We start from the raw sequence: 143,431 nt of genomic DNA on the forward strand, positions 1-143,431 counted from the left end.
CTTCTGGAGGGAAAAAATTCAAAGAAACCCCACACTTGCCAAAACATCTTAAAACCAGGAAGCAAAGGCTCAGCACCATTGACAAGGCTCAGATGAGAGACCCTGTGAATGATCCCCACCCTAGCTGGAATGCTCCAGATGTTCTGGATGTCTTAGACCCTGCGAAAGCAGGGTTCAAATCCCAAACTCAGCCATGAAGTCCACTGGGTGACCTTGGGCCAGTTCCTCTCTTTCTCTCAGCCCAACACAGAGTAACACATGAAACCGGTCCATTCAGTTCAGTATTGTCTACACCACTGGTATTCAGCTGGTGGGTTGGCACCCACTAACACGCTGCAGCCCGATCCAATGTGGGTTGCAACAAGACCCAGGACCTACTTTGAATCATACATGCATTTGGGGACCCATTTCTTAATCTTTTCCCAGATATTTGCAGGGTGGTAGTCTTTGGCTAAACAGGTTTTACAAATTATTAAACCACGACAACCTGCAAAACCTATTTTCTAGAGACGTTCTTGGGTTGAGTGCACACGCCACAGGCAACAAAGTTCAACATTTTAACACTTCCAAAAACAGTAATCTGCTTCCAGGCTACTATATAAAATGCTATTTGGAGAACTTCCAGCAGTGACCCATCAAAAAGGATCACCTTGCCCCACATGCAGTGCTCCCCCCCCCCTGGTACTTAAGGGTACGCGGTACCGGCACTTACTTCAACAACTTCATGGTGAGTACCAGCACACACACACCCCGCATATATAAAAGAGAGCACTGCCCGATGTGCTCATTTGCCCACATCAGTTTGCAGAACCGCCACTTTTACAAGTGTCACATTATGCTTGTTCTGCATTTCCAAGTCACTGATCCTTGAGTTTGGTAGCACCTACTCTTCGGAACTCCCTGCCCATTGATGTTAGACAGGTGCCTTCGCTGTGTTGATTTCAACACCTGCTACAAACTTTAGGTGAGTCTACCTACCCAGACGTGTAATTTGAATATCATTTTTTTATGTGTATCTGCTTTAAAAACTGTTGGTTTTATTTATATTCTCATCAATGTTATGTCGGATGGTTTTTAACGTTTGTTTTTATTGGTGATTTTAATGAATAGTTGCTATTGTCCAATGTAAACCACTAAGGAGGTTTACGTCAATTAAGCAGTATATAAATTCTGGCAATAAAATAATATCGATTATACCACAGTTTTCATCTTTTCCAATTAACGAAGTCTTGGAGTCCTGAGGCTCTCTCAAATAACATTAGGTTTTGTACCTTGTGTTATGACATTAGTGTATCCACACCTTGTAAATTCATCTTTGCGGTTGTCTACAGATGCATGTTGAGCTTCTCTGCCACCTTTTAAAATGTGCTCTCCTGTGTATAACCTTCTTTGTCCTTCACCTTCAGCAAAACGACCTGCTGAAACGACTTTGCTCATTTATTGCTTTGGAAATGTCTCAGCTGGCAGCTTCTTTTCTCAGCTTCTCTAAAACTTCATCGGGAGTCACTGGTGCCAAAATCTTCACTACTTTTTCTCGAGATTTGCCTCCCTGTTTCAATAAAAAAGCAAATAACTTTAAGATGATTTCACACGTTAACACCTGCATAGTTTCTACATGGGACTCCTGGTCATCTCCCGTCTAAATTTCTGACCAAGTTTCTGTGCCTGCTTAGCTACAGCAGCGCTACAGCATCAGCTGCTATCAGGCACTCACTGGACTCCTTAATGAGTTTGAAAAAGTTATGGACAATATTTAAAGGATCAATTAATGTGAATGACAATAATGAACAGAGAATTGGACTACAAACCCGGCCACTCTTGACCATTAGCCATGCTTGCTGGAGCTGATGGCAGAGAGAATTGTAGAGTTGGAAAGGGTCATGAGGGTCATCTAGTCAAACCCTCTGCTTTACAGGAATATCAGATGGTCCGTGACAGATGGTCGCCCAACCTGTTTAAAGGCCTCCAATGAAGGACAGTCCACCACCTTCTGAGGGAGTCCATTCCACTGTCGAACAGCTCTTACTGTCAGAAAGTTCTTCCCGATGTTCAGTTGGAATTTCCCTTCTTCAGTGTTCGAAACTCCCATTGTTCTAGGCATGTTTTGTGACGGAATTTCATTAGCATGAGTGGTTTCCGAGCTCTGGGCACAGTACTGTGCCTAAGATTTCAGATTAAAACCAGAGTGGAAGGAAAGGAGGACCTTTTTCTGCCTCCCCACTTCCAGCTACTGTCTGAAGACCCTCTTATGAATATTAGGGGGGTGGGCAAGGGAAGGACTAGACAGGGGTCAGCAAACTTACCGCGCCTCGGGCCGGTGTTTCCAGTGCCGATCGTGCGGCGGGCCGGAGGGTGGGGGAGCGTATGCACATACGCATATGCACACGCTATTTCTGGCGCAATTCTGGGTCGGAGGAGAACTGGAAATAGCTTGTGCGCATGTGCATGGGCCTCCTCCGACCAGAGTGTGCACCGGAAATAACGCCTGCACATGTGCAAATAACGCTTGCGCATGTGCACAAGCTATTGCCGGTGCTCCTCCCACTCGGAAGTGGGCAGCCGCGCAGCGCAGCACCGGTAAGAGCGGGCAGCAGCAGCAGGTGGCGGGGGTCACCGTGGGCCGGATAAATGAGTCCCTTGGGCCTTATCCGGCCCGCGGGCCTTAGTTTGGGGACCCCTGGACTAGACCATGTGAAAAAAGAACATATTTCAGCTGCAGTTCATTCATTTTCAGCTTTGAATTCTTGTTATAAAAAAACATGCCTAGACATTCTGTTGTTGCACCCATAACTTAGGTTTAAGATGCCATTTAGCTCCTAGCTTTCATATCTGTTTCTAACGCTGCCTTTCTTGTAACTTGAAGCCACTGGTTCGTGTTCTACCCTCCGGAGCAGGAGAAAACAAGCTTGCTCCATCTTCCATGCGACAGCCCTTTAGATATTTGAAGATAGCTATCATATCTCCTCCTACATCCATCAACATCTCTTCCAAGGCCTGTGGTTAGACAGCCATTTCTAGTTCTTCAAGACAACCTTTTGCAGGAATTGGTCCCCTCCTACTTCAGTTGGATTAAGAGTGTTCCCCATGCTGGTAAAATGAAAGTTGGCAAAAGTGACCTGCCACGATTAATCAGCATGTAAGTTTCAAGAGCCCCACATATAACATATTAAAAAGAGAGAGAATGGAATACCTTCTCCAACACAACCTCGCTCTTCTTAACCTCGAGGACCTTAGAGAGGTAGCGACATAGCTCTGCATTGGCCTCCCCTTCGGATGGAGGAGCAGCAATGGCCACACCGACTGCATCTGTCGTCACATCTGCAAGGAGTATTTTAAGGCTTTTATTACTCAGATACTCATTAAGCTTTTTGCGACGTTCAAACCATAAAACGCTTCTTTGGAAACATTCATATACCATCAACATGAAACTCGCGGGTGAGGTCATTTGGTGATCTGGGGTGAGCACACATTGCAAACAACAAGTTGAAGTGCTAAATTGGTGTTTAACTGAGATATTAAGATGAGGCCTGCTCAATCAGGCCAAAGGCCCATCTGCTACAGTATCCTGTTCTCACTGTGTTCAAAAAGCCAGGAAGCTGACATAAGGGTTCTCACTACCTGTGTTCCCCAGCCACTGGCGTTGACTACGGTTTATGGACTACGGTTCACTGCACTGGAACTCGGTCAATTTCCAGACCCAATTCAAAGTACTAGTTTTGACCTTTGAAGTCCTTTACAGCTTGAATCTGGGGTATCTACCCATAAACTGAAGGCATCACCAGAGGTTTTTCTCCCAGGCACAAACATTTTCATTTCCCCAAGCTTTTAAACCATGCTGATTCATTTTGTTTTATCCTAGTTTATGTACAAACCTTTAGTGCTGTTTTATGGATGTGTTGTTTTCATTAGTTTCACATACGTTATCATACAAAAATAACTGAGAATTTTTATCATGCTTTTCTACCCCCTTTAACACATGTAACAGCTCTAAGGCAGTTCACCCTCCCATTTCTTCTTTTCCAATAAATGGACCCTCAGATGAGTTGCTGAGTACTGGCAGCTGAGAGGGCCTTTTGCATCCAGTCCACATCTAAGTTCTAGGAGTTTTCTGCCGCTTCCAGGAACCAACCCAGGATTTGCACAAAGAAAATTTCCCATAACAAGGAATTAAAAACATTATCCCCTCCCAACTTCCAACATACCTGTTACAGCATTTTGTTTGGAGCCAGGTTTGGCATGGACAGAGATGGTAACGGAGCCGCTTTTATCTGTTGCCACAGGGCCTGAAGGAACCAAAGACTTTACTATATCCTTACTCTGTGCTTTTCCCTTGAAACAGAACAGAGAAACGTAATGAGCCAGAGAGTGCAGGCAGGGGAAGCAAAGTTGAAAAAGCCTCATGTTTTACTTTGCTTTTAATTTAAATATTTTATTGTATAGGTTTTGTTCATTTTCACTGCATTTTATTGCACAGTAAACATTTAAACAGGCTGTATCATTGTGATTTGAATTGTATAATGTCGTTTTAAAAATAAAACATTGCTATAACATATGCTGCCTTGTAAAGACTGCCTTGAAAGGCAGCTTAAGCATATCTGAAACAACTACGATATTAAGACTGCTGAATCAAATGGCTTGCAAAAAGTTTCAAAGGCATTCACTCATCTCTGCCAAATGTATCTCTACCCAGAAATTCACAAACTCCAGGTAATAGGCAGCATCCCCACCCCCTAAAAATTCAAACTATCTCCTAATTTCAGTTGCTGACTGGCTGTGAGAACTGGCTTCTGCTATCGTAAGTCTGTTTTGTCTGGTATGTTTCACAAGAACCTTTGTAACCATTTCCAGAGGCGTAGCTGCATCAATCAGTCACAGCAAAGTTAACAAGAGTCCTGTGGAATAACAAATTTTGTTAACTTTGGTGAACTAGGCTGCACTCCATTAAGACGCATGAAGCATAACCCTCACTTGCAGGCATATAAAGATGTGGTGGTGAGGGGAGGAAGCTTTAAGAACTGCACCCTATGGGAAGTGAAAAGCAAAAAGTAGAGTGACAAATCATTAAGTTTATTGGAATGTTACAATTCTGTTAAGTTTTCTGGATCTAACGGAACTGTCCACCACTAGCCCTTTTGGCATTTCATTTCCCTCTGACCCAGGCTTCCTCAGCCTCGGCCCTCCAGATGTTCTGAGACTACAATTCCCTTCATCCCTGACCACTGGTCCTGCTAGCTAGGGATCATGGGAGTTGTAGGCCAAAAACATCTGGAGGGCCGAGGTTGAGGAAGTCTGCTCTGACCTGCTTACAACATCTAGGCTGTTGCAAGGGATGGGGGAGGGGGGTTCTTGCTGTTATTGATTTTATATATATATATATAAAGAACTCATTATAATTTATGTGGAAATCATTTGATTTGGTTGTGTGCTTTACGCATTTTATTTACTTATTTTGTTACGTTTGCAGTTATGCGATTCCCCCCCCCCCCAAATGTTGTAAGCCGCCTTGAGCAGGGCCTTAACTATGGAAAAGAGGCAGACAAATAAAATTAGGCATGCATGCCTGTATGCGTCTGATGAGCTCATGCCACAATATTATTTATTCGTCTCTAAGGTGCCACAGTATTATTCTGTCTAATAATTCTGTGATTCTAAGATAGGGTTGCCATATCTCCAAAAGTGAAAATCAGATCAGAATTGTTGAGCTCCCCACCCCCCAAGTTGTTGAGTTGTGTTTGTGTGTGTATTTTAGAGGAACCAAAGTTGTCGAACTTTTTCCCCCCATAAAAGGTACAAGAATCTTTGAGGTGTCAAAAATTTTTATTTATGTATGCCACTACTGTGGCCCGGTTTTGTTAGCCCAAAAATGGAAAACGAGCGAGGTCCCAACTAAAGAAGAATGGCAACTTAAACTGCTGGAATATGTGCCACTTGCGGACCTAACATACAGAATAAGAGAACAAGAAGAACATACATTTGAAGAAGATTGAAAAATGTTTATTGAATATATGGGGGGGGGGGAATTGTGTTCACTTGAAAACGTTGGCATTAAGATAAATTCAACAGTGTAAACAAGTTTTGATGGATGTAATAATGGAATACTGAATGGTTGAGTTTATGTAAAATATGCAGGGATTTATGGTATGCAATAATGAACCATGGAAAGAGAAGAAGGGAAGTCATTGACATTTGTTTAAATGAATATTCTAAATTGCAAAGCAGAAAATTTAATAAAAATTATATGCACACATGCACACACAAAAAGTATTTTTGAGTTTTGGAGCTTTTTTATGTGCTTTCGGCACAATTTAACCCGCTGCAGGTTTTCCAGGACATTTGTTGTTCTGTGAACCACCCTGAGATCTCCAGGTCTAGGGTGGTGTATGTACATATATTATTATTATTAATATATATATTATTTATAGGGACACAGGTGGCGCTGTGCTTAGGACTTGCCGATCAGAAGGTTGGCGGTTCGAATCCCCGCGACGGGGTGAGCTCCTGTTGCTCGCTCCCTGCTCCTGCCCACCTAGCAGTTCAAAAGCATGAAGTGCAAGTAGATTAATAGGTACCACTCCAGCGGGAAGGTAAACGGCGTTTCCGTGTGCTGCTCTGGTTCGCCAGAAGCGGCTTCGTCATGCTGGCCACATGACCCGGAAGCTGTATGCCGGCTCACTCTGCCAATAAAGCGAGATGAGCGCCACAACCCCAGAGTCGGCCATGACTGGACCTAATGGTCAGGAGTCCCTTTACCTATATTATTTTTATATATGTTGATTTGCCCGGTTTCCGAAAAAGAATTCAGGACTCACTTTTCGGAGGCGAACTGCAGGACATGTCCTGGGAAACCAGGACGTATGGCAGCCCTATCTAAGGCGAGGGTTGCACTAAGCCCTGGGAAGCCACGAAGCTCACTGCACCGTCCCTGCCTCGCTCTCTGCCTAGCCTACCTCACAGGGTTGTTGTGAGGCTTGGACTGAGGAAGGGGGAGACCCACGTGCGCCCCCTGGAGGGACACGACGTCTTTTACATTTCAACCTTCGGACCCTCAGGGCGGCTAGTATGGAAGCTCGGAGCCTCCGCGCTCTCCGACCGACCTTCTTAGGCATGGCGCCGCCGCCGCCGCCTCCGTATCCCCTCAGCCCACCGGCCGCAGCAGCCCAGGGAAAGTTCCGCGAACCCCGACGGGAAGCGAGAAGGGCCAACCCAGCCATTCCCCGCACGTCACTTCCGGCAACAGCAGCCCGTTCTCCTCATAGAGCTATGAAGAAGAAAAAAGTCAGAGTGATATGCAGGCCCTTACACGGCGGGTTTCTTCGCGCTCTCCATGTGCTGCCGCTGCCCAGATAGAGACAACGACGGAGACTGTTCAGACTTTGGTAGGCGCTGGTTGGCCGAGTGAAAAGGAGGGCATTTCGTGCTGATGCAGAAAGGGGCATTTCCACCCGCCTTCCTCTTATGGAATCGTACAGTTGGAAGGTTCCCAGGGTCATCTAGTCCAACCCTTTTGGGTAAAAGTGCATTACACGTGGTATATTCCCAGGAGTGGAAAGAGGACACCGTACCAATACATAAGTATTATGAATAATAACAACAATTTATCAATTTATATAAAAATGTATGGGAGCATATTATATTGCAGTGTGTGTGTGTGTGTGTGTGTGTGCGCGCGCGCGTGTGTATATATATATATATATATATATATATATATATCTGATATATATATATATATATCACACGCACACACATCTTTGTTGTTCTTTTTTCTCCCCCTCACTTTTCCTTTCCCCCCCCCGTATCGCTTCATTTCTTTTAATTTAAAATACCTCAATAAAATATAGATAAATAAATACCAACAAAGGAATAATGGCAGATGAAACTAATAGAATGTGTAGAAATGGCAAGCTATGAGAGATTGGAAATGTTTTGTAGATCATTTGGGGGGGGGGGAGAATTGCAAGCGTATTAAAAAGTTAACAGTAACAAAGTAAATTCAGCAGTAGCAATTATTGAGATACAAAAATGAGGAAATGAAAAGATAGGGATTCATTAGAATATGTAGTGGAAAAGAAAACATTGACATGAACCATGGAAAGTGGGGGGGGGGAGTCAAAACTAAATGTGCATTTGGCACTTGGATTGTTATCTATTGTTTTAATTGTAAAAATGAAAATAATTTTTTAAAAGTCCTTTATACAAATATCAGTGTGTTTCATGCCATCTTCCAGAATGTGATCTAAACACTATCTTCCAATAATGTCTCTGGCACTGGAGATTTATTGTCTCTCCCCCCCCCTCAAACCCCAGTCCTTTGCTGCTTAAATACCAGTTCCTTCAAGAAGAGGCCCTAGTTTGCTCATCCTGAGCTTGGCATCAGTGCAGTAGCTAACGGAGCTCAAAGCCGTTTACACCTACCACCCGACACCCATGCTGCACTGTTAAACCTGGTCCCTCTTTCTCCCGACTAAGTAACTGTGGTTGCAAATTAAGTCTGGGAGACAGCTTTAGCATAAGCCCCAGTTTGGGCAATACTTAAGCCAGGGCAGTCCAACTTTTCAAAGCAAGTGGGCTGCAAGAGTACAGTGGTACCTCGGGTTACATACGCTTCAGGTTACAGACTCTGCTAACCCAGAAATAGTACCTCGGGTTAAGAACTTTGCTTCAGGATGAGAACAGAAATCGTGCTCCGGCGGCACGGTGACAGCGGGAGGCCCCATTAGCTAATGTGGTGCTTCCGGTTAAGAACAGTTTCAGGTTAAGAACGGACCTTTGGAACGTATTAAGTACTTAACCCGAGGTACCACTGTACCTCGATACAGTGGGGCCACACACTGCCTTGTCATGGGGAAGGATGAACGAGGCCAGGCTCCAGCAGGGTCCTAAGAGCCCTTCCATCTTCTTCCCAAAGCTGGGAGAATGCTAACTAGGCTATGGGAAGGAGGTGGGAGGAGTCTAGGACCATATCAGAGCCCCATGCCTCCTTCTCAAAGTCCAGCACCTCAATTACCTGACTTTGGGGAGGCAATATAAGGGCTGGGGGGAGTCAAAGGTGGTTGATGGCCACAAAAAAAGCCTTGAAGGCTGCATGTGGCCCTTGGCCTTCGCATTGCACCACCATGCTCCAAGCCAAACCTTATCTTAGTACAGAGTAGCATGGGGTCAAGAATAACCAGGGAGGTGGAGCAAAGCAGTTGCAAGCTTCTCTCCTGCAAGATTTGAGTTAGCATGATGTGCAAGCCAAGCCATGGTGTTAAAAACATCTTAAGGTGTAAACCAGAAAGACAGGGAACCCATGGTCCACCTAATGTTATTGGTCTGCAACTCCCAGCTTCCTTCACAATGCTTGATGGGGCTGATGGAGGAAGTCTGTTTTTTATCCTTTCTACTTTAATTTTTTAAAAAAAAATTATGGCAAAACGTTCTAAGGGTCTAGGCACAAGGTGATGAGAAGCATTCAGTCTCCCAACCCATCCAAGTCCTAAAGGTAAAGGTAAAGGGACCCTGACCATTAGGTCCAGTCACAGACTCTGGGCTTGCGGCGCTCATCTTGCTTTATTGGCCCAGGGATCAGCCGTACAGCTTCTGGGTCATGTGGCCAGCATGACTAAGCCGCTTCTGGCGAACCAGAGCAGCACATGGAAATGCCGTTGACCTTCCCACTGGAGCGGTATCTATTTATCTACTTGCACTTTGACGTGCTTTCGAACTGCTAGGTTGGCAGGAGCAGGGACTGAGCAACGGGAGCTCACCCCATAGCGGGGATTCGAACTGCCAACCTTCTGATTGGCAAGTCCTAGGCTCTGTGGTTTAACCCACAGCGCCACCCACGTCCCAACCCGGCCTAATCTTGCTTAGCTTCCACAACTGGGTAACATTTATGGTAGTATGGTCACATGTGATTTAGTCATAAATCCAGGTACAGAGATTTTTCTAGGGCTGACACTTTTCACATATGGTACTAACCACCTCAACAGAAAAGGCAGCATTTCAGACACTTGTGATATGTAATACAGCAGCTGCTTGCTTTGCTGAAGTTTCACACAGTGAGGTATGCATCACAGACATTTGTGGCACATTTTCAATGAGATCTTCTCAAAGATGAAGTCACCTCTATCTTTTTCACTAGCCTGATCCATAGCTCACTGAATGAGCAGAGGCATGCATTAATGATCAAAGCAGCTTTGAAAAATGCTGCTGTGAAAGCAGCTTCCAATCAAATCACCATGGAACTAGTTTTTGAGGCCAAGGGAACTTTGCAATCCTGTTCCTTTTTACCTCTGAGAAAGGCCCATTACTCAGCACAATGGTATTTTTAAAGTAGATTTTGCAATGCAGAGTAAGAATTAAAGTGACAAGCTTTTCGTTGTTGTTGTTGTTTAGTCGTTTAGTCGTGTCCGACTCTTCGTGACCCCATGGACCAGAGCACGCCAGGCACCTCTGTCCTCCACTACCTCCCGCAGTTTGGTCAGACTCATGTTTGTGGCTTCGAGAACACTATCCAACCATCTCATCCTCTGTCGCCCCCTTCTCCTTGTGCCCTCCATGTTTCCCAGCATCAGTGTCTTCTCCAGGGAGTCTTCTCTTCTCATGAGGTGGCCAAAGTACTGGAGCCTCAGCTTCACGATCTGTCCTTCCAGTGAGCACTCAGGGCTGATTTCATTAAGAATGGATGCGTTTGATCTTCTTGCAGTCCATGGGACTCTCAAGAGTCTTCTCCAGCACCATAATTCAAAAGCATCATTTCTTCGGCGATCAGCCTTCTTTATGGTCCAGCTCTCACTTCCATACATCACTACTGGGAAAACCATGGCTTTAACTATACGGACCTTTGTTGTCAAGGTGACGTCTCTACTTCTCCAGATGCTGTCTAGGCCTGTCATTGCCCTTCTCCCAAGAAGCAGGCGTCTTTTAATTTCGTGGCTGCTGTCACCATCTGCAGTGATCATGGAGCCCAAGAAAGTAAAATCTCTCACTGCCTCCATTTCTTCCCCTTCTATTTGCCAGGAGGTGATGGGACCAGTGGCCATGATCTTCGTTTTTTTGATGTTGAGCCTCAGACCATATTTTGCGCTCTCCTCTTTCACCCTCATTAAAAGGTTCTTTAATTCCTCCTCACTTTCTGCCATCAAGGTTGTGTCATCTGCATATCTGAGGTTGTTGATATTTCTTCCGGCAATCTTAATTCCAGCTTGGGATTCATCCAGCCCAGCCTTTCGCATGATGTATTCTGCGTATAAATTAAATAAGCAGGGAGACAAAATACAGCCTTGTCGTACGCCTTTCCCAATTTTGAACCAATCAGTTGTTCCATATCCAGTTCTAACTGTAGCTTCTTGTCCCACATAGAGATTTCTCAGGAGACAGATGAGGTGATCAGGCACTCCCATTTCTTTAAGAACTTGCCATAGTTTGCTGTGGTCGACACAGTCAAAGGCTTTTGCATAGTCAATGAAGCAGAAGTAGATGTCTTTCTGGAACTCTCTAGCTTTCTCCATAATCCAGCGCATGTTTGCAATTTGGTCTCTGGTTCCTCTGCCTCTTCTAAATCCAGCTTGCACTTCTGGGAGTTCTCGATCCACATACTGTTTGAGCCTTCCTTGTAGAATTTTAAGCATAACCTTGCTAGCGTGTGAAATGAGTGCAATTGTGCGGTAGTTGGAGCATTCTTTGGCACTGCCCTTCTTTGGGATTGGGATTGGATCTTCTCCAATCTTCTGGCCACTGCTGAGTTTTCCAAATTTGCTGGCATATTGAGTGTAGCACCTTAACAGCATCATCTTTTAAAATTTTAAATAGTTCAGCTGGAATACCATCACTTCCACTGGCCTTGTTATTTGCAGTGCTTTCTAAGGCCCATTTGACTTCACTTTCCAGGATGTCTGGCTCAAGGTCAGCAACCACACTACCTGGGTATACCTGGTATAATTCCTCTGTGTATTCTTGCCACCTCTTCTTGATGTCTTCTGCTTCTGTTAGGTCCTTACCACTTTTGTCCTTTATTATGGTAATCTTTGTACGAAATGTTCCTTTCATATCTCCAATTTTCTTGAACAGATCTCTGGTTCTTCTTATTCTGTTGTTTTCCTCTATTTGTTTGCATTGCTCGTTTAAGAAGGCCTTCTTGTCTCTCCTTGCTATTCTTTGGAAATCTGCATTCAATTTCCTGTATCTTTCACTATCTCCCTCGCATTTTGCTTGCCTTCTCTCCTCCGCTATTTGTAAGGCCTCGTTGGACAGCCACTTTGCTTTCTTGCATTTCCTTTTCATTGGGATGGTTTTCGTTGCTGCCTCCTGTACAATGTTACGAGCCTCCATCCATAGTTCTTCAGGCACTCTGTCCACCAAATCTAAATCCTTAAACCTGTTCGTCACTTCCACTGTGTATTCATAAGGGATTTGACTTAGATTGTATCTTACCGGCCCAGTGGTTTTTCCTACTTTCTTCAGTTTAAGCTTGAATTTTGCTATAAGAAGCTGATGATCTGAGCCACAGTCAGCTCCAGGTCTTGTTTTTGCTGACTGTATAGAGCTTCTCCATCTTTGGCTGCAGAGAATATAATCAATCTGATTTCGATACTGCCCATCTGGTGATGTCCATGTGTAGAGTCGTCTCTTGTGTTGTTGAAAAAGCGTGTTTGTGATGACCAGCTTGTTCTCTTGACAGAACTCTATTAGCCTTTGCCCTGCTTCGTTTTGATCTCCAAGGCCAAACTTGCCAGTTGTTCCTTTTATCTCTTGATTCCCTACTTTAGCATTCCAATCCCCTATAATGAGAAGAACATCCTTCTTTGGTGTCACTTCTATAAGGTCTTGTAAGTCTTCATAGAATTGGTCTATTTCAGTTTCTTCAGCACCAGTGGTTGGTGCATAAACTTGGATTACTGTGATGTTAAAAGGTCTGCCTTGGATTCGTATCGAGATCATTCTATCATTTTTGAGATTGCATCCCAGTACAGCTTTCGCCACTCTTTTGTTGACTATGAGGGCCACTCCATTTCTTTTACGGGTTTCTTGCCCACAGTAGTAGATGTGATGGTCATCCGAACTGAATTCGCCCATTCCCGTCCATTTTAGTTCACTGATGCCCAGGATGTCAATATTTATTCTTGCCATCTCATTTTTGACCACCTCCAACTTACCCAGGTTCATGGTTCTTACATTCCAGGTTCCTATGCAATATTTTTCTTTACAGCATTGGACTTTCCTTTCGCTTCCAGGCATATCCGCAACTGAGCGTCCTTTCGGCTTTGGCCCAGCCGCTTCATCAGCTCTGGATCTACTTGTACTTGCCCTCCGCTCTTCCCCAGTAGCATGTTGGACGCCTTCCGACCTGAGGGGCTCATCTTCCAGCGTCATAACTTTTATATGCCTGTTGTCTTTGTCCATGGAGTTTTCTTGGCAAGGATACTGGAGTGGCTTGCCGGTTCCTCCTCCAGGTGGATCACGTTTGGTCAAAACTCTCCACTATGACCTGTTCATCTTGTGTGCCCTGCTCGGCGTAGTTCATAGCTTCTCTGAGTTCTTCAAGCCCCTTCGCCACGGCAAGGCAGTGATCCATGAAGGGGGACAAGCTTTTCAGATCCTAGCAAACAGCTATACCTTACTGAGGTGATAAGACTTGTGTTTGAGTTGTAGCATTTCAGACTCTTAAAATGGGCTTGCATGATTTTATATGGGGTATTCTACCTGTACACCAGCCTTTGTCAACCTAGTGCCCTCCAGATGTTTTGAACAACTTCCATTGTGAGACTAAGTATTCTGATCCTTTGGAATCTAGCCAGTATCTTTAATACTTAAAATATATGCCTAGGCTACTTTAAACAATATTCTTAATTACTCCATTTTATATATATACTGAACTACTCAGTAATATGTATGAACAAGTAAGTTTAAAGTGCAGGATTTATTTTTAAGTAACGTATTCCGGGACTATACAAAATTGCTTCCACTCTTCACTTTATTCCAAGGATAGCTTCATACAACTGACTTCTGAATAATATTTCCCCAGCAAAACAGATTTAATTTTATGTACACTGTACTGAGTACAATTACAGAGGCAATTTGTATCAACCTTAATTCGGCTTCTCTTCATAAGTGTTCAGTTTTAAGAATGCAAGTGGTGTATTGTGCAGGAACGCAATCATACCATCCACAAATGATATATCATTTGCAACATGTATATTTCAGGAAAAAATACAAATATTCTGCTCCAGCTTTCAGGTAACGATGGCAGTATATTTAAAGTGATCAAGTTAAATACTTATGTACAGGTAAGAATATTTTAGTTCAAGAACAATTTGGCTGCATACTGCCACTGGAAGTAGTGAATACTAGGTTTTAGTACCTTCCATGTACAATACTTCAGTATCATCATAACACATCCGAGATTATGTATTTACAATGCTTCACAGTATTCTGTATCTTCCATCTGTCCTTTTAATCAAGAGTCAATGCAAAGTTTTACTTCTCAGTTATTTGAAGTTACGTATAAAATATTATTTCTGGTATTTGCCCATCTTCTATTGATGTACCATTGTTGTTACCCGGTGAACTAAAAAAGAAAAAGCAGGTTTTGCTTGAAGTGGGGGACTCGTGGATTACTTTCTTCAATCCCTTTGTGCCATAATGAGAATCAGGGCCCTAAAGAATAATAACAAGATAAGTTTATTTCCTTCTTCTTTACAATACTTTCTAAAGTAAGCAGTAAAGTAAATTAGTGGCAAAGAATTACAATACCAGGAAATATATGCTACAGCGGAGATACTCATTTTAGTAATGAAGAGGCTTATATTATATAAGCCACACATAATCAATACATACAGTCCAGTTTTCTCATCGCTCATGTTTAAAATATTTACAAAATAATTGAGAATATCTTACTTTTAGGGTTGCACAAGCAGTGTAACACACAGTTGGCAGAATCTCTATAGGTTCTTTGAACATCACTCTGAAGGTATTGGCAGTTCCGTCACAGCTAAATCCAGTGTCATTCTGCCCTAGCGTCTGATTTTTCTCATATTCAATTATCTGCAGTAAGACAGCATGGCAAGAAATAAAACAGAAAACACCCTGTGATTTTTTGTTTTAGAAACCACTTCCTACACATTTTATTAAGATGACCAGAACCTGATTTTTGCCACTGGAACCTGTTTCACTCTTCCAGCTACTGGTTGAAACTGAAACCACAGCCTGGGGCTTCAACAAGCAAAGCTTTCACAACCCATAATGCTTAAATTGGGGCTCTAATTGGCACCTGTAATTAATACACAATCTAATACAAGATCTATACTAATAGTTTGTTTCAGGGCATAGTTCAAAGCAATACTGGACCTTTAAAGCCCTAAACGGCCTCGGTCCAGTATACCTGAAGGAGCGTCTCCACCCCCATCATTCTGCCCGGACGCTGAGGTCCAGCGCCGAGGGCCTTCTGGCGGTTCCCTCATTGCGAGAAGCAAAGCTACAGGGAACCAGGCAGAGGGCCTTCTCGGTAGTGGCGCCCGCCCTGTGGAACGCCCTTCCAGCAGATGTCAAAGAGATAAACAACTACCTGACATTCAGAAGACATCTTAAGGCAGCCCTGTTCAGGGAAGTTTTTAACGTGTGATATTTTACTGTATTTTTGGTTTTTATGGAAGCCGCCCAGAGTGGCTGGGGAGACCCAGCCAGATGGGCGGGGTATAAATAATAAATTATTATTATTATTATTATCAAAGCCAACTTCAGAAGCTCTTCCTCAGATGCTCCTTCTGTCATAGGTAAGACAAAAGGGGTTTTGCTCTGTCTTTGGAATGCCTTCCCCAATCAGATTTGTCTAAATTTCTGTGGTGGCTCCCCATTTGTGGAATGTTCTTTCCAGGGAGGTTCAGCTGGCGCCCTCATTATACACCTTTAGGCGCCAAGTGAAAATATTCCTTTTCACGATATTGAAAAGAAAGATGTGAAGTTATTTAGATATGCAGTTACAGCAGCCAGAATCTTGATGGCCCAAAAATGGAAACAGGAAGAAATGCCAACGAGGGAAGAATGGAGAATGAAATTGATCGAATATGCAGAAATGGACAAATTAACGTGTAAAATTCGAAACCAACGCGATCAGAGATTCACCGAGGACTGGAATAAATTTACAGAGTATATCAAAACTGTGTGTGATCAGGAAATAACGCTTGTTGGATTTCAGGAAGCTCTGTGAAAAGAATAGATAGGAATGCTGCTTAAAGGAAAAGATAAAATAAGGATTGTTAAAGTGCAACATAAATTTAAGGAATGTGAAAAGTTGTGATAAATATGGAAATTGTCAGATAGGCTGATGGAAGTCTACAAGATGTATAAGTTAAATTGGATGTTAAATTGTAAATGGAATGGTTATTGGAAATTTGAATAAAAATTAATTATAAAAAAAGAAGAAAATATTCCTTTTCAACCAGGCCTTCAGCTGATTGACATCCAATACCCTTGTCAATGTGTTGTGGGAGGGAGATTATTGGTTTGTTGCTGTTCTTATTTTTACTATCTGCTTTGTGGTTTTCATATTGTAATTTTATGTTGTGAACCACCCTGCCATCTATGGAGGAAGGGTGGTATACAAATTTAATAAATATTTATGATAAGATAATGATAATAATAATTGATTTTGAAAGTCATCCATTAAAATATTCTGGATTTCTTGATAACTATTTATTCAAGTACTGGCATACATAATTTTTTTGCCAAGCACAATTTTTTTCTCCATAAGCCCTGTAGTACCTTAACAGAAGATCTGAAAACGTAATTCACACACAGTTCAGTAATTTAGGTAGTACTCCCCTTGAAACACTCCAGATATATCAAGATAGCAATACTCAAAGTGGGTGGGTAGGTGTATTCCACAAGCAAGTTCCAACATGGCAAGTTTGAGTGGAAAGCCAGTTCCACAGGACCATAAGTAAGAAACCCTGCCTCAGTAATCTACTGATCCAATATCCCAAAATGATGAAACTTTGAACAGACCATCCCTGGCCAATTTAGTTAAATTAATGAACTATTTACACGTTTTGGTGCCTAAGGAAAATGTGTCACTCATTAAGCACGTAGAAAGCATGATGGTACCTGTATATTAACTTGGTAATCCGTGGGTCCATGAATAGAACCATACAATCCAAATCCCACTATCGAAATCCTTCTATTAACGGTGAACCTTAAAAAGAGAAAATAAAGAATTTGTTGTTGTTGTTTAGTCGTGTTTGACTCTTTGTGACCCCATAGACAATAGAGGGAAGTAAATGTATTTGAAATATGAAGAGAAAAATGTAATTGACTAGTGTTAAAATTTCCAAATAAGGGTTGAATTCCTAAACTACAGTTGTTTCTACCTTTATTTTGCACTGGAATAAGCTAGAAGTGTACAAATTCCAGTTCTGCCACATGCTTAAAAAGATACCTGTGCCAAACTACTGTCAAATGAGACCATATTTACCTAACAGATTTTCTTCTCCCTCACCAGCTTCATCATATGCCAAGATCTCCAGAAAAGATCAGCTCAGGCTTCTGTTTGTCTGACAAATAGGGGCAAAGGGCATAATCCCCTCAGCAGGACTCCCTCCCCTTCTGAATCCCCTCCCCAGAAAGACTTGCAAAGTCAGTTCTGTTCTCATCTTCTGAAAATGAAGTTAAAATGCTTATTTCATCAGGGATTCAGAGGGCAATATAGACTACTTTAAAAAGAAAAATAGGAACTATTTGATTTGCTGCTAGTAGTTTTATCAGTTGTGGGGGGGGGGGCTTAGTGATTCAATTCAGGAGTTGTTTTATTCCAATGTCTGCTATCATTATTATTATTTACATTTCTTAGACTCCTTTCTCAAAACAATACCCAAGGTACTTACACAAACATTTAAACAATATTTCTAATAGTAATTAGGCTGTATAAAACCAACTCCTCCCAATACAAATTAACAAAATCAACACTGGAACAACAATAATAAAAGGGACAAAACATCCCATCTCATGGTACTTAACCTGGTATTGTAAGCAACCTCTTGAACTTGCCTAAATGTTAGAAGCTTTGGCCCTTCTTTTAATGCCCTTTTATACAAATATTTAACTGATCCCCATTATCTTTAGTGAAATACTACAAGTCAACACACAAGAGCATATGGTGCAACAGCATAGTGTGCTAAACATAAGCTTCAAGCAGTCTCTTCTGAAGAAGACCTCACTGTGCTTTTGTAAGCACCTGGGCCAGGATTCAGAGAGCTGTATAACCAGTTCTATGCACCCAAAAGAGGCACTAGGCTTTCTTTTTCCTTTTTAAACAGCAGCCACCCATGCCACATGGCAAGCTGTTTTTGAAACTTAGGGTACTTTCAACCGTACCACAACAGTTGTGGCATGGTATTTTGCAGGGTAGGCTCAACAGCTTACAAAGCAAAAACATGTTTCCCCTAGTAGCTCTTTAGGTCCCAGCCACCATTAAGTAAATATATATTGAACAAACCGAGTGTCAAATAATAATCTATTGAATCGGACTAAGGGCCAATGAAACTACATGCACACAGCCTTAATGAATTTGACCCCAAACCTATCAGCCAGTGTTTACACCCAATAAGAAGAACATTTATTATAGGCAGAACAGTGCATCTTTTACCTAGTCTCCATGCAATCCCAAAGCCACAAGAGAAACCTTCCATGTCATAGCCCAAAGTGTGTTTATTTGAGCATCAATGTGCTGCCATACGATTCCCTACATGAGTTATCCAATCCTGTGTGAAAAGCCAAACAGCAGAAAAAGCATCCTTAGCCATGCTTTCTTCTTTAATGTGTCTATGATGGCAGGGAAAATACATGCCTTCATGGCCAGCTACTAAGTTGCTAACTGAGCAATAATATTTTGGAAGGTTTCTCCTAATTGGGATAGGCTAATCACACGAGTTCCCCTGAAAATGGACCAATACCTGATCCTGTCACTTGTTCCACTGTAACCCCAGCGGCTCTCCACTTGCTGGAATCTATTTATGCTGCATTCCTTTCCTCTAAGACAGCATCTTGGTCGGTCAATATAGTCAACTCTAGGCTTAGGGTTGACTGTAAAATGCAGAAAGAGATTTACTACTTCCCGATCTGACAAAATTCCAGACTGAGCAGGACCTGGAAAAAAAGGCAGTGCAACTGAGCTGAATATATTCTATATACTAGGAGGCTGACTGAGAAATGTTCTTGAGGCAACTATTACTTTATAAGCCTATTTTTTTCACAGCAATCCCACTGCTAGATTGTAGCTGTTTAACTTGGATTAACTAATCTGGGCTATAAACGGAGAATGACCAACATGCTTCAAGAGAAGGCTGACAAGATCCAAAAACTCCAACCAAAAAATAGCTTGTGAATCAAGCTTGTTATCTGCTAGCATACGCTCTAATGTTTTTTAAGATAAAATTAATATAAGCATTGGGATAAAAGGTTTGAATGTCCACCTCAGCTAGTCTGAAATATGTTGTGTTAGCCACAGTAGCTTTACTGAATAAGACTTCTTCCACAACACACAGGTTAGACTTGAGAACTATTTGTACTAGTAGTACTTTGGCAATTAAGATTTGTATTATGAGTGATTATTTTCCATGATATATGGTCTATAGATCTGTGTTCACGCTGCCAAATTTGCCATTGGCAATAGACTTAAACAGGATGAAACACTTAATTATTCTGGTTTAACTGGTTTGTATATTGCAGACACACACACAAAAGAACCATTTTAGCAGTGTGACTTGTGAAATAGGTAAAACCAGGTGTTTAGTTTTATATGATTCTCAACCAGTTAAATCAGAAATATAAAACACAAAGTTATTACAATATATAAAATTAAATACATGTAAATTTAAATGCAAGGTGTTTTTTAAAAACAACAACAACCCTGAAACATCGTAATTTTTTAAAAAACTGAAACATCATAATTATGGTCCTTTGTTGTGCCTAAGGCAAATATCCCAAGTGAAAACAACACATGAAGCCAACAGATTTGTTTTTAAGTGCTTCATCCAATGTTCAACCTCTGACATGACTAAATTGTCTTGTAAAAGAAGTAAGTTCCAGAGGGTTCAATGAGACTTGCTCCCAGGTAAATAAGCCATTATCTGTGGATGGTTTGTATCTTTTAGTGCAAGCTACTTTCCATTTTTTTACAGGATCTAACTACTGCAGGATGTATCGCACACATTTGCTTTCCATCCTACAAGAGACCCTTCCCATTTTTGAAAGCAGACAGCCTGTCAATGAGGCACAAATTTTGTCTTCCACTATAAAAATGATTAAATTAATTGACGATAACTGTTCCCATAGGCAATTCTCATTATTGGCAGCTAACATCTTAACTGCAGGGATTAAACAAAAAATGAATGAGCAACATTACAAATATGATTTAACAAAATCTGGAGAATAAAGCTGCAGTCTTATGCAGATTTTCTGAGAAGCAGGTCTTATTGAGATCAACAAGGCTTATTTCAACATAAACATCACTGGATCAAGCTGCAAGAGCATCACAAAAATACAAAAAAGTCAGATTTCTGAGCAAACAAAATATACTGTATTGTTTTCTTGCAACTTTTCTCGCACCAATGACCATGTTGTTAAACATAGATGATTTAATCTCTAGTAAAAGGGCCAATAGAACTGGAACCTTAGCATATATTTTAGACATTATATCTAAAAACATAGAGAACCTTTCACTTTTTGCAACAATGAAGCCAGCCATACAGTTACCTGCTGCAAACTCTTCAATAGTCATCAGTGGAAAGCGGATTAAGGAGAGGGCTTTGCCAAGCACTTTCTGCTTATTGGCAGATGTGACGGGCAATTGCTGTCTTTGACATTCTGCTTCAGCCCAGCGAACAACAGCTCCAAAAAGTCTACTTTCACGAATACTTAGTGTGTCTCTTTCCAATACTGCACACAAAGTGTCTGAAGAAGATGAATCAAGTTACTTGCGAACTGAGGACTCCATCCCCTCCCCACTTCTGCCCAGAAAATTCACTGCTATTGAATGCCTTTTAAAGTTACTACATAAACTAGCTTTCTCAGCCTATACTCCTTAAATTAATTTGACAATATAGTTGATACAAACTTTTTTAAAAAACTGTGCTGTCCTTCATCTGAAGATTACAGGGCAGTTTACAATATAAAACAAAAAAATGCACATCATAATAACAAACAAAAATAATAATCCCCCCCACACAGATTACATAGGACCTAATTAAAAAGAAACTCAGTGGGAATGTGCATTCAGTTGGAGTGCAAAATCTAGTACTAATCTCCCCTAAAATGGTCAAGACAATCAGGCTAGCTTGGAAAGTTAAATGCCCAACTAAAATCACCCATTAACAAAGAATGTGGATCTTTTTGGATCAACATGTGAGAAGGGATAGCAAAAATACTATCAGTTAAGTTCTCAGCCTAGTCCTTCAAAAAGAACATAAATGGTTAGAGGGCTACTTACCTATATCAATATCTGTGAACCCTTCTGCACTTATTGCATCCATAGTACTTTTGTCTATTGTGTCAAGACAGAGACTAGCTAGTTGTGGTTCATCAAATAAACGAGCCTATGCAAGAGAGATTTACTTAGAATTATTTTGCAAATTCTGTATTGCAGACAGCTAATAGAAACAGTTTCCAACATAAAATAACAAAAAACAATTTCTACAAAACCAACTTTAATTTCACACTGCTGCTCCCAACATTAACATGTTTTGTAAACAAAACTCCATTTGCTACCTTCAATCCTTGCTTGCCTTACTTCTATCAACAGTGACACAAAGCATGACTAATCAGGGTTCCCATTTAATACCAGTTTAAAATCTTGGTTATGAGCTGGCTTCAACCCCTTAGCAACTGGTTACCCTAAGCAGCCTTAACTGTGGGTGGTGGAGAAAAATAGTCACAATTAAGGTAGAAAAGATTTCCCTACCGGCTCCCAGGTCTTCACTGCAGTTAGAAGTGTTTCTGAACTAGCTCTGGGGCATACACAGAATCCTATGCATGCTTAATTTTCAGTGAGTCTAATGGAACAGTGCCTGATAGGCACCAATCTTTAAGAACTGTTAAACATTGTAACTCGTATAGGTTACAGGAGGATGAATTTGATTCTGATACACCAGAGGCTGATAACACTGAATATCAGAAACCACCAAGCTTCACGCCATTTTCTTCCAATAACAAAAGATGAAAAACTTAACAACTGATCACTAGCTCATGCTGTATTTATAAAACAGTCCTGAATGCTAAGCAATTTGTCTTTCCACAGTGTTGTTCACAACACACACACACACACACACACAGGCTGAATCAGGATCATGAGCAGGAAGCCTTACTCAAATGTGTGAGTTATCATAATTTCCATATTCCAGCATCATTCACAACTGCTTTACTGCGTACATGTTTCTAAGTAAGACGTGCTCAGATCTACGCAATTAGGGAAGTAACAGACACTTATTTCCAGTTAGCTCATTAAGTATGCAAGTCAGCAGGTTACCTGAGTAAGCAGCATAAAGGCATTGTCTGCCCGAAGGTGCTTAGTGAGAAATTCAACACAATGAGCTTCTAAGGCTGGGACAGCGTACTTCTTGGCTGTGTAGAGAGTGGTCATAACGGTTTCAGGACCAATCTGAACTTCATCTGAATACAAAAACCTAGGAATCAAAGAAGAGCAAGTTATGAGAACAGTGCTTGATGACAATTAAGGCAGCCACACTTTATAACATGAAAGGCCCATTGAACTTACTTTGAAGTACATACGCATAGCACTGAGCTGAAAGTCACTCAAGATCCTAATAACCTTTGTTCTGCAGAGCTGGTTCTACAGCATATGACAGGCAATCCTACCCCAAATATTAACGGACAATCTTGACTATCTGCAGAAAGTCAGCAGCTTTACAAACCTGAAAGGTCAGAGATTGCCTTACGATGCAAAAACAGACCAGAAATACTACATTCCTAGAAGAATGGTTTAGAGCTTCTTTGTTACTGACCAGATATAAACTCAGATCCAAGTATTTTGACTTCCAACTATTTTCATCTTGGGCTCTTAGGCTGCATCTTCCAGATCATACACACCACAGCAGCATCTCCACACCCAAAATGTATATTCGATTCAAAATCCACACCAAAACTCTGATCCGCAATAACTGGTTTGAATGAGGAGTTAACATAAAAGGTCAGGCACTAGACAATTCTCTCTGCCGTGCAAAAGAAAAAACTCAAGATTGCAATACCATCTTGTGCAGAGAACAAGCACTGCCAGTTGCTTGACACCACAAGACCTCTATCCATGTCCTCCAAACAGGGAGTGAGACTTCACCAATAGATCTATAAATGCACTCACAGAGGGAGTGTACACTAAATCTTGTGCAGCATGACTTTTTACACAATACCTGGAAGAAGCAATTCCAGGATTGCCATAACTGGCATAATTAAGTGAAGCAAAACCCAACACATTAAGCCCCTGGTTCAAATCTTCCCTCATTAAGCCACTGACCAGTGGGTCTTTCAGGAAATCAAAATCTGTGCCACAGCCTCCAAGGTCACATTCCACAGACCAGGTTACATTTGTTTATTCATAACATTGATTTATATGTCAGTCTTGAATTTAAGCGGTCCCTTGATGGTCACAGGTGACAAGGAGTTCCAAGTGCAGTGACAGAGGTGGGATGGAAGACTCTATCCCTCTTTGGCACCCAATAATACGAATCAAGCAAGCTGTCAGAGGAAGAAAAACCCGTCCATCACATCCAGCTTAGAAAAATATATGCAGAAAGTTAAACTATGGAATTAGCTACCTTAGAATATGGTTAGGGCCACCAACTTAGATGGCTTTAAATGGGGAAGTAGACAAATTCATTAAGGGTAATAGCTTACAAGTTATGATAGCTGTATATTCCTTCAAGTATCAGAGGAGGTATGCATCTGAATGTTAGTTGTTGTCCCATAAGCAGTTGGTTGGCCAATGCGGAAAACAGGATGCTGGACAAGTTGGTCCTCCAGTCTGATCCAATAGGATGGTTCTTGTTTTCTTAAAATGCTGCTGTAGAAAGGACAGTTTCCACTCCCTCCTATACTTATGGTATAGGAGGTATATGGTATGGTATAGCTTATGGCAGTCCAGCTACTTTTGTTGATTATACTCTAAGAACTGCATAGCCACAAGCAAGTTGGGATGTAAATGTCTATATAAAATAACTATGAACAAATATAAATTATTCAGTAAAACATGCTATTTATTTTTACAGGTGTAAAATACTATAAAATATAAATTTAGCACCATAACAACATGAAAAGGGTCCTACTGGATTAACAGCCTTCTCCCATTGTTGTTCCTCGCAAACTGGTAGTCAGAAGCATACTGTGTCCAATACTGGGAAACATAGCCATCATGCTAGCCACAAACAACTGGCTGCCCAACCCCATTTTTATAGCCACCTAAGGCAACACCCACACCATAAATTTAAAGCACTACGCCACTTTAAATGATCATGGCTCCCCTAATGAAGAATCCTGGGAACTGTGTTAAGGGCACTGAGCGTTGCTAGCAGACCTACCTTTTCCTTCCCCAGAACTACAATCCCCCAACAACTCTGGGAACTGCACCTCTGGGAGGGCAATAGAATCATAGAATCATAGAGTTGGAAGGGACCATGTTTGATCGTGTTTTTAATATGCTGTTGGGAGCCGCTCAGTGGCTGGGGAAACCCAGCCAGAAGAGCAGGGTATAAATAATAAATTTATTATCATCATCATCTAGTCCAACCCCCAGCAATGCAGGAATATGCAGCCATCCCACACAGGGAGCGAACCTGCGACCTTGTCAGCACCATGCTCTGACCCACTAGGGATGTGGGTGGCGCTGTGGTCTAAACCACTGAGCCTCTTGGGTTTGCTGATCAGAAAGTCGGCGGTTCGAATCCCAACAACAGGGTGAGCTCCGGTTACTCTGTTGTCCCAGCTCCTGCCAACCTAGCAGTTTGAAAGCACGTCAGTGCAAGCAGATAAATAGGTACCACTGTGGCGGGAACATGAACGGCGTTTCCATGCGCTCTGGTTTCCGTCACGGTGTTCCATTGTGCCAGAAACGGTTCAGTCCTGCTGGCCACATGTCCCAGAAAGCTGTCTGTGGACAAACGCCAGCTCCCTCGCCCTGAAAGCGAGATGAGCGCCACAACCCCATAGTCGCCTTTGACTGGACTTAAGCGTCCAGGGGTCCTTTACCTTTTACCTCTAACCCACTGAGCTATCCAGCTGATGGAAAGGGGGGGGGTCTCCTAAGAGCTCTCAGCACCCTTAACAAATTACAGCCCCACAATTCCTTGGGGAGAAGCCCAAGGACTGTTTTTAAAGCGGTATCATAGCGCTTCGAAGGATGGTGTGGACGCGGCCACATCTTGACAATGCCTCGTGCACGGAGCGTATATCCAGCAGCCACCGCCGTCGCGACCCACCCTTCCTTCCTCCTCCTCCTCCTCCCTCCTCGACGGACCTGAGCAGGGCGAGGAAAGCAGCGGGCTCCACGTCGGGCAGCTCGATCTCGGCCGAGGTGGTGGCCATGCCGCCGTTGAACATGGCGTCGAAGACGGCGCTGCCGGCGGCCAGGACGAAGCGGTGCGCGGGGATGCGTTGCTGGCCCGGCCCGGGCGCGCCTCCTCCGGCCCTCGGCCCGCCTTTGCCCACCACGAAGCGCACGTCGCTCAGCAGCTCGTTGGCGAAGAGGAAGGCGAAGCGCTCCCGGAGAGACCGCTTCGTGGCCTGCCAGTTGTACACCGGCTCGCGCTGCACCACCACGGGGGCCACGGCAGGCGACGACGACGACGAGGCCGCCACGGCGACGCCGGCCGCCGACGCCGCCTCCGAGGGCCCCGACGACGCGGTCGCCTCAGGGCCGCCCGCGGCCGCCATCGCGAACCCTCTTCAGGCCGGCGCACGCGCACTCGAGGCCTCTTGGCTCACAATGGGTGGCCCCCTTCCTCCAAGCTGCGCAGGCGCGGCGCTACGTAGGCAGCGCGGCGACGCACAGCCGGGCTTGGCGCGCCCGAGGCGAAAGCTTGAAAGCGCCTGCGCACAACTCACAGAGCTAAAATGGGAGAGAAGCATTCCATTGTGCGAGTGGGTCGGTTCGTGGTTCACTTTGGGGAAAGGTGGGAGGGGCGTTTGTATTCCGCAGAAATCAGTAGAGTTGCCCAGTGGAGAGTTCCTGCACATTCAGGTTTTGTTTTATTGTTGATTTTAATTTTTGGTTCCTCAGTGTTAATAAAAAGAAGTCATGTCCATCCCTAGTCATTATTCCCATATTGCCAGTGGGGGTCCTGCGAACTAATCCACTGGTAGCCTGACACTTTTCCAAGCTGGGAGCATCTCCAGCATTGCACAGGGCTCTTCGCATAGCTGTCAACTTTTCCCTTTTCTTGCGAGGAATCCTATTCAGAATAAGGGAATCTCCCTTAAAAAAAGGGAAACGTTGACAGCTATGGTTCTTGGGAGGGTAAAGTGAAATTGTCTCCTCGGAAGGAGGATAATATTCATAGTTAAACGTGATTCTATAGGCACTAAAACAGATCTCAAATTATTTCTTTATTTAAAACATTCCCTACATGGTCTTGATTGCAAATGCAATTCTAAAGCAGGTTACAAGTGGCACCTCATTTGCCTCACACAGAGTAGCAACAAGAAATTAAATGCGGGTGGCGCTGTGGGTTAAACCATTGAGCCTAGGACTTGCCAATCAGAAGGTCGGTGGTTCGAATCCCCGCGACAGGGTGAACTCCCGTTGCTCTGTCCCAGCCCCTGCCAACCTAGCAGTTTGAAAGCACGTCGAAGTGCAAGTAGATAAATAGGTACCGCTCTGCCGGGAAGGTAAACCGCGTTTCCATGTGCTGCTCTGGTTTGCCAGAAGCAGCTTAGTCATGCTGGCCACATGACCTGGAAGCTGTCTGTGGACAAAGACCGGCTCCCTCAATTGCAGGATATTTGATATACATGGACACTGTTATAACACATCATTTTCAGATCTATCAGGATCTATCAAAGTCTGTGTTAAATAAAGGGGAAATTGTGTGGTGCTACCCAATTGCTGATGCGGCTGGCGCTGTGGGTTAAACCACAAAGCCTAGGGCTTGCCAATCGGAAGGTCGGTGGATCGAATCCCCGCGACAGGGTGAGCTCCCATTGTTTAGTCCCAGCTCCTGCCAACCTAGCAGTTCAAAAGCATGTCAAGTGCAAGTAGATAAATAGGTAGGTACCACTCCAGCAGGAAGATAAACGGCGTTTCCGTGCACTGCTCTGATTTGCCAGAAGCGGCTTAGTCATGCTGGCCGCATGACCCGGAAACTGTATGCCGGCTCCCTTGGCCAGTAAAGTGAGATGAGCACCGCAACCCCAGAGTTGTCCGCGACTGGACCTAACGGTCAGGGGTCCCTTTACTGTAGCACCCTGCTTGTGGTTAACGCTTAGCTGGAATGAAATATTCAACACAGCAATAGAGAAATTAAAATAATAATTTATTTGTCAGACAAATAAATGAGAGACACAGTGGTATATGGTTACCAAAGCTCTGCCCACTCCAGCCCTGATGGCCAACACTTATATTCCCTCAGCCCAGCCCCCTTGCTCCTCCTTTGGCTGCCTCTGTCCAATCAGCCTAGTTGAAATTCCTATTGGTTGTTTGCTAGAACCAATCATAAAAGATACACCCATTTCCTATTACCTTTTATGGGAGACAAAGAGCTATATTTCCTTCTATCCATAAATGGCAGACAAGTAGCCATATATCTTACATTTGCCTCAACCAGGCACCTTAATTACCAGATAACCTTTGGCCCCTGTTGTCTTATTCACTGCAAAACAGATGGCTAAAGCAGATGGTGCATGGTTTTTTAATTTTTATCTTAAAGAGATCTTGGGTTCACCTTCTCACACACCATCTATGAAATAAGAATCTAACGTAAGAATCTAACATTTCTTACTTTCTAAATCCTTTGCATAATTACATTTAAGCCAATATATTTCATACATTAACATATATAGCTTTTTAGAAGGAAAGGAACTTAGTAAAAACAATTTAAAGCAACCCCTTAAATTTACACCTCCCCTTTCAAACCAGCTGCTGTTTCTAAAAGCAACTTCTTCAATTTACCCTTTAACCTTATGAAAATGTGGCCAGTTTGGCACAGTGGGGAGATCACTGAAAATTGCATCCCACCCTGTTATGGGCGTAGCCAGGATTTTTTGGGGGGGAACCAAAGTGATCGATCAGTTGTTAAGTATTTCTATTGTTTTACTTGATGGGGGACAGCTGTTCCCCGCTCCCCCTTGGCTACGCCCATGTGCCCTGTTCCGCTGACAGATTCCATTCCATCAGCAGACGGTCACCACTGGATATCACGGTATGCATGTCCAATGCTCTATTCAGAATTCTCCTTAGCAGCTTTTAAAAGATGGATACAGCATAAGAGGGATGAGAATTATCAGCTATTTGCTGTTCCAAATGTTTTGTAACTGGAAACATAAATGTGTTTTGCCAGCATAACATGCTGTTGGGGCACAAGGCTGACATTTCCACTAGCGTGAACTCTGTGTTATCAGAAAATGATAAAATCATATATTTAAGGACAATTTTACTTGTCTCACTTAGTGCTTGTTACGGCTTTGTATTAAGCTGGCCTTCAAGGAAGGTGAGGTTGTGGAGTGGGATATGTAAGAACATAAAAAATGAGGCCTCCAGGAAGTCAGCAAGCAGAAAACAAAATCAATAGTTCTCAATAGTTTCAAGTGTGACCTTGCAACTAGATGTGGGAGTTTAGAAGGTTGACACTAGGATTGAAACTAGGGTTTGGCTTGCTATTTTTAGTTTCTCTCTGAAGCCAGTGTTCTTCCTAGCAGGTCTGGCCCCTTTAACCTTGCACAATGATTTTCGGTCAGCCTGGAAAAAATATTTATTTGCAAAGCTGCAATGTTATGGGCTTTTCATAGGTTACCGTTGTTGGGATACTGCCAGGGAGGCAAAGTCCATCATAGCCCCCAATCCGGCTGCCGGACGATCCATCATAGAATCATAGAATCATAGAATCATAGAGTTGGAAGAGACCACAAGGGCCATCGAGTCCAACCCCCTGCCAAGCAGGAAACACCATCAGAGCACTCCTGACATATGGTTGTCAAGCCTCTGCTTAAAGACCTCCAAAGAAGGAGACTCCACCACACTCCTTGGCAGCAAATTCCACTGTCGAACAGCTCTTACTGTCAGGAAGGACTGCCATCGACCTCCCGTAGACAGGCAGTATCAGCAATAAGCGACACGAAGCCTCAGAAATAGCTTGCCACATTCTTGGGCTGGTGCACACTCTATCAGCAGAATTCACACAGCAAAAGATGCACAGCAGGAGAGCATATTTACAAGTTTATTCAGCGTTGGTCAGAACAAAGAAAAACATGACTGCCTGCTTCGGTATGCTCAGGCAACAAGAGAAACGAAAGCAAAGACACAACAGAAACATCCTGTGAAACAGGAAATACGCAGACTCTGTGACTCACAGCCTGCTCCCTTTTAAGGTGGAACGGAAATATCCTAACAACCTTATCCCTATGGGATACGAACTGGACAAAGCAATACTTGGGCAACATGCTGCAGAAATTGAACACCAATATGATTGAGGCTTAGCCTCAAATAACATGCAAATTGATGGAGGACTACAGTCCTATAAACCTAGCAAACTACCTTTGCATGTTCCCTGTTCGAAAACACCACAGAACTTTTACTCTGGTAAATGTTCTTCCATCAACAGTTCTGGAGGGGAGGTTCCAAAAAAATCGCCTACAGTCCCTGTGAATCTGGAGATGTAGAATTGATAACTCATGTTCTTATGTGTTGCACTTTTTATTGCGATATATGTAAGATTTTTATTCAACTCTTTTTTTTAACTAGGACAATTGAATGCATTTCAGCCCTTTTCGGTTTTTTGAGATCAGAACACATCCGTCTGTTCCAAGGGGGCAAACTGTTATGTTGCTGCATGTACAACTCACGAGGGGCTGAATTTACCTGGTTTATGACACTGTTTTCTATGCTTGGCATTTTATAGTACTTTTACATGCCACACCAATGTCCAAGCAGTGCAAGACTCCAGGGGTTCTGGCCACTTACCCTGGGTTCATGTTTCCTTTGGAAATGAGGCACAGCAGAGACTGTGGTGTCTTTATGATGTATGGTTTATTTACACATATATACAACCTGGGCCTATGATTGAGGGGTTCAAAGCATTACACTTCAAGAGTCTCTCCCATTGCTGCAGCCTTCCATTCAAACAAGCAGCCCACATTGTGCTTTGGCCTCCTTCTACAGCTAGTTGCATTTAACAGACTGACACCTTTCCCCCTTGATCACGCCACAGCCCACTGAAATCCTAAAACTTCCTCCTAACAAATACTCTGGCATTGTCTTCAGACTCACTGTCTCAGAGCTCAGGGTGGGGCTCCTGTTGAGAATCCAGTTCCACCTTAAGGAGCAGACGTGTGGAATTGTTGCGTGTCACATGTCTGTTTACATTCCATCACATTATGCTGGGAACTTCCGTTGTGTGGAATAGCTTTTGCTTTTAGCTGTTCTCTCTGAGAAGACATGAGAAAGAGATGACATGTTTCTTTGTCCTGATTTATGATTAATAAATCTGTAGTTGTAGTATGCTTCCACAAGCCTCACGCCTATTCTGTGTGCGCAGTTCAATCTGCTGATAGTGTGCCCTGGCTGAGTAAGCCCAGGTCACTGATTTATGTCGGAGGAGAAGTGATGGTCTTCGAAGCGCGATGGCTGGAAGGGAACGGCCCAGCCGGGGCTAGCCAGCTGGCCTACCGGCCCTCTGCATGCCGACAACAGCTCCACCCAACTGCCAGCGGGCAGAGAGTCTTTGCTTTGCCAATTGCTTCCTTAATAGCTCTGCCCCTTCCCTTTGTCCTCTTTTAATGGTCCATCTCCCCAAGCAATTATCTGGCACAGGAAGCTGGTCTGACCTGTACTTACTAAACCCAGCTTCCGTCAGCCTATTTTAATACTCCAAGCATTGATTAATTTCTAACACTTACCAAATCCAGGAATTATGGGTTCCCTGCACCCACAAACTCTGGCACCCAAACTAATAACAGTACTATACAGTTGTTAGTAATTCTATTTTTTATGGTTTTGTGTTTTGTTTGGTACTACTTTATGTATTTGTACAAGTGTTGTTGTTGTTTAATACTGGCCATTGACCGTCATAAAGAAATTGATTGATTGAAACCACTAGTCTTCCTGTGCTGCTGCTTCTCAGCATCTAGTATGCAGAGGTATAGTGTTTCTGAAAATAAAGGTACCCCATTTAGCTATTGTGCCACAAGCGTTTGCTCTAGAAGGCTGTGGTAGATGTACTCTCATATTCAGGGGATTTACAAATGATGATGTTTTTCTCCCTTGGCTCAAAATTAGTGCCATAAAGCACACAGCTAGCACCTATTTCTATTTTCCCCTCACTAAATATTCTACCCCAGTAGATGGTATTAGTGCGTGTGTTCTATCCTGGGTTTTTTCCCTGCATGAAGAGCAGTATGCATCTTGAAATATGCAGCAGCACTAAATTCTTGGCTGAGAAGCAGAGAGTGATTGAAAATCATCTCTGTTTTCCCAAACATATACAGTACTAGATCCTCTGGGCAATACCACTTTTCCCCGATCAATTGCTTTCTGAGTAAGTAGCAATTGTACTGTAGGCTTGAAGCCCCATCTGCAGCAATTATAAAACACAACGAAGGCTCGGAAGCAGCTGGCACAAAGACTCATATGCCAAGAAACAACATCAAACATGAAAACTCCTGATATAAAGCTGGCAGGGCAGACCTCAGGAGTGAAGCCGTCTGGGTATCGCTGGGCCCTTCGCTTTTTCTCAGCCTAACCTACCTTAAAGGGTTGTTGTTATGACAAACTGGGGGAGGAGAAGTCATACCCTCCAACATTTCTCCGATGAAAATAGGGACGTCCCATTCCATAATGATAATGTTACTATTTATACCCCACACATCTTATTGGGTTGCCACAGCCACTCTGGGCAGCTTCCAACCTATATAAAAACATAATAAAACATTAAACATATTTTAAAAAACTTCCCTATACAGGATTGCCTTCAGACACCTTGGGGATTGGATAACCCCATACCCTCCAACTATCCAATAAATATAGGGACATCCTAAGGAAAAGCGGGACATTCCAGGATCAAATCAGAAACCGGGATGGCTTCTCTAAATCAAAGACATCCCTGAAAAATAGGGACACTTGGAGGGTCTGAGAAGTATGCCACCTTTGGCTCCGGGGGAAAGCAGGATGAGAATGTAATAGTAACCATAACAAAACTTGAGAGCAGTAAAGGTAAAGGGACCCCTGACCATTAGGTCCAGTCGTGGCCAACTCTGGGGTTGCGGCGCTCATCTCGCTTTATTGGCTGAGGGAGCCGGTGTCATGTGGCCAGCATGACTAAGCTGCTTCTGGCAAACCAGAGCAGCGCACGGAAACGCCGTTTACCTTCCCGCCGGAGTGGTACCTATTTATCTACTTGCACTTTGACATGCTTTTGAATTGCTAGGTGGGCAGGAGCAGGGACCGAGCAACGGGAGCTCACCCCGTTGCGGGGATTCGAACCGCCAACCTTCTGATTGGCAAGTCCTAGGCTCTGTGGTTTAACCCACAGCACAAGTTCCCAGTAAATTCAGCAGGAATTACTTCTGAGTAACGGTGCTTAGGGCTGAGCTGCATAAAGCCCCTGGGTGACACTTGTAGCAGCAAATAATCTTCAAAGAGCAGCATAATTTTACTGCTGCTTCTTTGCAGGGTTACCAGCGAAGTGTGTTTTTATGGCAGGGCTTTCCAAACTGTGTGTCGCGACACGTTAGTGTGTCGGCTGCAGTGTGTAGTTATGTCGTGTGAACGCTCCCCACGCTCCTCCCGCGGCTGGAAAAAGTTTAGTTTAACCTCCGGTTTGCTAGTAAAACTGAATTACTGTGTCGCGAAATGATGCGTGTCTAAAAAGTGTGTCACCAACGTGAAAAGTCTGGAAAGCTCTGGTGTATGGAATACATCCCTTGCTTTTAAAAGCAGCATATAATGCAATCCATTGTCGGAGAAAGTTGTTTCTGCCAATATGTACCACTTTACCCGGGCCTTTGGTACCCGGGATATGTGTATTCAGGACCCACCGTATTATTGCGACTGTAATATGTCTTAACTGTTTTTAATTTTGGATTTTAAATTGTTGCAGCATGCCCTGGGACCTGCTGATGAAATGTGGATGATAAATGTGATGGTGATTTTGCTGATGATGTTCTGACCAAACCAAAGTAGCACCACATGCATCGCCTAGGCTAGAACACAGTCTTCTGAGGAGAGACCCATTTTCCTCAATGTCCATTTGTGCTGCAGAGTGGCAGGAGACAGAAAAGAGGGTTATTCAGTAAGAAAGATTTTTACTGGCCAAATGTATGCCCCCCCTTTCTTATAGCTATGCCTATAGAGGGGAAGCTCTCATATAGACACACTCTTCACTTTCTCGCCTGTTTCTATGGCTTTCTAGACTTCTCCTGGAACGAAAGAATGCTGGGGACTAGAATGCTGCGGTGGGTAAATTGGTTGCTCAGCAGTGGCCATCATGGCTGCCCAAGTTCCCATGAGAACTCATGAGAGCACCCCAGAACCTCGTAAACAAGATGGGAGAGCTTAAAAGCTCTTTCTGTGCCAGGAAAACACTGTATCATAGAATCATAGAATTGTTGGGTGGGAAGAGACCCTGAGGACTGTCTAGTCCAACCCGCTGCAATGCAGGAATCTTTGGCCCAATGTGGCGCTCAAACCCATGACCTTGAGATTAAGAGTCTTTACCAATAGAGCAATCCCAGCCTGAGCTTTTAAAGCTCTACACCTTCCATGCATTTAATTTCTGCTGTTCCAACTGAACGGCTTGCATAAAGCTGAAATTGCACATGTTACAGGTGGGTAGGTTGCGATCATACTGTACATACAAGCCTCCCATCCATTTTTTGGATCAAGTTTCAACTCAGGCTTACCTAAGCAAAACTGTATTCCACAAGGGTAGCAGGGTTAGTCTAACCAAAACCAGCAGAGGGCGGTGTGGTAGCAAAAAAAACAAACAAACCAAAAATCCTCCTATAACAATGTGTTTGTATGTTTATTCAAGAACAATGGTCCAGTGCTTTTTTCCCCCTTTAAAAATGTTTAGGGGTACTCTCATTTTGACTCCAGAAAATCACCATTCTATAGTTCAAATCAGGAAAAATAAATAGAGTAAATGGACAAAAGTACAAAGATTCAAAAAATGTTTAGGGGTACGCATCCCCTGCGTCCCCCCAGAAAAAAGCACTGCAATGGTCCAATCCTATATGCATACCCAGAAGAAAGCCACACAGAGTTCATTGTACAGGCTTGCAGCCTTACTCTGTTCGATGGAGCTTGCAATCCTGTGCACTTTCTGCAGAAGTAGTTCCATGAATGCAGAGTCAATAACGCACAGCATTGTCCTGCAATTGGTCCACTGTGGCATAAGCAGCCATGGGTACAAGTTAAGTCCACATCCTATGTGGACTCATGTCACACAAGCAAATTAATCTCAACAAGTGTAGATGACAGCAGGTGAAGCACAAAGGGGGAAGTCAGCCTGGGAACCACACATACACCAGTACATAAATAATGGGGGTGAAAAGAAAGAAAGAAAGAAAGAAAGAAAGAAAGAAAGAGGGTGGGAGGACTAGACAGACCATTGTAAAATGAGCCCCATCCCCTGACTTAGCCAAATCAAGTCACCAGGAGATTGTGGTAACAGTAAGGAAAAATAGATATATAAAAAATGAATGTAAGAGGTGCCCTGGCAGGATCAGGCCACTTGCCCACCTGGTCAAGCATCCCGCTCACACAGTGGCCAGCCTGCAAGCAGGACCTGGGTGCAACAGGGTTCTCCCCTCTTGTGATTCCCAGAAACTGGTATACAGTGGTACCTCGGGTTACAGACGCTTCATGTTACAGACGCTTCAGGTTACAGACTCCACTAACCCAGAAATAGTACCTCGGGTTAAGAACTTTGCTTCAGGATGAGAACAGAAATCACTTGGTGGCGGCGCGACAGCAACAGAAGGCCCCATTAGCTAAAGTAGTACCTCAGGTTAAGAACAGTTTCAGGTTAAGAACGGACCTCCAGAATGAATTAAGTTCTTAACCCGAGGTACCACTGTACTGCCTCTGACCGCAAGAATAGCAACACAACCTCTGGAGCTGCAGGCTTATATTTATTCTTGCAGTGTGCCTGACTGCTGACACCTGCTACCTGAGAAGAAGCCCCATTGCATGCAATGACCTCCTTCTGAGTAAGACGGGCATTTAGGATTTGACCCTGCAGAACTTTTAGTCTCCAAGGTGCTACTGCAGGTGGGGACATCGGTGCCAACTCCTAGGGGCCGAAGTGCCTTAGCCCCCCAATAAAATATTTGAGGGGGCTCCTCCCCAGTTGTTGGGCATTGCCATTCAGATGGTGTGTATGCGCTGCATCTTGCGATCAATTATTTTATTCAAGTTGGCACCCCTGGGTGGAGGGCAGGAGAGGCACCTGGTTGCCTAGACAAAACAACAATAAATTCTGTGCTCCCCTAGAGACCCGGAATGGGGCAAGGCAGCGTCACAGGCAGCCAGCTAAAAGCCACCAACACACACTTTCACCACTGGGTGCAAACTTGAATAAAATATTGGGGGAGGCCAGGTAAACCAGCCGCTGCATAATCGATCACAAGACACCATTGGAATGGCAATGCCCATCATAGGAGCCAACTCCTAGGGGCTGAGGTCTCTTCGGCCCCCAATAAAACATTTGAGCCCCCCCAATGTTGATGGGCATTGCCATTCAAACACTGCATCATGTGATCGATTATGCAGCCCCCCATATTTTATTCAAGTTGGCACCCATGATCCTTATCACCTTTTGGGGGGGTGTTGTTGTTGTTGTTGTTTAGTCGTTTAATCATGTCCAACTCTTCGTACCCCATGGACCAGAGCACGCCAGGCACTCCTGTCTTCCACTGCCTCCTGCAGTTTGGTCAGACTCATGCTGGTAGCTTCGAGAACACTGTCCAACCATCTCGTCCTCTGTCATCCCCTTCTCCTTGTGCCTCCATCTTTCCCAACATCAGGGTCTTTTCCAGGGAGTCTTCTCTTCTCACGAGGTGGCCAAAGTATTGGAGCCTCAGCTTCACGATCTGTCCTTCCAGTGAGCACTCCGGGCTGATTTCCTTCAGAATGGATAGGTTTGATCTTCTTGCAGTCCATGGGACTCTCAAGAGTCTCCTCCAGCACCATAATTCAAAAGCATCAATTCTTCGGCGATCAGCCTTCTTGATGGTCCAGCTCTCACTTCCATACATCACTACTGGGAAAACCATAGTTTTAACTATACGGACCTTGGTTGGCAAGGTGATGTCTCTGCTTTTTAAGATGCTGGGGGGGGGGGGGAATATCCCCTCAAACATTTCATTGGGAGAAGGGATAGGAGTTGGCTCCTATGCAGGGCCGGATTTAGGTTTGATGAGGCCCTAGGCGACTGAAGGTAATGGGGCCCTTTATATGTCCAGCTGCCCTTTGTCAACAACAAATCGTCCCTATTTTTTGTGTTGAATATATGCTATATGGTAATTTATGGACCTAATAGGTATTTAAAGCCATTTGCACATAAATAATTATGTATTTTATCAAAGCAATTGTTGAACTGAAATACAATTAAGAAGAAGTATATTAATATTGGAAATGTACATCCAGTCCCCCCCTTTAAATTTTTTTGGGGCCCCCAAAAGAGTGGGGCCCTAAGCTATAGCTTGTTTAGCTGTAAATCTGGCACCGCTCCTATGCATGCGCCAAGTGACGATCCGCTTTTGCCTCCGCCGAAGCGTGCAGAGGAGCGGGAGGAGGAGGAGGCGGAGCGGCGGCCGCGGGCTGATCCCTCCGACGGCAGCCCAGCCCCGGCGCAGTACAAGAGGCGAGCGCCAAGGCGGCGGGCGGGCTGCGCAGAATGAGCGGCGCGCAAGCGGGCTGGAGCGCAGGTCCGCTGGGCGCTCGTTCGGCGGCGCTGCGCGGCGGGCGGAGTCCTTTTCTGCAGCAGCGGCGCTCTTAGGCTCGGCTGGCCGGGCACCGCCTTCGCCTGGGCAGCAGCTCTCCGGCGCATATGGCGCTTCCCGGCGCGCCGCGGAGGAGCCCACCGAAGCAGGGCGCGATGCCGGGCGCGGAGCCTCGCTGAGTCCCCCGCGCGGCGCCCCGGGAGAGGCAGGAAAAGGAGCGAGCCAGCCCCGGGATGAGCGCCTCGGCTGCCACGGGCGTCTTCGTGTTGTCCCTCTCGGCCATTCCCGTCACTTACCTCTTCAACGCCTTGGCTGCCAGCGGCGGGTGAGCGAGAGCGGGGCGGTCGCGTTCCCACGTGCGCCGCCGCCCGCGTTCTGGTGGCGGGTTTGCGTGCACGTGTGAACGCGGTCTGGGAGGCAGAGGAGCGGGAGAGAGCTCCGGGAATGGTGGGCGCGGGCAGAGCAGGGGCGGTGAAGCCTATTCATGGCAGGGGGAGGAGGCGAACTTTGTTCCACACAGGCTAGAGTTCCGGAAAAGAAAGGAATATATTGTGGTGGGGGGAGGTAGGGGGTGGAAAAAGCTGCTTGTTTTTTGGGGGGGGGCATTTCCCCCTCTCGACCCACCCAAGTTGCCATCTGTAGAAGCAATGGAAGCTGAGGGCCTCTGCCTGTTATGAAGAAACTGTATTGGGACTTGCTGGGATGTCTTGAACGATCCAGCTGCATGCTTTCTGTCCCAAACAGATAGCGCCTGCTTATGAGTAAATGCGTGCAGGCGATCGAGCAGAATGGGCTTACCCAGCTTATATCAGTGTATAACTTGAATGTAGAACTTCCATCCGCTTCAATTGTAAGTTGAGGTTTCTTCCAGCACCCATTGTATTCATGAGTCAGAGATTGAGTAGCATGACAGAGGAATCGCTGGTGCCTTTAAAGTCCCCGTTTGCACAACAAGCAGGACATACTGAGAATGTCATTAAGGCTGCAGTTCCAACTCCCTTGGCTTGGGAGTAAGTCCCAAGGAATTCTGCAGGGCTTAGCAGATGTGGCTAGGGTTGCACTGTGAATCAGCCAAATCCTGGCTCCCTGATTACCATAGCAGCATGATACGATGTGTGTGGTGTACACACATTTACCTGTTTAGGTGTACACGAAAATAGCTTATGTGTGTACATCTAAAATATATATGTATTGAGTGAAGAGGTCATATTCCACATGCGTGAGAGTAGCGCAGTAAAAATGCCTTTCTCTCTTTTTTTGCTGTTTGCACTTAATGCAGTTTGGAACACATTTTTATTATTATTCTGCTGAGGGGTTTATAGGAAGGCAAATCTAAATGTGCATTAGAATTGTTAATGTGCTTGATGTGTTCCTTGTGATCGTACATTCACCTGGGTCAAGTGTGCTGTTGCCATAAAATTTTACACCAGCATCTGCACCAGTGTGGTGAAGGTGCGCAGAACTTTGCATTAACTGGAGTGTTGCAGCCTTAACAGCTTCTCCCAGTGAAGTCCTACACATACCTAACCTGCTTTTTGAGTGTTCAGAACTTTTTGGGTGTTAATGAAGCTGTAAGGGAGGACAGCCGTTGGAAGAGAGGAAGCTGCCTTATACTGAATCAGACTGCTGGTCCCTCTAGCTCAGGAGTGTCCTCACTGACAGCTCTCAAGGCTTAAGCCAGAGGACATTCCCAGCCCTACCTAGAGATTGAACCCAGGACCTTCCATGTGCAAAGAAGATGCTCTGCTGCTGACCTATTGCCCTCCATACTTAGCTAACAAATGGACACCACATAACACCAGTCCTGAAAGAGCTACATCGGCTCCCAGTACGTTTCCGAGCACAATTCAAAGTGTTGGTGCTTTGAAGCCCTAAATGGCCTTGGTCCAGTATACCTAAAGGAGCATCTCCACTCCCATCATCCAGCCCGGACACTGAGGTCCAGCCCCAAGGGCCTTCTGGCGGTTCCCTCACTGCGAGAAGCGAAGTTACAAGGAACTAGGCAGAGGGCCTTCTCGGTAGTGGCGCCCGCCCTGTGGAACACCCTTCCACCAGATGTCAAGGAAATAAACAACTATCTGACTTTTAGAAGACATCTGAAGGCAGTCCTGTTTAGGGAAGTTTTAATGTTTGATCTTTTATCGTGTTTTAAATATTCTGTTGGGAGCTGCCCAGAGAGGCTGGGGAAACCCAGCATGATGGGCGGGTATAAATAAATTATTATTATTATTATTATTATTATTATTATTATTATTATTATTATTATGGCCTTAGAACATAGGGAATCAGAACCATTGGTGCATCTAGATCTCCACGCTAAATGGCAATGGCTCTCTGGGGTTTCAGACAGCTCTGCCTGGAGATGTGGGAGTCTGAAACTGGGACCTCCTGTCTGCAAAACAGATGCCATTCATTAATAATAATAATAATAATAATAATAATAATAATAATAATAATTTATTTATATCCCACCCTCCCCAGCCGAAGCCGGGCTCAGAGCGGCTAACAATAGTAAACTACCCCATACAGTGGTACCTCGGGTTATAAATGCTTCGGGTTACATGTTTTCAGTTTGCGGACCACGGGAAACCCAGAAGTACCGGAAAGGGTTACTTCTGGGTTTCACCGCTTGTGCATGCGCAGAAGTGCCAAATCGCATCACGTGCATGCACAGATGCAGCACTGCAGGTTACGAACGCTGTAGGTTGCGGACGTGCCTCCGTCACGGATTACGTCCTCAACCCGAGGTTCCACTGTATTGCAGATGAGAGGCTGAGTGATGGTGGTATAACTTGGACTATCACTATGTGCAACCTGAGCCTGTGATTTCCTTGGCTTTTGTTGCAAACATAGCCAAGAGTTGGCCCCATGTAATGGAATGAGACCCAGTTCTGCCTGAATGTGCACAGGCCTGTGTTTGTAGCTGTCGTACCAGCTACTATAGGTCATCTACGATTCCTGGCCATTAACTGAAGGCCCACCATTGTCTTTGGTAGAAATGGCTGTGAACTCATAAAGTCCTGTGTCGGAAGTTTGAAACTACTTTCCTGCATTTGATCTCCCATTAACGGAATTCAGATGTGCGCTAATGGCACAGGGAGGCTCAGTGGTGCCTCGGGTATCTGCGAAAACAATCACAAGCACCTGCGTTTTTAAAAAGGCGATATCCTTTATTGCCAACGCATATTGAGAAATTATCTCAAGTGATAATGTTTTTTAACAATTAAAATGTGGAAGAAATATATTCTCTGAACCCAGAGAAGAAGAAGCTGAAGCTGATGTTCTTAGTAGCCAGCTGGAAAACATCCTTTCTTACTGGTGTGTAATTCTCCTTGACCCACTTCAAAATTATGACTGAGGCGGCAATCCTAAACCCACTGACCTGGGAGTGAGTCTCATCAAATTGTGTAGGGCTTACTTCTGAGGAGATATGTTTAGAATGCTGCTGCAAGTCTGAAATTCTGTATACACTTCCCTGGGAATTAGTTCATCTGAATTCAGTGGGGATTACTTCTGAGTAGACATGTATAAAATAGATACGTGCGTATCCAGTGCTGTTTTTTCTGGGGGGGACGCAGGGGTACGCATACCCCTAAACATTTTGCGAATCTTCTTACTTTTGTCCATTTACTGTATTTATTTTTCCCAATTTGAACTATAAAATGGTGATTTTCTTGAGCCAAAATGAGAGTACCCCATAAGTTTTCTTTTAGAAAAAAAGCACTGCGTATCTATTGAACACACACACTCAGAAGTAGGACCTATTGAATTCAGTGGGGCTAAGTTCTGCCTCCACTGTTGGAGTCAGTACCTTTCTGCCACTTACTGCAGATCACAAGTGGTTAGTGTTCCCAGGAAAGTGGGTGAAATATTGCAGCCTTACTTCGCAATGAGCCCCATTAAACCCTGCTGAGTAAATATGCATAGGGTTGTGCCATAAAGGCATGCAGTGTGCTCAGACCCTCTAGGGGAAAAGAACCCTCCTTTTCCTCCTTCCACAGTTTATTTTCCTGCACAGCTATTTGATCCCTCTTGCCTGCTTCCTCTCTGTGTGAAAACATCTTGACTGTATGTTTTCAGCCTTCCTAGATATTACAGATTCATGTGCATTAGAGACATCAATTTCAGTGGAGCCGTCAGAGGAGGGCCGAGTGGGCAAGCGGCGGAGAGATCCATTGGCTGCTTGCATAATCTGTGCTGGTATTTTTAGAAGCTGCGCTCCGCTGCCTGCAAGGGACATTGTGTGTGTAGAGAGAGGAACAACAATAGCTACCAGCTGCCTTCTCAAAAGGAAGAGCCAGGGGTTTCATTTATCAAAAGAAAACTGCCAGTGCCATGGCATGTTTTGAGGGCAAAGGCCTTCCGAGCTGGAAAGCTATGGGAGAAGGGCTGTAGCTAAGTGGTAGAGAATCCGCTTTGCATGCAGGAGGTCACAGGTTCAAATCCTGGCATCTCCAGGCAGGGCTGTGAAAGGCCCTCTGTCTAAAAATATGGAGAGCCATTGCCAGTCAGGTCAGGGTAGACAATGCTGAGCTAGGAGGAAGCAGTGGTCTGACATGGTATAAGGCAGGTTCCAATATTTAATTGAAATCAGCCCTGTGTTCCGTGCCACGAGAATGTGAATCTCTCTATATATTTAGAAAAGGACCACAGCTCAGTGGCAGAGCCCATTCTTTGCATGCAGAAGGTTCAAGGTTTAATCCCCGGCATCGCCAGGTAGGGCTAGGAACGACCCTTGCTTGAAAGTTTGCAGAGCAGCTGCCAGCCAGTATGGGCAGTATTGAGCTGGGTGCACTAATGGTCTGCTTTTGGCATAAGGCAGCTTCCTATGTTCTTTAACCTCAGATAACCTCAGCCTAATCCTTTATATCCCTGCCTGATCACCAAGACCTTTGGGAGAGTCTCTATAGGTGGCACATCGTGTTTCAGATGTACAACTCGTAACTACCAGAAGCCACACATTCATTGTACAGTGGTACCTCGGGTTACATACGCTTCAGGTTACAGACTCCGCTAACCCAGAAATAGTGCTTCAGGTTAAGAACTTTGCTTCAGGATGAGAACAGAAATTGTGCTCTGGTGGTGCAGCGGCAGCAGGAGGCCCCATTAGCTAAAGTGGTGGTTCAAGTTAAGAACAGTTTCAGGTTAAGAACAGACCTCTGGAACGAATTAAGTACTTAATCCGAGGTACAACTGTAGGGGGTCTGAGCCTGTGGGACCCCTTCCCAACTGAGATTAGACAGGCACCCTCCTTGCTGAACTTTGACGCATGACTAAGACCAGTAACGTAAGCAAAGGCAGATGTTGTTATAGTTTCTCTTGCTAAAGACTATGGGGTCGGTGTTAAAGAAAGATAGGACGTTTTTTATGTATGCTACAACAGCAGCAAGAGTTCTTTTAGCAAAGTATTGGAAGACACAAGAACTACCCACGCTGGAAGAGTGGCAGACGAAGGTGATTGACTATATGGGACTGGCGGAGATGACGGGCAGAATCCGTGACCAAGGGAAAGAGACGGTGGAAGAAGACTGGAAGAAATTTAAATTTTATCTTAAAAATTGTTGTAAAATCAGTGAGTGTTAAAATGTCATGGGTAAAGCATAGCAGATTTGCAGCTATAAATGATTGGATAAGTGAAAAAAAAAGGTTAAAGAAAGGGAATTATAAGTAATTTAGATCAGGGGTTGCTGAAAAAGTTTAAAACAGGGATGTAGAAAAGGGAGGCATGGGGAAGTCGTTGAAATTGGGTATAAGAAAAAAATATTATGAAATTATACATGTTTATATGTTTGTATGTTTGTGTATTGTTGTTTGTAATGTCTTATAATATATGTTGAAAAACTAATAAAAATTTTATATATATAAAAAAAAAGACTATGGGGTCAAGTAGCAGGGCTCACACTCTGTTTTTATGACGGATTGTGGTAGATACTCGTATTTCCTTGATATGGGCAAAGCGTTCCTTCAAAGCGGAAAGGGTTTTGTTTTTGCGTAACTATCCGCTTTTGAAACGGTGTTCTGTACATAAGGACCTGCAATTTGCAAACGACTTCTTTCGATGAGCTGACCAAAGAGCGTTACAAAGTTTAGTGTGCGCTAATGATGGTTTGGTGCACTGCTGACAAACTATAGCTTATGTAATTATGTAGCGAAATGTTTGCTTGCAACCAAGCCAGTGAAATGTAACAACTAAATCGAACAGAATAAGGCTGCTCCCTCCTTTCTGAAGACATGATTGCTTGTGTGATTTAAACAAAAAAAAGGAAGTGAGATACAAAGTGTGTTTCCAAATGAGGTCTGAGAAATTCTTAACCACAGAATGCTAACCTGCATTTGCAGAAAGGAAGAATGCAAAATCAAGCAAACCTTCAAAGCAGTTTCTTACTTTGTTATTATGTGTTAAAGCAGCAATATAATTGAATCTTGACAATGGAGAGAATGCCCTCGTTTCTAGGGCTTAAAAGACAAACATGGGCTCGTTGTGTTTGCATTTTGTGCTGGGGAAGATCAGTAGCGATGCTTAAGCTGCCTTGCAGGGATGTTTATTCGCTATTGCCTGTTTATGGTATTGGACTGGATGAGGTCCAATAAACTGAAACTCAATCCAGAGAAGACAGACACTGTTAGTAGGTGGTTCCTCCGCCTGGAAAAATGGTGCCAAACCAGTTCTGGATAGGGAGGTACAGGTGGAATGCCTTCGACCAGCTAGTCACCCACCAATGCCCCCTTTAGACAAGGATGATCTGGCTTCAGTAGTTGATGCTCAGAGATCGAGTTGTGTGCAACAGTATGCCATTTGCTTGATACAGTTGAGGAACCATTGAGATGATAGACTTCTCCCCTGGTTTTAATCTCTGCAGCTCCTGGGTCACTGTTGCAGTTGGATTGTTGATTCTGTTCTTAGTGGGTCTAGCAGCCCGATTCCTGGTGAAAAGAAAACCGCCCCGAGACCCACTGTTCTATGGTATGTATCGGTACCCTGCAACAGGCGTATCTCTAAGGGTAGAGTGTGGCTTTTACTAAAGTTTAATGCAGGGGTAGGCAACCTAAGGCCCGGGGGCCGGATGTGGCCCATTAGCCTTCTCAATCTGTCCCACGGATGGTCTGGGAATCAGGGTATTTTTACATCAGTAGAATGTGTCCTTTTATTTAAAATGCACCTCTGGGTTATTTGTGGGGCATAGGAATTCGATCATATTTTTTTTCCAAAATATAGTTCGGCCCACCACGTGGTCTGAGGGATGGTGGACCGGCCCATGGCTGAAAAAGGTTGCTGACCCCTGGTTTAATGAGAAATGGTTTCCCACTGTAAGAACAAATTGCCTTGAGCAGTGGGGTTATGTGCTCCCTGCCATTCTCTTTTTGTGCCCACAAGAAGGAGAATGAAAACTTCTGGTTTCGATTTTAAAGCTAACCACACTAGCCTGTGATGTCTGAAGTTGGGGAATTGTGATGTGAGGTTAAGGCAGAATCCGGCTGTGGTTTCAAGACCTGGATTGTTTAGATCAGTGGTTTTCAACCAGTGTGCCATGGCTATAAGCTCCACAGGTGAATGGTGCCTCTGGGGCTGGCCAGGGGGTGTTGGTTGCCAGGAACTGAGGCAGCCTCGGAGTAAGCAAGCAAATGGGTGAGGGAGCCCAGCCAGCCAGTCCACCAACGCTTGCTGTTGGGAATGGACAGACAAGTCCTAGGCCTCTGTGGGGCAGTGTGAGCGGGCACCTCTCTTTGGGGCTTGGGGGGCAGCTCAGAGACCAGGGGTGACAGCAGCGGCTGCCGAGAGGACTCCCAAGGAGAGGGGAGTGGAGGTTGAGGGAACCCTCCACAAGGGAGGGTGTTTGAAAAGGGATGGGGGCCGCCAGCTCTGCAGGCAAGGGGTGCCATAACTGGGCTCCTGAGCCCCACAGGGGTGCCACAGAAATAATGTAGTTTTGTGGACTCAAAAAGGTTGAAATCCTCTGGTTTAGACAGTTGCAAGGATGGGAACTTGCGGCCCTTCAGATGTTTTTGTTGGACTCCAACTCCCACCAGCCCCAGCCAACATGGCCAGTGGTCAGGGATTATGAGAGCTGTAGCCTGCGACATCGGGAAGGCCATGGGTTTTCCATCTGTGCTTTAAACAAACAAACAAACAAACAAACAAACAGTCCCTGACTCCTGATCACAGGGAACTGTAGTTAGTTTAAGATCAAAAGCTTCTCTGACTTTAGGAGTGGCTGGGGAAACCCAGCCAGATGGGCGGGGTATAAATAATAAATTGTTGTTGTTGTTGTTGTTGTTGTTGTTGTTATATTATTATTATTATTACAAGTTACAGGGAACCAGGCAGAGGGCCTTCTTGGTAGTGGCACCCGCCTGTGGAACGCCCTCCCACCAGATGTCATAGAGAAAAATAACTGCCAAACTTTTAGAAGACATCTGAAGGCAGCCCTGTTTAGGGAAGCTTTGAATGTTTAATAGGTTATTGTATTTTAGTGTTTTGTTGGAAGCCGCACAGAGTGGCTGGGGAAACCCAGCCAGATGGGTGGGGTATAAATAATAAATTATTATTATTATTATTATTATTATTATTATTATTAGGGAGAAGAGTTGGGAGCGCATGAGTCTGAGGCTCAAGGTGGGGAAGGCCAGCCTGGCTTATGCCACCCTGGCTGTCTAGCTGAGCTTGACATTAGGAAAAAGACACTCTTACAAGTTATTAATGTGTTTATATTCCTCCTCCTCCTCTTGAACTGCCGCAGTCTATGCCGTGTTTGCTTTCACCAGCATCGTGAACTTGATCATTGGGCTTGAGCATGACGGAATCATCGATGGATTCATGACCCATTACTTGAAAGAGGTAGGTGATGATCTCAAGGTAGGAGCCGATTGGCGGATGACTGGAGGATAGTGAAGGCTGCATGAGCCTTTATGGACGCCAACAAAGGCCGCTTTTAGTTCCTCCTAAAATCTCCACATCCTCCCTGAGTTCTGGAGAACTTAAAAGCTTGCTTCTTCTTTTGTGATATTTTCATTCTCGGCAGCGCTTGGGTGCCGTTCCTCCACAACAACCAAGACTTTTCTTTTTTTACTTGCAAGGCTCCAGAGCAGAGGTGGGGAACCTCAGGCCAGATGTGGCTCTCCAGGCATCCCTGGCTGGCCCTCAGGGATCTCCCCAGCCCACAGTCCTCCCTGGCTCCTGCTCTGCACACTCCTCAAGTGCTTCTGCTTGGCTAGAATTTCCCCTTCATTCCATTTCATCTCACTTTTAATTTGTGTACCACCTTTCTGTACTGCAGTACACACCAAAGTAGACGGCAAAGATCACCCACGTAACAATCTGATCCGATACAGTGGTACCTTGGGTTAAGTACTTAATTTGTTCCAGAGGTCCGTTCTTAACCTGAAACTGTTCTTAACCTGAAGCACCACTTTAGCTAATGGGGCCTCCTGCTGCCGCTGCACCGCCGGAGCATGATTTCTGTTCTCATCCTGAAGCAAAGTTCTTAATCTGAGGTACTATTTCTGGGTTAGCGGCGTCTGTAACCTGAAGCGTATGGTACCACTGTACAAAAAGTCACAGTAACTTTAATATAAACAACTTGTATCAAATAAAGCAATTTTCAATAACTCATTAAAATATAATAGTAAACAGTAAAATTAAATATCAGCAAATAATAAACAGCTTACACTTATAAATTACAGTAAAGAATTACTAAACTGTCAGTCAATAAAAATAACGGCAAGTCACAATGCATAAATCGCCACAAGACATACAAAAACCCATGTAAAAGGGTCAGATTGAGAAACAAGGACACACAACTTAATAGTATTATTTTTTTTAAAACTTATTATGGTCTGGGAAAGGCTCCTAGGGCTGGAGGATAGGGCAAGGCAGGTGGAAAAAGCCATTGCATGATGAAAAGCAGAAAATATCTCTCGCGTGTCTTGATTATTTCATGTGGCTGGAATGTACCCTACTATACCAAAGGGAATGTGGTCCTTGACCTGAAAAGGCTTCCCTACCCCCCAACTCCAGATTGCTGAAGGAAGCTTCATCCTGATATATTTATTTATGGATTTCAAAGAATTGCCAGTTGCCCTTCAGCAGATTCCAGAGGCGGTGAACCGCAAGTACAAATAATGAATCATTTATATCACAACACACTAAAATCCGGCCTCATGTTGCCACAACGTGGCTGCATTGGTCCTTTTAGAGAGATTGCCCTAGTTTGGCTTCTGCGTTTTGTTTTCCTCAAGGATCAGCATGGCTACTTTTATTTTTTCTTAACAATTGTCTTGTTTCTCATCTACTTCAGGCTCAGAAGCAGGTTCAGGATTGCAGCCTTAGAGCCATGCGAGATGTGGTGTGAGCAGCCACGCTTAGGAGTGTCAGCAGTTTTGAAAAACACACAAACACACAATGTGTGAACTTGTATCACGACCATAGCAATGCGGGATGGACAAACCATTTCCCCTGCTGTACCACTTTATGCCATTTACAGCTATTAATTTATTTGCGGCATTTGTTTGCCGCCACACAAAGTTCTCTGGGCAGCCCATGATAAATAACTAAAAACCAATTTAAATACAAATTATGACACAAAGGCATGAAACGCTAGAAAACAAAACCCCCAAAGATCAGAGACAGATTTCCCTGATTGAGATTGCCTCTGCTCAAAAGTTATTTGCCTTCCAGCAGAAAGCTTAGTGGTATAATTGGGGTAGGGTTATTTTGGGCAGGACATTAATAACAAAAATGGCATGGGGGTGTTGGGGGAGAATAGTTAATCCCCCATCCAGTGTCACCCCGGCCTCTCCCTAATCCTCACTTCTTAAAAACACACACAGGTGATTCCAGTTGTAGATTTCCCATATCACACCCTGCTGATTTATTACTAGGATACTGAACTCAGCAGAATATACGGTACTTTTCCGTGTATAAGACTAGAATTTTTCCTTTAATAGTTATGTTAAAAATTGGGGGTCAACTTATACACAGATAGTGTATCCCCTCATTTTCTCAATTTGGAGTCCCCCCCCAAAAGTGGGCATCTTATACCCGAGGGTGTGTTATACACGGAAAAATACAGTACTTTGAATTGTGCTGTTGGGCAATTAATTTCCTGCAGATTGGTCTGGTATATTTGGATTTGATCCTCACGTGGCACATTTTTCGTGATGGTTGATCTTGGATAGCAGGTTTCTTACGCTGTCGCTTGAAATGTGACTTCTAGAAAGAATGCTCATATCAGGATTGGATTAATGTTACCAGCTTTGTTCCTTTCCAAAGCTGTTTTTTATTTGTGCTGCCTCAGAAATGCTGTCTAATCCTATTTATCACTGTGTTTTTGTTTTCCTTAGGGTGAACCTTATCTGAACATGGCCTATGGCCACGTGATTTGCTATTGGGATGGCTCTGTTCATTATCTGATGTATCTCTTGATGGTGGCAGCTATTGCATGGGAGTAAGTTGATTTAATGGTTGTGGGCAGCAGGATTGGCACAATTTACCTTTCACGGCTCTTTTCAAAATCACCTCACAGTATGCTTAGCTTTACCTACAAACTGGGCATAAAATGACCTTGCCTTTTTGGGGGGTTTTTTAGAAGTAGTTTAACCTTAACCTGAAAATTCTAATCTTGGCACCTGTTTGTTTATATATTTTTAAATTTCTATCCCACTTTTCCTCCAAAGAGCTCAAGGTGGCATACATATGTCTCCCCTTGCCATTTTATCTTCACAACGACCCTGTGAGGTAGTTTAGGCTGAGAGAGAGTGTGTGACTGGCCCAAGGTCACCTAGGAAGCTTCACGGCTGAGTGGGGATTTGAACCCTGTCCTTGTCTGACTGTCTAACCGCTCCACCATATTGTCACAATAACGTGTGCCTCCAGTTGTGAAGATGGTGTATGAAAACCGGGTATTTCTGTTACAGGGAAAGTTATCGGACAATTGGCTTATATTGGCTGGGGTCCATCATGATGAGTGTCATTGTCTTTGTGCCTGGAAACATTGTGGGTAAGGACATATCACTTAGTCCATTTTGCTTTGTGGAGAGCCACACTTGGCCTGCTGTCAGAATTTTGATCTTGCAATAGGTGCAAGAGCCAAAATGTCTCTGGTTGAATATCTGTACTGTTGCAATAACTGGAAAACTGGACATGGTCAACAGAAGCCAAACTCAAACCCATACCATTTATTTGTGCCTACACAACCCTTAGGGACATGGGTGGCGCTGTGGGTTAAACCACAGAGCCTAGGACTTGCCAATCAGAAGGTCAGCAGTTTGAATCCCTGTGACGGGGTGAGCTCCTGTTGCTCAGTCCCTGCTCCTGCCAACCTAGCAGTTCGAAAGCACGTCGACGTGCAAGTAGATAAATAGGTACCGCTCCGGCGGGAAGGTAAACAGCGTTTCCGTGCGCTGCTCTGTTTCGCCAGAAGCGGCTTAGTCATGCTGGCCACATGACCCGGAAGCTGTATGCCGGCTCCCTCGGCCAATAAAGCGAGATGAACGCCGCAACCCCAGAGTCGGCCACGACTGGACCTAATGGTCAGGGGTCCCTTTACTTTTTTTACACAACACTTGGCATTTTATTTTGCGTATCCAAGGTGTTCATGGTGGGAATCTTACCTTTCTTTTTCCATTAGGACTTCAGCCTTGAAACAAAATTCACTTAGGGTTGTTCAGATGTTTTCAAACTGCTCTACACAGAGCAGCCTTTGCACTCCTGGGAACACAGCTCCTGGGAAAAAGTAATGCTTGCTCAAGATCATTTAAAGATATAACCTCTGTTTCCCAGCAGCAAGTCATTTGTATGTGTGACAGCAGAAAATGCTGCAGTGTAGAAGATTGTATCGAGAGAGATGTGTGTAAACTTGCAGGCAAAGATGATGATGTGCTTCAGCGAAGGCGTGAGCTACATGCCGAACAGGTCGATCAAGCATTAGGTGCAATGTTAATTGCGCATGGAAGAAAACGTTGGTCTGTTATGATCAAAGCTCAGAGGTCAACAAGGTGCAGAAAGAAAGCCTTGTAGGCTTGGCATCATCTTTGGTCTGCGTTGTGCAAGCATTTCATGGAAGAGATTTAACAGGGTAATGGGAAGCTGTGGTGCTGAACTCCAGTTTCCACCATTCCTGACCACTGGCAATGCTGGCTAGAGTTGATGGGATTTGGAGTCCCAACAACATCTAATGTGCAAGAGGTTCTTGAATGAGATTTACCTCCAGGTACATGTGCACAGGATTGCACATGTGGGGTATATTTCTTGGTGGACATGCCTAGGCTCATGGTGTAAAATGCTTTATTGAAGGTCATAATTTTTAATTTTTTTGTCTTGTTACTTGCAGGCAAGTTTGGAACCAAAATTTGCCCTGCATCTTTATTAAGTATCCCATTTATCTGTCTCCCAATATGGGCTGGTTTCAAAATCTATAATCAGCCTCCCGTGATTGGTGACTGTCCAGCCAAGGTAATATTTATGTATGAATGTGTTTGTCGTTTCAATGATAAGAACATGCTGAGGCAAAATCTGCTGAATGTCAAAATGATATCTGACGTAGGGCTGACAAACAGTTTATCCCGCCTAGGTTGCAAAAGCAATATTTGACATGGCTCCCTTTCGCTGGCCTTTGTGTTCCATATTTTGTACTTGCCCTGGAGTGAAGATGAATCCCTCCCCCTGTACTATACTTAAAATCAAGGGTGAGAAACCTTTTCCAGCCTGAGGGCAACATATAACTTTTCAGGGGCTACGTGCTGTCAGAGGGTCAGGCCAGAGGCAGAAAGTGGGGAAACTACTGATGTGACTTTTCACTATTGTACTGAAGGCCGCACTCCAACCCTGCAAAAATCAAGGGTTTCTACAGATGCATTTCTCCAGGCAAGCAAGAGGCATTTTCACCAGTGACATAGTGTTGGGGTGTGTGCACAGGGGCGGTTGCCCCAGGCACAAAATTGTTAGGGGCACAAAATTTCAACATCCGGTGCTGCCTCAATACAGCTACACGCTTCTGTTGCTGGGCTCTGTTGAAAACAGGTTCTCTGTGCAAACCAGGAAGTGACCTTCTAGACAATGGAAGAACTCTTTTTTTTATTACCTCTGTGGCTGTGATACTCATACATACTCCAACTTTTTTTCTTCCTCCCACCCGCTCTCCGCGTGGTCCTGGGTGCTGGCAACCCTCGCTATGCCACTGATGATCACAGCTCAAGAATGAATTTCATATAGGCCAGAGCACTTGAAAAGGGCAAGGAACAGTGCTATTTATGGGTCTTGTTTTAGGGATGAGGCACGGCTGGGGTAGAGGCCTAAGGGCTAGGAAGGGTTTAATTTAACCTTGCCACGTGAACCTTTGCATCTGAAAATCCTTCTTTTAATGACATCAGGTGAGCCCCATTTGACCATGCACCAGCCAGACGTCACTCAAATGAACCACATTTGGGGTCCATATTTGGAGGGAGAGGGTGTCACTTGGGTGGAATCTAGACACATATAAAAAACGTTGTGAAATTGCTTTTTTAAAAAAGTTTGGAAAATATATATTGAGTTTGCCATAGCTCACCATCGCCATCTAGTGTCACATGTGTTTCATGCACTTTAAAACACACTTAAAATGTTTTATTTGCAGCTGTATAGCTGAGTCCTTGGTGTAAGGAATGTTAAAATAAGTTTGCGATTTACTGGGCTGGGTTGGCCCTATCATTGGGCAGAATGAGGCAGTGGTCTTAGGCGGCGGATGTGGGGGGTTAGCAGTATCAGCCTTCCCCATAGCATTTCTTCTTAAGAATGCCCCACAGTTACTCCTTCCACCCCCCATCGGACACCAGAGCTATGTGTGCCACCGACTTGTCATACTCCCCAAACTAGCTTGCTGGCTTCAGGTGCGCAGGAGAATACTATCCCGCTGCCATTGTTGAAACAGGATTCAGAGGTCCTTCTCTGTGTGCCTCATCTGAGATAGGTGCAGAACGTTGCAATGAGAGAAGGGGCCTTTCCTGTGCTGGCTCCTCATCTCCCATGCTGTCCCCACAGAAAAGCATCTGGTCCCAATACTGTCATCTTTTAGGTGCTGGGATAAGAAAAATCCTGTTTGCCCAGGCTTATTTATTTATTTATTTATTTATTTATTAAAACCACTTAAAGTTGTACTGCAGTATGATTTATGGGCTGTTTGTGGAGATCACCTCTTCGTGGGGTGTGCCAGGATTTGCTCACTTCATAGAATATAATAACAATAATTTATTATTTATACCCCGCCCATCTGGCTGGGTTTCCCCAGCCACTATGGGCGGCTTCCAACGGAATATTAAAATACAATAACCTATTAAACATTAAACGCTTCCCTAAACAGGGCTGCCCTCAGATGTCTTCTAAAAGTTTCATGTTGTCGTTTGGTGAAATACCTTTATGTGTGGTGTTCTATTCCGTGTATTTGTTTTTAAAAGATTCAGAAAGTCTTCGCTATCTATATTTTGTAAAGTGGCTTGTCGGTCTGTTATGCATTTGGATACGGTAACTAAATCTTGCATGATGGTTCCTGAGATCAAGGAGCAGGTTTGTGTCTCTGTGGATACAATCAGATGCCATTTTGAATCAAGATGGCAGACTGAACCTTTCAAAACTGTGCTTAAAACTACAGTTACAGATAGGTAGCCGTGTTGGTCTGCCATAGTCAAAACAAAAAAATATTTTCCTTCCAGTAGCACCTTAAAGACTATTTTTTTGTTTTGACTTAAAACTACAGATTTTGTTGGGGTTTTTAGAATTCCCAAGAAGCGCCGGCTTTGAGTTTTCTAGTTTTATATATTTATCAGTCTGTTGGAGACATTTTTTTTGGTAGAGAGCAATGAATACACCATAATCTTTCTGTTTGGTTAGGCCCTGTACATGGAACAGGGTGGTGAGGCAGGTCCCCTCTTGTCTATTGCCCCACGGTCAGGCAGCATAATCTACCACACATTTATTTCCTTGTCTCTCAGATAAACACTCTGTTAATACCTTCATTGTTCTATCACCACAGTAAGACCAGTGACACTGGTCTGAATTGTGGATTTTAAAACTGCTCCTGGGAAGCTGGCTTGCTAGATGTGCTCTCTCAACAGATTTGATGGATGTGTTTTCGCTCTGCATTAAATTGAGCTTTTTAACCAATTATCAGCAAAAGTTCAGAGTCATGTCCATAGGAGGGCTCTAAATATAGAATCCTATCATTGATTCTGAGCAACTTTTTTTTAACCCAACAGTGAAATTGCTTTTCCTGTGGGAAAGCCGAATGCTTTATTCATCACTATGAATTATGACTTCTGTACAAGACAAGAATAGCCAAAAGAGTAGTGATAGCGGCTGTTAAAACTGCCAGGAAAGTGAAATCAGCCCAAGTGTGCTAGCAATGCAGTCCCCAGATAAATTTTGTCAGTGCAAATCAGGGAAACTAAGACTGGAATTAGGCAAGTTTATCCGATTTCACATAGTAGGGATGGCGGACCTGGTTTGTTCATAATTCTTGGTTGCATTTCCATGCCGTCAAGGCGCCCTAGGCGGTTTGCAGTTTTAAAATACTTAAAACCATGGGTAGGCAAACTAAAGCCCGGAGGCCAGATCTGGCCCAATTGCCTTCTAAATCTGGCCCACGGATGGTGCGGGAATCAGTGTGTTTTTACATGAGTAGAATGTGCCCTTTTATTTAAAATGCATCTCTGGGTGATTTGTGGGGCATAGGAATTCATTCATCCCCCCCCCAAAATAAATATAGTCCGGCCCCCCACAAGGTCTGAGGGACAGTGGACCGGCCCCCTGCTGAAAAGGTTTGCTAATCCCTGACTTAAACCAATGAACGATATAAAATGCAGTGACAGTGTTCCTCTCAGACCAACTGGAAGCTGATGGCAAAAGCTTCCTTGCTTCTGCATTTATGAGCTTTGCATGAACATGACGGTTTGGTTTGGATTCGAGGGTCCTGTTATGGATCTCGAAGGGAACAGTTCCCTGGCCTTGGAGATAGATGATAATGAGGTAGACCGTAGCTCATTTTGGGGACTGGTAACATACAAAGGTCGGCTTTTTTTTCAGCTATCTGATGTGAGTTGTCTCTCAGCCCTTTTGTGCAAATAAGGAACTGGTCACCGGTAGCCAACTTCCCCCCTCATAAATCTTGCGTTCTTCCTCTGTGTTTATGCTACAAACGTATTTCAGTGAGGGCTTTTTTTCACTGGGCCCTGGATAACTTGCTGCCAAGTTATAAGCAAACTCTTTGTTTACACAGCAACATGCTGCTCAACACGGAAATGGTTTTCCTCAGTCTCTGCTGGTATAATTGTCCCTGCCCGGCCGCATTTCTCTCATTTTCAAATGACTTTTCTTTCGAAAGAGCCTCGTCTCTCCCCTCCCAACCCCCCTGACCAATAATAATAATAATAATATTTATACCCCGCCCATCTGGGGAATCACACGGGGAATCTTGCAGTTCCACAGTCAGATGGTTGGTAGAAACTGGCCACAATAAGCTTGAGATTAGAAGCTGTTTGGGAGGGTGTGCGGTTGTTTTTAGATATTGTTAGATTATTTTTAAATAGTTTTAAATATATGCAGTTGTTTTCTAAATTTTATTGCTTTAGCACTTTGATGTTTGCTGCTCTGAGCTCCTTCAGCAGGAAGGGCAAGATAATAAAAAAAGATTGATTGATTGATTGATTGATTGATTAAATAAATAAATACATAATGAAACACTCCAGAAATTGTGATGCTACCACCATTATTCCAGTTGGCATCTATATTGGATACATACCCCCCTATGTGTGGGGAGGGGACTGTGGCTAAGGCCATTGGCAGTTTACTCAGTTCCTCTTGTGTGTGTGTGTGTCTTTACCTTGCATCTGATTAAATTAGAAGTTCTGTCCTTGTAGTTCTCTTGTTTACCTCAGGACAGAAGTCTTAAGGTGTTTATTGGGCCAGTTTATATGACTTCGAAATTTTTGCATATTGTTTCATAGAATCATAGAATTGTAGTGACCCCTCTGGAAATCATATTGCAGGTGATTCGGGAAGTTCAGCAGAAGAGACTTCTGAGAAGACCTCTAGATTTCCTGTTGGCTGTATATTTCATCTTTGCAACTGGATTTTGCCTTTTTAGGGGCCTGGTAAGTTGGTTGATTTGGTGTGTGTGTGTGAAAGAAAGCTTATTGATGTCACCTGTTTAGTTTAGAAAATATACATATAAAGAATATGGAAAAGGGGGATGCTATACTGTCATGGAAACCAAGGAGTGAGAGTCTACACCCCACCCCATTTCTTTACCCTCAAAATCTGGAAGGTAAGTCCCCTACCCCACAGTAACTAGGCTTGGGGGGAAACCCCAAACCCCCTTTTCCAGCCTAATGGTGGAGAGGGAGATTGTGTGCCCATGTATGGTTGTGCATGCCTCAATGTATACATAGCTTTGTGTGTGTGGTGCCCACAAGAACAGTTTATTCTGTTTGCAAATGTGCCCATTGTTTCAAAAAGCTTGGCAGCGCCTGGCCTGATCTGTTAAGTCTCTCCCCTCTTCTCACACAGTAATCGTAGGACTGATGCCATTGCTGACTTTATGGCATTACCACCTATCCATCTCCCTGCCTCCCCTGCCTTCTTTGCTTAACACCCAGCCTAGTGAAGGGTCCTGGAGAACTCAAAAGCTTGCTCATTATTGTGCAACGTTTTGGTCCTGCACATCATCCTCCATGTTGCAGACGGAGGCACCAAGGCTGAACCCTCAGGCCACCTACTGAGTTCATGGCAGAGGTTAGATTTGGCCTGCAAGCAGTTTTGGGAAAGGGCTGTATTTCAGTGGTAGAGCACCTGCTTTCCATCTGGAAGGTCCCTGGTTCAGTCCCCAGCATCTCCAGGTCGGGCCACGTACAACACTTGCCTGAAACCCTGGAGAGTCGCTGCCAACCAGTGCAGTCAGCAGTATGCTAGATGGGGCTTCACGTAAGGCGGTTTCCTTATGTTTCTATGAGTCATAGCCAAGTCTCTCTATCCACTCAGCTGCGCTAGCGTAATGTCAGTGGGATTTCTCTTTAGGTTGCCTTGGATTGCCCGGCCTAACTTTGCGGGTAGCGCTGTGGTCTAAACCACTGAGCCTCTTGGGCTTGCCGATCAGAAGGTTGGCTGTTTGAATCCCCGTGATGGGGTGAGCTCCTGTTACTCTGTTGTCCCAGCTCCTGCCAACCTAGCGGTTCAAAAGCATGCCAGTGCACGCCTATGCCCTTTTAAAATGTGGGGGTTTTTTTGGGGAGGGGTATTGGGTTGTTGTTTTTATTTTTATTAGGTATTTTGTGATTTTATATCTTGATTTTATTCTGTGAACTGCCCTGAGACCCCCGGGTATAGGGCAGTATATTATTATTATTATTATTATTATTATTATTATTATTATTATTATTATTATTAATAAATTTATTTATTTATTTATTTATTTATTTATTTAAATAGGTACCACTGCGGCAGGAAGGTAAACGGTGTTTCTATGCACTCTGGCTTCCCTCATGGTGTTCCATCGCACCAGAAGTGGTTTAGTCACGCTGGGTCCTTTACCTTTTACCTTTTTTACCTAATGTCAATGCGATTTCTCTTTAGGTTGCCTTGGATTGCCCGGCCGAACTTTGCCGACTGTACAGCCAACTTCATGAGCCATATATCAAGGATCCTGTTGCCTATCCAAAACTTCAGGTAGACATTCCAAAATAAGAAACTATGCTCACTGACTGGGCCACTCTTGGTGTGTGTGTGTGTGTGTGTGTGTGAGAGAGAGAGAGAGAGAGAGAGAGAGAGAGAGAGAGAGAGAGAAGGTGCTTGTAGCTAAGACTCACTTTCTGGCACCTACCTTTATTTTTCTAGTTAAATTTATGACCGTTTCCCTTTTGAAAAGTCTTTACTGGTTTCAGGGAGATTAGCTCCTTATAGTCAGAGGTTGGGCCTGCTTGTTTCCTTTGGTCAGTGCTGAACTAAAGGAGATTTAAGTTCTTAAGAACCACTTTGCTGACTCAGGCTAGTCCAGCTTTCTGTTTTCAACATAAGAGAAGCTAACAAATGAGACAGGATGAAGTAGTCATCCCCTCTTGTTTCCAGCATCTAGTACTCAAAGAGGCAGGTTGCCTCTCTACGTGGAAGCTAATCCTCACTTCTGAACTTTTCAGTTTAGAGAGAAGGCGAATAAGTGGAGACAAGATAGATGGGTGTAAAATTATGCATGGTGTGAAGTTTTTCTTTCTCATAATAACTTGGGGGCATGTAGCAATTGGGGAGACTTTGATTCAGTTTAAGGTGAGGCTACCAAACCTGGACTTTTTGAAACAACACACGAATCCCGAAATTTGCACTTCTCTGAATTTGCAGTGCAGTTCTCCAACCAAGTAATGTGTAGAACAATTGCATATACCAGAACAAAGCGTGTCTACAATGCATATATAAATGAAAATACCATACAAAAGTGCATCTGTCAGCCTGGGCTCCTGTGAGAGGAAGATTGGGATATTCTTCTTCTTCATCATCATCATCATTGTAATAATGTTTTAGATGCCTGCTGAAAGCTTTTTTTATTTTGGCAAGCCTACCCGGACATGCAATGTCGTTATCTATGTTTGTTTTAAAAGTTGTACAGATTTTTATCCATTTCCTTGAAAACAATCTTACATACACTTACTTTTTTAATTCCTTTTGTGGATTTTAACAGTGATTTGTTGTTCATTTCTTGTGTACGCTGCTTAGAGTTTTATGACTAAGCAGTAAGATTTAGAGATCTTGCTAAATAAATGAACTATTGTTGCCTTTTCTTCTAATGCACAGATGCTGGCATACCTGTTCTACTCTGTTCCATACTATATAATCTCACTGTATGGTTTGCTCGTTCCTGGGTGCACCTGGATGCCTGATTTAACCCTTATACATGCTGGAGGACTAGCCCAGGTATATTTCTTACAGATCTGGGTTTCTCATTATTACTGTGCAGCAGAATTTAAATATAATAATAATAATAATAATTTATTATTTATACCCCGCCCATCTGGCTGGGCCTCCCCAGCCACTCTGGGCGGCTTCCATAAAAACCAAAAATACAGTAAAATATCACACGTTAAAAACTTCCCTGAACAGGGCTGCCTTCAGATGTCTTCTGAATGTCAGGTAGTTGTTTATCGCTTTGACATCTGCTGGAAGGGCGTTCCACAGGGCGGGCGCCACTACCGAGAAGGCCCTCTGCCTGGTTCCCTGTAGCTTTGCTTCTCGCAATGAGGGAACCGCCAGAAGGCCCTCAGCGCTGGACCTCAGCGTCCGGGCAGAATGATGGGGGTGGAGACGCTCCTTCAGGTATACTGGACCGAGGCCGTTTAGGGCTTTAAAGGTCAGCACCAACACTTTGAATTGTGCTCGGAAACGTACTGGGAGCCAATGTAGGTCTTTCAAGACCGGTGTTATATGGTCTCGGCGGCCGCCCCCAGTCACCAGTCTGGCTGCCGCATTCTGGATTAGTTGTAGTTTCCGAGTCACCTTCAAAGGTAGCCCCACGTAGAGTGCATTGCAGTAGTCCAAGCGGGAGATAACCAGAGCATGCACCACTCTGGCGAGACAGTCCGCAGGCAGATAGGGTCTCAGCCTACGTACCAGATGGAGCTGGTAAACAGCTGCCCTGGACACAGATTTGACCTGTGCCTCCATGGACAGCTGTGAGTCCAAAATGACTCCCAGGCTGCGCACCTGGTCCTTCGGGGGCACAGTTACCCCATTCAGGACCAGGGAATCCTCCACACCTGCCTGCCTCCTGTCCCCCCAAAACAGTACTTCTGTCTTGTCAGGATTCAACCTCAATCTGTTAGCCGCCATCCATCCTCCAACCGCCTCCAGACACTCACACAGGACCTTCACCGCCCTCACTGGTTCTGATTTAAAAGAGAGGTAGAGCTGGGTATCATCCGCATACTGATGAACACCCAGCCCAAACCTCCTGATGATCTCTCCCAGCGGCTGCATGTAAATGTTATATAAAATATTATATGTAATGTTATGTAAAATATTATATAGTGCAGGGCTCAGCAAAGTTTTGTGGCTTGGGCCAGTTCACAGTCCTGCAGATGCCGCGGTGGACCGGAGTGCGTGCGCATGGATGTGCAAACGCTATTTCTGGCGCTCCTCCAGCATGGAGGAGGTGTGCGCAGCTTCCCATTGACAGCAGGAGCTTCCTGCAGCCAATGGGAAGCTGGCCAGCATTGCAGAAGGCGGTCCCTGCTCTGCTCCACGCCGGTTTAGTGCTGCACACGGGAGCTGACTGAGCCGGTGGTGGGAGTCCCCAGGTGGGCAGCGGGGATCCATGGGCCAGTTAAACAACCCCCATGGGCTGCTTATGGCCTATGGGCCTTAGGTTGCCGACCCCTGGTATAGTGGATGACCAACTCTGAGAGCTGCTGCGCAGCCAGACAATTGGTGTCCCGAAGGCTTTGGAGAGTTGGAAAACCATACCGAATGTGATCTTCTAATCCCTTCCCTCCAATCATTTTTACCATATTTGCAGTCCTGTTTTCAAACCGAATCTGCAGTCATCAGGAAGACTAGAATTTTCTTCTTCTTAAAATGGAAACCAGAATTCTCAGAATAATAGCCAGAAGCACAAAATTAATATCACATTGCTCATCCCTGTTTGATCAGCGAACTTTGCCCAAACCTTTCCGACTAGAACTTCAAAGCTTACTTTCCCCCTTTCATCATCGTTCACACAAATATATTCATTTCTCTTGTCTGTATTATGCACATTAAAACATCTGCATTGTGCACTTGTTGCTGTCCAGAGGACATAATGTTCTGAGCTCGGTGACATTGTGGCCCATAGTCTCTGCTGATTCATTGAAGTAAATAGAAAAGAAAACATCCCTTGTTCTGTAACCCTGAGCATGGCTTTTCCTTTTTTCAGCTGCGCAACATAATTTAGAAAAGGACTCCAAAAATCAAAGGAATTAAAATATAGCTGTTTTATAGCAACAGCCTGTTGGTCTCAAGCTCTCTCCCATTCTCCTGACAGTTGTTAAATGCTTACTTTTTTTCAAATTCTCTTTTAATAGATGAGTGAGGGTTTAAAAAAAAATGCAAGAAGAAGAACTTCCCTTAAAAACGAAAACAGTTACGTATTTTTCGCTCCATAAGGCGCACTTGACCATAAGGCGCACCTACTTTTTTTTTGGGGGGGGGGTATTCAAGAAAAAAAAATTCTTTAAAGGGAGCACTGAGCAGAGCCTGTATCCATCCCAGGCTCTGCTCAGCGCTCCCTTTCATGAGCCGCGTGGAGCGTATGTGCGGCGCTTGCAGGCTTTTCCCCAAGGAGTGATGGGCTGCCCTTCTCCCTCCTCGGGGAAAAGCCCCCAAGAGCTACACACACACTCCACGCAGCTCTTTAAAGGGAGCGCGGCTCTTGGGGGCTTTTGCGGGAGGTCGGTAAAGTGAGATAGCTTTGCTCTGTCGCTTCCCCCACCTCCCGCAAAAGCCAGGGATAGCTGCACGGAGCCTCTCCAGGGCTTGTGGGGCTGGTGAGGGAAGCCCGGCTTTCCCCCACCCCCAAACAGCAGGTCGGGGAGCAGAGGAAAGGCAGCGCACAGCCTTCCTGCTGCTCCCAGAGCTTGTCGGGGCTGGCGGGGGAAGCCCGGGTTCCCCCCTAGCCCCAGGGACCACGCATTTGCTCCATAAGACATACAGATATTTCCCCTTAGATTTTAAGAGGGAAAAAGTGTGTCTTATGGAGCGAAAAATACGGTAGCATGCAGGTCTTGGGTGCTTGGTGGACAGCCTTCCTTTCAATAAAAGCCGAGGGGGAGATAAATAGAGAAGTCTTCCCATGGGGTTTTTTCAGATGTAGAAGGGCCAGACAGGCAGGGAGGCTGCAGAAGGCCACATGTTATTGACAGCAGACACACATTTTCTCAAAAGGTACAGAGCGTTTAAGCGTCTTTCCCAGCTGCACTGTCCTCCTCTGACCTTTCTCCCTATGACTTCACACGACACAGACCAACGCTTGGCAACACCCAGTAAACAGAACTGGCCCATCTCTTCCTTAAATGTTAAGCTTCTGGTGCAGCCTGAACCCCATATCTCCCTCTCCCTCTTGCAAAAGCAGAGAATAAAAATAAAAAGCTCATAAATTTGGGCATGGGGGTTTTTAAAACGCAAATGAGCTGTCACTTGCAAAAGGGGATAACAGATGGGAGACAAAAGACAAGCCACAATTCCGAGTGCGCCACTATTGCTTCTATCTTTAAATGTTTGTTTATGCTAAAAATATTCGTTGGCTCAGCAATCTCTTCTCTGTACATAACCTTAGATGTAAATTTGTTCTGCACTCCAGAACAGTCCCAGGGGAGTCTACCCAAAAGCTCCCACCCACCTACTATGCAGACAAGGGAGCAAAAACCTGCTGCTCAGTCCCTTGAAAAGAAAAACAAACCACTCTTTTCCTGTCTGCCCTGACATTTAAAGTAGGGTGGGCCAGATCCTGGTGACATTATACAGGATTTGGGCTGAGGCTGAAAGCAGGAAGCCTGTGAACCCTAATTGTTAAGTCAGGAAGGGAAAAGTCAGGAAAGTGGAATGTCTCCAAGATTCTGATTACCCAAATGGCGTTTTAAGTGCCCATTGTGCGTAGACCTTGATTTTGGCTGTGGTTTGTTGTTGTTGTTTTTTAAATCAAAAAACAAGAAGAAAAGCCAAATTCTGTGGCTTAAATAGAGTAGCAGCTTTGTGCATATCTACATATCCATGCAACATTCTGTTTCTGCTAGCGATGAAAGCTGAGCAGGAAGCTATGTAATGCTAAAGCCTTTCCCCCTGCCATTGTCAACCTTATGTGACCTCTCTCTGGAGTGGATGCTAGCCCTACTCGGAGAGATTAAGAAACATGACTAACTTAGGTCCATATTTCAATGGGTCCACTCTGGGTAAACTTTAGTTGGATACCACACACACACACACACACACACACTCACCAGTCATGCATACCTTTCTTGAGAACTAGAAACCTTTTGGAAGTGGTTATTGAGAGTTGTCAAAATACTGAGTACTTTATCCTGTGTCAGATACTCTGGCAAGGTAGCGCCTTGACCTTTGACATTAAAATTTATTTTATCATCTCTCAGTAAAAAAGGTAAAGGGACCCCTGACCATTAGGTCCAGTCGTGGCTGACTCTGGGGTTGCGGCGCTCATCTCGCTTTATTGGCCAAGGGAGGCAGCATACAGCTTCTGGGTCATGTGGCCAGCATGACTAAGCCGCTTCTGGCGAACCAGAGCAGCGCACGGAAACGCCATTTACTTTCCCGCTGGAGTGGTACCTATTTATCTACTTGCACTTTGACGTGCTTTCGAACTGCTAGGTTGGCAGGAGCAGGGACCGAGCAACGAGAGCTCACTCTGTCGCAGGGATTCGAACCACTGACCTGATTGGCAAGTCCTAGGCTCTGTGGTTTAACCCGCAGCGCTACCCTTATCATCTCTCAGTACCCTATTCTAAATCTCAAGTCTGTTGTATACAAGACAGAAGAAACTAGGGGATTCTCTATTCTTTAATAGTGGAGCAGCGGCAGACTTCGGTCTTTCAAATTTCAGCGGTGCCCTGTGCGAGACCAAAATTTGGTGCCCCTCCACCTCTCGCCTTCTGTTCTGCTACATCATAGCTACGGCATCTTGTGGCACCCCCATCAGCTTGGTACCCAGTGTGGGGGAACTGTTCACATCCCCCTAAGTAGAGATAGTAGAGGTTTGGGGGGGGGGGAACCAAGATGTTCAATTTACGGCTGCAATATTGAATCAGTTAATCAGGCGGATAAATCAGTTTGAAGCCTTACTAACCAAATAAAAAGTAGCTGTGATTAACTGTGCAGCAGCTATTTTTAAAAAGTTTCTAATTAGTCTTAATACAAGTACAGTGGTATCTCCAGTTGCGAACGGGATCCATTCCAGAGCTCCAGTTGGATCCTGAGGTTTTCGCTATTGGAGGTGCTTGTTCTGCGCATGCACGCGGTGCGGTAGAGCGCTTCTGCGCATGCGCGCATGGCGAAACCCAGAAAAATGCTTCCAGGTTTGCTGCGTTCGCATCCTGAAATTTACGTAACCAGAGGGTTATGTAATGTGAGGTACTACAGTGGTACCTCGGGTTACAGATGCTTCAGGTTACAGACTCCGCTAACCCAGAAATAGTACCTCAGGTTAAGAACTTTACTTCAGGATGAGAACAGAAATCACACGGCGGCAGTGGGAGGCCCCATTAGCTAAAGTGGTGCTTCAGGTTAAGAACAGTTTCAGGTTAAGAACAGACTTCCGGAACAAATTAAGTTCTTAACCCGAGGTACCACTGTACTGTACATGCAAAAACCATAGGTGGGGAATTACATCTTAGAAAGGGGTGTTCCCTCTTTCCCTCTTCTAATAGGGGAAGCTGTGTGTGCGTTAGCTGAAAAAGGAAGCAAGCCAGGCTTTTTACAGGAACTGGCTTATTTTACAGGAACTGGCTCTTCAGGAATTGGCTTATATGGCTACAATCCAATGCACGCCGATTTGGTCACAGAATGGCTTTTGATCAAGCAGAAACGTCTGTTGTTAAAGGGCAAAGGAAGGCAATTTTCTGTGGTTTCTCTCTTCCCAGCAGTTGCCTTCTAAATACTCTGAAGATAATACCATTGATATGCCCATTCAAAGCTATGCCTCATCCTTACTCTTCTCTCTATATCCACAGGCTCAGTTTTCACACATTGGGGCTTCTCTACATGCTAGAACACCTTACATCTACAGAGTCCCCGAAGAAGGAAATATGTGGTTTCTGCTACTCAATGTAACATATGGAGTCGTTCCTCAGCTGTTGGCTTATAGGTGCGTCCACAGTCCAGAATTTTTCTTAAAGGCCAAGCCAGAAGACAAGACTGAGTAGGAAGACTGGAGCGACGTCTTCACTTTTGTGAAACTGGACTGCTGTTACAAACTCAGAGAGCAAGGAAGGGTCTTGCAATACCTGGAAGGCTTAACACATTTATTAAGGTAGAGGTTTTCATGGACCACAGTCCATTTCAGCCGTAGTCCATTTTACATCTACCAGGTTGACTGCAGTCATCAAAAGCTTATGCCATAATAAATCTGTGAAGTCTTTAAGGTGCCACTCTTCGCTGTTTTTGGTGCAAAAAGACTGGATACAGTTACTCCTTTGCAACTCTACAAGATTTGTCTGCAAAGACACGTCTGCTCGGTGTTATGTACTGTTGCAGGAAATAAAAGACTACTTCTGTCTTTCGTAGTGCTTCTTGAAAGCTTGCTTTCATGGCATTTTTATTTATTTACAAATATCTATAGGCTGCCTTTAAGAGCAGAACTCTCTCAAAGCGGCTTACACCATAAGGACACTGTCTGGATAGGAGTTAGAAGTTAAAATCAAGATAGTTCACCACAAGGGATGTAAGAAGGTATCGTCTGTAGTTCCACTGTTTCATCCTGTGCAGCACAGTTTCTGTTCCACTGCAGTTCATCTTATGCCAACAGCTATGTTGTTCATCTTGATTTCCACTGTGGCAAAGTCATGTAACTTACATAAGTTATATCATCATTACATTATTCCACCCCATTCATTTCAAAGTGAAGGAATCGCAGTGCAGGTTTTATTTGGGGGGGGGGGGAATAATCAATTATGTATAATTTTGCAGCATCAACAGCAGTGACTACTGATCACATTTTCTGGACTGATTTCCAGTTTGCACACGGATACGTGAGCAAATGTTGGCAATTTTTGCTTCCGTTTCTGTTCTTGGACATTTTTTTATTCACTGTTGAATTTAACACGAGTAATTGGGGAACTGAAACTTATTTGGCATGGAAATCTCTGGCCCCTTTGGTCACTTTTTAGCACGTCTCGGGCTCTTCCGCACAATGGTAGAGCTGGAGCGGATTGTTGCAGTGCAAATTGTACCAGGTTGCAGAAGTCCATATATCTCTGCTTCAGTATAGTGAAGGTAAAAAAAAACTGCTGCCAGAAATTCTACAAATCCTATATTAATAGTTGCCTGTTGCCCTCCACTCTTGTAAAAGACCAAAGTGGCTTTTATTTAATACTTGTTTACAATTCAATCCCCAGAAGAGATCGCCATGGATTCCTCCAGATGGCTGCCCTAGTCTTCTCCATTAAACCACAACACCCGTTTTTCTTTGCTGTCCCAGTTCTTTGGACTTCTCTCAGAGTGCCTGCAGGGTATTGCCTCTCTCTGCTTTTTCAAAGTCCTCAAAACACATCTCCACCCTGCCATCCCCCACAAAAACTTTGGCTTTAAACTGTTACAGTCCGATTAAATGCATCATCCAGCTGAGGCTGCTTTGGGTGGTTAGGAGAAGGTACTAAACCTTCCTCTACTTCAGAAACTTTTTTCCCCTCTCCTGGTGGGAGAAAAACTCTTCTCCTTGGAGAATAGCAAAGCATAGGTGTTGAAGCATGCCAAACTTTAAATTGGGGTGGGCAATCTTTTTCAGATCCAGGGTTGTATTCCCTTGTGGGCAACCTTCCAGGGGCCACATTCTAGTGCAGGTGGGGCCAGAGGCAAAAGCAGGCAGGGAAAGGGATGTAAATGCCCCATTTGTGCCATAGTGCCAGGAGCGAGCCAGCAATAAATCACACACAGTAACTGATTGATTAGAAGAGACAGGATCTGCCCAGGAATGCCAGGCCTAATGAGCACAGCAACTCTTCTTTGGTAGATCTTGCCCCTGTGAGGCAGTTGTGGAGACTGAAGGGCCCCACCTTCCCACAGCTGCCTAAGTCTCCTCTGCAGGGTTTCCCCCAAGCAATCTGAGACTATGCTGGCGTGCCTGCCTTTGCTCCTCTTGCTTCATGCCTCTCCTGGTTCTGGGAGACCAGTGGGGAAGGGAGCTTGTCACAACAAGACAGGGAGACACCCATGCCTCTTCACCAGCCTGACTCATCTCTGCGCTTTGCCCACTAAACACTGTTACCTCTTCAGCTTCTGACACCTCCTCCTTCCAGTCTTTTCCCTCTGATCACTCATTGTGGTCCCACCACCAACCCCAGGGCTCTGAGCCTTCTTCCCTTGGGAGCTACCCTGCTGGTTCCTCCCCTATTCCTTTGTGTTCAGCTAGTCCACGACACATGGGTTAGCTTTATACATACGCATGTGTCAGAGGCTCAGGAGCAGAAGAGCAGGGGAGAGAGCAAATAGAGAGCGGAGGAGAGGAATCAGAGGGGAGCGTAGGGGAATATGACAGTGGCCCGAGAGATTCCATGAGCTTCTCCAGCGAATCAGAAGATTCCCAGGAGGGGGCGCCTATGGTAAGGGCGAGGGGAGTCCCAGGGGGGACGTTCCATAAACAAGGAACCAGAGGGGAGTCCCAAAGGAGTAGCGGAGGATCAGGACCAGTTCCCCCACCAGAGCACAGTGGGGGGGAAGAGTCACATGAGTCAGGACCAGCTTCTCCTCCAGCGGGGAGAGAAGATGAGTCAGGGGTAACCACGCCCCCATCGGGGAGTGGGGAAACGGAGGGAAGGCCAGGTCCAGCTAGCCTCCCCGAAAGAGGGAGCAGTGACACAAGTGTAACGGTCAGAAGGAAAGTGGGAGGCTGCGCGCGCGCGCCAAGTTCAAATGTGGAGGAGCGTGGGACAGCAGAAAACCCGGATTGGGAGCCAGGTCCTAAAGCCCGAAGGAGGGGGGGAGAAGAGTCGGCGGACTCAGCGTCAGAAGAATCTAGGAGGGCTGAAACTCCGACTAGCAGGAGGACCCAGAGAAAGAAGGAACAGAGGAAGAGGTGGAGTAAGGCTAGAATCTTAAGCTGGTGTCAGGGGGGAGGAGATTCAGATGGGACTTCTACGGTCTAGGGCATAGACGTAGCGTTGCGCGCTGCGCGTCTGGAAATGAAACTGAACTTCAATAAAGACTTTTTTACTTGAGGAAGAAGCAGCGTTGGTCTTGTGTGAGCTGGGACCTTGGGCAGCGCTGACAGCATGTCTCTCCAGTGATATATTCCAGCCAGGTAGAAGCATTAGAGGAGGGTATGACCTGGAGGCTTGCATTTGATCCCTCGTCTCAAAGTCATCTCCCCGCTTTAAATGGTCCTACATGTCCCCAGCCTTCCCATGAGTTTTCCAGCAATCCATGGACTCTTGCAGATACCATCATGTTTGCTTTAAACCTCAGTCTACACCCCTGGCTGAAATGAAACCTGAATATGTGTTTGGCTGCCTCTGCTGATAGCCGCCACTCACTCCCTTAAGTTGCTCCTTCCTTACCTTTGTTCTCTTCTTCTCCACGGTCACAAACAGATTTGCAACCTGATCAGGGACCTGTCCCCCCCCCCCATTGTTGATACGCGCCGCTACAAAGCGCCGTGTAAAAAAGATGCCGCGATGTGAAAGGATAATAAAACGAGCAGCGACAGGTGCTGCACTGAGCGGCGCGATGGAAGTGGGACGGCACGGCAGTGGTTCTTGAACAAATGCACCTGACGCAGAATGCAGCTTGCAAATGAGGGAGCAAAAGAACTGGGTTGGGAGCAGTGGACAGAGAGAGTAGCAGTCGTGGTTTAGTCAGAGGATGCATTCAGTTCTCAGCTGCAGTGCTTCTTTGCAAGCTTTTGCAGTTCTTAATAAGGTGCTTGCAACTATGTAAATGCAGGGCTCGCTTACAAATGGGCAGCAGATCTAAGAGTTGCTGCAAAGGCCTCATAAGCCCTGGATTTGGCAAGCACAAGTTTTGACAGTTCTTGCAGAGGGCTAAAGAACTGCTGGAACAAGGAAATGACTGGCAGTGTAAAGCTTTAAAGTTGCTGCTCACAAATCAGCTATGAATCCCTCTGCTTGCGCCTCCAGAATTGTAAGCTCAGCACTTAGTGAAATGAAGGCAACGGACTGTGTGTTTTTATGTGTTCAATTGTCACTTTGTTGTTGTTTCCAGGATACCCCTTAGGCCACTCACAAGCAGCTGCTGAAATAGGGATGGACAAACCTTTGGTTTCTGTCGTTTGTCATTTTTTTCCAGACTTGGGCTCAGATCACCACTTTTCCGCATGCTTTTTAAAAAGTCTTCATTAAGATTCGCCAACATGGTAGTGCAAGTCTCTCCAGATACGTATACTCTGTTGTAATTGATTTTGCCTGATTTTCACAATTTTCCTATTGCAATTAATTTTGTATGTTGTTTTCACAAACATACGCGTTTTTACAAACACTTTCCTCATTTTTGGCTGGAGAACTGCATCACAAAATTCAAAGAAGTACGAATTTTGAAGCATAAGATGTGTTTTTCGGTTCACATGTGGAAAGTGAGAATTCAGTGGGCTTCCCTTAAAATCTAAACGGCACTGGATTTCTTCATCCCTATGTTGAAAGCAGCATCTGTCTTGAGCCCTTTCCTACTATGTACAGTGGTATCTTGGGTTACATACGCTTCAGGTTACATACGCTTCAGGTTACAGACTCCGCTAACCCAGAAATATTGCTTCAGGTTAAGAACTTTGCTTCAGGATGAGAACAGAAATTGTGCTCCGGTGGCGCGGCAGCAGCAGGAGGCCCCATAGGCTAAAGTGGTGCTTCAGGTTAAGAACAGTTTCAGGTTAAGAACGGACCTCCGGAATGAATTAAGTACTTAACCCGAGGTACCACTGTACGTCTCTCACCCCATGCCATGATTCCACCCTGCTACATGCCCAGCGCTGATTGAGGAAGATGCCTGTTTTGGTGAAGTTTGTAAATTAACTTACACAGGAAGAAAAAACTCTGTAGGGTTTATAGTGGCAGACCTTCAGTTTCACCCCAGCCAGATTGTATTACAGAACTGCAGTTTCCTCTTCCCTTAGTCTCATCATCAGCTCCCTTCCACCATTTCCGACTCCTTGTTATTTAGGAAGTCATTTATGAATGACACTGAATTTGAGGCAGGCAGTGAGTTGGCCAAGTTGGCCGATGATGCCAGATTGTTCAAGGCGCTTTAAACGAAAAGGGATAGTTTCAGAAGGATGTGCCCAAACTGGGTGAGCAACGGGCAATAAAATGGCAAATGTCATTCTGCGTAAGCAAGTGATGCACATTGGTGCAAAAAAACCCAACCACCCTTATTTCGCATGTACACTGATGAGGTTTGAGCTGGCGGTGACTGACCACGAAAAGGACCTTGGAGTCATGGCGAGTAGCTCAAAGAAAATGTCAACTTTGCATTTGGAGGTTTAAGGCAAATTCCACAACAAGGATCATTAGGAAAGGGGTTGCGACTGAAACGAGATTGAACAAATCTATGGTGCGACCATATCTGGAGTACAGTACTGGGTTCAACTCTGGTTTCCGCAGCTCAAAAAGAATACTATAGAGCTGGGAAAGCTTCAGAAAAGGGCAAACAAACTTATCCCTGAGTAAAGGTTACACCATTTAAGAGAGGCTCGGACATATTGATGGAGGATAAGTAACCAGGCTTTGAAAGGTTACTAGGCATGAAGGCAACGTTCTACCTCCTCCAGTACAGTGGTACCTTGGGTTACATACGCTTCAGGTTACATACGCTTCAGGTTACAGACTCCGCTAACCCAGAAATATTGCTTCAGGTTAAGAACTTTGCTTCAGGATGAGAACAGAAATTGTGCTCAGGTGGCGCGGCAGCAGCAGGAGGCCTCATAGGCTAAAGTGGTGTTTCAGGTTAATAACAGTTTCAGGTTAAGAACGGACCTCCGGAATGAATTAAGTACTTAACCCGAGGTACCACTGTACGTCTCTCACCCCATGCCATGATTCCATCCTGCTACGTGCCCAGCGCTGATTGAGGAAGATGCCTGTTTTGGTGAAGTTTGTAAATTATCTTACACAGGAAGAAAAAACTCTGTAGGGTTTATAGTGGCAGACCTTCAGTTTCACCCCAGCCAGATTGTATTACAGGACTGCAGTTTCCTCTTCCCTTAGTCTCATCATCAGCTCCCTTCCACCATTTCCGGCTCCTTGTTATTTAGGAAGTCATTTATGAATGACACTGAATTTGAGGCAGGCAGTGAGTTGGCCAAGTTGGCCGATGATGCCAGATTGTTCAAGGCGCTTTAAACGAAAAGGGATAGTTTCAGAAGGATGTGCCCAAACTGGGTGAACAATGGGCAATAAAATGGCAAATGTCATTCTGCGTAAGCAAGTGATGCACATTGGTGCAAAAAAACCCAGAAACAGAAATCGGGCTCTGGTGGCCCAGCGGCAGCAGGAGGCCCCATTAGCTAAAGTGGTGCTTCAGGTTAAGAACAGTTTCAGGTTAAGTACGGACCTCCGGAACGAATTAAGTACTTAACCCGAGGTACCACTGTATTAGAAGCTGTATGGCTCTGATTGCCAGTTGCTGGGGAGTCGAAATGGGGTGCCTTGTCCTGCCTATGGGCTTTCCATAGGTCTCTTGTTGGCTGCTGTGGGGTCTCTGGTCTGCTCTAGAAGGGCTTTGCTAATGCTCTTTTCTCTCCATCATTATCTGAGGGATTGCCAGAAGTTGTTCTTTTATTTCTGAAGTTGCAGTTCCCGATGTCAGGTTCCTACATGGCCATAGTGTGCAGGTTTTCCACTTGTGGTAGAACGTGAATCCTCTGGCACCAGGCATCAAACTTTAAAATCAAATGTGTGCGAGTACCTGTACCTGGACTAGCTCCCATTCTCTGGACAACGGGTGGTGCTGTGGTCTAAACCACTGAGCCTCTTGGGCTTGCCGATCAGAAGGTCGGCAGTTTGAATCCCCGCGATGGGGTGAGCTCCTGTTGCTCTTTCCCAGCTCCTGCCAACCTAGCAGTTCGAAAGCACACCAGTGCAAGTAGATAAATAGGTACCGCTTTGGCGGGAAGGTAAACGGCCTTTCTGTGCGCTATGGCTTCCCTCAAGGTGTCCCATTGCACCACATGACCTGGAAAGCTTTCTGTGGACAAACGCTGGCTCCCTCAGCCTGAAAGCGAGATGAGTGCCACAACCCCATAGTCGCCTTTGACTGGACTTAGCAGTCCAGGGGTCCTTCATCTTTACTTTTTACTAGCCCCCATTCCCTGGACCGCTCATTTACCACACTTAGCATATTGAGGCATGCAAGTGATTATGGCAGGGGTCAGCAAACTTTTTCAGCAGGGGGCTGGTCGACTGTCCCTCAGACCTTGTGGTGGGGGCGGACTATATTTTGAAAAAAATATATGAACAAATTCCTCTGCCCCACAAATAACCCAGAGATGCATTTTAAATAAAAGGACACATTCTACTCATGTAAAAACACAGATTTCCGGACCGTACACAGGCCAGATTTAGAAGGCGATTGGGCCGGATCTGGCCCCTAGTTTGCCTACCCATGGATTACGGGGTGCATCCAATACAGCGCTAAGTTGAGGTCACGTGGTGGTTTATCTGTTCTGTTGCAGAAATGTTCTGTGCTAGTGGGGTGTGCTTGTGCAAAGGAATATAGGAGGAGGTTGCTGGCGACTTCGCTGCACAACAAAGGGCGCAATCTGTTGCACAACTTTGGATTCCTCAGGTGTGCAATGGTAAAACTCTCCCTTTGCGCTGGCGGACAGAGAACGTTGGGCTACCGCCATTATGTGACAGGTGAGACTTCTTTTATATGTACAGCACGCGATTCTCTGAGCTTTTGATGCACACGGAGGCTCGTAAGTAAGAAAAGCAAAGGGACAGAAACAAGAAAGCTTTCCCTGTATTGGTGCTCTTATTAGAACGAACTCAACGATAACAGAATGCTTTGCTTTAATACTCGAGTTACATGAATACCTCACATTATTACACGTATGAAGCCAAATACGACGCTAACTTAGCTGCTTACAACCTCAAACCTTACTCCTGATACACATTCCAATAAATTTATTCTGTAAAAACAATAGTTTTTTGTGGTTTTTTTCTTGTGTTCCCCCCTCCCCATGATTTTTTATTTTTTTTGTACAGTAAACTTTTCAACTACAAACCTTGAGTACGCGAAAGATGTTCCAAGGACAAGCATAACAAGGATTGATAAAAACTGGACTAAACCCATATGTTTTCACAATAAAAGCTGGCATTGAAAAATAAATAAAATTCTCTATTCTCACAATAGCAACAATAATGTACACAAAATAATGGATTTTGGAATGCTTACTTACTAGTCTAGATCTAGTTTTGAAAGTAGGGGAAAAAACAGAAAAATGATGGCAGGATCTTTTCTTTCTTTCTTTTCCTTTTTAAGCCTTTCAGGTTGGGTTCTGCTTTTCAGTTTGATGTTTTGGTTTATTTTCCCATAGGGTAATTATTATTTTTGTTTAAAAAAATGGAAGGCATCCGAAAAAGCTCAAATTTGCTTTGGGGAAAAAAAGCTCCTTGTATTCATCTAAAGAAACACAAAAGACTTTCACTAACTCCACATATAAGAACTAAGTCAGAGAAATTTACGTTACACCATGACCTTGAGAAGTATTAAGAGTATAGCTAGCTAGGTATGTCTAATAAGGAAAGGTATTTTCATACAATATGGACTTTTTGAGCAGGAACGCAACTCAAGTACATTTTGCCAGGTTTTAAAACAGAGATGGCCCTCTTACGTCTTCTAGGAGGGGAGTCTTTTACTCTCCAGACAGTGGCTATATAGCATGTGATTTTGGGCGTGGGTATTTTTCTGCATGTAAATTTGATTGTTTCATGAATGAATGGGCATGGATCCTTATTCAAGATGGCGCCATCTTGACTCGAGGGCTTTACGGAGATCAGGCATACCGTTACATACAAATATGTACATTTACATGTCGCATACAAAAAATCCAAAAAAGAGAGATGGGGAAATATCTCCTATGTCATAGAACTTGAAAATAGTTTTTCTTCTTCTTCTTTTAAATTTCCTTACAAACGAAATTGTGAGCAAATATTTTGCCCTATATTGACTGGAATTTGGCGGGGGAGGGGAGCACGGGAAACTGCCTAAGGAACGAAATCTAGCTTCTGCGCCATCTGCTGGCCACCCCTGTTTTCAAACCAATTGTAAAAAAAAAGTAATAATACACCAAGAATGGATAAAGAGTTTTTTTTTAAAGTCATGGTTTGCAAGCAGAATAAAGATTCTTGCGGTTCTTTACCAGAGGGCACTTTATTTCCAAACGTTTTTAATGTTACTGCTTTTTTTTAAAAGAAAAGGAAATTTCAGAAAACGGTTTAAAGTTTGGAGTTTTGGCCCTTTGTTTTTTTTGGGGGGGGAAAGGAGGTGTCAATGATGGGCGCGTTGGCAATGTTCTTGCATGTCACATTTGCTGGAAAAGAGCGTATATTTTTTATTGTTTCGCGTGCGATTAAATAAAATGACGTTCAGAAAAGGGAACCCCTGGGGGTTGGGGAGATAACAATGAAGTTGAAAGTCGTTTCTGAGAACAGGGTGGATAGGAATGTGACCTAAATGTGCATACGAACAGATATGCTGCTGATGAACAGATGTGCTGACTTCTATCAAATCCAAGAATTTTAGACAACCAAACATGTAACCTTCTTGTGTCTTCCCTTAATATGCAGCAGTCAATATGTTGGTTAAGTCTGGGGGGAAAACAGGAAGAATATATGAATGCCTTTACAAATACGCATGCAAACAATTCAATCAGCATTATGTTATCAATTGGATATAACATTTTCAAAGTGAGGCCTTTGGCATGGTCCTCCAGGTGTTGAGCTTCATCCCAGAACATCTGGGAGGCCATAGAAAAAGATGTACATTTCCATCTGCAGTTTATGTCTAACTAAACCCTCTTCCGGATCCTGAAGGAGCGTCTCTATCCCCATCGTTCACTGAGGTCCAGCTCTGAGGGCCTTCTAGCAGTTCCCTCACTGCAGGAAATGAGGTTACACGGAAGCAGGCAGAGGGCCTTCTCAGTGGTGGCGCCCTCCCATTAGATGTCAAGGAAATAAACAACTATCTGGCTTTTAGCAAACATCTGAAGGCAGCCCTGTTTAGGGAAGTTTTTAATGTTTGTTGTTTTATCATCGTGTTTTTAATATTCTGTTGGGAGTCGCCCAGTGGTGGGGTATGAATAATATATTATATAAAATAATAATATATTATTAATATCCTTGAAAGCTTATAAGGGCAGGGTGAATGACTCTTAAACTAGGCCTCTCTTCAATATACAGTCATACCTTGGGTTGAAGTAGCTTCAGGATGAATATTTTCGGGTTGGGCTCTGCGGCGACCCGGAAGTAACGGAGCGTGTTACTTCTGGGTTTCGCCGCTCGCGCAGTCGCTCAAAATGATGTCACGCGCATGTGCAGAAGCGGCGAAACGTGACCCGCGCACGTGCAGTCACATCTTACGTTTACTTCAGGATGCGAACAGGGCTCCGGAACGGATCCGTTTCGTATCCAGAGGTACCACTGTACTAAATTTCTACAGTTAGGGGTACTACGTTTGACAACCGAGGTTTGACTGTATTCCAGTGGCAATAGCAGATACAGCCTGACCACAGTAGAAGGGCAGGGAAGGTGAAAGGCCCCTACACCACATGCTACAATCCAGATTAAGGCCCCCCCCCGCCTGCAATTTACTTTTAAAATGACACCCATGCAACTGATAATTACGAATCATGATGCATCTTCTCTGTGCTATGGGGGTGACACATCTGTAGTTCTGGAATGACCGTGCCCCCACTGATAGCTGGTTTATTTATTCTTTTAATACAGCGCCATCCCACTGCATCTGGTCCCACCAGATTATGGCCACACAATACATTTAAAGCACTTTTATACCACTTTAAAGAGCCCTGGCTTCCCCCAAGGAATCCTGGGAAATGTAGCTTGTTAATCATACTGAGAGCTGCTGTAAGACCCCACTTCTTCTCACAGAGCTACACTTTCACGAGTTCCCTGGAAAGAGGAATTGATTGTTAAACAGGGTTGCCATATTTCAAAAAGTGAAAATCCGGACACAAAAGTTGTTGAGCTATTTTTTAGTTTTGCCCAAAGGAAATTCGCCAAAAACTACCGTATTTTTCGCTCTATAAGACGCACCAGACCACAAGACGCACCTAGTTTTTGGAGGAGGAAAACAAGAAAAAAAATATTCTGAATCTCAGAAGCCAGAACAGCAAGAGGTATCCCTGCGCAGTGAAAGCAGCAATCCCTCTTGCTGTTCTGGCTTCTGGGATAGCTGCGCAGCCTGCATTCGCTCCATAAGACGCACACACATTTCCCCTTACTTTTTAGGAGGGAAAAAGTGAGTCTTATAGAGCAAAAAATACGGTATACTTACGACATGGGTTGCTGTACATTTGGATTTCCCCAGACATTTCAGCGATTTCCACCCAGACACTGCTTCCGACTGCCATATTCCAGCTATGTCTGGGAAATTCTGGACGTATGGCAACCCTATTGTTAAACCACTTTGGGAATTACAGCTCTGTGAGGGCGAATCACAATTCTCAGCACCCTTAACAAACCACACTTCCCAGCATTCTCTGGGAGAAGTTGTGGCTGCGGAAAGCGACATTAGAATGCTTCAGATGTCATGGCCTGCATTAAAGTAACCCTTACCCCTTCACTAGTTTTCTGCGAGTCTGAAGAGGTGTTTCTTGTGTCGTTGCCTGCTTCCCCAGCATCGGAGCTGCTCTTATTTTCTTCCTCTTTGCAGTCCTTGTCATCTTCATCTGCAGGAGATTTCCGTGACTGCTTGGAAGATTTCTAAGTATATCCATCAAGGGGGGAAGAAAAGAAGACAGCCTGTGTTTAAGCATCGTTTACTTGGATGTGAGAATATAGCAGATTCTGACGGGGCAGTTTCTGGGTTCAGTTTCATTTCCATTTTTGTCCCCTGTTGTTCTGAAGCGGGTGCAATATTGTTAATTACATTTATATCCCAACTCTCCTCAAAGGTGCTGAAGGTGACAGATATTATTTGTTAAGTTGTGGGTGAACATATCAGACGACACAGCGATTCTCCAAACAGCTCTTGTTTATTCACAGGTCAGAACAGAACTGAACTGAAGGGTTCAGCCAGCCTGCTTATATAGAGCTCCAGTACAACGTAACTGTAACAACTTTCTGTAACTATCCAATCACTGAATGTCACTTTCGATCCCTTATTTGCATATGTGAACCTGAACTATCTACAGTATCCCCCTGCTGGCCCAGTGTGAGAACTTCAGTACATAACACCATTCTCCCCATTTCCTCACCACTCTCACTATGGCCTTTTGTGGTAACTTAGGCTGAGAGGTAGCGACAGGCCTGAGGTCATCCATTGAGACTGATGGAGAGCTTAAATGCTCTTTTTGTGCTGGGTAAGAAGATCAAACCTATCCATTCTTAAGGAAATCAGCCCTGAGTGCTCACTGGAAGGACAGATCCTGAAGCTGAGGCTCCAATACTTTGGCCACCTCGTGAGAAGAGAAGACTCCCTGGAAAAGACCCTGATGTTGGGAAAGATTGAGGGCACAAGGAGAAGGGGACGACAGAGGACGAGATGGTTGGATGGTGTTCTCGAAGCTACCAGCATGAGTTTGACCAAACTGCAGGAGGCAGTGGAAGACAGGAGTGCCTGGCGTGCTCTGGTCCATGGGGTCACGAAGAGTCGGACACGACTAAACGACAACAACAACAACAACAAGCCCAAACAGAACCATCTTGAGAAGAGCTTTAAAGTTCTCCACCTTGTCTGCAAGGCCTACTTGGCACCCCAACTCTGGGAGTGTTAAGGATGCCCTCTCTCCTCAGATCACCCACTAGCCATAGAGCAGCTCCAAGGGCTGGGTATATGCAAGTTTTGCATATGTAAGTTGAACCCTTGGAACCGAACCCACATAAGATGAGGGGTTATTGTAGTAAGCCCCTGGAAGTCCTCCTGTTAAGATGGGAATTGAAGTGGGTGCCCATGAGGTAAGACAGAGTGATAACAGCAAGAACGTTTATTGTACTAACAGAGCTGGACAACAGGGGCAAAGCAACTGCCTATATACATTCATGAAGGCCTGGGACACTCCCAACGTGATTGGCTGTCTAAACTTCCAAGCTGCGAATCATGACTCAGAGTTTAAGGGCCAATGGCAGACGCTCAAATCCTGAAATGTTCTGTGATTGGATGTCATGTATCGAATCAGAACACGGGGCTCAGAATCCTTGGTCCAGACTCAAGCTCAGGCAAACACAGACCACTGAATACATAACAGGAATGTGACATTGCATCATCATCATCATCAGTGTCATTATTCCATACTGCTGGAAAAAAAATAAAGCACTGTATATGGGAAACAGCAACAAGAGGAAACCTCATGAATTACCTTCGAAGTGTAGGATTTTTTCCGTTTTGAGCCCGCTTTTTCGTTCTTTCTTTTGCCTTTCCCGTCCTCTTCTACCCGGTCACCTTCCTCCTCGCTGCTGGCGTCTGCCGTATTCCCTCCTTCCCCCTCAGTTTCTGATGAACTTTGTTGCTGAATTGCCTTTGGAATGAGACAAATTGTTGCAGCTTGTTTAGGCCTTTGTAACATCCCATATGAGGGAGAAACTGATTTAGAGATATTGGGCACTTTCTACCATTCTACCCAGATGTGAAACAGCCCTACTGAACAGATTGCCTACTTCTAAACAAAGCGGCACGTACTCAGTGCTAACACATGCGGGTCCCGCTATCCAAATGCTCGTTCTATGAAAATTCACTCATCTGAACGCGATGAATTAGTACCCAAATTTTGCTATACACACCACAGATTCAGATAACCAAACAGCTGGACCTGCGTGTAGTACAAATAAACAGCCTTATTATTTCTTTGTGTTTTTCTGGTCCACAGCAGTCGTTTTGCCAGAAACTCTGGTGGGAGAGATCAGATGAATAAGGGAGCCTGCCTCCTTCCTTCCTTCCTTCCTTCCTTCCTTCCTTCCTTCCTTCCTTCCTTCCTTGTCTTTTGCAAAGTTGTAGTGGATTTCCCTGGGTTTTTTTCTTCTTAATTTGGGAGTCAAAATTCCATGGTTGGGAACGCATTAGAAATGTTTCCATAGGAATCAATGGAAATTGGCAACTCGCTATGCAAACGCTCACCTAACAAATGATTTCTTGAGAACGTATGTGTTCAGATAGCAAAACCTCCATGTAATGTACTTAAAACAGATAAAAAGTTGGTGCTGTTTTGGGGAAAGGGAAGGTTAAAGTGATAGAGTTGGTTCCTAGAGAGAAGAGAGAGATTACAGAGGAGACAGTGGCTAGACCACAATCTAGAAAATGGCTGACCAATCTACGCAGGCCATAATCTGACCCTAATAGCAATGGGATGTTTATCTGCACCAGGGGATTTTTTTTAAAAAAGTACCATTAGAAAGGGAAAAAGGAAAAGAAAAATGAAATATTTTCTGAGTTATGAACAGGGAAAATGTGAAGGACTGACTGTTTTGCTAATGCCATTGTACAGGTGTCATATAACAAGTCACTAAACCAAGCAGTGTGGAAGCTGCCATTGACATTTTGTTGTTGCTGCTCCAAAATTTAACCTCTTTTTACTAGATCTGACAGGCGGAGGGATGAAAGACAATGAGAAGGACCCAGAAGGGCCCCCAACCATTTGCAATCTTATTTTCACACTTCAATGGTATCTGAGATTTCAGCAGGAATTGCCCCCACACTTCCTGGCATAGCTTCTCAACCACAGGGGCCAGACACTTGTTCTTCCTTCTAAAAAAAATCAGAAATGAAAGCTCTGCTTCTCCAGAACTTGAGATCTCTGCTCACTATCAAATCCTGTGGCATTTTTAATATTTATTGTATTTCTAACTTGTCTTTCCTCAGACTGGGCCCAGAGAGAGGGAGAAAGGAAAGCACAGCCTTTACAAACAAACAAACAAACAAACAAACAAACAAACAAACAAACAAACAATTGGAGCCAACACTGCTAGTTCTAAACCCCAAACAGAAAACATGATGATTCTCAATAAGACCTAGTCTTATTATCATGATGGATTTGGCATATTATAACTCAATGCGCAGAGGCATTGTTGCTGTAAGATGCTTCCTGCTAACTCTAGACACCACTGAGGCCCAAAATTGTCTGTACTTTGGTAAATGTGCCCTGAGAGAGGCTTAGCTGAGAAAAGCTAAAAGAGAAAAGAAACCATTCCTACCTGGTATCCAGTAAACTTGACACCGGGGTTGTTTTCGATTTCCCACAGGCCTTCGTTAAATCCTTTTCGTTTGTTCGATTTCCCAAACTTGTCTTTATATTCTTTGTATGGGAAGAGATCTTTAGGCCCCAGAAATGCACTGTGGTTTAATGAAAATGACAGTCAAATGGTAGTTTCATATGCTATATTAGGTACAGTAATACGATAGTCATTGTTCGGAGAAATTGGTCCCATGAAAAATGGAACTAGTTAGTCTTGATTGTGGCTTTGTTCAGACATCACAATACCAAACCATGGCTTGTGGTCAAACAAAACATAGTTTGGACCTGCATGTCTGCTTTCTGTTTTCTGTCTGCTCAGCAATGTAGTCTTCAGATGCTGTAGCCCTGGAGGAGGAACAGCAACAGGTGCTATGGTTTGTCAAGTCAGGCATCACAACAAACCATAGTCAGCACAGACTATGGTTTGCGAGCCTCACTTTAAACTGCTGATTCTGTTTTTGTAACCAAGGAGAAAATATGGGTTTGTCAATTCATACAACATACCATGCAGTTTCCTTAACCATTGCTTGACCTGATGTCTCAATAGAGCCTAACCACAGCCTCATTAATATCAATAGCGTTTAAGCGTGACTAATCTAAATAAGGGCACTTTGCAATGTTGGTTCGCTCTTCCTACTTTTTATTTTGCTTTACAATCTTGCTTCCTGGTTCCAGTCCCAGTGGTTACATTTGGACAGAATGCTGGCCATCAGCCAAGATTAAATAAATTATCTAGGCACTTATTTCAGACTTCAGTTTTATCCCTCTCAACATCTGAAGATCTCAGAGCTGATAATAGTATTTATGCATTGTGTATGTATTGGTAAGCCAAGAAGATCCCAAACGATACCAGTGGGTGTATGTTAACTCTGCACTGCTTCCTAACTCTATGATTAGGACACTCTGCAGTGCTATTGCAGTTAAATGTTAGGTGAACCTGCCCTCCTGTGGTGAAACTGCAAATTGCCACTTCCAGCTGCCTGCAATTTGCTGCCTGTCCATATTGGGGTAGCATTTATAAAATCTTTTAGCCACATAAACGTTGCCGATTTCCTTGGCATTCTGAAAGACCTTTGAGCTCGTCTTGTGGTTGCTTAGTGGGGAGCAAAATACAATCCGTTGCAGAAATTTCCCTCCCTGGTACGCAGGATGGTGGCCCCACAAACAAACGAGATCAAGACGTGTATTTTTAGCTTGTTTCTAAAATACGATTTGGGATAACAAATGTAAGGGAATAACCTACAGTCACAAACTGGTAGCAAATCTCAACGCCTGGTTGAACGAACACCAGGGGAGCAGGGGCAAAACACAGCACTCATAATAATGCTAACAATATATAGATAGATGATAGATAGATAAGTAAAGGTAAAGGGACCCCGGGCCATTAGGTCCAGTCGTGGCTGACTCTGGAGTTGTGGCGCTCATCTCGCTTTATTGGCCGAGGGTGCTAATGTACAGCTTCCGGGTCATATGGCCAGCATGACTAAGCCGCTTCTGGCGAACCAGAGCAGCGCACGGAAACGCCGTTTACCTTCCCGCCGGAGCAGTACCTATCTATCTACTTGCACTTGACGTGCTTTCGAACTGCTAGGTTGGCAGGAGCAGGGACCGAGCAACGGGAGCTCACCCCGTCGCGGGGATTCGAACTGCCAACCTTCTGATCGGCAAGTCCTAGGCTCTGTGGTTTAACCCACAGCGCCACCCGCATCCCTTACTACATCAACTACCTCCCCACAAACACAGGTCCACTGGGCAAGTGCAATGATAATGCACAGCCATATGTTTATATGAAGAAGTGTGCATGCACACAAAAGCTCATACCAATAACAAACTTAATTGGTCTCTTAAGGTACAGGAAGGATTTTTTTTATTTTGTTTTGACTATGGCAGACCAACATGGCTACCTTCCTGTAACAAGCACAGCCATACGTTGTTTATGCAGAATTTTGCTATATATTACAGTGGTGCCCCGCAAGACGAACGCCTCACAAGACGGAAAACCCGCTAGATGAAAGGGTTTTCCGTTTTGGAGGCGCTTCGCAAAATGAATTTCCCTATGGGCTTCCTTCGCAAGACGAAAGCCCATAGGGAAATCTCCGGGACAGCAGGGAAGCGCAGCGCATCTTCCCCACTGTCCTCGGACCTCCTCCGAAGGCTGGCGGTGGGGCGGAGAGACCTCCTCCCGCCGCCAGCCTTCGGAAGGCTGCTCCGAAGGCTGGCGGTGGGGCGGAGAGACCTCCTCCCGCCGCCAGCCTTCGGAAGGCTGCTCCGAAGGCTGGCGGTGGGGCGGAGAGACCTCCTCCCGCCGCCAGGCTTCGGAAGGCTGCTCCGAAGGCTGGCGGTGGGGCGGAGAGACCTCCTCCCGCCGCCAGGCTTCGGAAGGCTGCTCCGAAGGCTGGCGGTGGGGCGGAGAGACCTCCTCCCGCCGCCAGGCTTCGGAAGACTCCTCCGAAGGCTGGCGGTGGGGCGGAGAGACCTTCTCCCCGCGCCAGCCTTCGAATGGCTGTCCTGAAGACTTGCGGTGGGAGGAGGGTTTTCCTTCCCACCGCCAACATTCAGAATGCTGTTCTGAATGTTGGCGGTGGGGAGGAAAAACCCTCCTCCCACCGCAAGCCCTGGGAACAGAGGAGAAGCGCTGCGCGCTTTCCCCTCTGTTCCCGTACCTGTCCTGAAGGCTTGTGGTGGGGAGAAAAGCCCTTCTCTGCACCGCCAGCCTGGCAAGCGGTCTCCATAGGAACGCATTAATTGATTTTCAATGCATTCCTATGGGAAACCGTGCTTCGCAAGACAAAAAACTCACGAGAAGAAAAAACTCGCGGAACGAATTAATTTCGTCTTGCGAGGCACCACTGTAGTGTGAATTTCAAAAATTTCAATGAATAAAAATGCATTTTTTAAAAAACACACAAACATTTCCCTGATTTATAAACATCACTGAAGTATTCATAAGCAACTTTATATGTGTGTGTGTGTGTGTGTGTGTGTGTGTGTGTGTAACTCAGTTCCGGCACCTCTCAGATGGGTAGCACTGCCATTATAAGAGAAGAAGGGAGGCATTCATGGTGAGTTCCGGCACCTTTTTTTCTAGAAAAAATTGCCCTGTTACAATTATAATGAATTAAGTCTGTATACTGCCCTTCATCTGAAGATCCAAGGGTGTTTCACAATAGAAAAATACAAAATGAGAATACAAAATGTGTAATAAACCAAAAACAAACCAATAAGGCTCCTCCCACAAACACATTTAAAGAGCCATAGATTGTATATTGAACCAAAGGCCTAGGAGACGTTTTTGCCTGGTGCCTAAAGATATGCAGTGAAGGCGCCAGGCAAGCTTCCCTGGGGAGAGCATTCCACAAATGTGGCGTCACCACAGAAAAGGCCTGTTATTGCGTTGCCACCCTCCAGACCTTTTGTGGAGGAGGCACACAAGGTGATGAAGGTGATGATTGCAGGGTTGGTGCCTATGGGCAGAGGCAGTCCTTGATAATAATAACAATAACAATAACAATAACAATAATTTGTATTTATATCCCGCCCTCCCTGGCCGAAGTCGGGCTCAGGGCGGCTAACATCAGATATATAACAATCAATATAAAATCAAACAATAATTAAATTACCTCCTAAAAACAGGTCAAAATCAAATTAAAGTCTAATTAGATGGCTTTCCGCAGGGTTAGGATTGGAAACAATAAATGCTCATACCTTGAGGTATTGTGGTCCTTAGATATATCTGTTCCATTTCTGTCATGCCCTCCCTCCCTCCCAAGAAACATAAGGTGGCAAACAGCCAAGCAGTAAAAAAAATACAATTAAAATATTGTTTGTATATAGTGATGAATTGCTACTTACCGTATTTTTCGTCCTATAGGGCGCACCGGCCCATAGGACGCACCTCGGGGTTTTTTTTTTTTGGGGGGGGAAAATGAATAAAAAAAATTATTCCCCCCCCCAGCCTCGGCTGCCGCCCCAAGCCTTGCGCACACCTGCCCGTAGCACGGGGCACCCTCCGGAGGGCTCCGCATGCTTCGGGCTGCAGGCTGCCGCCCCAAGCCTCACGCGCTCGGCGGGACCTCCTGCCGGGCGCACGAGGCTTGCAGACACTCGCCCGAAGCACGGGGAGCCCTCCGGAGGGCTCCGCGTGCTTCGGGCGGCAAGCTGCCGCCCCAAGCCTCGCGCGCTCGTCGGGACCTCCCGCCGGGCGCGCAAGGCTTGCAGACACTCGCCCGAAGCACGGGGAGCCCTCCGGAGGGCTCCCCGTGCTTCGGGTGACAGGTTGCCGCCCCAAGCCTTGCGCGCTTGGCGGGACCTCCCGCTGGGCGTGCAAGGCTTGCGGACACTCGCCGGGGCTGCAGGCTGCAGGCTGCTGCCCGCAAGCCTTGTGAGCCCGTGGGAACTCCCACCGGGCTTGCAAGGCTTGCGGATAGCTTCCTGAAGCCTGGAGAGCGAGAGGGGTCGGTGTGCACCGATGCCTCTCGCTCTCCAGGCTTCAGCGAAAGCCTGCATTCGCCCCATAGGACGCACACACATTTCCCCTTCATTTTTGGACGGGAAAAAGTGCGTCCTATGGGGCGAAAAATACGGTAATTGCTCATTGCATATGTATTTTTAAAAAATAAAATAAAATTACAGTACATTCGCTGTCTTGTTAAGTGGATTAGTCTAGGCCAGGCTTCCTCAACCTCAGCCCTGCAGATGTTTTTGGCCTACAACTCCCATGATCCCTAGCTAGCAGGACCAGTGGTGAGGGATGATGGGAATTGTAGTCTCAAAACATCTGGAGGGCTGAGGCCGAGGAAGCCTGGTCTAGGCCATAGTGAGGGGAAAGTCTTAGGCAGAGTTTACCCTATAAAAGCACATTCTTTCCCTTAAAGAATTCTGGACGCTGTGGTTTATTGAACACAGAGTTACAGTTCCCAGAAACTACAGAGCCCAGAATTCTTTGAGGCACCGAACGTGCTGTGAATGTGCTTTAGAAGTATACAGGCTGTTTGCAGCCTCAATTAATGCAGAAAACTTCAGTCTCCTACCAATTTCAAAGCAAGCTCATATTTGAAGAGAAGCACCGGGCTCAAATGGTTTAAAAGCATATTTTTAAAAGCTTGTACGTTTGTTCACTTACGTTTCATGAGTCCCGAAAAAGAAGATAGGGTACTTATTTGCAGGAGGCTTCACGGCTCCCTCAGGGAGTTCGTCAATCTGTTGGAAAGAAACAGATGTGGGCTCATTACCAAATGTCCAATGAGTCAGACGGTAAGGGAGGACTGGCTGCAAATTTCAAAGAACACAGCATAATGGACAATGCAGCTGGCCAATTCAGGGATTCCTTAAACATGCATATGGCTGGTACATGAGCCAGTTCAGACCCTCCACGTGTCCCTATTTTCCAGGGACAGTCCTGGATTTCTGATTTGATCCCTGAGGAAGTCCCTATTTTCATCAGAGTATGGAGTTATGTCAGAGGTCAGCAAACTTTTTCAGCAAGGGGCCAGTCCACTGTCCCTCAGACCTTGTGGGGGGGGCGGACTATATTTTGGGGGTGGAAATGAACAAATTCCTATGCCCCACAAATAACCCAGAGATGCATTTTAAATAAAAGCACACATTCTACTCAAGTAAAAACACCAGGCAGGCCCCACAAATAACCCAGAGATGCATTTTAAATAAAAGGACACATTCTACTCATGTAAAAACATGCTGATTCCCAGACCGTCTGCGGGCCGGATTGAGAAAGCGATTGGGCCGGATCCGGCCCCTGGGCCCTAGTTTGCCTACCCATGAGTTATGTGATCCCCTGAGCCAAGGAGATAAGTGCCATATTTTTCTGTGTATAACACGCCCCTGTGTATAAGACGACCCCTATTTTTTTTTGGGGGGGGGAGATTGCCCTGAGTTGTTGAGCTTATTTGGGAAGGATTGCACAGAGTTGTTGAGCTTTTTTAGGGAGGTATTGCCGACAATCGCTCACCCGCAGGACTGCCACTGCCAATCACACACCTTGCAGAAGAAGGAAATTGTCAAAAGCAGCCGCCAATCACACATCCAATTGATGGAGCAGCAGCCAATCGTCAGCAGCCTTGCCGCAGCCACCAATCAACCACCCAATCATCGCTGACAATCTCCTGCTCGCGGCTGCCACCAATCGACCGCCCCCCCTGCACTATCTGTGTATAAGACGAGCCCCAATTTTTAGCATTTCTTTTTTATATAAAAAAATTGTCTAATACACAGAAAAATACGGTACCTAGGTAAAGGTAAAGGGACCCCTGACCATTAGGTCCAGTCGTGACCGACTCGGGTTGCGGCGCTCATCTCGCTTTATTGGCCGAGGGAGCCGGCGTACAGCTTCCGGGTCATGTGGCCAGCATGACTAAGGCGCTTCTGGCGAACCAGAGCAGCGCACGGAAACGCCGTTTACCTTCCTGCCAGAGCGGTACCTGTTTATCTACTTGCACTTTGAGGTGCCTTCGAACTGCTAGGTTGGCAGGAGCAGGGAATTGGACTAGATGGGACTTTCGTCTGATCCAGCAGGTTCTTCTCATGTTCTTAAAATGGGGTAGCTGTGTACAAACACACATCGATGTGACTGGCACTTGGTGGAACCCCCGCTTTCATTTCAGGGGGAAATGTGAACATCTGCAAATATTTGCTCGCATGAGAAACTGACTGTGGAAATGTACTAGGACAGAGGTGGCCAGCTTCCAAGAGAATGCGATCTACTAGTGGAATTAAAAACTGACAGTGATCTACCCCCGTTTTTGGGGGGTTCAGGTCAAAGTTGTTGAGCTTTCTTAGGGAGGGGAAAAGCCCCATTTTTATTTAGGGAGGGGAAAAGCCCCGTTTTTAGGGGGTTCGGGAGGCATAAGTTGCTTAGCTTTTTTGGGGGGCACAATGTTTTTACATTCTTTTGGGGTCAAAGTTTTATTTAAGATAAAACAGCATTACCGGAGTCAGAAAATTGATCAAGTGGCCATCTATAAATATCTAGGGGTATATCTTTTTGCAAACAAGAGCTTCAAGGCTCAAATGCAGTGACTGCATGTGGCTGCTGCAATAAATCATAGTTTTGTGCAACGGTAATGAGCTCTCTCTTGGAATCACACGTTCTTCCATCCTCTCCTGCACAGAGTTCTGAGACTTTCACTTCTGCTATTAGTTAACTACAGCTTCCTATGTTGTGGAAATTGGGAACAAGCAAAATATGTCAAGGTCGATATTGTTCCAAGATCCCTTCATTCTGCAAGGAGGTGGACTAGATGCCTTGAAAGGCCCCTCAGAACTATGAGATGGGGAAAAAGGGATGAGCAGGAAAGTGGAGACCACAATTTTGGGCATGGCAAGCAAAGGTCACCCACAAATTCTAGATCTCTGTCCTTAAAATCCCCTTCTTTACGATTTTTTTCTTTTGCACGTTAGTTTTAGCCAATTGATGGCCTTCAAGAAAAAAAGAAAAAAAGGCACTCATCTCTTCCAAGTTAAAAACAATTCCCTGTCTGGTCGCCTTAGTGGAAATGAGGTTGGCAATTATGTACAAGCCAAAAATATGTGCTTAAAAATATTGCTCACATTTGTATTTGTCCCTTTCTCCAGGGAACTCAAGACACATCAACCCTGTGAGGTGGGCTTGATCAGGCAGGGTTGTTAAATGCCAAGAGCTGGATCTCCTCTATGGTTCTGCCCCCCAATATAAAAATTGGGGTTTGGGGAGCTGAGCCATCAGAGACACAACCGCAGGACCAGTGAGACACGATCATTAATTTTGTGAGGGAACGTCTGAAAAGGCTCTACATGCCGCCTTTGAATGCTTATGGTCTGTCTTCTCCCTGAGAGAGCCATACGGCTAAAAATGGGGGGGGGCAACCCCCCCAAAACACCCCCCCACAAGAATGTGCTGTAACACACGCACAGTCCCCATCGGCCACGACAACTCTCTGCCATTTTGCTAGCTGGATCGCATCAGCGCCAGAGGAAAGCTGCTGCTATTTTCCCACTCAGGGAACCGTGAGGAGGACAGCAGCCATGATTGCAGAAACTCCCCTTCCTTCCATCCTTCAGACTAGCCCTGTTCACTCCCCAAAGCTTTTGTTATGGCGAACCCCTTCCCTGAGCATGATTGGCTGCTTCTCGCAGTGTTGGCGGAGACCCTATAGCGGGGGGGGGGGGTGTGTGTGTAGAGAGAAAGAAACCCCCTCAATGCTTGGAGCTACGGAACAAAAGGCAGATAAGAGCAGCAGCCTCTGTTAGTCAAATCGACAGGAGAGGCGGCCCCCATTGCACCGAGGGAAATAATGCAGATTCTGAAGTGCCGGCTATAATAATCACCACCCACAATCAGAGTGCAGGTTTGGTCTGAAGCAGCAAAATCGACTCCTTTCGCTCCCCCTGCCCACTGTGCATGAATGCAAGATCCATGCTGGCAGCAGAGCGTGCGGCCATTTCCATCAGGTCTGCCTAACCAGATACAGAAAGCTTTTCAGAAACAGAACACAGCTGTTCAGCAGCCTCCCTCATTGCTGGAGAAGAAAGGAACCCGAGTGGGGTTTTTTGGGGAGGGGGGCAGGGAGATGCTCCATCCCCCTTGAATCCTCAGTAGGGTCAGAATTCAGCTCCTTCCTGCTGCTGTTTGAAAGCTCAAAGTACAGTGGTACCTTGGTACTCAAACGGCTTGGCTCCCGAACAAATTGGCTCCCGAACGCCGCAAATCTGGAAGTGAGTGCTCTGGTTTGTGAACGTTTTTTGGAAGCCGAATGTCCGACGCGGCTTCCGATTGAGCGCAGGAAGCTCCTGCAGCCAATTGGAAGCCGAGCCTTGGTTTTCGAACTGTTTCGGGAATCAAACAGACTCCCAGAATGGATTTAGTTCGAGAACCAAGGTACCACTGTATACAAATACAAACAATGTCTCCCCCCACATTAATATAGACAGGGAGTGGCATCCTACTTTGGCCATACTTAGAGTAGACCTCGTGAAATTAATCCACCTAAGTTAATCATGTCCAGGGCTTCCCTCCTCCCCAGCCGGAACTCGATGGAACTCGATTCCAGCACCTCTCAGGTGGGCGCCATCGCTATTATAAGAGAACAAGGGAAGCGTCCACGGTGGATTCCGGGAACCTCTTTTTCTAGAAAAACAGCACTGTTGTAATTGTAATTAATTTAATTTGCATACCGCCCTCCATCCAAAGTTCCAAGGCTGTTCTACCTGAAGTGGTCTACCTCACTTTGCCTGGCCGGCTTCTGTTTCCTCTTTTTAAAGGTAAAGGGACCCCTGACCATTCGGTCCAGTCGTGACCGACTCTGGGGTTGCAGCGCTCATCTCGCTTTATTGGCCGAGGGAGCCGGCGTACAGCTTCCGGGTCATGTGGCCAGCAGGACTAAGCCATTTCTGGCGAACCAGAGCAGCGCACGGAAACGCCGTTTACCTTCCCACCGGAGTGGTACCTATTTATCTACTTGCATTTTGATGTGCTTTCGAACTGCTAGGTTGACAGGAGCAGGGACCGAACAACGGGAGCTCACCCCGTCATGGGGATTCAAACCGCCGACCTTCTGATCGGCAAGTCCTAGGCTCTGTGGTTTAACCCACAGCGCCACCTGCATCCCAAGGAGACTGGAAAGGGATTCTTCTTTTTAGAGCAAAATGTACTCATTCCTTCAGCCACTTCCCATTTCTTCTGTCTTAATTGTTGTGTTTCCTTTGCTGGCCAAACGGTACTTTTATTTTTTGCAACGTGGCACAGCAAACTGCACCTGATATCCCACATTAGGCCTAAACCCGTATGAATGGCACTGATATTTTCTGCATCTGAAACAGGTGTGTTCCTGTCCGTTAAGAACGCTGATGTGAACATTTTCTCTTTCGCTCCTTCACTTTAGAAGGACAGGGAAGATATAACACTTTTTAAGAAGATGGGATTATTCTGCCTTCAAAGATGAATATATATATATATATATATATATATATATATATATATATATATATGAGCATCTCTCTATAAGAAAGAGGAATCAGCAAAAAAAGAAAAGAAAACAAGGCCGATTTGAACAGGCGGAAAAGTGGTGCATTTGAAAATCACCAGAAAAATAACCAAAGGAGGCAAGTAATAGCAAAGAAAAGCCTCTCTCTTCCCGTCACTGCACCTCTTAGGGCTAAAACCTTTATTTACCCATCTGCCATCACCTAAGGCATAGCTGCTGCAACTAGTTCTAGCTTCCTCAACCTTGGCCCTCCAGATGTTTTTGGCCTACAACTCCCATGATCCCTAGCTAACAGGACCAGTGGTCAGGGATGATGGGAATTGTAGTCTCAAAACATCTGGAGGGCCGAGGCTGAGGAAGCCTGAACTAATTCATTGCTTTCTGCTTTTTAAGACAGTTGAAAAGCCTGCAGTCTTTTCAAGGGGGATGAGAGTAATGGCTGCACTTTGGGCAGTGGTAAAGGTAAAGGTACCCCTGCCCGTACGGGCCAGTCGTGTCCGACTCTAGGGTTGTGCGCTCATCTCACTTAAGAGGCCGGGGGCCAGCGCTGTCCGAAGACACTTCCGGGTCACGTGGCCAGCGTCATGAAGCTGCTCTGGCAAGCCAGCACCAGCGCAGCACATGGAAACGCCGTTTACCTTCCCGCTATAAAGCGGCACCTATTTATCTACTTGCACTTAAGAGTGCTTTCGAACTCCTAGGTGGGCAGGAGCTGGGACCGAACGACGGGAGCTCACCCCGCCGCGGGGATTCGAACCGTCGACCATACAATCGGCAAGTCCTAGGCGCTGAGGTTTTACCCACAGCGCCACCCGCTGTGGGCAGTGGACCACCCAATAATAATTGGATTTATGAATGGCCCTTCCTCCAAAACTTCAGATGGGTGTACATTCTTTGCAACATCTTCCCAGTTTCTTCATCACAACTGATCCTGTGAGGTGGGTCAGGCTCAGAGATGCTGCTGACTGCTCCAAGGTTATCCAATCAGCTTTATTGTTGGGGGCAGGATTTGAACCTATTCTTTTACATAGTGGGTAGGTTCTCTTTCTGTTCATGTATTCATTTTCATTGGTATCGAGAGGTTGGTTGCTTGGATGACTGTGGTGAGCTGTTTGCGTGTCTGCGTGGAACAGGCATAGTCAAACTCGGCCCTCCAGATGTTTTGGGACTACAACTCCCATCATCCCTAGCTAACAGGACCAGTGGTCAGGGATGATGGGAGTTGTAGTCCCAAAACATCTGGAGGGCCGAGTTTGCCTATGCCTGGTGTGGAGCGTTGTTGGGTCATGTTAAGCATATTGATTCCTACTTGAAGATCCTGTTCTCCTCTCTGCATACAGCAACCTGTGCCGGGCTGAGTAGCTGCATATAAGTGGCCCTCTAAATCTCAACAGATCATTATTTACCTCTCCAAGCCCCATTCCAAACTGAATATATTTATGACAAAGTTTATTATATCATTTGAACGGCGTTAGGATCCATGGAGATAGTGGTGCTCTATAAAACAAATTACTCTCCACGAAGAAGGCAGGCACTCTGGTGTAGCCACCAGCATGTTAAGAGTTGCAGCTGGTGGCCCCAGATTTGAATCCTGGCACCTGAACTAGCCTCACGCCCAGGGGAATCACTATGCCTATCTTTTGAGGCATCCTCAAGAGTAGGGCTGTGGAATAAATCGCCATATCCTTGAATGTGTTGAAATACCATTGTGATAAGTGTGTTAACAAGACAATATACCAGGTGGAGACTTAACAGCTTCCCAGGGGGTAGCTCAGCTGAACAGATATGGCAAAGTAAACAAAGAATATAAACAAAGAACTGAAAAGCTCTTCTTTCTTCCCTCACAATCACCCCCACCAGTGAAAAAAAAGAGGGGGAGAATTTTTAGTTTCTGGTGGTGTTTATGTTGTTGGTTTCCCGCAAATACCTTTCCTCCATATTAAAAATGAAGGGTTAATAATAATAATAATAATAATAATAATAATTAAAGGAGACTATCTTTTTGCTTGTTTGCCCTCCCTCCCTCCCTTTGATAAAAAAGGAGAAATTGGTGGGATGATTGATTGGCTTTTGGGGGGGCCCTTCTGTATGTGGGGTGGGGGGGGAGAATGGAGGGGAAGAAGATTTAGCTGGCTGCCATATGCTGAAATGGGAGGTTGGGTATCATGTGAGAATGATGGGGAGTGTTTTTCAGTAAGCAGTGCAAGCAAATGCGTGGCTACTCACAAGCAAGCCCTACTGAGTTCAATGAGGCTTACTCCCAGGAAAATAGAAGTAAGTTTAGTTGAAGTCAGCAGGGCATATACATGCACAGATTCCACTTAGACCCCCTGAGTGGGGAAGCAGATGCAACTCGACTAGTAAATTGCTTAAACTACTTGTAAGTAAGTTGAAAATATATTATATAGGAGCTGTTTTTAAAAAATAAAAATAATTCAATTGACTACTTCCTTACATTTTAGATCGCTTAAATTACTCATAAATAAGTTGAAAATATATTAAATATATTATACAGAAGCTGTTTTTTTAAAAATAAAAATAATTCAATCTACTACTTCCTTACATTTTAAGGCCCTCCACTGCGGCAGAGATATACCATGATATACCGAGACATCGTTATATTTAGCTGGTGATATACAGGTATCGCGATGTTGAAAACCAGATATGTCCCAGCCCTACTCAAGAGCACTTAACAGGGAACTGAAATAAGAAGAACCACAGTAAGATGGGGTTGTTTTTTTTTTGCAAGTCTAAGAAACCAGGCCACAAAGCACAGTAGCTGGGCAGAGGGTGGACTGCTTCAGACCTGGCAAACATCCAGGTCTTTAAGCATCATGGCAACCTTCACAAGATTCCTTCAAAACCCTCCTAGCTGGCACCCTGGAGACTGAACAGAACCGTCTCCAAAAATAGCACCAAGACGCAAACTCCCAACAAACTCTCTCTCTAAAAAAAATACGGCTAACCTATTCCTAACTGTTCTGTGCCTAATTTTACTAGCTTTCCCTCCCTGTCTACTCACTAGCAAAATTACACCAGGAAGGTTGATCCTTCCTGCCTTCCGAGGCATGGACCCCTTTCTTAAACCAATTCTGCCACATACAAGTAAATGTGGATGTTTAGAAAGCTGTGGGGGGGGGGGCGTGGGTGTTTTGCGGGTTTCCCATGGTCATCTGGTTGGCCACTGCGAGAAAAGGATGCTGAACTAGATGGGACATGGGCCTGATCCAGCAAGCTCTTCTAATGTTCTCTAGGTGTGTGCTTATCCAGCTGTTCCTGTAATTCCTTGTGTTACATGGTTCAAGCCCGTTATTTTATAACCAGGATGCAGCAAGCTGCAGTGTTATCCTACATGCTTTCCTACATTTCTGTTGCTACATATCTTATATGGCTGTTTCTTTGTATGTATTTTATTTTATTTATGCCTTTCAGGTTCATACATTTCACTGATTTTACCATCATTTTAACATTTCAAAATTTGACTTCCTTCCCTCTCTTTCTGCGGTTCCTTAAATTTATTTTTAATATCTTTTGCATATCCAAATTAACTTAATTTGCTCAATTATTCATCTCTTTTAAATATATACTCTTATAAAACTGCAGGTTATTACAATAATCCTGCCAATGTTCTTTTCTGTTTACAATTTATCTGTAAATATTCAGTAAACCATTTCCATTTTTTATATAAAAAGTTTGTATTCTCGATTTCTTATTCTCCAGTAAGTTTTGCCATTTCTGCATATTCCAGAAGTTTTTATTTCCATTCTTCCTTTGCTGGGACTTCTCTTTGTGTATATTTTAAAATTTTGTATATGGATGTTTTAAGATGGCATATATCTGCAATGCCTAATAAAGGTTTGGAAAAAGAAAGAAGGCATTTTCTTTTAAGCACAGTATCATCTTTTGTTTATTAAATTGCAAGTTACTCTCCTCTCAGTATACCTTTTGCACTGAGCAGTGTGGATTCTTATTGAAATTTAACTGTTTTAAAAACCAGATCTTTAGCCAGTTACAAATTCCATAGCTGATTCATATCCCTAGGAAAAGAATACATACTTCTTATCTTAATGATCCATAGCAATGGTAGATGCTGAACACCCAAAAATTACCGTAGTTCAAATGTTTCCTGACCAATGTGATGCAATTGCTGAACTACCCAGGGCCATTGTGAAAGACTGGCAACAACCCTATGGAAGAGCAGAACCTAGAACAAATTCTGTCTTTAATTTAAAAGGCAGCAGGGAGCACTTCACACGAGATAATCATTCAGAAGTCCAACATAACACACAATGGGTAACATCCAATATAATCCAACATAAAACCCACTGGTTAACTGGAATGGGTTCTCCTGTATGTCAGCCCACTTTTTACCAACTACTGTAAAAGGTAAAAGGTAAAGGACCCCTGGACGGTTAAGTCTAGTCAAAGGTGACTATGAGGTTGCGGCGCTCATCTCACTTTTCAGGCCGAGGGAGCCATCGTTTGTCCACAGACAGCTTTCCGGGTCATGTGGCCAGCAGGACTAAACCGCTTCTGGCACCACGGAACACTGTGACGGAAACCAGAGCGCACGAAAACGCCATTTACCTTCCCGCCGCAGCAGTACCTATTTATCTACTTGCACTGGTGTGCTTTCAAATTGCTAGGGTGGCAGGAGCTGGGACAGAGCAACGGGAACCCACCCCATCGCGGGGATTTGAACCGCCGACCTTCCGATCGGCAAGCCCAAGAGGCTCAGTGGTTTAGACCACGGCGCCTCCTGTGACCCTCTTAACTACTGTAAGCGTTTCCAGAGCTAAGTGATGCTCTATTTTTTTTAAAAAAAAACACAGTATGTTTTTGCAGAGAGAAACAGCAGTAAATGATAATGGTAACTTCTGGGTTGATTCTCAAACTGGAGATCTTTGGAATGGAATAAACAGAAACAGCAGGAACACTGCTGATTGTAAGCTTGCCCATTTATAGCACGATGATCACAATCTTGTCTACTCAGAACAGGAGGTGAAGTGATTGCCTCAGGGTGGCAGGCTCCTGGGGGCGATGTTGCGGCACCTGGCACCCTCCAATCACTAGTGTTGGTTGCCCACCGCTGCCGGGTGCATGCCGCCACCTCCTGCTTCTCCACCACTGCGACTGCGCCTCCTGCGGCCATGCCTTTCCTGCTGCCGCAGCTCGCCAGCCACTGCGCCTCCTGCCCCGCCTGGAGGCAGCCCAGGGAAGCCCCAGCACACTGGCTTGGCGGCAAGAGGGCAGCAGCAGCGGCAGGCCTTGGCCACAGGGAAGAGGTGTGGTCGCAGTGGCAGAGGAACATGTGGAGGTGAGTGGCTGGATGCAGAGGAGGGGTGGGAGGCCCCAGCTGGGGAACCCCCAAGGGAACCCCCAGTGGAAGAAGGTTCAGAGCCAGGGGATTGGTGGAGGGATGACGATGAGCGGTCAGAGGGAGAAGAAGGAGCGGACTGGGAGAAGGAGATGTCAGAAGCTGAAGAGGTAACAGGGCTTAGTGAGCAGGAAGAGGCTGTGGCAGAGAGCAGTCCAGGCTCAGAGGCAGAGGCAGAAGCAGAGGTGGGGTGGTGGAGCAAGAGGCAAAGTGGAGGCTGGTTGTTGAAGAAGCCAGGGAAGTTCCCGCTCCTGGTCATAGCTGTCAACTTTCAGATTTGAAAATAAGGGATCAGCAGCCTCACCTGTCCCGGGGACAGTCTATGGGATATCTAACAATCCGGGATAGCAGCAGGAAGCAGTGGGAAACAGCTCTGGAATAAGGGAATTTCCCGCAAAAAAAGGGAAGGTTGACAGCTATTCTCCTAGTGTGACCAACTTCCCTCCACCACCACTCCCAGCCTCCCAGAACTTGCAGAGGAATGAAGAGGTCGGAGCAATGAGAGGAAAGACGAAGGAGCCTTAGGCTGCTGGGGGAGGAGACTTAAAGAGCAGTGGGAAGGCAGGAACCTTCCGTCTTCAGAACTGCCGCATTGGGGCAAGAGCTACCGGGAGGAGTTGCTGTGATGACTAGGGCTGCGTTGTTTTGGTTTCCATGAACAAAGAGTTAACACTCATGTTTTCAAAATAGCTGACCGGCTCCTGATAGAGGCAGGCACTGGGCACTGGGTGCCTGGCAGAAGCCAGTGCCCAGTAGCGGGTTGTATGCCAGGAGTTTTGCCTCAAGTGGCAAAAAGTTCCAGGCTGGCCCTGACTCACAAGTAGGTTCTACTGAAGGCAATGAAGACCTGGCGGTGGTGGTGGTGGGGGAATAGAAAAAAAATATTTTCAGTTTTTGTAAGGAAATGGGGGAGGGAATGAAATTTTCCATTTCCCCCCTGGCTCTTACCTTTCTTCTTCCACATAAGCAGCATTACAGTTGCACCCTGTGCTATTTTTTCCTTTTCTTTTTTTGTTGGGAAATGGTGGCAGGAATGGTAGGGATGGCGACTTCAGGCTTGTATCTAGGGGTTGGCTAAGTTGGTCTAGCCAAGGGCCCAGGCTCAGCAGGTAGGGTGCAAAAACGACAAATCTCCACTCCAGCTCAGAGTGGCTGGGAGCCGGCCCAACGGCCTGCCTGCTCCTTCTCTGCTCTGAGCAACCAGACAAGGTGCACAGACTCCTCTGGGCACTCCTGGCCAAGGGTGCAAGGAGCGGGGGTAGGGGCTGCTGATATATCTCACTGCGAAGCTCCCAAGGGAGCCTAGGTACGCCTTGCAAACCTGAAAGCGTCTTTTATAACATGGATGGAAAATTTCTTAAACCTGGATGGGTGACAGACATCCACTTGGATTGGCGGAAGCCGGGGGGGGGGAGGAGTTCATTAAAATTGCTCTCCCTCGCTTACTTTATCTTGTCTCTTTCCTTTGATCTGGGTGGCTCTTATTACTCTGCTCACTGTCTGGGCAATCATGCCTTAAATCATATCGCCAGGTGGAAACTACCCATGAGCAGCTTCCATTTAGCTATGCCCATTTTAGCACACAAGAGGCGAGCCTAACTTACTCTAGAGAACAACGTTCATTCACTTTTTCTATGCCAGATTCTATTCGATTTTAATAATAATATAAGAATAAATTTTTATTTATACCCCGCCCTCCCCAGCCAGAGCCGGGCTCAGGGCGGCTAGCACTAATAAAATTACAATAAAACATAATGGGGGGAAACAAACAAACAAAAACAAAACCAATTTATTAAAATACGGGTTAAAATACAATTCAAAATGCAGCCTCGTTTTAATAGTAGCCCATAAATCAAAACCATAAGGGGAGGGAAACATAAGAGCCAGACTGAGTCCAAACCAAAGGCCAGGCGGAACAGCTCTGTCTGGCAGGCCCTGTGGAAAGATGTCAAGTCCTGCAGGGCCCTAGTCTCTTGTGACAGAGCGTTCCACCAAGTCGGGGCCAGTACTGAAAAGGCCCTGGCCCTAGTTGAGACCAATCTAACCATCTTGTGGCTAGGGACCTCCAAAGTGTTGTTATTCGTGGACCTTAAGGTCCTCCGCGGGGCATACCAGGAGAGGCAGTCCCATAGGTACGAGGGTCCTAGGCCGCATGGGGCTTTAAAGGTCAAAACCAGCACCTTAAACCTGACCCTGTACTCCACCAGGAGCCAGTGCAGCTGGTAAAGCACTGGATGAATGTGATCCTGCAGCAAGGACCCCGTAAGGAGCCTCGCCGCGGCATTCTGCACCCGCTGGAGTTTCTGGGTCAGCTTCAAGGGCAGCCCCGCGTAGAGCGAGGTGACCGTCGCATGCATCACTGTGGCCAGATCAGGGCGAGAAAGGTAAGGGACCAACTGATTTTGGCACTCATGCAAGCAATAATATTAACCTTTCTTTAAAAAATTGAAAACTACGATTCTCAGCCTTAGGTCACTAGGCTAGCTATCTCTGACCACATACAGAGTGCTGAAGTTTGGGCATATCCACATCGTACATTCAAAGCTCACACATCTTCCCACAATGAATCCCAGGAACTGCAGTTTCCCCAAAGAACTGCAATTCCCTGAACCCTTAACAGCGTAAAGTTCCCAGGATTCATTGAGGGAAGTAATGTGCTTTAAATGTATGGCGTAGCACTGACAGTGCTGCAAAACTGGAAACCAGTATTTTCTAGATCTCCCGCTTCTCTTTGATCTGACTCATTCAAAATTTAACATATCCAGCAGCACAGAAAGCAGACCTTGCAAGCAAACTAAGTTTGCAACTACACTCCCCTCTTTATGTAATCGACCTCTTGCTACTACTGCTCCAAGAGCTTTACAGCCATGTTTATCCTAGCCGCTCCCAAGATGTATTAGCTCAGCTCCTGAAGTCTTCTGTAAGGATGTAGACACTTTCTGGAGCACACTGCTAAATGCCTTATTTCCTGTGTTATGTGTGCTGCCAACATCTTGTACTTCGGAGGCAAGGAGAGACTTGCTGCTCTTTACTTGGGAGGAGAAAAGGATGCAATGAGCTCAAAATGATTTCTCCCCATCCCCCCTGAGCAATGAAATTAATGAGAGTGGATCACAAACAGCTTTTGGCGTAGTAAACGTGACTCAGGGAAAGCAAAGGTTTGCACGGAGGACTGGCCAGGGTCACACTGTCTCCCCGTGCAAAATTAAAGTGTGACCTAGAAAACACACACACACACACACACACACACTTGTCCTTGCACAACTCTGTTGAACTCTGTAGGTAGGAACAAAACAAGAATGAGTTGGCTTTGCCTGTCCTTGGCTCTGGCACCCCCTACTGTTGGCCTCCCAGCCTGCCACCCTACCAGCTCCATGGGCACCAGCCACCCCTGGTGGGCGTGCTGTCCGAGAATGAAGCATGTTTGAATGGAAGGAGGAGAACATGTAGAGCTCCCTCTGGCATCCCTTTCTCTGTGCAAGCTGGGATCATCCTAGAGGTCTCTGTGGGTGCATAGTAGCCTCTGGGGAGGTTTCCTGGTGAGAGGGATGTTTGAAAGAGTATAGCAAGGGAAAGATACTTTCTGCTCTCACCAGGGCTCCATCCTCTTGGAAGTTATCTACAGGTGATTCTGGGGTGACCTTCTGTTCCACAAGGCAGAATGCATTGGTGGCGACCCGTTGCTTTCCAGATGTTGCTGGACTACAGACAAAGCAGTTGAGGTCTGGAGTTGGGGAGTTGGGGTCATAGCTGTCAACTTACAAATTTGAAAATAAGGGACCAGCAGCCTCGGAAATAAGGGATCAGCAGCCAAAATAAGGGATTTCCAGAGCATAGGTATGTTCGACTTCTGAGCCCCTCTGAGCCAAAGGCAGAAAGCCCAGCCAGCAGCCAAACGAAGCCTCAAGCGGTGGTTCCCACAGCGAAGCAACCCGGCAAAGGGGATGCAGCAAGGAAAACCACAGACACCTGGGAAGCGCTGAGCAAAGGCGAGTCCCCAGGCAACGGGGCCGATTTGATCGGCACAAGGCATGCAAGCTCCACCCCCCAGTCGTTCTTAGACTCCTTATTGGGTGAGCAACGCAGCCAAGCAACACAGTTGGAGCCTCCTTCCTCCCTGGCCGGCAGGGAGGGAGGGAGAGGAGCTGCTTCCTTTGAAACCCGGGAAATTTAAGGGACATCATCAATAAGGGACAGTAGCGGGACATGGCGCTGGGATAAGGGACTTTCCCGCCAAATAAGGGACGGTTGACAGCTATGGTTGGGGTTAAGACCCATGACTATTTCTGCAGTTCAATCCCTGTCTCCAGCACCCTAGAGTCGCCCAATCAGTGGGAAAGGTCTTTTCACCCTTTATGCTCATTGGAGCCAATCAAGAGTGAAAGGAGTCGAGTCAGCCACTGTCAAGGCTTCAGGGAATCCTATCTCTCCCACGGTGGGATGCCAAGAAGCAAATAAACGAGAAGAATTCTTACCAAGTAGTTTATTCAATATTCACAGAGAGTGACGAACAAATCTGGTCTCTCTTAGATAATGGCGTTGCTCCAAGTCAAGTCCCACCCCTTCAGTCCCTCCCTATTCTACATCACCCCTGCACTGGCTGATCTGAGCTTTCTGCCTCTGAGCTTTCTGTTCTACTACTCTCAATGCACGCCTGGTTCTGGGAGAAAGAAGTCAGGAAGGCTTTCTGGAGACACTGAGTCTGTCAGCTGTCTCTCCCCTGGTGCTGCTTCTTCCTGCTGCTCTCCCAATATTTCCCAGCTTCTCCGCTCTGCAGCCTCTGAACTATGCCCTTCTGCAGACCAATGTTCTAAATCTATACTGTCCTCCTTTTCTCGGGAAGGTGCGGGGGGGGGCAGTTCCTTTCATTCCTCCTCAGTCCAGCCCCTGAGGATTGGCTTCCAGGGTCACTCTGGTAGGAGCTATGGGAAGGACATTGAAAAGTTGTTGTTCTTTATGCTCCAAACGATTTGCCCGTGTACATGCAAAGAAAATAGATCTAGCTGAAACTCAACAAAGGGAGATCTGCATTGCTCATTGCAATGCATCCCTAATTATTATGGTTGTATGATTATAAAATTACTGCATAACCTTTGTTGTTGTTGTTGTTGTTGTTGTTTAGTCGTGTCTGACTCTTCTTGATCCCATGGACCAGAGCACGCCAGGCACTCCTGTCTTCCACTGCCTCCTGCAGTTTGGTCAAACTCATGCTGGTAGCTTCGAAAACGCTGTCCAACCATCTCATCCTCTGTCGTCCCCTTCTCCTTGTGCCCTCCATCTTTCCCAACATCAGGGTCTTTTCTAGGGAGTCTTCTCTTCTCATGAGGTGGCCAAAGTATTGGAGCCTCAGCTTCACGATCTGTCCTTCCAGTGAGCACTCAGGGCTGATTTCCTTCAGAATGGATAGGTTTGATCTTCTTGCAGTCCATGGGACTCTCAAGAGTCTCCTCCAGCACCATAATTCAAAAGCATCAATTCTTCGGCGATCAGCCTTCTTTATGGTCCAGCTCTCACTTCCATACATCACTACTGGGAAAACCATAGCTTTAACTGTACGGACCTTTGTTGGCAAGGTGATGTCTCTGCTTTTTAAGATAGTGTCACTGCTTTTCTCCCAAGAAAAATAACCGCATAACCTTAGAAGGTTGTATAAGCTTAGAAGGGGATTTGGCTGTGAGGGGGTGTAGCTGGGACTATCACAAAGGGACTAGGCACTTCTGAATTTGCTGCTACACTACTGGTTACAACTCCCACCATCCCTGATCACTGGCCATACTGGTTTGGACTGCTGGGATATGGAGTCCAACAACATCTGGAGGGCCACAAGTTCCCTACCTAGAAACACTGGCAGTCTCCTTCCCCCACCTTCTGCTTTGCTTTGATTCAATATTTCAAGGGTAACCAACATGGAGTCTTTCAGATATTGTTGGACTCCAACTCCCATCAGCCTCAGTCAGCATGGCCAGTGGTCGGGGATGATGGGAGATGTAGTTCAACAACATCTGGATGTCATTGTGCCACCTACTTGTGCATTATCTGCACGCCTGGCTTTTCCGGTGGCTCCAAGTCTTCAGAAAAGCCATCTTTTCTCTCTCTCTCTCTCTTTCCCATTGTGTTAGGCACAAAACAAATCAAATAACAAGTCCATGTGTGCAGACAGCTAGCACAGCCATACCACAATGAGAGTAAAGCTCTCTTTTTGGAGTCTTCATGCCATTCCCATACCAGAGAAGGGAATATTTAAAAACAAACAAAGCACACTATCAACACTTGTAGGACAGAATGAAACATAACCTCTATTCCTGGTCTGTGTCTGTTTTGCATCTGCTCATTCATGAGTCTGTTCTGTCTGTTCTGCATTTTTAAAAAACCAATTGAAAACTCACTCAGTTTTTGTATGGTTTTTTTCACTAGATACACATTTTTAAATGCAATCTACCCTGAAACATCCATATTGTACGCATTTTCAGTTAAACATGCATCTTAGTAGTATATTTTAAAAATCCATTATTGCAAAATTTGGAGAGGTTTAGAAGCAAAACAGAACTGCATTCAAACCCATACGTTAGCCTGGGAATCAGAACAATTTTAACCAGGTCAGCATAAATCAGGTCAGTTTGCCTAAAACCTACAGACCAAATGAAATCCTCACTCAACCCTAACTCCACAAGGATGTCAAGGATGCAAGAAGCTCTCCCTTCCTGATTGGATTAAGTCCAAGTCCCTTTTGATCCACCACCTTTGTTCCAACATCCTCTGAACCTAAAGGTCCTATTGAGGTATCATAGTGAGAGTTTGGATTTGATATCCCGCTTTATCACTACCCGAAGGAGTCTCAAAGCAGCTAACATTCTCCTTTCCCTTCCTCCCCCACAACAAACACTCTGTGAGGTGAGTGGGGCTGATAGGCTTCAGAGAAGTGTGACTAGCCCAAGGTCACCCAGCAGCTGCATGCGGAGGAGCAGGGAAGCGAACCTGGTTCCCCAGATTATGAGACTACCGCTCTTAACCACTACACCACACAAGCAACCCCCTGCTTCTTCGACAGTTACAGGCTATAGTGGCAGAAAGAGTAGAGCTGCTAAAATGCCTTTCCTCCACCCCCCTTAAAAAAACTGAGGTTCCTTTTAGAGTGAGGCAAGGTTCCAATAACTTCAGAGGGCAGAGATAAAAGCTTGTGCTGTTCACGGTCAAAAACGTCTGCCTGGCATGCAAAATGTGCCTGGTTCAATCCCTGTCATCGCCATTTAGCCCTGGAAAATGTCCCCTGACTGGAACTCTGAGGGGTGCTGCCAGTCAGCGCAGTCAGCACTGAGCCACACGGATCAAAGGTGTGACTCTGTATAAGACAGCTTTCTATGTTTGCGTACCAGCTTCAAAAGTGTGGGACTCCCTCCTTACAGATTTCCTCAGCCTCTTTGCTGCATAGCTCTCCCCATAATCTGAAGCCCCACTTCTTTAAGGCATTTTGTTTAGCGGGCTCCATCTCTCCTACTCTGCTATGGGGTTGTCATTATTCTATATGTTTTGCATGTTTTTAATAAATGCAATTGATTTTATAACTCGGCCCAGTATACCTGAAGGAGCGTCCCCCCCCATCGTTCAGCCCGGACACTGAGGTCCAGCGCCGAGGGCCTTCTGGCGGTTCCCTCACTGAGAGAAGCAAAGCTACAGGGAAGCAGGGAGAGGGCCTTCTCGGTAGCGGCGCCTGCCCTGTGAAATGCCCTCCCATCAGATGTCAAAGAGAAAAACAACTACCTGACATTTAGAAGACATCTGAAGGCAGCCCTGTTCAGGGAAGTTTTTAATGTGTGACATTTTGATGTATTTTTAATCTTTGTTGGAAGCCGCCCAGAGTGGCTGAGGAAATCCAGCCAGATGGGCGGGGTACAAAATTATTATTATTATTATTAGCCTTATTATTACTGTAGGGTTTCTATTGCTGTAATCCGCTTTGAGGCTTTATGGTGAAGGGCAGGTTAGAAATCTCACAACTCAAAACTGGGAAACTACCAATTGGATACAGAGTGAAGCTCGTCCATATCTTATTTTTTTTGCCCAATGCACATAATTTGTTACACACACACACAGACACACACACCAAAATGAGAAAACGCTGCAACCATTTCTAATGCACCAGGAACACAAAGAAAAGGAAGAGATGCCACAGAAAAGAATCCAACTTTCCTCTGGCCTATCACATAGACCTCGCGGCTTACCATCAACTTGATACTTTCTGGAAAATCAATCATCTGAGTGTGGGGCAAGGAAGAGAGAAAGTACAAAATCGTCCAGGAGGGACACAACTTACTGATGGATTATGCTGACTATAGAAACTTCCATTCCATATCAAGAGGTGGAGGTGGCCTTGCCTTCAGTATCCTTAGAGGAACTCCTGGAGGGCGGCAGGAGGTTTCCCCAGATTTGCGTTGGCGGATTGACTGTTTGGCTGCTTATTACAAAGTGCACTGCCTTCCTGGGCCACAGTCCAGAAAGGCATTTTGAGATCACACGGTTCACTTTACGTGTTTAAGCAGTTGCACTGAATTCCTGGATTATAACAAACTGAAGTAAACAAAAACAATAGCTTTTATTTAAGCAGCCCAGGCAGGTGCATACTATCACTAGACAAAAGTACGAAACAGCATATAATTCCGTGCCTATTGGCCACATTCACAAGGTATATTTGAAGCACTAAGATGCCACTTTAAACAGCCACGGCTTCCCCAAACAATCCTGGGGGATGTAGTTTGTCAAGGGTGCTGAGAGTCGTTGGGATGCCCCTGAGTTCCCTCCCAGAGCTATAATTCCTGGAGTGGTTTAATCAGACAATTCCACTTCACAGGGAACTCTGGGAACTGTAGCGCTGGGAGTGGAATAGGGGTCTCCTGGCAACTCTCATAACAAACCCATAACAAACTACAGCTCCCAGAACTCCATGACTATTTGAAGTGGTGTCATAGTACAGTGGTACCTCAGGTTAAGTACTTAATTCGTTCCGGAGGTCCGTACTTAACCTGAAACTGTTCTTAACCCGAAGCACCACTTTAGCTAATGGGGCCTCCTGCTGCCAATGTGCCGCTGGAGCACGATTTCTGTTCTCATCCTGAAGCAAAGTTCTTAACCTGAGGTAATATTTCTGGGTGAGCGGAGTATGTAACCTGAAGTGTATGTAACCTGAAGCGTATGTAACCTGAGGTACCACTGTACTTTAAATGTATGGTGTGGATGTGGCCACAGTTATTCTGTAGCTAGCCACACACTGACAGGACCAGAATTGGACAAAGGGCTCTGTTTTACTCACAGGGCATCCCATGACATGGCTGCTTAGAAGCACATTATTATATCCCCCTGAATTCAACTAGACTCCCCCCCCCCCGCCTTAGTTTAGCATGCATAGGATTGCAGTCATGGTGAAATACTTAGGGCAAAATTTTGCCACGATATCAAATGGGAGCAAGACAGATGATCAAAGCCTAGGTGCACAAGCATTTTTACAGGCTCTGATGCATGCATCTGACAAGTCAGGCCACAGCTTAGTGGCAGAGCACATGTTCTGCATGCATAACACCCCAGTTTCAATCTCCTGTGTCTCTAGAAAAAAGAAGAGGTGCAGTGCTAGAAGAGTCCTTTTGCTGGAGAGCTGCTGTCAGTTGGAGAAGGCAGCTATTGGCTGTTTGGCATCCTGGTCTGATGCATAAGGTGCACATCTGTGCCTCAAATGTACACCTAACCACAGTGCTAACCCCTACAGACCTGCTGGTGGTCCCCAGCCTGTGAAGGGGGAAACAGGAGACGTGTCCTCTGTGTAACACTGGGAAAGCATCTATTCTGTTGGTTAAGTAAAAGGTAAAGGTAAAGGGACCCCTGACCATTAGGGCCAGTCACGGACAACTCTAGGTTGTGGCGCTCATCTCACTTTACTGGCCGAGGGAGCCGGCGTACAGCTTCTGGGTCATGTGGCCAGCATGACTAAGCCACTTCTGGCAAACCAGAGCCGCACACGGAAATGCTGTTTACCTTCCCGCCAGAGAGGTACCTATTTATCTACTTGCACTTTTATGTGCTTTTGAACTGCTAGGTGGACAGGAGCAGGGACCGAGCAACGGGAGCTCACCCCGTCGCGGGGATTCGAACCGCTGACCTTCTGATCGGCAAGTCCTATGCTCTGTGGTTTAACCCACAGCACCACCCGTGTCCCTTTCAAGAGGGCTTACTTCTGAGTAAATATGTAGATGATTAGTGACTGCAACTAGGGTAGAAAACAGGGTCAGATTTAGGTTTGATGAGGTCCTAAGCTACTGAAGATAATGGGGCCCTTTATATGTCCAGCTGTCCTTTGTCAACAACAAACTGTCACATTTGTTTTTGTGTTGAATATATGCTATATGGTAATTTATGGACCTGATAGTTATCTAAAGCCATTTGCACACAGCAAATAGGAGCCTACACAACACAAAACACTGTTGCTGTATGTAGGTTTTATTTTATCTCATATTTTGGAAATGTACATCCAGTTTTTCCCCCCCTTTAAATTTTTTTGCAGTCCCCAAGAGAGTGGGACCCTAAGCTATAGCTTGTTTAGCTTATACGTGAATCTGGCACTGGTAGAAAGCATGAGTGATCTGGCAGAAAGCCTTATAAAGACTGAATACTGTGACCCAGAGCTGCCTGAATGCAACCCAGAGACCCACTTTTAACAACCAGTTTAGCAGGAGATTCAATGGCCGCAGCTCATCCTGCCTGCTCCTTTGCCAGCCCTTTGGTCCCCCACACCACACCACCCTGCTTGCTGTGCAGCACGCTGGAAGTCCAGTTCTGGGCACCACAATTTAAGGATGCTATAGACAAGCTGGAGCTTGGAGGCCAACCAAGATGATCAAGGATCGGGAAACCAAGCCTTATGAGGAACGTTTGAGGGAGTTGGGCATGTTTAGCCTGGGAAAGAGGAGACTGAGAGGACATATGAGAGCCATCTTCACATAACTCAAGGGCTGTCACATGGAAGAGGAAGCAAGACTGTTCTCTCCTGCTCTGGAGGGTGGGGCTCAAACCAATGGATTCAAGTTACAATAAAGGAGATTCTGATGAAACATCAAAAATACAGTGGTACCTCAGGTTAAGTACTTAATTCGTTCCGGAGGTCCATTCTTAACCTGAAACTGTTCTTAACCTGAAGCACCACTTTAGCTAATGGGGCCTCCTGCTGCCACCGTGCCGCCGGAGCCCGATTTCTGTTCTTATCCTGAAGCAAAGTTCTTAACCTGAAGCACTATTTTTGTCTTAGCGGAGTGTGGAACCTGAAGCGTATGTAACCCGAGGTACCACTGTAATGTTCTGACAGCTGTTTGACAGTCGAACAGCCAAGAGGAGGTTGTGGACTCTCCTTCCTTGGAGGTTTTTAAGCAGAGGTTGGATGGCCATCTGTCATGGATGCTTTCGCTGAGACTCCTGCACTGCAGTGGGCTGGACTAGATGACCCTTAGGAACCCTTCCAACTTTACAATTCTTTGCAGAGGCCTTTCTCTTGGGTATTGTCGGCCAATTGGTGTCAAAGAAGGATAGAACATTCTTTATGTACGCCACAACAGCAGCAAGAATACTCATCGCGAAGTATTGGAAGACACAAGACCTACCCACCTTGGAAGAATGGCAGATGAAGGTGATTGACTACATGGGACTGGCAGAAATGACTGGCAGAATCCGAGACCAGGGGAGAGAGACAGCGGAGGAAGATTGGAAGAAATTTAAGGACTATCTTAAGAAACATTGCAAAATTAATGAATGTTAGTATGATGCTGGTTTAGAATTTATGTGGTTTCCAGCTGTAATGGATAAGTAAAAAGAAAAGAAAGGTCAAAAATTAAATGAAATTAAGGGAAAGGATTTGCTGAATCAATAAATTAGAAATTGGAATACAGAAAGGGGAGGTATGAGGAAGTCGGGGAAGTAAGTTACAAGAAAATAAGGGATTGAAAGTATACTTGTTTTTTATTCTTGTCTGTTTGTATTTTTGTATTTTTGTATTGTCTTTATATAATCTTTGAAATTTTAATAAAAAGCTTTTTTTTAAAAAAAACAACAACTTTACAATTCTTTGATTCTATGACTCTATACGGCAGGTGGGAGAGGAGAGAAAATAGAAGCTTAAGAAGAGCCACAGTGTCTCTCTCACTGAAGTAGTTTAAAGGGGCAGGGTAACTCCTTGTGTCACAGCATGGAAGCCACAGCTCCACATTACCATCAGGTATATATCTAATCTCCCAGCATGAAAAATGAGAAACTTCACCATGAAGACATAATGAATATATTTTCCTCATTCGCTTTTCTCCCTCCTCCCTCCCAACCTCGTTTCCTTTTGTGTCGTGGCTTTTAAATTGTAAGCCCAAGGGGACGGGACTGTTTTTGTTCTGGATATTTGTAAGCTGCTATGAAATGCATTTTTTGGCTGGAGGGTAAAAACAAAGGGACAAACTTTAAATAAATAAATCCCAGCTTAGATTGTAAGCTCCTTGGGAGCAGGGACCTACCTATTTTGTCACAGCAACCATGTGCTTTAATGGCACTAAACAAGAACAACAAATGGAACAGTTCTGGACACAAGAGGGTTAAGAGAAACACGCGACTGCAGAACCGTATCAGATCTGCTATGGAAAACAAAACAGAACCCTGTTCTGCATTATTGCAGGTTTATTGAATATGGATATGACAATAACACCTTTATTGGCTTGCTACTCTCCCAGGATGCCTTTCAAAGTCATAGCTGGCTGACACCATTTTCAAAGGCATAGTTGCCAATGCTCATAATTATAACTCAGGCCAGGCAATATCTAATGCTTTCTTTAAAAGCAGCTATTTCCTGATACATTCAAAATAAACATAAAAATAAGCCTCAACTTTTAAAATCTAGTTGCACACAAACATATGAAAATATGGTCCATGCTTGCCCACACAAAAACCCACCATACGTTACCATAAAAAACACTATGGCTTCAAACGACATTTCAATGAAATGTAAAGTACCTAGGCATCAAAGTAGCTACAGAATTATCATGACCAGTATAATGGAGCAAATCTCACTTTTAAAACCCAATAGATAGGAAACGTTTTGAATTTCAGAGAGCAATGGGGATGTTAAAAAGACTTGGACCACAGTCCTAACTAACACCCCCCCGAAAACCCCAGAATGCTGGGAACTATAGTTTGTTAAGGTGCTGGGAATCAAAGCCCTGTGAGGGGGAAAAACTACAGTTCCCAATATTTTTGGGAGGAGTGATGTGCTTTGCATGTATGGTTCTTTAAATGATGGGCAGGGCAGATGTGCGCACAACCAAAACTGTTCTGAAAGCTTTTCCTGGAGCTGATCACCTGACTTCACAGGTAAAGCTGCCTTCAAATGGAAAAGCAGTTTGCCTGTTCAGCTACAGTAAAGAACAAACAAACAAACAACAAACCCTACTTTCAAAACACTTCCATCCACAGAGATATTTTATCCCTATCTACGAGTAACCAGGTCTGCAGTAGAAGACCTAGTTGCAGTGCATAATTATGTGGACTTAACAGACATTGATTTCAAGGGCCTTTAGTAACAGCCGGTAAACTGCAGAAAAAGCAGGAAGCTGCCTTATGCTGTGTCCATTTGCCTATCTAGTTCAGTACTGCTTACACTGACTGGCAGCTACTCTCTAGGATTTCAGGTGGGGATTCTTTCCCAGTCCCAACTAGGGATGCCCCAGAATGAACCTGAGTCCTCCTGGATCAGTGTTTCCCAAACTTAGGTCTCCAGGAATTTTTTTTTGGGGGGACTACAATTCCCATCATCCCTGACCTCTCGTCCTGCTAGCTAGGGATGATGGGAGTTGTAGTCTCAAAAACAGCTAAAGTCCCAAGCTTGGGAAACACTGTTCTGGATGAAGAACAGGTGTTACACCACTGGGATCCAGCCATTCTTTCAAGTGCCGTGGTGCTATAAAGCATGGATAAAGAGTTCTTTTTGTGTCCTGTATTTTAGACTGGAAGCTCTCAGGAAGTGGGGAGCTGTGATTGATCTGATGTCACCCACTTTAGGAACCTTTCCGGAGGAAGATCAGGTCAGAACTGCTTTGAAAAAATAAGTAATATATCGATATTGTGAAATGGGGGCAACGTTGAGAGGCTGTGGCTTCCCTAAGGTCTCCAAGTGATTTCCAGGCTGAGCTAAGATGTGAAGCTGGATTTAGTGGCTCATAAGATATTAAGAGGGACACGGGTGGTGCTGTGGGTTAAACCACAGAGCCTAGGACTTGCCGATCAGAAGGTCGGCGGTTCGAATCCCCGCGACGGGGTGAGCTCCTGTTGCTCGGTCCCTGCTCCTGCCAACCTAGGAGTTCGAAAGCACGTCAAAGTACAAGTAGATAAATAGGTACTGCTGCAGCGGGAAGGTAAACGGCGTTTCCGTGCGCTGCTCTGGTTTGCCAGAAGCGGCTTAGTCATGCTGGCCACATGACCTGGAAGCTGTCTGCGGACAAACGCTGGCTCCCTTGGCCTATAGAGCGAGATGAGCGCTGCAACCCCAGTCGGCCATGACTGGACCTAATGGTCAGGGGTCCCTTTTTTTACCTTTTAAACATATTAAGAACATAGGAAGAGCCTGACTAGATTGCACCAAAGGTCCATAGCTGGGCATTCAGGAAAGCTCAAACACAGAATATGAACAATGTGAACATTGGTGCCCTTAGGTAATTTTAGACTTTGGACTGCATGACCTTATACACATACTTACACACTCTCTTTCTCTCTCTCTCTCTCTCTCTCTCTCTCTCTCTCTCTCTCTCTCTCTGTGTGTGTGTGTGTGTGTGTCTACAGATGCTAAAGTGCATTATTTCACATGGTAACCCTGCTTTGCTAAATTCAGAGGGACTTTTCACTTTTAACTATGGCAAGATGGATAGCTTTAGCCAATGACACTATGTCTCAAGCAGTGATAGAAACTCGGAGATATACATGGTACCTCGGGTTAAGTACTTAATTCGTTCCGGAGGTCCGTTCTTAACCTGAAACTGTTCTTAACCTGAAGATCCACTTTAGCTAATGGGGCCTCCCGCTGCTGCTGCGCTGCCACCGTTCGATTTCTGTTCTCATCCTGAAGCAAAGTTCTTAACCAGAGGTACCATTTCTGGGTTAGCGGAGTCTGTAACCTGAAGCGTATGTAACCTGAGATACCACTGTATAAGCCAGGCACCAAAGGGCTCCTTAAACCAAGGTTACAGTTGCCAAAATAGAATAGCTAGTTGCCATTTTGGGGTAAGACAGCTCTAAAGTCTTATTTTTCAAATGATAGATTGACTGCGATTGATCATCAGTTAAACATCTGGCTAGTTCAGTTGGCAACCTTGAGCTGGGTGAAGAACTTTGAGAACTGAAAGAAGAAAAGTCACATGATCCAGAGAAGAGTCCTGGCCTATTCCAACCTCTTTTTCTGAATGGTGACACAGACCATTCATAACTAAGAATATTCTTCACAACTGTGAGCAAGGCAGTGGGGTGGGTTAAGTGAAGACAAGTGACAACAATGAACTATAATGTTGTTTACTGCTCCTGCTCAGGCGGCACAGAAAAAGCATTTTGGTTCCTGAGATTCATTCCAATAGTGCAGATAAAATGTACGTAACTGATAGAATTCTACAGGGTGTGGTATTAGTGTGTGAAAACAGTAAAGATCCAATAATCCCCAGGTATGCACCTCCAGATGGGGAAGATGTTGGGTGCTGCTGTCCTGGCACCCAGGTACCTTCACTTGGTCACAAGTGGGTGATAAAAAGGTAAAGGTACCCCTGACCATTAGGTCCAGTCATGGACGACTCTGGGGTTGCGGTGCTCATCTTGCTCTATAGGCTGAGGGAGCCGGTGTTTGTCCGCAGACAGCTTCTGGGTCATGTGGCCAGCATGACTAAGCCGCTTCTGGTGAACCAGAGCAGCTCACAGAAATGCCGTTTACCTTCCCGCTGGAGTGGTACCCATTTATCTACTTGCACTGGTGTGCTTTCGAACTGCTGGGTGGGCAGGAGCTAGGACTGGGCAAGGGGAGCTCACCCCGTAGCGGGGATTTGAACCGCATACCTTCTGATTGGCGGGCGCCTGGTTGATTTTGAACACTGGTCTCAAGGGCTTAGGAAGCTGCCTAATGCTATGTCAGCCCACTGGTCCATCTAGCTATTGCCTACACTGACCGGCAGCTGCTCTTCAGGATTTCAGGCAGGGAACTTCTGCATGCAGTGCCTGATCTGCCCCTGAGCTATAACCTTTCCCTAAGGCTTGCACAGATAATGTCTTTAGTGACACAGATTCTTGTCCTTCTTTGGCAACCCAGCCCTAACAACAACAGCAGCAGCAGCAACAACAACAGTCTGTTAGCATCTTTTGTGAAATCTAGTAGGCCTGCATTATTAAAAGTAAGGGTTCCCAGTCCATCTTATCTTATGTGCTAACAGCTGTACCTTTCAGAGCTGTGACCTAATCTATTTCGAATCTCCTGTTCCTCTTGAAGTCTGAAATGCCAGCGCATCATCTTCATCATATATCGTGGAAGGCTGCACTCACAAGTCGCGTTTAAATTGATTTTATTTATTTTATTTTACGCATCTCATTCCCCCTGCCTTCTGCACAGGTCTGCAATGCAAAAGTAAAACCCATTTTGGCTAGGGTGAAAATTTAATGGAAGAATCGCCTCTTATCTGCCATTCATTAACAGCATTCACATTCCAGGCTTAAAGGCATTCATCCCAGGGAAGACATGCCAAATTCCAGGCATGATACCCTTTCCCCCAGGTTGTAAGTGTGCCAAAAACAGCAAACACAGGTGTATTTGGGAAGGTGGGCTGGCAAAATTTGTGTGCGCTTAGTGATCTACATGAAATTATTTGCAAAGTTGAGCTAAAGGCGTGTGAGGCCATTTTAAATTACATTTTACATTTATATACTCCTGTTTCCTCCAAGGTGGTGCACACCTAGTCCTCTCGTCCTCATTTTATTCTCACAACAGCCTTGTGAGGTAGCCCAAGGTCACCCTGTGAGCTTCACAGCTGAGAGGGGATTCGAACTCCTGGCCTCCCATTTCCAAGTCTGACACTCTAACCACTGCACCATGCTGGCTAGTGGTTCAGTGATAGATTAGGACTCGAATCCCCACTCAGCTATGAAGTTCATGGAGTGACCTTGAGCTAATCACTTCTTGGCCTAGCTTACCTCACAGGATTGTTGAGAGGATAAAATGGGTAAGAATGCCAAGACGGGGCTTCTTCCCAAACTGGAGGCTCCAAGAACTACCCAGTCATTACTCTTCCACTGTAAGCTACAAGTAGGATTGCAATTGCCCTGCCTCCCTTTTAGGAGTATTCTGCTTTTTCTACATGTACATCCAGCTATGTTCTGTTCATATAAGGGGGCGTGGCATAATTGTTGTGGGCGGGGCCAGTTGAAGTTTAGCACACATTCCTTATAACCAGGGCTTTCCCCCCCGGAACACGATTCCGGCACCTCTCAGGTGGGCGCCATTGCCATTATAAGCGAGCAAAGGTGGCGTTCATGGCGAGTTCTGGCACCTCTTTTCCTAGAAAAACAGCACTGCTCATTACGATTGTGGTGGGTACCATTTTATGACTGCTTTCACTTAAAATAGGGACGCGAGTGGCGCTGTGGGTAAAACCTCAGCGCCTAGGACTTGCCGATTGTATGGTCGGCGGTTCGAATCCCCGCGGCGGGGTGAGCTCCCGTCGTTCGGTCCCAGCTCCTGCCCACCTAGCAGTTCAAAAGCACTCTTAAGTGCAAGTAGATAAATAGGGACCGCTTTATAGCGGGAAGGTAAACGGCATTTCCGTGTGCTGCGCTGGTGCTGGCTCGCCAGCTGCAGCTTCGTCACACTGGCCACGTGACCCGGAAGTGTCTTCGGATGGCGCCGGCACACAGCCTCTAGAGCGAGATGAGCACGCAACCTTAGAGTCGGACACGACTGGCCCGTACGGGCAGGGGTACCTTTACCTATCACTTAAAAAACCCCTACAATCTTTCAATAATCAATAAAACATATTTCAGACCCTCCAAGTGTCCCTATTTTCCAGGGACAGTCCCAGATTTACAGAAGCCATCCCAGTTTCTGATTTTATCCCTGAATGTCCTGCTTTTCCTTAGGCTGTCCCTATTTTCATCGGAGAAATGCTAGAGGGTATGATATTTCTGTCAGTTTTATAAATTAGAGAGATATTGAACTATGACATCATACTGTTATAATGTTAATTTGTGCAACTATACTATAATATGACTATCATAGAATCATAGAGTTGAAAGGGACCCCAAATCCTATAGTATTATAGTTTTCTAGCACTATACCTCTCACTCATTATTATTATTTTAAAATATGCAGCAGAAAACTGCCATCTTGCCCAAAAATGGCAACTAGACTTTGTGTATTGGCGACTGCAACCTTGCTTCAAGGAGCTATTGGGTGCCTAGCTTATATATCCAAGTTTCTAACAATGGGTGCGGGAGTTGGACTTTCTGTGATCTGAGAAAAGGATGAAAGAGCTGCAGAGAAAATGGCGGTTCCCTCACTGTGAGAAGCGAAGTTACAGGGAACCAGGCAGAGGGCCTTCTCAGTAGTGGCGCCCTCCCTGTGGAACGCTCTCCCATCAGATGTCAAAGAAATAAACAACTATATGACTTCTAGAAGACGTCTGAAGGCAGCTCTGTTTAGGGAAGTTTTTAATGACTGATGTTTTAATGTATTTTTAATCTTTTCTGGAAGCCGCCCAAAGTGGCTGGGGAAACCCAGCCAGATGGGCAGGGTAGAAATAATAAATAAATAAATTAATAATAATAATAATTAATAATAATAATAATATAAAAATACAGGATGCCAATGACTGGATGATGATGTTGTTACGTGGCCGTCCCATAAAAAGGGTATGAGCAAGCAGAGCAACCCAACACTAAATGTGGCCTGCTTAAATAGCTGCCTTTCCCCAGGAATGGCCTCAAGGCAGTAGCTGTTTTTCAAGTTAAAGGCCAGTTTGCCTCAAAATACAAGATAAAATTGGCTCATGCATGGGTCTTCAAAATCTTGAATGTTCTCCCTGAAAACATTAGGCTATATCCAACTAAGGCCACCATCAGACCATACATTGAAAACACTACAATTCCACTTCAAACAGTCATGGCTCCCCTCACAAAGAATGATGGGAGCTGTCGTTTGTTAAGGCTGCTGCTACGACTCCCCTATTCCCCTTGCATTCCCAGAGGGATTGATCGTTATATCACTCTGGGAATTGTAGCTCTGGGAGGAGAACTCACAAACTACAGCGCCCAGAATTCTTTGGTGGACTATTCAACATTCTATCATAGCGCTTTAAATGAATGATGTGAAGTTATACACAAATAGGCCTGTTTAATGGACCTAAGGTAAAGGTAAAGGTAAAGGGACCCCTGACCATTAGGTCCAGTCGTGGCCGACTCTAGGGTTGCGGCGCTCATCTCGCTTTATTGGCCGAGGGAGCCGGTGTACAGCTTCCGGGTCATGTGGCCAGCATGACTAAGCCGCTTCTGGCGAACCAGAGCAGGGCACGGAAATGCCGTTTACCTTCCCGCCAGAGCGGTACCTATTTATCTACTTGCACTTTGACGTGCTTTCGAACTGCTAGGTGGGCAGGAGCAGGGACCGAGCAACGGGAGCTCACCCCATCACGGGGATTCGAACCGCCAACCTTCTGATCTGCAAGCCCTAGGCTCTGTGGTTTAACCCACAGCGCTACCCGCATCCCTAGTCATGTTCTATAATGTCAGTGGAACTGGCTCCAGGGCTGCACATTGACCAACATGCCTTCTTCCGCTTTCAGTTGATATTTTTTTTACTCCACACCGCTTGTAATTTATCTCATCAGAGTCAACTCTGGTGTAACTCTGTACAGTTTTTGCAGATCTGAAGCTTGTTTGACAAACTAAGAATAAAAGAATAGCCCTGCTGGATCAAGCCAATGGCCCATCAAGTCCAGCATCCTGTCCTCACATTGGCCAACCAGATGCCTATGAGAACATAGCCATCCTGGCTCTCATTTCCATATTCAGCAGCCGTGTAAGAAAGGGATCTTAGAATCACTTCCTGTTCTAGACAATGACCCTTTGCTTGTTGTATTAGGAGAGAACGGCTATATTCATTTGATTTGTATTTTTTAATGCAACACATATGTTCCTCATGGGCTAAACAAAGCCTTGTTTTGTGATGGCCTTTGGTCACAAACAAATACATTTGACTCACTGGCTGATAGTATTATAAATTTTGGAAGAGCCCAAGAGGAACCAGACTGTATGTAGATCGAAAGGTTGTCAGCATGGAATGCGGAGCTGGAGATGATCTCAGAATGATTTGCAGTGGAGCTGCCAAGCCCAGTAACCTCACAACACTGGCTTCTGAACTTTCCTTTTAACTAAGGATATGCAGCAAGAAAATGATTTTCTATGTTCAGGGCTAACCTGGTGACCCCTTAATCTGGAAATAAAACCCTGTTGTATCTGCTGGCATCTGTTGCTGAGTACTGGCAGACTGGCAATCCAACAGCTAAACTTATGGGAGGTGCTTGCAAAATTTCACCTCTGTGTTTGGGAAAGATTGCTCTCAGAATTGTATTTAACAGCTTTAGTGAAGCCCAGAGTTTATGTATACTTTATTATATACACTGGACATGCCCTCCAGATGTTTTGGACCATCATCCCTGATCATCGGCTTGTGCTGGCTGGGGAGGATGGGTATCGTAGTCCACAACATCTGGAAGACTCTATATTGGCTATGCCAACATAAGCCCATTAATCTCTGTGGGCATAGGTGTGTCTGTCCTGGGTTGTGAGCATTCCCTGTATGCCAACTGGGGGACTAAAGGCACATTCCAGGCAAAGTTGAGCTCTGTTGACTGTACATCCTTGTCTCTGCCCTTGAAATGAATGACCCCAGTGTGAAGTGGATTTTACCTTAGTACAGTGGTACCTCGGGTTAAGAACTTAATTCGTTCTGGATGTCTGCTCTTAACCTGAAACTGTTCTTAACCTGAAGCACCACTTTAGCTAATGGGGCCTCTTGCTGCTGCTGTGCCGCCGCTGCACGATTTCTGTTCTCATCCTGAAGCAAAGTTCTTAACCCGAGGTAATCTTTCTGGGTTAGCAGAGTCTGTAACCTGAAGCATATGTAACCCGAGGTACCACTGTACAGCCTTTCTCAACCTTGGGTCCCCAGATGTTCTGGGCCTACAACTCCCATCATCCCTGACCACTGGTCCTGTGAGCTAGGGATCATGGGAGTTGTAGGCCAAAAACATCTGGGGACCCAAGGTTGAGAACCACTGCCTTAGTAGGTCTGAAATGTTGCTAAATCTCTGTGAAGTTAGGCTGAAAGACAGTGACTGGGTCAAAGTCACCCACCATGGCCAAGTGGGGAATTTGAACCCTGGTCCCCCCAGGTCTTAATCTGGCACTCTAACCACTACACCACACTGTATGTTGATGAGAAATTTTGAATTCTATGAGTGTATGTTGAGTTTAAACCACAATGGTCTGCTGGGATCGGAATAAGCCCATCCTCCCAAGTCAAGATGTGTTCACCCTGCTTCTTCCTCCCTGGCAGGGGTGATAAACCTCCAGATGTTCTTGGACCCCAACTCCTGTCATCCTTAACAAGAGGGCCACAGGTCCCCCACTCTACGGCATAAAAGCTGACTGCTGAGCTGAGTGCTTGAACTAAATAAAAAAAAAATCCTTCCAGTATGCACACAAAAGCTCATACCAATAAGAATTAGTTGGTTTCTAAGGTGCTACTGGAAGGGGATTTTTTTTTTATTTTGTTTCTACTACGGCAGACCAACACAGCTACCTACCTGTGCTAAGCTAAGCTAAACTAAGATACTAGACATTGAATGGATAGCAAAGAGCTAATGAAAGCATCTCCCAGTAGGCTTGATGGATGGATACTGGCTACACATTCAGGCTCCCAAGTGTCACTTCCAACTCATCATCCCAAGCTGCATGAAACTGAAATTTGTGTGTATGCATATAATAAAATCCAGCCCCTACTTAGGATGCTATCTCCTGCAAGGTCAAAGTATTTGTCCATGCAGTCTGGTCCTGTCTACTCTAACTGGCAGAAACTCTCCATGAATTCGGGCAGAAATAGGTCTTTCTCATCACCTGAAAGCTGATTTTTCTTAAGCTGAAGATAACAGGGACTGAACCTGGGATATTTGGGCATGTGATCTACAATTGAGCTAAGGTCCCTTCCCTATATAGAAAGATGTCATGAATGAGATTTCCTGATAATATTGCTGGAGATAACAGGAAGATGGTCTCAAGAAGAAAGATCTGGGCATCTTCCAAGAAGGGGATGCCCCTCTCTCGTTAAATAGTCGTTTCTCTAAAAATTTTATAACACTCAGGCACTATTTATAAAAAGTGTTTATAAATAGACAGATGATGCTCCTATTTTAAGGAGGATAGTGTACCATCAGTTTTGATTCTTCATTTAATGCTGGATGGTGGTGAATCTGCAGCACAGATCAGGCCCCCGAAGCCCTCTCCTCATCTTAGCACTGGGCTGGATTTATCATAGAACCATAGAATTGGAAGGGATCCCAAGGGTGTTTGAGTCCAACCCCTCTGCAACACAGGAATCTCAATGCACAGTCACCCATCCAATTTGAAACCAGACCAGACCCTGCTTAGTTTTGCAAACATGCTAGCAGTTTTATTGCGGCCCCACCAGGAAATGGGTTTCCTCCCCTCCCAGAGCAGCAGGAGGCAGTAACTGCCCTCTCCATCACAGTGCTGAACTGAGAGGTTTACCTATCCCTAGTGCTGTGATGGGAGGAACCAGCTCATTGCAACTCTGGGCTGAGTGGGAAGCACTCTGGGAATCACTGTTGCAGCACTGGGCTGAGAAGAGAGGTTTAAAGCACTCCTCCACATCCAGCACTATGTGTGCACAGTGTGAGAGTGTGTGTCCTGTGAGTTTGTGTGTGCTTTCACGAGTGGCATGTATATGTGTAGTGGGTCCATGTGAGGGCATGAGGCGGTCATTTGCACCATGACCACAGAACAGCCTTTGGACAGTTTGAATGTGGCTCTGAGCAGTGGCATGTGGTCAGTGGACTTGGGGGACTAGGCCAGCCCCCTAAATGTTCCTGGTAAGTATTAAAGCCTAGTGCCTTCTTCCTAAAACCTGGGAAGCTTCTGTCCAGCTTAGGGAGGAAGGCATGGTGCTCTTGCATGCAACATCACCCCCGTCCCACTTGCAAGCTGGCATCTCTGGTCCCGGCTCTGAGGTTCAGAACTGTTAGTCACCCCTTTCCACTGGTGGCTCCTGGGGGCATTAACCACCACTGGGATAGTGCCCCCTGCTGGACTCCACAGGCAGAGCCAAGCAGACTTCCTTATGCAAGGGAAACTACCCTGTAGGTTCCCAGACACTGAGAGCCGATATGTTGTGCCTGTGCCCAGAGGAACTTTGGGAGAAGGGAAGGTATGGGGGAAATAGAAAAGTATCCCAAATATATGGGCTCCCTGTAGTTGCAGGTTTTTGTATGCGGGTAGAATACATGCTTGTCTTCATCAATAGAACCGTGACCCCATGAAGGTGAACTCTGTATTCTGAATAGGCAGCCATGGTTTGTATTCTGTCACAAATAGGGACCAAACAGGTACATCTTTCAGCTGTCTCTGCTATGGTTGCCAACTGACCAGGAAACAAACAACACACAAGGTTGCCCTTGTAACCTCAGCACCATCAGCCCTGAAGCATGGCTGGCTGGAGGTTGAGCGGCTGCAAAAGGCACAGCTACAGGGGCCGGCGGAAAAGTTGGCAACCCCCCTTTTCCCACCCCCAGCTGCTTTCATGAGAGAAGCAAACGTGAAATGCCTAATGAAAAATCCAACTTGGAAGAAAAAAATGATTGCAGGTCCAGGGCCTAGTGCCTAAATTATGATGGGAAGGGAAGCAGGAGAAGCGGGAGACTAAATGAACTGGCACAAAGACCCACTCCCTGATTCCACCCCCCCCAAATCAAACCATGCTCCTCTCTCCTTGCAGTCTTCTAAACAGGGAGGCGTTACAAAAGGCAAAGAGGGCAGCCAGGCCTGCTCTGCATCCTCTTGCAGTTCAAGCACTGCCAGGATCCTGCCCTCTGCCTGCACACCTGATCCATTGCTCTGTACCTGGGTCTAGCAGGTACATTTCGGAGCTTTAGGCCCCAGTGGCAAGCAATCATTTCCTGGGCAATTTACACCACTTCGATCCTCAAGGTTCTGAGGCTCAGGATGCGACCCCCCCCCCACTCCTTTCTGCCTCTTTACCAACAATATGATTTAATCACAGTGTCTAAAGGGGAAAGGAAAACCACCTTTCTCTTTCGCTGGCCCCCCCCACCCCCTTTCTGGCGCCTGCAAAGGAGCAAGGGGGCGGGGTGATGGTGGCTGCTTTGAGTAGTGAGTTTGGGGTGGCGGGAAGAAGAAGGGACAGCGAGCGGCAGTCGAATAAACCAGCATCATTGTCACGCACAGGTTGCCTTGCCCCCCCCTTTGCCCCCCAATAACAATACTTCAGGTACGACCGCCTTCTCGTCCAGCTCCCCCCGCCTGCCCCCCGATTCCGTTTCTGCTGCCAAAGGGGGTGGGCAGGGTGTTGTTGTCTGATCAAAATGAAGCTGGGAGAATAATGAAAGGGAGCGAGGATCCGGAGATGGAGAAATCTTGGGCTCCCCGCCCCCGCCCCCCCCAAATCGCATCCTCCCACCGATTATCCCATTGTGGAGCATGGAAGGATGGAGGTTCTGGGGGGAGGTGGGGCTGTGTGTGTGTTTCCCCCTCCCTCTCCGCAAATGCAATGGTTCCATCACGCCCCTGGAGAGGGAAGAGAAAGGAGAAGCGGCGGCGGCGGCGGCGGCCAACCTTTGCGGCACCGGGGTGGGGGGAGAGAAAAGAAGGGGCTGCGCGGGGGAGGCTTGGCCCTGGGGCTGAGTGGGGGGCTAAGATTAGAGTCCTCGGCCACCTCTCCCTCCCCCGCACACACCCCTCGGTTAAACGCCCCCCCCACCTCCACGCCCGCCATCCCTGCGTACTCACCCGAGCCGGCCAGTGCGGGTAGCCTTTCATTTTGGCGAAAACCAGATCTCCAGCTTTGTATTCGCGGGGCCTCGGACGAGCCATCGGGTCCTGCCCTGCCCTCCTGCCCGTCGCCAACTCCGAAGCAACCCCCAGCCCCGCTCCCAGGCCTTCCCGGCGCTGCGCGGCCCCCCCCTTGACCCTCCACAAACTCGGGGAGAGGGGAGAGGCGAGGAGGGGGGTGGGGAAGAGGCGCTCGGCTCCCCCTTCCTGACAACAACAACAACAATATTATCGATAATAATAAGGAGGGTGGTGGTGGTGGTGATGGGGAAACGACGGCTGCTGCGCGCCGATCGAGCGAAGGAGGCTTCCGGAGAGCGAAGGATCGGCCCCGGGCACAGGAGAAGCGGCGGCTGGAGGAGGCGGCGGAGGAGCAGGAGAAGGAGGAGAGGGGGGCTGGGGTGTGTGTGCGTGTGCGTGTGTGCAAAAGGGGGGAGGGGAGGCCCTGGACTCGGCACCCCCAGTCCCCAAGAATCGAGGGATCCAGCAGCTTTGCGGGGCTCCTCCGCTAGGAAAGGCTGGTGGGGGCTGGGCAGGAGTGTGGTTGGGGGGGGCGCCACAGGGGGGGAGGCGGAGATCCCCTCCCCCAAGCCCTGGCTTGGGAACAATGTGGCCAGGAAGGAAGGGCGCAATGTAGCCGCCGCCGAGCTGCCTACATTGCGCTTCCCATCCCGAACGCTCGCCGGTGCAGCAGAGAGAAAAAATATGGACCCTTCTGCAAAATTATTCCTCGGGCAGCGACCGAAAACACGATTTTTCTCCCCTCCTTCCTTTCTTTAATGGCTCGCTCGCCCGCTCGCCGCCTTCTCTCCCTTCCTGTTATTTTCTAGGTACACGGATCGTTTTCTATGAAAACAAGAAACGGCGCAAGGAAGGAGGAGGTTTGTAGCTGGCACAGAGAAAGAGACACACAAACACAAATGGGCGGGAGAGCCTTTTATTTCTTTGGACGTTGCAGAAAGAGATGAATAAACGGGATCTTGGTCGAATCCTTCCGTTTTATAGGAGGCATTCTTGCTGTTGTTTGCAGACCGGACTGAGGTGCCTCCGTTTCATGCCTAGGTACACAAAGAAACAAACCGCTGCTCTGGAGGCGCAAAGCAAACAGACTGAAGCCTGCCTGAATATTGGCAGGGAATTGGTCATTGTCTCCTTCCAAAATGGGAGAATTTGCACGCCTGATCAGTGGCAGGCCGCACAAGGAATTCGTGATTATTTCCTACAGCCATAAAAAAAATGCTGCTTCTGGAACTGAGGATGCAGGAGAAGAAGCCAGGGAAACGTAGAAACACACCAGACAGGGTTTTGTTTTGTTGTGTTTTATTCTTAGGCCTGGGCAGAGGTTTGTCCCTCCTGCTCAGCTGCTGAACAAGAGGGATGCAAAAAAGGAAAAAGAGAAAGTATTGGGCAGAGTTCTCCTAGATGGAGAAAGTTGATAAAAAGTCACACAAACACCCTACCAGCAGACAGATGTTGGTCACACTTTTCTCCACATCTGTGGATACTTGCGCACCATACACTGAAAGCTCGTCTTCCACTCCCTCACTTTAACAGTCACAGCTTCCCCTGAAAAATCCTGGGAAGTCTAGTTCAGGGTGCTGGGAATTGTAGCTCCGCAAGAGGTTAATTACTGTTCCCAGGATTCTGGAAGCAGCCGCTGGGACCATATAACACTTGTCCTAAAGGGTCTACACTGGCTCCCGGTACATTTCCAAGTAGAATTCAAAGTGTTGGTGCTGACCTTTAAAGCCCCAATGGCCTTGGCCCAGTATACCTGAAGGAGCATCTCCACCCCTATCATTCAGCCCGGACACCGAGGTCCAGCTCTGAGGGCCTTCTGGCGGTTCCCTCCCTGCGAGAAGTGAAATTACAGTCCCATCAGATGTCAAGGAGATAAAGAACTATGCAACTTTTAGAAGCCACCTGAAGGCAGCCCTGTATAGGGAAGTTTTTAATGTTTGATGTTTTATTATGCCTTTATAGATGTTGGAAACTCCCCAGAGTGTCCGGGGCAACCTGGTCAGATGGGCAGGGTAATAATAATAATAATAATAATGGCTTTTTTCAGTTCCGGCACCTCTCAGGTGGCTTCTGGCACTTCTCCAGTGCCGTTCTAAGAGAACAAAGGAGGTGTTCCTGATGAGTTCCAGCACCTCTTTTTCTAGAAAAATAGCACTAATAATAATAATACAAAAGTCATGTCCTTTAAGCCTCCATCTGCACTATATGTTTAAAGCAGTATCATACCACTTTAAGAGTCATGGCTTCCAACAAATAATCCTGGGAAATGTAGTTTGTTTAAGGGTGCTGAAAGTTGTCAGGAGATCCGTATTCCTCTCTCAGCTACAGTTCCTAGAAACTGGGGTAACAATCAATCCTTCTTTACAGGGAACTCTGATAACTGTAGCTCTTGGATGGAAAATAGTTCTCCTAACCACTTTCCGTACCCCTTAACAAACTACTGTTCCCATAATTCTCTGGGGGGAAGCCATGACTGTTAAAATGCTATGTGCAAGGATAAACATGCAGCCAATGAGGGCTCAGAGGTGTTTTTCTAAGGATGTTGCAATACTAGAATACAAGAAAGTCTTCTTTCAACCCTTTGGCATGAAGTGGCCTTGTGATTATCCTTCATGCTCTCAGACTTGCAATCCTGGATGTTTTCCCTATTAAAACATTTTATCAGACAATCAGTCATTTCTTTAAAGCATATGCAAAATATGAAGGATTTCAAGACTAATTAATCAATTAATTACATTTCTATCCCTCGTTCCCTTCAAGGCTCTCAAGACTTGAGAGCAACAGAGGAAGTGAGAAAAGCGAGGAAATCCGGACAAGTGCATTTTCTTTCCCTAGTATTAATTTGCAAGGCCCGCAACAGCTTGGGGCTTCAGGATACTTTAAGGACAAATAAAATAAAATAAAATAAAATAAAATAAAATAAAATAAAATAAAATAAAATAAAGGATATGGAAATCCCAGCCTCCATAAATGGACTTTTCTATAATCCGAGATCTGGAGGATGCCCTCTTCTGTATCAGAGGGCATCCTCCATATCTCGGATTATAGATTATTTACTATTCTTTAATTATTTATTGCATTTATTATATTTATTTATTATTATAATAAATATTATTTATTATATTTATAAATATAATATATATATAATATAATAGTTATTATATATATATAATATTATAAATATAAATATAAATTATTGCATAAATTATATTTATTGCATTTATATCCAAGGTGGTGCATGTAGTCCCCTCCCTCAATTACCGTAACCCCCACAGCAACCCTGAGAGGCACTGGTTGGTCCAAGGTCACTCAGTGGTCAAGTGGGGATTTGAACCCTGATGCCCCAGTCTGATACTCTAACCCAGTGATGACCAAACTTGGCCCTCCAGCTGTTTTTGGACTACAACTCCCATCATTCTTAGCTAGCAGGACCAGTGGTCAGGGATGATGGGAACAGTAGTCCAAAAACAGCTGGAGGGGCAAGTTTGGCCATCACTGCTCTAACCACTGCACCACTCTGTAATTAATCTAAGAGTGATATTTACTTCATGTGGACCCCTTGAAATTAATGGACCTAACCTGGTCGTGTTCATTAATGCCCGTGGATCTGCTCTGAGTAAAACTTAGCTGAATGCCACTCAGATCTTGCCTGCACCTCTGAGTGGATTTAACAATGTAATCAGCAAAAGTTACTACTCCTTGTCTGGAGCACAGGCAGTCTTGAATGGTTTCTTTTTCATCTTGTTCTAGTCGCATACAAGAACAAAAATGGCACTAAAAATTAAACAGGTGTACACAGCCATAATTCAGAACCGGCATACCAAAATTTTGGGACTTGGCAATCATAGAGGAACTAGAGTTGGATCTAGACATAATTAAAAAAAAATGTTTCAGGAAAACGTGCTGTAAACTTCATCATGGAATATCGTGTTGGCGAAAGATGGAACTCGACAGCGCCATCTGGTGTCACAGTCTTATAACGCATTTAAAACGCTTTTTCTTTACTAATGTAGCTGAATGCTCAGATGCCACCTTAAGGGACTAAGGCACAGACTCCTTTTCAACATCTTGGTGGCTGAACAATCACTCTCTCTTCCGAGGGAATTCTGGGAAATGGAGCTTTGTGATGGGAATGAGGGTCTCCTAACAACTCTCAGCACCCTTAACAAACTACAGTACCCAGAATTCTTTGGGTGGGGGGGGGAATCAGCCAGGACTTCTTAAAGTGGTATGATACTGCTTTAAGTATATAGTGCAGATGTGGCACAGGATGTGGCTAGGCTATCCCTGTCTGGGAATAGTCATCGCTGTCATATCAGCCAATGCTAATAAAAGGCACACCTATCCACTGAAGCCATCTGGGGTGCCGCGTAAGAGGCACCCTATAACTTGGATAAGGAAGAAACTATCAGGTTTCTTATTTGGTCCTCTCTTGTGCTGGACCTTATTAAATGCTATTTCAAAAGGCATTTTGATGGATTCGCCACTGGGCATATGACAGAAATCTAGTATTTATGAAACAAAATCATGGCAGGGAAGAAGTCATCAATCTACTTCAGATTTTTCGGTCCCTTCCTGTCAGCAATCCCAGCATTTCTCTGTGGCTTCTGGTGTGACATGTTATGAATATTTCGCCATGGGAGGAAAGACATAAGCATAGATTTGAAATATGTCGAAATGAGATTTATGGTTGCTTAATTATGCTACTTTAAGTGTGGGGATTGTCTATTACTTATTATTAGCAGTTGTAGTGATTGTGGTAATAATAATGATGATGATGATGATGATGATGATGATGATAATAATAATAATAATAATAATAATAATAATAATAATAATAATTTATTTCTACCCTGCCCATCTGGCTGGGCTTCCCCAGCCACTCTGGGTGGCTTCCAACAAAGATTAAAGATACATTGAAATATCACACATTAAAAACTTCCCTAAACAGGGCTGCCTTCAGATGTCTTCTGAATGTCAGGTAATTGTTTATCTCTTTGACATCTGATGGGAGGACGTTCCACAGGGCGGGTGCCACTACCAAGAAGGCCCTCTGCCTGGTTCCCTGTAGCTTTGCTTCTCGCAGTGAGGGAACCTCCAGAAGGTCCTTGGTGCTGGACCTCAGTGTCTGGGCAGAATGATGGGGGTGGAGACGCTCCTTCCGGTATACTGGGCTGAGGCTGTTTAGGGCTTTAAAGGTCAGCACCAAAACGTTGAATTGTGCTTGGAAACATACTGGGAGCCAATGTAGGTCTTTCAGGACCTGTGTTATATGGTCTTGGCGGCAGCTCCCAGTCACCAGTCTAGCTGCCGCATTCTGGATTAATTGCAGTTTCCGGGTCACCTTCAAAGGTAGCCCCAAGTAGAGTGCATTGCAGTAGTCCAAGCGGGAGATAACTAGAGCATGCACCACTCTGGCGAGCCTTGTATTATTCATATCGACTTTTTGCTTACGTGTGTAAACTGCTTTAAGAGAGTTCTGTGGAAATACAAAACAGCAGACAAGAAATAAAATAAGTAAATAAACAAACCTAGAGATGCTGGTTTTCTGTGCAAAGAGATGGAGACAGTAGATGATGTTAGCTCCCATTCACACTGCCATCCTGGCACAGGGAGGCTGAAGGGGAAATCTTCTGAAAGGGGTCTCCATGCAGAATGTTTAGGTTCTAATGGACATTGACTGTCCAGACTGGCTCCAGGCTTGAGGAGCTTGACAGTAAGAGCTGTTCGACAGTGGAATTTGCTGCCAAGGAGTGTGGTGGAGTCTCCTTCTTTGGAGGTCTTTAAGCAGAGGCTTGACAACCATATGTCAGGAGTGCTCTGATGGTGTTTCCTGCTTGGCAGGGGGTTGGACTCGATGGCCCTTGTGGTCTCTTCCAGCTCTATGATTCTATGATTCTATGATCTATTGTGGGAACATGGGTATTTTTAAATCAGTTGGGCCATTGATTAGGGGCAACTTGTAAGCCACACAAAAGGTTTCTAGCCAGTTAACCAATTTATCACCTGAATGTTGCAACCCAGTTGATGAGTATCTGAACAATATTTGGGGCTTTGGAAGGCAGATCTATGGCATTCTTTGCATGAAAAGAGGTGGCTGGGCTTATAGAGGGGGGCAAACATAATCGTACCTGTGTTTTGTCTTCACAGTATGATTGGAAAGGCCATATGTAATTATGCTTTCAGAAGCCCGCTCTGCAGTAACTCAGAGCAGGACTTTTAGTGTTGCTGCCTCTGTTGTGTGGAATAGTGCTTCTGTTGAGATAAAAGTAAAGTTAAAAGTAAAAGACCCCTGAATGGTTAAGTCCAGTCAAAGGCGACTATGTGTTGTGCTGCTCCTCTCGCTTTCAGGCCGAGGGAGCCAGCATTTGTCCACAGACAGCTTTCCGGGTCATGTGGCCAGCATGACTAAACCGCTTTTGGTGCAACGGGACACTGTGACGGAAACCAGAGTGCACAGAAACGCTGTTTACTTTCCCACCACAGTGGTACCTATTTATCTACTTGCACTGGTGTATTTTCGAACTGCTAGGTTGACAGGAGCTGGGATAGAGCAACAGAGTGGGGATTCGTACTGCTAACCTTGGGCAAGACCAAGAGGCTCTGTGGTTTAGACCACAGCGCCACCCACATCCCCTTCTGTTGAGATGCAACAAGCATTCACTATTCGCAACTGGAAATATTTTTGTCCCAACAGGCCTTTTAAGCTGGATAAACGGGTCTTTACCATGAGTGTCAACTTATTAGGGTTTTAGTCTTGTTTGAAATATATTTGTTGCTTTTGTGTTTTTATCTGTTTTAAGTTATCTTATGTGTAAACCACCCAGGGACAGTGATTTAGAAGGTGATAACTCAGTGACCACCTCCACCATTAATAAGCAGAAATTATGCCCAGAAGCAGCTTTTGTTTTTTGGATTTTTTAAGATAAAAGTGCCAGTACTCACCATGAAGTTATTACAGTAAGTGCCACACTTTTAAGATTTTTTCTTTGGGGGGGGGGGAGAAGGTGCTGGTACTGTGTATCCTTGAGTACCCACAGGGGAAAAAACCAGAAGTCAATCAATTGGTGAAAAAGCACCTAATTTTCCCCAGATCTGTTTAGCATTTTATATAGTGCAACCTGGCTGTCTGCCCCAATTATTAATCTTAAAATGTGGGGCACTATTGCTTGGTATTCACAAAGCACATCTTCACCTGTGACTCACTTGTTTATTTCTTTGCTTCTAATTTAATTAAGCAGATAAATCCCAGCCTATCAAAAATGAATAGCGCCAACCTTGCATAGCACAGTTTACAGGGCTATCACAACAAAAATAACTCATCTTCACCATTCACCACCGGTTGCATCCAAAGTATCTTGTGCAGCTGAGCTGTATATACATATACATATACATATACATATGCATATGCATATGCATATACATATACACATATGCTGATATCTGAAAGTATTGGACATCTGAAAACAAAACAGATGCATATTCTAGATGCAGCATCCAAGCTGGACGGCAATAGGACATATAATCTAACGGTATCTTTTTTGTTGTTGTTCTTCTCTGCTCAAACTTACCGTATTTCAGAATGGGGATTTGCAGACAAAACAGGTAGGTGATTTGAAATTGCCTTTGCTGACTTGAAAATGAATTCATTTTCATGTTCTGGAGCAAGCTCTGTGAAGTCTAATTATCTGAGTTTCTAGCCTGTTAAGGAAAAGCTGGCTCTAGTTGGTTGGGGTATATTGGCCAGTGCTGGTACCATCACCAACATACCTTAGTTCCATTCTCTGAAGAAGGCACCTACTTGTTTCATTTTTGGAATAACAGAAATAATGCATCTTCTCAAAAGAGGACTGTGATTCACCAGGGGTGAGATGCGAAAAAATCAGGACTGTCCCCATTAAATAGGAATTGTACATATGGAGCAGTTGATTGCTCAAATGAAAAGTGAAACAAAGGGAGGAAAATTGCATGAATCAAGCCTATAGAGAGACATATCCACATGAGGAGAGCCCAGGTCACATGCTACCATTCCCCCAAATACTAAAAGTTTACTTGGCCAGATAAATTCGTTGACCTGCCCAATGTTTAAATCCAGCTGGGTTCTGTTAGTGGTAAGGAAGAAAAACAGGTAACAAAAAAAGGAACCAGCTATTTCCCCCCCCCACACACACACATTGAGCTTCTCTGGTAGACTGAAGGGGAATCGGCTTGAATACCTTCCTCCCAAGGTGAGAGGGAGTGTTACATGCCACCCCAATTTCCAAGCACTAAGAGATGATGATAGTGATGATGATGAATTTTTATTGAATTTATATGTGACAGGAAGTCCACTCTAGGCAACAGGAAATGTTGAATTTTACTGCTTCATTGATGTTACATTCCACAGGACTAAGTGATCCTCAGGGTCCCTTCCACCTCTACAATTGTATGTATGTATGTATGTATGTATGTATGTATGTATGTAATAAGGGTAGCGGATGTATGCTTGCAACAAAGCTCTGAAAAATGGGCCTTTGATTTTACTCTGCACACCACACATCTGGGCATGAAGCTTCTCTCTTCTCTTAGGGATGCTGTAGTTGCTGAATTGCTTTTGGCCACAAAAGGGGGGGGGACCACATGTTTTAGGTCATGGGAACTTGGGATGAAAATCAGGATCCGTTTCAGACTGTTTGAGAAGGGAAAGTGAAGACTTTCTACCATGCTTCTCAATTAGCTTTCTCTTAAGCCCCCAAGAGGATTTTTTCAAGATCCACTTAAATTATTTAGCAGGTTGCAGAATTTATCCTCCTCCCGCCGCCCCATGTTATACTCAGATGCTTCCAGCAGAGGACTCTGTCTACCAACAATTACATCATATTTGTTGAGATGGCAGCTTAGGAAGCCAAGTAGTCATTTTTCCAGTTTCTTTTGGCAGTGGTTAACTTAAGCCGCGAAGGGGGGGGGGGAGAGAAATAAAATGTGTAACTTAATAAATGTGTACTCTTTACAGATCCTTTGGGGGAAAACCTGGGGGATAGTGAAGATAATGCTCATATAGATCTAGAGTACCCATCTTGCCCAAGTTTCTAGTGCACATGTACTTAAACTGCTCATTTGTTTTGTTTTCCTCCCTTGCAATTTATTGTATAATCATCTCCTATTAATCCCACACCTCACCCACAGATCTCTGCACCATGACACACCAAAATGACAACCCCGCCCCCTTAAGCTGCCAGTTTCCATCTTGTTGCTACAAAAATCCACCAAGTTCTGTCCTCTGACTGGTCAAAATTAGCCCTTGTCTCAATTTCAACCCTATGAGGGTTTGTTGGGAGAACAAAGATGAAAATTGCACCATGGCCTTTGTCTCCAAACTGCTTCTTCAGATGCAAGAGATCCCAGGTTTAACATGTGTCTTGTTTTGAAGCAGGGCTGGGAATAACTTCTTTCTGACACCCCAGAGAGCAGCTGCCAGCCAGTGTAGCATCTACACCAGGCATAGGCAAACTCGGCCCTCCAGATGTTTTGGGACGACAACTCCCATCATCCCTGACCACTAGTCCTGTTAGCTAGGGATGATGGGAATTGCAGTCCCAAAACATCTGGAGGGCCGAGTTTGCCAAGGCCTGCTCTACACTGCAAGCAGATAAGACTCCACTTAGTCTTTGATGGCAAAAAGCAACAGTAGAGACTTAGCTCCAGTCTTTCGCACCATAGTCCCACTGTGCTAAGATTGGATGTAAGGGAAACGCTGCCTGGTTTTTGACAGTTGGCTGTTAGTTGGCTGTTAGAGAAGGCAGAAGATTATTTCTGAACTTAGTGCTAAGCACGACAATGCTGAGCCTGGAGAAAAGCTTCTGCCTACTCTAACAGTGGGACACTGGTGGCGCTGTGGGTTAAACCACAGAGCCTAGGACTTGCTTATCAGAAGGTCAGTGGTTCGAATCCCTGCGACGGGGTGAGCTCCCGTTGTTCGGTCCCTGCTTCTGCCAACCTAGCAGTTCGAAAGCACGTCAAAGTGCAAGTAGATAAATAGGTACTGCTCTGGCAGGAAGGTAAACAGTATATCCGTGTGCTGCTCTGGTTCGCCAGAAGCGGCTTAGTCATGCTGCCCACATGACCTGGAAGCTGTACGCCGGCTCCTTTGGCCAATAAAGCGAGATGAGCGCCACAACCCCAGAGTCGGCCATGACTGGACCTAATGGTCAGGGATCCCTTTACCTTTACTCTAACAGTAAACTGTCAAAAGAACAGACAGCATTTCTCTTGTCTCCCATCTTAGTGCCAAACAATGCTCACCTGTCCTACCAAACATGCTCACCTGTTCTATATCTGATGTCACATACAGTGCCCAATTGTCCATAGGAGTCAACTCCTAGGGGCTGAGGTGTTTTCGGCCCCTGCAATAAAATATTTGAAGGGGACGCCCCCCCCCAAGTCGATGGGCATTGTCATTCAAATGGTGTGCGTGCACCGCATCATGTGATCAACTATATGGGGGTGGGTGTTACCTTCCCTCCCCAACATTTTATTCAGAATGGCACCTCTGCAACTATCCTACAGGTAAAGACTTGGCTCAGCCAAAATGATGGGCAGAGGGCGCTGCAAGACCTGCGAAGTTGTAAAACACCTCGCAGTGCACTCTACAAGACCCAACAATCTGTTTGGAAGGTGCTTTGGGTGCTGTGCATTTGCCCATACGGTTTGATTTCAAACTGTGTGGGCAAAAAAGGGCCACCTGATGTCATCATGATGCCGGGCGATTGACAAATAGTCCTGGCCAATGGGGATGGGGAGAGATAATAATCTGCACTACCTACCAGATCCAGATCTCTATCTCTGCTTCAGTCTATTCATTCCTCTATCTAAAGCATGGGTAGGCAAACTAAGGCCCGGGGGTCGTATCCAGCCCAATCGCCTTCTAAATCTGGCCCGCAGACGGCCCAAGAATCAGTGTGTTTTCACATGAGTAGAATGTGTGCTTTTATTTCAAATGCATCTCTGGGTTATTTGTGGGGCATAGGAATTCGTTCATTATTTTTTTCAAAATATAGTCCGGCCCCCCACAAGGTCTGAGGGACAGTTGTCCGGCCCACTGCTGAAAAAGTTTGCTGGCCCCTGATGTAGGTACTGTGCACTCTGTACAGCACCTAGCACAGCACTGGAGCGAAGGGGGAACAGCCTCCTCACTCTGCCCAATGTACCTGTAAAGAGCAAATTGGGAACTTCCTGCAGCAGATCAGAACCCGCACCTTGGTTTCCGAACATTTTGGAAGTCGAACAGACTTCTGGAATGGATTCCATTCAACTTCCAAGGTATGACTGTACAGTGGTACCTCGGGTTACATACGCTTCAGGTTACATACATTTTAGGTTACAGACTCTGCTAATCCAGAAATAGTGCTTCAGGTTAAGAACTTTGCTTCAGGATGAGAACAGAAATCGTGCTCCGGCGGCAATGGGAGGCCCCATTAGCTAAAGTGGTGCTTCAGGTTAAGAACAGTTTCAGGTTAAGAACAGACCTCCGGAACAAATTAAATACTTAACCCGAGGTACCACTGTATATGTGTTGTTTATGCATTCTAACACCGTGACACCAGATGGCACTGTAGAGTTCCATTTTTGCTAACCTGATTTCTCATACAAAGTTTGCAAATGGAAAAGGGAAAAATGAGATTCCAGAATTGTCAGATTTGCTGGTTTCTACTCTCAACTCACTTATGATTGCAGACCATAGCCCAGTCCTAACACCATGTGGACCTTGAGGCAAGTGACCCAGGGAAGGCAAGTGACCCAGGGCAGGAACTTGCAGTGGAGAATGGCAGCCACTTTATTTATACCCCACCACCACCACCAACAAAAACAACAACTTTATTTATACAACAACAACAACAACAACAACAACAACAACTTTATTTATACTCCACCCATCTGGTTGGGTTTCCCCAGCCACTCTGGGCGGCTTCCAGCAGAATAGAAAACATAATAAAACGTCAAATGTCAATTCACCTTAAAAAAATTATTCTCATGAATTTATCCATTTATAATATTTAATACCTGCCTTTCGACGATAGGTTACTTTTAAAGAAAAATTTATAGCTAAAAGCCTGTGGGGCCTGATCTATGCATATCTCCTGCAAATGCAAACACATTGGCAGTCCTGATCATAAGTGGCAGTTGATGTGCCTCGTTTACGGCATGCATGGATGTTTTTTCCAGCATCCTTGAATCAATGCCTGGGCAGGTAAAAAGTCCTATCTGTTTCCATCTGTTGTGTTTACAGCACAGCAAAGGTGTATAGAAGCACGCTGGTTCTTTGGGGCTCCTGCGGGCTTCTTGTTTTGGGATCTGCAGAGGGCGTGAGTGTAAGACAAAACAGTTGCTTTTGTTGAAAGGAGAGCGATAAGCCTGTTTCTTTGTTTCCAGGGTGAGAAGAAAAGGCCTCACCTGGGAGCGAAGGTAGCTGTTGTAAAACAGAGGCGCGTACCCAGCTGTCTGTGTATATGTTAGATAAGAGCTTCAGAAATATAAAGAAAACTCTGCAGCTTTCAGCTACGTGCACCTCCATAGTCTGCCTTCTAAAGCCCTGAGCTTTAGAAGAGGAGGGCGTGGGGAGAAATTTGGTGTTCTTCACATTTTAATGTTAACTTTCACTTCCTGAAATACAGTTATGCCCTGAAATTTGCACTTTTGATTTTTGTTGATGCGGTTCTCCACCCAACAGCAACAGAAGTGCACAAGAATGAGTATATTAGGGGAAAGTGTGCATTAAAGCTTTTGCATTAGCAACCCCCCCCCAATGTTGTATTTTGGGAAGTTACAGTGGTAAAGGGTAAAGGGACCCCTGACCATTGGGTCCAGTCGTGGCCGACTCTGGGGTTGCGGTGCTCATCTCGCTTTATTGGCTGAGGGAGCCGGCATACAGCTTCCGGGTCACATGGCCAGCATGACTAAGCCGGTTCTGGTGAGCCAGAGCAGCGCACGGAAACGCCGTTTACCTTCCTGCCGGAGTGGTACCTATTTATCTACTTGCACTTTGACATGCTTTCGAACTGCTAGGTTGGCAGGAGCAGGGACCGAGCAACGGGAGCTCACTCCGTCACGGGGATTCGAACCGCCGACCTTCTGATCGGCAAGTCCTAGGCTCTGTGGTTTAACCCACAGCACCACCCGCGTCCCTTTTGCATTAGCAACCCCCCCCCCATGTTGTATTTTGGGAAGTTACAGTGGTACCTTGGGTTAAGTACTTAATTCATTCCGGAGGTCCGTTCTTAACCTGAAACTGTTCTTAACCTGAAGCACCACTTTAGCTAATGGTGCCTCCTGCTGCTGCTGCTCTGCCACCGCACGATGTCTGTTCTCATCCTGAAGCAAAGTTCTTAACCCAAGGTACTATTTCTGGGTTAGCAGAGTCTGTAACCTGAAGCGTCTGTAACCTGAAGCGTCTGTAACCCGAGGTACCACTGTACTTACATTAGCAAGGCTAAGATGTTTCGGTGATGGCTTGTACACCTTCCGGCAGCTCCTGCAGCCAAGCTGGTGTCAAATGTCTTGTTCTGCTTTCCCTTGGACCACATCAGCGAGGCTGAGAGGGAGGCAGCCCTGGACCCTCCATACAAGCTGCCAAGGTTTGCCCCTTGCAAGGTGGGGACTTCAGTGCTGCTAATGCAGAGGTTTGACTTCACCCCTGAAGGCACACTCCATTGTCTCTTGAGACAGACAGATGCCAACAAGTTGCCTTTGAAAGATGTGTATTGGGAGAAATACACCCTCAGGAAAAATATCATAAGGGGGGAATCCAACTGATGTGGAAATGTGGCAAACTGAATCTAAGATGGGGGGGGGGGAATGCTGTGATAGGAATTTTGAGGTCTTAGATATATGTTAAATGTTCATTAGTGTACCAACCAAGCACGTACATAGATCAGCACAGGAAGACCGACCTGAAACCATTTTTGATTCCCAAACTGTCAAAGGAAAATGGAAACGCCTCCCCATTGTCTTTTCCTTCACAAATCCTCCCTTAAGGGCACATTTAAGATATGAATAGGGTGTGAGGCTGTGATCTGGCTCAGGAACTAAGTATTTATCATTACAAAAGACTGGCCTGGCTCCCCAGTCAATCCAATCAAGTGACCATTAAGCAGGTAACCTGGCAGACAGGAGGTAAACAAAAAACTCAGATTTCTGCTGTAAACCGCCCTTTCTGTGATGTAGGTATGATGTATCTGGGGGTGGTGGTCTGGAGCTACACCCCTTCTGTGATGTATGTATGATGTTTATGGGGGTGGTCTTGATCTACAGGGTGGCAATTTCAAAAGTCTATATAAGGGCTTGCACACCTTTGGTGTGGGTTCCTCCTCCCTCCTGCGTGTGGTGAGTGAGGACCCTGTTGCAGAGATCAATAAAGATCAGGCTTACTAGCTGCTTTGCTTCTCAATATTCTCTGGTTGGCCTCTGTTATTTTCTCCTACCAATAGGGAACCTACGCTCTATATGGGCTCTTGGACACCCCATAAGGGAAAAAGGGCAGATTTTGTTTACAACAATGCAAAGTGCTGAGAAACTGAAACAGATGGATTTGTGCATAGGGTTAGGATCATAGTTCATTGCTGGAGTAGAGTGGGTGGGTATCTTATTTTAGGAACTCATTGGCTCTGAAGCAATAACTAGAATATATTCCCATCAGCCAGCTGATTAAAAACTAAGGGCATTGGGATTTATTATTATTATTATTATTATTATTATTATTATTATTATTATTAGTCAAGAAGAGATCTTTGAGCACAGGCTACAATCATGTTTCAACAAGACATTTTACGCTACTAAATATAATTTTCCCACAGGAGTTTTGCTGAAATGTGCTGTGAAAGGAGCATTTCATAAGGAGAGGGGGTGGGGGGAAGAGAGAAATAATTCCATTCATGGAGTCACGCACTTGAGAGCCGTTTCCACTCTTTCGGTGCTTGTACGGGGTCCATGTGCGTCCCACCTGTCATAGTCCTGCTCTAACCTTTAACCTTCCCACCACAAAGCTGTTATACAAAGCGTGAGTATGATTAATTCAGGAGTTTGCAGGTGTGTATTTCATAGTTTTCAGCTTGTTTTGATGGCACAATACACCAGCAGTCACTGTCAATTTCATGTCTAGGTCAAATGGCACAGCTAGTCAGTTCTGCTGCATATTATATATATATAATTTTACTTTTGCAATCATTTCAATATTATTGTAATCATTCACATTGCATCGGCAATATTTCCTGAATCTCATAATAGAATTTTAGTCATGCTATCTGCTGTTTATGTTAAAATGCACATTCTACATAGAGAACCTCTACCTTCATAAGTTTACAATTTTAAAAAATTGTTGACGTGTGAGCTTTCTGGTCTTTCTTGATACATGCACACAATAGCTACTCAAGTTAAAAAGGTTTTGCAACAGCTGAGCTGTGTCAGTTTATTGCTCATAATTTCTTTCTCATCTACACGTGACAGAAATCATGCCAGTAGTGGGAAGAGGAAGGGCCGTGGCTTAGAGGCAAATCACCTGCCTTGCATGCAGAAGGTCCCAGGTTTGATCCCTGACATCACTAGATAGGGCCGGGAGAGAATCCTGCCTGGAACCCCAGAGAGCCCCTGACAGTCAATGTAGACAATCCTGCACTGGATGGGTCAGTGGTTTGACGTTTGCAATGCAATTCTCACCATGTCTACTCACCAAATAGAGTGTGATAATTTTTGTTACGTTCTAGCCACCCCTCTAACCAACAAATTTGTTAGCATTTAAAATGAATTACCAAGGGCGTGATCCAGTCAAAATCCAGTCAAAAGAGAAGTTCAAATACCTGCTGGAATTGTAAAAAAGAAGAAGGTAAAGGTAAGGGTAAAGGGACTCCTGACCATTAGGTCCAGTCGTGACTGACTCTGGGGTTGCGGCGCTCATCTCGCTTTATTGGCTTTATCTGGGTCATGTGGCCAGCATGACTAAGCTGCTTCTGGCGAACCAGAGCAGCACACTGAAACGCCGTTTACCTTCCCGCTGGAGTGGTACCTATTTATCTACTTGAACTTTGACATGCTTTCAAACTGCTAGGTTGGCAGGAGCAGGGACCGAGCAACAGGAGCTTACCCCGTCACGGGGATTCGAACCGCCGACCTTCTGATCGGCAAGTTCTAAGCTCTGTGGTTTAACCCACAGCGCCACCCGCATCCCAACAGCGCCACCCTGCGCCCCTATGATGTTCTTATGCGCTTACAAATCAAGCACGTGAAGCAGAACACTTAGGTGCAATTGCCTGCCATGCTTAGACGAACCCTGTTTTGCGATTAAACTAGTTTTAAGACTGCAATCGTATGCACCCTTTTCTGGGAGTAAGCACCACTGAACACAGTGGGACATCTTGTGAGTAAGCAGGCAAAGGAGTGTGCTATAAATCTTCCGCGTAACCCTCCTTCCCTCCCTCCCATTCTGATCTAACAGCATCCTGTTGAAACTGAAATGGACAAGCAGTTGTGGGGGAGGAACGAGAAATAATGTTCCCACTTAAGCATTTGGTTGCATGTTAATCTGAGGTATGAGCATGACAGCAGGAATAGCTTAATAGACCATAACTTGAGTGAACGGTTACTGAATGCACATGGAGAATCCATATCACATATGTCTATCCATGGAGCAAGACACCTGGGTTGCAATTCCACCAGGAATGCGCTATGACTGGCTCTCTGTGTGCGCAGGAAAATGTGTAGGCAGAGGGCTTAAAGGCTTGCTCTTGTATACATTCAAAAAAGAAAATAAAAAGGGAGAAGCAGCAGTGTGTTTTAAGGGGAAAGAATTGTGTTGCCACTCTGGAAATCGCATTTCCACTTCGTTGCTGGTCTGGCAACACTGGGTGGGAGACAAGCTAGAACTATGCATAAAAACAAATAAATGCAAAATATGAATTATACAGTGGATGCTTGGGTTTCGAACATGATCCATGCGGGATGCACATTCTCAACCCGCAGCAGTTGCAACCCACAGTGGCACGTCTGTGCATGCGTGGGTTGTGATTCGGTGCTTCTGTGCATGTGCAAAGTGCGATTTAGTGCTTCTGCACATGTGCGACTGCTGAAACCCGGAAGTAACCCATTCCGGTACTTCTGGGTTTTGGTGGTCCGTAACCCAAAAAAACGCAACCTGAAGTGTCTGTAACCCGAGGTATGACTGTATGGCCGCAGTCATTGCCCTTGTTAAGGGTGTTTCAGCTGAGCTGCATCCTGCTGTTTTAATGAGAAATCAGGGGGAAGTCGTAGGTACTATGGCTTACAATTAGAAAAACAGGTGGACGGGCTGAATTGAAACTTTAATTCATGTGTGAGATGTATGTTTGAGGGCAGCCTGGGCCAAAGCTGGGGTAGACAGAAGAGGAAAAATGGCTTGTCCTGAATAACTTGAATATTTGATGAGTGACACTGTGATGCTAACAGGCAAGCTGCATTTTTTCTTCCAAAGGCTTTGCTGACGTGGTTTTTCTGGAAAGATCTCCCCATTTGTACTGCATCTTTTGGGGAAGAGGTTGTGGTGTTAGGCCAAGGGAGACATCTAGTATGCAATTTTGTCTAATAGTAGGGTTTTTTAAAACAACAACAACAACAAAACAAACCCAAAACATTCGTTTGTGGCCCACGTTAATCCATGGGCATTTATAAAGGTGTTCCCCCACATACGCTTCGTGTGGACCTGTTGTGAGAGAAGGTGGAGGAGAGGGAGGAGAGCCTAAATGCAACCACCTGGCTGAGCTGTAACATTTTGCTTGGACCTACTGCCAGCGCCTAAGGGACACGGGTGGCGCTGTGGGTTAAACCACAGAGCCTAGGACTTGCTGATCAGAAGGTCGGCGGTTCAAATCCCCGCGACGGGGTGAGCTCCCGTTGCTCGGTCCCTGCTCCTGCCAACCTAGCAGTTTGAAAGCACGTCAAAGTGCAAGTAGATAAATAGGTACTGCTCCGGCGGGAAGGTAAACAGCGTTTCCATGCGCTGCTCTGGCTCACCAGAAGCGGTTTAGTCATGCTGGCCACATGACCCGGAAGCTGTACACTGGCTCCCTCGGCCAATAAAGCAAGATGAGCGCCGCAACCCCAGAGTCGGTCATGGGGTCAGTTTAGAGTCAGGGTCAGTTTCCTCTTCCTTTGTCTCAGTGTTGCCCTTGTAGAACTCGACATTGAGGAGGGAAGGGGCCGTAGCTCAGTGGTAGAGCAGCTGCTTTCCATTCAGGAGGTCCCAGGTTCAATCCCCAGCGTTGGATGTTCCCTTGCCTTAAACTAGGCATAGGCAAACTCGGCCCTCCAGATGTTTTGGGACTACAACTCCCATCATCCCTGACCACTGGTCCTGTTAGCCAGGGATGATGGGAGTTGTAGTCCCAAAACATCTGGAGGCCCAAGTTTGCCTATGCCTGCTAAACACTAGAGAGTCAACCCATATAGACAATACTGAACTAGGTGGACGAAGCATCTGAATTGGAATAAGTCAGCATCCTGTAAGGAAGACAAAACTAGAATTACTGGGGACTGCCTGCCATTGGCTCTGCCATTGCCCATTGCTGGCCTCCAGGCTTTCCATTTTACCAGTCCCACCAAGCACTGGGAGAGGGGATGGCTCAAGGAAGGGTGGCTCAGTAGTTTCTGGTTCCCCAGGTGGCCAGATCAGACAAAGCCAGCGCCTTAGGAGAGCAAGGTGTGGGTTCAGCACCATGGAGAGTGCTTCTGCTCCTGAGTCCAGGCATTAAAGTTGTCTCAGTGAGGAGCAAATGGCTGAGTGTTGTAACAGGCCTAGGCTGTCAGTGACTCGTGGCTCCATTCTCTGAGTGCTGCCTCCCGGTCAGTTTTTTGGCAGCTGCTGGCTCCTTCAAGTTAATGAGGTTTCTAGGTGTGGCTCTTTCTCTCTCCTGAGGGCCCTCTTGAGTCTCTGAGGAGTCTGTGGACCAGCCATCTGAGTCTGGCAGCTGAGGTGACTCCTCAGGGTTCGGAGGAGGGGTGGGGGACACAGACCCACAGGGGATGAATCAGGGTGCAGTGCGATTTTTTCCGATCTACAGCTGCCTCTGAGGGTCTTGGACACACATGCACATGTGTGTGTGTGATCAACAAACACACAAACAAACTTGCAGATCCACCAATTGAAGTGTGTCCTCTTCAGCACTTTATAATTGGTTGCCACTGATAAAGCAATTTGAGGTTTGATTGTTTAAACTATTGGTTAACTCAAAGGTTGCCAAGCTTTTTGGAACAGTGGGCACATTTTGAATTTTGGGAGTTACAAAATAGCAGCTATGGGTGGGGTGTGTGTGTGGCACAACACAAAATTAAAGAGACATCCACCCTTAGCACATTATACTTGCCATGTCAGGTATGTCCTGGTGATTCTGACTGTGGAGATGGCACAATATTGCTTACACACACACACACACACACACACACACACTTATGCTGTTGCTGCCTAATAGCAACAGAGAGCATTCCTCAGTACAGTCAAACCTCAGTTGTCAAACGTAATCCGTTCTGGAAGCCCTTTCAGCTTCCAAAATGTTTGACAACCAAGGGGCGGCTTCTGATTGGCTGCAGGAGCTTCCTGCACTCAAGCGGAAGCCGCGTCAGATGTTCGGCTTCCAAAAAATGTTGAAAAACCAGAACACTTCCAGGTTTTCATCATTAGGGAGCCGAAACATTCCAAAATGGAGGCGTTTGTGAACCCAGGTTTGACTGTACTAGGGAAAACCCAGACTCACTCTCCATTTCACATAAATTGCTTAGAAGGCACTTATACATTTTGGCCCATAACCATTTTTCTTGGAGGGCTAGAGACTTACATTTTAAAATAAAATAAAATGAAAACTCGAGTCTGAAAGCCTTCATGGATTGGCAACCCCTGGCTTAACTTGATTAACTGCCTATATTTGTTTATCTTTTGCAACAAAGTAATCTTTTCTTATAATTAGGATTCAAGGAGCAAGTTGATTCAGTTTGCATTCAAAGGCAAACTTACCAAACCTACACTTTTCGAAACCATATGCAAAATGAAACAAAGCTATCCTTTGAAATTCACTTCTCAGAATTTTGCAGTGCAGTTCTCCAGAAAAGCAATGTGCCCAAAAATACACGTAATGGTGTAAAATGTGAGTAAAAATGCATGCACTGGTGAAAATAGCATTAAAAATGCATTTCATTAAGGGGAAATTGTGTTGCAAAAAAAAAATGTGTATATGAGGCAAAATTGCATACAAACATCTGTATATTTGGAGAAATTAGCTCTGAAATGCTGATTTTCATTAGGATTTTTTCCCCTTAAAAATTCTCAGACTGAGGCAGAAATGGGGAGAACTGAACTGAAGATTGGAAAAATCAGAAACAAAGAGAACCTTAAATTGACAGATTCTCCTAATCCTACCTGTGAGTAGGCTGAATTCAAGAAGCTTCCCTCATAATCAGATGCCATAAGATTGGACAAAGAAAGGAAAACAGCATGGATGATCCTCCAGATTCTGTTGGGTCCCTCCAGGCTCCATATTCTAGCACCTGAGAGAATGGCAGCCTTAAAATAAAAATGGAGAAGTTTCTCTCTTTTTGACATAGCTTTACTTGCAGAGACTTTTCATATCTTGAGCTAAACTCTTTTATCTGTCTGCCTTGGGATTCTTCCTTTGATGTGGAGGCAGAAACCAGGGCGGTCCTTCTCTTTGTGCATCAGTTAAGCCTCTCACTTCCATGTGTGAAATACCTGTGGGTTAGCTATTATGATTGCTAGGGAGTGTGGGGTTATGTAAAAGAAATAAGCAAACAGATGACTGCTTGGAAGATTGGAAGGAGAAGCAGCTATTAAATTACAGAGGTTAGAGGTGCATTAGTCTGCTGCAGCAGAAGCAACGAAAGCTTGAATAATTTTATTAAACTCTTTCCACAAGAGTGCTGAGAGTGGCTAAGAGGCCCCTATTCCCCTCACAGAGCTACAGTTCCCAGAGTTCCCTGGCAAGAGGGGTTGACTGTCAAAACCACTCTAAGGTAAGGTAAAGGTAAAGGGACCCCTGACCATTAGGTCCAGTCGTGGCCGACTCTGGGGTTGTGGCGCTCATTTCACTTTATTGGCCGAGGGAGCCGGTGTACAGCTTCCGGGTCATGTGACCAGCATGACTAAGCAGCTTCTGGCGAACCAGAGCAGTGCACGGAAATGCCATTTACCTTCCCGCCGGAGCGGTACCTATTTATCTACTTGCACTTTGACATGCTTTCGATCTGCTAGGTTGGCAGGAGCAGGGACCGAGCAACGGGAGCTCACCCCATCACGGGGATTCAAACCGCCAACCTTCTGATCGGCAAGTCCTAGGCTCTGTGGTTTAACCCATAGCGCCACCCGCATCCCTGGACCCCTGACCCCTGGACAGTTGAGTCCAGTCAAAGGTGACTATGGGGTGTGGCGCTCATCCCACTTCAGGCCAAGGGAGCTGGTGTTTGTCTGCAGACAGCTTTCTGGGTCATGTGGCCAGCAGGACTAAACCGCTTCTGGCAAAACGCGACACCATGATGGAAGTCAGAGCACACAGAAATGCTGTTTACATTCACGCCACAGCGGTACCTATTTATCTACTCGCACTGGTTTGCTTTCGAACTGCTAGGTTGGCAGGAGCTGGGACAGAGCAATGGGAGCTCACTCTGTCGTGGGGTTTCAAACCGACAACCTTTTGATCGGCAAGCCCAAGAGGCTCAGTGGTTTAGACCACAGCGCCACACGCGTCCCTCACCACTAGGAACTGCAGCTCCAGGAAGAAAATCCAAGATCTCCTAACAACTCTCGGCAGCTTTAATGAACTACAGCTCCCAGGATTCTTTGGGGGGAAGCCATGAATGTTGAAGTGGTACAACAGGACTTTAAATGTATGGTGCAGATGGAGCCTGAGAGAAGACATAAATGTAAGATTCCCATATCCAAACCAAACACTGCAGTCCAGCCTTGGTATCTTGGGCTCAGGGAATCTTTGGATCACGGCGTCCCAAACTTGGGTCTCCCAACTGTTTTTGAACTACAACGACCATCATCCCTTGCTTGCAGGACCAGTGGTCAGGGATGATGGGAGCTGTAGTCCAAAAACAGATGGAGACCTAAGTTTGGGAAACCCTGCCGTGGATCAATAGTGATGCTCAGGTCCAGAAACATCTCTGTTGTCGCCACTGGCCTTCAAGTCTCTGACTGTGTTACTGCTCTTTTCTGGGATCATGATTCTACCACACTGTCATCTAGGCAGCTTCTAGAACTCTTGATCTCAAAAGTTGGTGATGCCCACTAAACTTACATGGTGTGATACATATAAGGTTATGCAACATTTTGGTGGCGATACCCATCAATGGTCTATTGGCCAGTGTAGCTCAATAGACCTTTCATGTCAAGAGGCACTATGGCTTTATGTAGCAAACACTGCCCCAGCTGTGAGCTTTGGGGAACATCTGGCTGGCTGATGTTGGCAGCCAAATATTGTGATTAGGGTGACCTTTGACCTTTTCCAGTTGGTGCCGTGCAGCCTCTTAGGCTTAAAAGCTAACAGCATCACATATCCAGAGTGCTAATTCTAGAAACCGATTCCTCAGGGGAGTTTTGCCTGGATCCACTCAGAATAAGATTATTGTATATTTTTTATTAACACATAGAAAATTCTGAAGAAAATACAAAATGGTATTACTTTAAGGGGAACAGTGAAAAAACAAACCTAAAGAATTGGGCATTACAACTTTCATTTACGACAAAGGCTTCTTTCATTTTTTTTATAAAAACAAAAACAAAACCCCAAATCTTATTAAGATTAAGCAAGCACATTTATACAGCAATGACAACAAAATAGAGCTTGAAATAAATGGAAATATTGTTAATGGGCGTCAACCCTGCGCCCGGTTATACTGACTTCAGTAGGGTAACACAACCTAGCCGCATCAAGGCTGAAGCCTGTTGGTTTTGACCACCTCGTAGTGACCAAGGGTGGTGTTCAACTATGTCCTACTCAGAACAGATCCATTAAAATTACCGAACCTACGTTAGTCATGCCCATTAACCCCAATGGGTCTACACTGAGTAGGACTAGCATTGCATACCACCCCAGGCTGCCCGCGGTCCCCTTTCTATCCAAACAAGTATTCCAACATGAAAAGTAAATGAAACAGTTCAGTTGCAAAAACGAAAAAAAGTAGTCTTATTTCTGCTGCAACATAGCATCGGACACAAATGTTTTCTGGGCAATAGTTTCATTATTGCATCCATCTAGCAGAAAACATGGCATAGCACTAAAAAAATGCACTCATTTCCATTTGCTCTCTCTACCTTTCCGTCAAACTGCTCATGAGACGTTTATAGCTGTGGATGTGGCAGCGCTGAGTATATGCTAAAGCACTTCTCTCTCTCTCTCTCTCTCTCTCTCACACACCCACACACCCACACCCACACACCAGGTGCTAATCCTGAACCTCCTAGGCTATAAGAGCTAGCAAAAACTGGACACATTCAGCTTCCCGGTCACCCACTAACCTGAATGCAGTCCATCAGCTTTGCCAGGTGTTTATAGGCCAGGATTGGCATTAACACCTGGGATTGTCAGGCAGCTGCCAGTGACCAAATGTCAGCAGGGCCCATGCTGTGGGTGCTTGAC

At 45.3% G+C, this 143,431-nt stretch overlaps 4 protein-coding genes across 6 annotated transcripts; 1 reads left to right on the plus strand and 3 right to left on the minus strand.

The window, feature by feature from the left end:
- Positions 1-1,068: 1,068 nt before the first annotated feature.
- C14H15orf40 (chromosome 14 C15orf40 homolog) lies at positions 1,069-7,245 on the minus strand. The gene is made up of 4 exons (XM_053365145.1): positions 7,095-7,245; positions 4,203-4,329; positions 3,191-3,318; positions 1,069-1,549 (listed from the first exon to the last, which is right to left on the minus strand). Exons 1-4 carry the CDS (start codon positions 7,209-7,211, stop codon positions 1,457-1,459), a joined length of 465 nt encoding a protein of 154 aa, XP_053221120.1. The 5' UTR covers positions 7,212-7,245; the 3' UTR covers positions 1,069-1,456.
- A 6,691-nt stretch (positions 7,246-13,936) lies between these two features.
- Positions 13,937-25,923, minus strand: BTBD1 (BTB domain containing 1). The gene is made up of 8 exons (XM_053365126.1): positions 25,493-25,923; positions 22,496-22,652; positions 21,461-21,566; positions 20,728-20,925; positions 18,927-19,119; positions 17,083-17,170; positions 14,878-15,024; positions 13,937-14,637 (listed from the first exon to the last, which is right to left on the minus strand). The coding sequence occupies exons 1-8, from the start codon at positions 25,906-25,908 to the stop codon at positions 14,479-14,481; spliced, it is 1,464 nt and encodes a 487-aa protein (XP_053221101.1). The 5' UTR covers positions 25,909-25,923; the 3' UTR covers positions 13,937-14,478.
- An 11,124-nt stretch (positions 25,924-37,047) lies between these two features.
- TM6SF1 (transmembrane 6 superfamily member 1) lies at positions 37,048-64,394 on the plus strand. 3 transcript variants are annotated; one of them, XM_053364773.1, is made up of 10 exons: positions 37,056-37,453; positions 43,989-44,092; positions 45,867-45,964; positions 48,469-48,572; positions 49,042-49,124; positions 50,457-50,578; positions 55,141-55,245; positions 56,723-56,815; positions 57,932-58,051; positions 63,847-64,394. In XM_053364773.1, exons 1-10 carry the CDS (start codon positions 37,362-37,364, stop codon positions 64,036-64,038), a joined length of 1,113 nt encoding a protein of 370 aa, XP_053220748.1. In that variant the 5' UTR covers positions 37,056-37,361; the 3' UTR covers positions 64,039-64,394. The 3 variants fall into 3 exon arrangements, with proteins under 3 accessions (XP_053220750.1, XP_053220748.1, XP_053220749.1); XM_053364774.1 differs by lacking the exon at positions 43,989-44,092 and having other exon boundaries at positions 37,345-37,453; XM_053364775.1 differs by lacking the exons at positions 50,457-50,578; positions 55,141-55,245; positions 56,723-56,815; positions 63,847-64,394 and having other exon boundaries at positions 37,048-37,453; positions 57,932-58,017.
- Positions 64,395-73,600: 9,206 nt separating this feature from the next.
- Positions 73,601-120,551, minus strand: HDGFL3 (HDGF like 3). Its single transcript, XM_053364422.1, has 6 exons — positions 119,724-120,551; positions 84,367-84,443; positions 79,204-79,342; positions 77,376-77,534; positions 75,634-75,780; positions 73,601-73,647 (listed from the first exon to the last, which is right to left on the minus strand). The coding sequence occupies exons 1-6, from the start codon at positions 119,805-119,807 to the stop codon at positions 73,642-73,644; spliced, it is 612 nt and encodes a 203-aa protein (XP_053220397.1). The 5' UTR covers positions 119,808-120,551; the 3' UTR covers positions 73,601-73,641.
- Between the last annotated feature and the right edge of the window lie 22,880 nt (positions 120,552-143,431).

This window comes from Podarcis raffonei, chromosome 14, assembly GCF_027172205.1.
Source record: "Podarcis raffonei isolate rPodRaf1 chromosome 14, rPodRaf1.pri, whole genome shotgun sequence".
Classification (NCBI taxonomy): domain Eukaryota; kingdom Metazoa; phylum Chordata; class Lepidosauria; order Squamata; family Lacertidae; genus Podarcis; species Podarcis raffonei.

Excerpts from the sequence above, each read along its gene's own strand:
- HDGFL3 (XM_053364422.1), bottom strand. The coding sequence starts at position 119,807 with ATGGCTCGTCCGAGGCCCCGCGAATACAAAGCTGGAGATCTGGTTTTC. Across the intron at positions 84,444-119,723 it reads ACCCGCACTGGCCGGCTCGG|ATTGACGAACTCCCTGAGGG; the intron begins GTGAGTACGCAG and ends TCTTTCCAACAG. Across the intron at positions 77,535-79,203 it reads TCAAGTTTACTGGATACCAG|GCAATTCAGCAACAAAGTTC; the intron begins GTAGGAATGGTT and ends CTCATTCCAAAG.
- TM6SF1 (XM_053364773.1), top strand. The coding sequence starts at position 37,362 with ATGAGCGCCTCGGCTGCCACGGGCGTCTTCGTGTTGTCCCTCTCGGCC. Across the intron at positions 45,965-48,468 it reads TGACCCATTACTTGAAAGAG|GGTGAACCTTATCTGAACAT; the intron begins GTAGGTGATGAT and ends TGTTTTCCTTAG. Across the intron at positions 56,816-57,931 it reads TTGCCTATCCAAAACTTCAG|ATGCTGGCATACCTGTTCTA; the intron begins GTAGACATTCCA and ends TCTAATGCACAG.
- BTBD1 (XM_053365126.1), bottom strand. The coding sequence starts at position 25,908 with ATGGCGGCCGCGGGCGGCCCTGAGGCGACCGCGTCGTCGGGGCCCTCG. Across the intron at positions 20,926-21,460 it reads GTTCACAGATATTGATATAG|ACACTTTGTGTGCAGTATTG; the intron begins GTAAGTAGCCCT and ends CATCTTCTTCAG. Across the intron at positions 14,638-14,877 it reads CTGCTTGTGCAACCCTAAAA|GGCCCTGATTCTCATTATGG; the intron begins GTAAGATATTCT and ends ATTATTCTTTAG.
- C14H15orf40 (XM_053365145.1), bottom strand. The coding sequence starts at position 7,211 with ATGGCTGGGTTGGCCCTTCTCGCTTCCCGTCGGGGTTCGCGGAACTTT. Across the intron at positions 4,330-7,094 it reads GCGGCGCCATGCCTAAGAAG|GGAAAAGCACAGAGTAAGGA; the intron begins GTCGGTCGGAGA and ends TTCTGTTTCAAG. Across the intron at positions 1,550-3,190 it reads GCGAGGTTGTGTTGGAGAAG|GGAGGCAAATCTCGAGAAAA; the intron begins GTATTCCATTCT and ends TTATTGAAACAG.